This window comes from Saccostrea cucullata, unplaced genomic scaffold (genome assembly GCF_032062105.1).
Source record: "Saccostrea cucullata isolate Sc308-1 unplaced genomic scaffold, CSIRO_AGI_Scuc_v1 ctg587, whole genome shotgun sequence".
Classification (NCBI taxonomy): domain Eukaryota; kingdom Metazoa; phylum Mollusca; class Bivalvia; order Ostreida; family Ostreidae; genus Saccostrea; species Saccostrea cuccullata.
The window spans coordinates 1-110913 of record NW_026920041.1 but is presented as its reverse complement, the minus strand read 5'-3'; the positions used below and the strand labels follow the sequence as shown (position 1 = coordinate 110913).

Here is a 110913-nt window from a genome sequence, read left to right as displayed (position 1 = left end):
GGGTCACGAGCATTTTAAAGCATAAAAGTAAGTTGAAATAGTGTTTTCAAACTAAAACGTTCCCCAGATTGGTTCCATATATTGATTTCAGGCACATAGCATCGTTTTTGAAAGGGGGGGGGGCGCAACCAGAGAGATTTGTTTTTTATACTTACCAGTAAAAGTTGACCAAACTCGATAATCCTATTTCAGGAGAGGGGGGAGGGTGTTAGTGGCCAACTTTTTTCAAAACCAAATTCCTTTCACTTCCAATTTTTATAGCATAAAATACTACATTTCCATGATATCACTATACTGTTATTCTATACTGTGGTAAGAAGTGGGAGGGGGATTTCCTGGATTTAGCTCATGGCACAGCTGAAGTTGGGATATAGAATGCAAATTTAATTAAAACAAATAGGAAATGCATGTGACCAAATTCGTCAATCACGGGACGATTAAACATAATCCTGATAGAATGTTTTTCTTTAATTTGTTAATGGTCCAGAAATAACAAGAGGCCCATGGGCCACATCGCTCACCTAAGAAGCTTTGACCATTCTGTTCTTTACCAGATTTCCCCCTTGTAATACATGATGTATCCCCACCCTACCCCACTGATCATAATTAAGACATTTTGAAATCAACTACCCCAGGATCCTTCCATGTGCAAATAAGTTTCAGCTTTTCTGGCCCAGTGGTTCTTGAGAAGAAGATTTTCAAAGATTTTTCCTATATATTTTTATGTAAAACTTTGATCCCCCCATTGTGGCTCCACCCTTCTCCTGGGGGTCATGATTTGAACAATTCAAAATCTACATTACCCAAGAATGCTTCCACATAAGTTTCAACTTTTCTGGCCTAGTGGTTCTTGAGAAGAAGATCGATTTTCAAAGATTTTTCCAATATATTTCTATGTAAAACTTTGATTACCAGTTGTGGCCCCACCCTTCCCCCGGGGGTCATGATTTAATTTAGAATCTACACTATACCAGGATGCTTCCACATAAGTTTCAGCTTCTCTGGCCCAGTGGTTCTTGAGAAGAAGATTTTTAAAGATTTTTCCTATATATTTCTATGTAAAACTTTGATTCCCCATTGTGGCCCCGCCCTTCCCCCGGGGGTCATGATTTGAACAATTTAATATCTACACTACCCAAGAATGCTTCCACATAAGTTTCAACTTTTCTGGCCTAGTGGTTCTTGAGAAGAAGATTTTCCAAGAATTTTTCTATATATTTCTATGTAAAAACTTTGATTCCCCATTGTGGCCCCGCCCTTCCCCCGGGGGTCATGATTTGAACAATTTAATATCTACACTACCCTAGGATGCTTTCACATAAGTTTCAGCTTTTCTAGCCCAGTGGTTCTTGAGAAGAAGATTTTTTAATGACCCCACCTTATTTTTGTCTTTTCTTGATTATCTCCCCTTGTGAGGGGATATGTCCCTTATTTTAACAATTTAAATTCCCCTTCACCCAAAGATGCTTTGTACCAAATTTGGTCAAAATTGGCCCAGTGGTTCTTGAGAAGAAGTCGAAAATGTGAAAAGTTTACAGACGGACAAACAGACAGACAGACGGACGACGGACAAAATGTGATCAGAAAAGCTCACTTGAGCCTTCAGCTCAGGTGAGCTAAAAATGTATATACTCATTTTCAATATTAACTGTAGGACTTTAAACAACACACATGTACAATCAATATATATTAACTGTAAAGACTTATGACCCCCTTCCGAAATACTAGTACTCTTACAATTAAGAGAAAGACACATAGCTAGAACAATCAAATGGTGTCTCCCAACAGGCCCTCTCTGGGTCCATTGGACATTCATCTTTTTATGATGGAACACTTTATCTACTTTTGTCATCATACTTTTGTTTTACAGGGATCCAGGAGGTACTGAAAAAGGGACAATGCTTCGACTGAATGTGTCATTCATTTACATGTACAGTATAGATCTGTTACTGAGGCATATCCAATAATTCTTATACTCATGAAGAGTTTGGCAACTTCCAAGTATTGATGCTGGGACTCATTTTAAATCAAGTACAGGATAAATTTTTGGGCTGCACTTTTCTTTACTTCAATATTTAAAACTTACTAGTTAAGTATCAAGTTTACAAAAGCTCACACACCATGGTGTTAAAATCAATGGACCATAATGCTAGTTAAATTTGTCATATTGCTTTCTTATTAAGTCATCTATTTGAAATTTGATCGGTAAAAAACATTTGTTAACAAGTATAATTCTCCTACTGTCTGCCTAACATTACATCCCAACGATTGAAAATATATGTTGATAGGTTCTCCACAAAAATTGCTAATTGTGCAGAATGTAACTTGTTTGCACATTTGTTTCAACGAAAGACATTTTCTTAACAATCCTTCAGTATAACAAGACAAATATTGGATGCTTATTTTAATACACTGTAAATAAACATCAAGAACAAATTTAAGGAAGTTTAATTTTTGTATATTTGGTAGTTACATGAGTAATAAGTTGTATATATATATATAGGATGTACACAAGCATTTTATAACATTGTTAACATTCAAGAAAGCATTCACTTAATTTCTTGTAGATGCTCACTTCTAGGATGTTTCCAAGTTCTTGTTAAAAGTGTTTTATATGGCACCATTCAGCTACAAATATTTTGCCGGTGGAACTGTGACATCAATCAGATGCTCATGCACTGCTAATTGGCAGAGAATTTCCTTTGGGATAAGCAAACTGTTTCAAACATTTTACACCTGCAAGTTAGTACTTATGCAACTTTGTTTGAAGGAAGCAACAGTGTAAAGGCTAATGATTACTGAAAATACAAGCCAGATGAAGTACAAAAGTGTTGATACAAGTCATTTGAATTTTTGTTTCTTTGCAGGTAGTGATGAGTGTACTGGAAGGTTTTCAGAATCTCTTCCAACATCATAGGTACAACTGGTCACTCTGCTATGTAGCTCCAAATGATGCTTGACTGTTTTTCTTCAAATTTTAAGTAAACCTGAATTGATCTCTGATGCAGTAATATAGCGCCATGTCCATTTTTTAAATTCTATCTTCCCAGTGTCACAAAGTACTGAAATAAAAATGATTTGATTTTAAATATATTTTTTGGTTTTATATGTAACATTAAATTCTACAGAAATTAAAATATTAATATCAATTCTCTGTAATTATCAAACAATGTCAATAATGCTTGGCCACGCTACATTTTCAATTTCTATGAAACTTTTTGTGTGTACTCACATTGTCACATCATTAATGGTTTTATATTTTTTTATTTAAAAAAATGTCTCGTTGCCATGGTAACGGCACCAATTGTTTCCCCTGTAAATTCTTCCTAAAATTTGACCAAAAAAAGTGATTTTGTAGGTTTTACTGAATAAAAATGAGCTTAAATGAAAAAAGAGAATGGGAAAATCTACTTTTGTTTCAAAACTACCATTATTCCTCTCTAGTATAACAGCATAATTTTTTAAAAATGTAATTCTACATAATGGCTTAACAACGCTTAGCTTTGGGGATTTTGGCATTTTGCCAAATTGAGAAAATTACCATTTTAGACCCTTTTTCAAAGCGATTTTTTAATACTTTGCACACTGATTTGAAATTCAGGAAACAGTGCATTGTATAGATGGTACATAAGTTAGTTTAAACACATTAAAATATTTATGGGACACTTAAACATTTTTTTTTAAAAAGCTGATGAAAAATTACCCAAAATTTGCAAAATTTCCGTATTTCAAGGAACATATGCACATTTCATCAAGTTCATATAGAAAAGAAATGTTCCTTTCTACCTGTTTTGATGTCATTTACAGTAAAATTAGTCCATATCTAGGAGAAGTGTCATGTAAAAATATTCACAATCCATTTCCAAGAGCATTAATACATGTAAATATGTTCTTAGAGAGGAGAACTGTGAACACCTGCACAAAATGCCCCCCCCCCCTTTCCGTAAAATTGACAATTTTGAAGTACATGTAGACTAACCAGGGCATGTTTCAAGTTTCCTGAAACTATCCCCTTAGATTGAAACTAATATGAAATAAAATTTTCCCTATCCATTCTCTATTACTATGGAAACAGGAATGCAAGATTTGTTACCATGGAGAGAGGAATACCAGATTTTTAACCAAAATGGCTGCGTTTAACGTAACAATATTCCCAAAACTACACTTATTTACTCTTTTATAAAACCTGTGTAATGAGTTAAATGTGAATGTGAACTAAATTTTTTGGCATCTTAAATTTTTATGATGTTGCTAAAATATAATGCAATTTGTAATGCTATGTCAAATAATTGCAAAACCTTGTGGCTTTTACTTTTTCAAGATTTGGTCAAACTTGAAAAATTCTGAAATGAAACTAAAACAAGCAGGACATTCATAATATTTTACTCATTTCAACTTGTTACTTTGTATAATTTTTTTATTTAATTCATGGGCAACTGCAAACCACAGATACTTTGAATGAAGTCAAAAATTTAAACCCCCCCCCTTCTAATTTTTTCTTTTAAAACTTATGAAACACGACTATAAACTTGAGAAAAATTACATTGGTTTAAAAAAAAAATCACATCCTCTTTGGTAAGTTATCTTGGATTTAAACATAACTAGAACTGTCCAAACGGGACAAAATACCCCCCGCTGGGTTTTTCAGAAGTAAGTTTTTCCATAATATTAAATAAAATATGTATCACACATGAATTATGAAATTTTTCTTCTCGTGATCTTAAACTTCCCCAAATGACCTTGGGTCAAGGTCATGACACACCATAACGTCATAGGCAATCTCTGTGTGAAATGAGAACCTACCAAGTTTATCCATAAGAAAGATAAGAACCGGACACGAATTATAAAATTTTTCTTCCAGTGACCTTGAAGTTCCCCAAATGACCTTGGGTCAAGGTCATGACACACCCTTGGGTCATGGGCAATCTCTGTGTGAAATGAGAACCTACCAAGTTAATCCATAAAAAAGATATTGACCGGACACGAATCATGAAAATTTTCTTCCAGTGACCTTGAAGTTCCCCAAATGACCTTGGGTCAAGGTCATGACACACCCTTAGGTCATGGGCAATCTTTGTGTGGAGTAGTAGATTCTAATGTCCCTTGGTAAGAAAGATATGGACCAGACATATTTGCACAGACAGACAGACGGACGGACAGTTAGACAGACGGACAAGGTGATTCCTATATACCCCCCCCGAACTTTGTTTGCAGGGGGTATAAATATCCAACAATGGAAAACTTTAAACATAGTGTTTGGCATATAATTAACAATTAGGTTTGCAATGGATCTTTTGTATTCTGTAAAGTCAGTTGAAACAATGCCCCCCCCCCCCAAGAGACACTGTCCCCCACAAGTATCATTTTAAGGAAGTTCTTCCTTTCATTTTACTAGGTTCCTGCCAACATCTCATCACACCAACTATATCAATCTCCTTTTCTTTTTTTTCACATGTAAATATAAATTCTGAAAACAAGAGAACTTTTCGCTTTTTTTATTTTTTATATATGCAACATTTAGAGTACATGTATTCTCAACTACGGTACATATCATTAGATTTACGTGACAAATTCTACTGTTTCTGCTGCTCTGAAAATCTTGTCTCTGATTTTTCAATTTTAGAGTTTTTGTTGGTCAGGCATGTACCAGTAATGATCTACATTGACATACGCAAGTAACACTGATAATTAGTTAATGAGAATTATGCTGAGTTGAGTTTTTTTGGCAAGGTACAGGATAAAGCTTGATAAGTTCTAAAACATACTGTTATACAGCATAAGATTTGAGGATGCCATCACATAATATGATAAACATGTTCCTATTATATTTGAACTTTGACATCTCAAACACTGATATCTTGAAGACAGTGGGTACAAGTATGTTGGAACAGGTTGGAATTCAGCTTTCACTTGCCTGGTTTCAAATCTAAAATATGGCATCCCTTCTCAACCTGCAATGGTAAATAATTCCTGAACTTTCCAATATACACTGATTTCAAGCTAATTAAATGTGTATGTAATCCTTTAGAAAGTTGTTTTCTTTATTCTAGTATAATAATTCTTCTGTTACTGGACAGGTATTAAATTTTGTTTAAAAAAAAAAAAGAAATAAGCAAGATTTAAATTAAGATATCAAACTGAAATATTTTTAAACAATTTAAGGACAGATGATACAAACAAACTTTTGTCAAAGAATTTGAAAATAACAACTGGGGTCATGTTTAAATCAGTAAAACTAATAACTTTCTTCAAGTACTTTTTAATTTTTAATTCATATTTGCATAAAAATGGAATTTGAAGTGAAAAATATTTGTATAGATTAATAAGGATAGTTTCAAGAGGGCAGACTTTTGAACATCACACAGAAGGTTTACAATTTCTTAATATTCTAGAAATTTATTAATAGCATCATTAATTTGCAATAAGGTAAATTATGCCAAAAAATATATACGGTAATACCAATCCAGGCATCCATTTTTTGTTTGTATCATCTGTCCTTAATTTACTTTCATATTTTAAGAATGGTTACCTTGAAAAGAACAAAATCTAGGCTGTCCACTTTCTTGCAGAATGCACTTGAACTTCAGTCATGGCCTATTTGGTCCTGTTTTGGTTTACTGGTCTTACTTTTTCTTTATTCATCTTATATGGTAAATCCTTTGATGAAAAAATGATGAAAATAATTATTTTCCTAGGAACATGATCAAAAGGAAAATTCATTTCATTCATAAACAGACATGTTCATGTGTGTGATCATCTTACCAGTAGTGAATATTTGCCTGAGTATCAAATAATTTGTTTAGAATATTATAAAACATGGTCAGTGTGTATAAAACAAATATCATTATAAATCAGAGGTGAACATTCTATCATTATAAATCAGAGGTGAACATTCTACATGTACATGTATATACATGTACTAGTAGTTTTATTATACCCTCCGCTTGAAAAGTGGTAGGGTATACTGTAATCGGTATGTCCGTCTAGCTGTACGTCCATCTGTCTGTACGTCCGTCTGTCTGTTAAGCTTTAGGGTACCCATCTATAATAATCCGCAACTCCTCTTATACCACTGCAGTGAGTGAAATTTAATGAACCTTTCACAGAATCTTTATTACATATTGTCGTTGTGCACCTCCTATTTTACTTTTTGATTTGACACATATTTTGGGTTTCCCGGCCACAGTAAAACATGGATTTGTCATCAGTTATAACCATATGGGAGGCAGGGGGTATCATTTAGTGAGCAATGAGCTCATTGCTCACAGTACCTCTAGTTAAATTTTGTTTTAACACTAATACACATGTACAAGTGTACATATATATTTTTTAATGTTTGCTATTTGAAAAGATTATTATTATTCACACAAAATTGAACTATAGATTATACAGTACTGGTACTTCACAGGCGAATAAGAGTCTATATAAACAAAAATAACTCAATATTTCCAGTGCATTCTTAACCTAGATCTATTTTGTCAATACATATAGTACAGTTTTGGATATATATAATAAATTTAAAGTTTAAAAGATAGAAGCTATTAAATAAAACAATGACATCAAAACAAACATGCTGTTTTCCTATTTTCTGCTTATGAACATCACATGACCATATTTTGCTGATATATAGAATACTATTTTAAAAAACTTAGCTACTTTATGCTTGTGCTCACACATTATAAACGTTTGATGCACTCTTTTTAGAGAAACAAACTTGCTCTGGTTAAATATTTTAACAACACAATTCTGTAAATTATGTGCCTAATGCCAATAAAGAATTGAAATAATAGGATAAACAATGAATGAAAACTGACAGAAGTGGAAATTTATATTATAAAGATAAATAACGTTCACTTAAAAGTCTCTCTCAGCACATCATAAAAAGTAAACCTACTGAATGACACAGATTTTATACAATCTCTATATAGAGATTTATATTTCGGGGAAGGGGGGGTGGGTTTCAGCTGTATCAGCAAGTGATGTTTATATGCTTCAAATTCATTTTTATTAATAAAAATAATTAATTCATTGGTCAGAAAGTCAAACTGTCAAAAGGTATAGTTCGCTTGATTTGATAAGGACCACTGACCACTACCGGTGTAACCGTGAAAACTGTCGCTAGTGCTCAGTGTCGCTCTTAATAGAATATATAGGGAAAAGAGCGACACTGAGCACTGGCTTCTGCGCATGCCTAGGGATTTCGGTCGCTTCAAATCGAAGCGGTGTCCCACTGAATTTAATTCCATGGTAATAGTATCCAAAGTCGTAGATTTTTTAAGTTTTCTTTGTTTATTTTAATCTTAAAAGAAGGCAAGACAAATAAAATTTTTAAATTTTAGAACTTTTCATTTTTTTTTTTACCTCGTATAGAATTATTAAATGATCTTTTAAATTTCTATATTATAGAGAATAAACGGCTACACATTTAATCGCGGTAAATTGAACAGATACTTCTATTTAAAAAAAGAAGAAAAAATATGCCACGGTCCCTCAGTCATTTCTTAATAGGTGTGAACCACGCCGGGGGCGTTATCTCAGACAGGTGTCAAAAACTACCTGTATGTTAATAACTAACAAACACAGCTCCCCATGGTCGATTGATAATTTAATACCAATTAAAGGTGTGAACGGAGGTGAACCGAGAACTGAAGACTAGTAACGAACCTTAAATATCTGTAATTTATCAAAATATAAGTTGAAAAAAAAATATATAAGTTATATCAACCAGTTTTTATTTAACAGATAAATAACGAGAAACACGCATAATTATGAAGAATGAGCATCAGTGCCGAGTGTCGCTCTTCAAAATGGCACTTTCATATTTTCTCAGACCTGACTGATATATCATCTATAAAACAATTATACAGTAAAATTTCTCGCCGGTTTCAGTTGATATAGATGATTTAGGTATAACTTAAGAATTCTAGAAGAAAAAAATGTAGAAAATAATTATTTTGAATTAGTTACGAGCATCAGGGAAAACTGTCGCTCCCTAAAATGGCAGTTTCCTATTTTCTCACACCTGACTTATATATCGTCTATAAAACAGGTATACAGTAAAATTTTAAGCCGGTTTCTGTTGATATAGATGATTTAAGTATGATTTAATAATTCTAGAGGAAAAAATCGTACAAAATAATTATTTTGAATTAGTTACGAGCATCAGGGAAAACTGTCGCTCTCTAAAATGGCAGTTTCCTATTTTCTCACACCTGACTTATATATCGTCTATAAAACAGGTATACAGTAAAATTTTAAGCCGGTTTCAGTTCATATAGATGATTTAGGTATGATTTAATTATTCTAGAGGTAAAAATCCTAGAAAATAATTATTTTGAATTAGTTACGAGCATCAGGGAAAACTGTCGCTCCCTAAAATGGCAGTTTCCTATTTTCTCACACCTGACTTATATATCGTCTATAAAACAGGTATACAGTAAAATTTTAAGCCGGTTTCTGTTGATATAGATGATTTAAGTATGATTTAATAATTCTAGAGGAAAAAATCGTACAAAATAATTATTTTGAATTAGTTACGAGCATCAGGGAAAACTGTCGCTCCCTAAAATGGCAGTTTCCTATTTTCTCACACCTGACTTATATATCGTCTATAAAACAGGTATACAGTAAAATTTTAAGCCGGTTTCAGTTGATATAGATGATTTAGGTATGATTTAATAATTCTAGAGGAAAAAATCGTACAAAATAATTATTTTGAATTAGTTACGAGCATCAGGGAAAACTGTCGCTCTCTAAAATGGCAGTTTCCTATTTTCTCACACCTGACTTATATATCGTCTATAAAACAGGTATACAGTAAAATTTTAGCCGGTTTCAGTTGATATAGATGATTTAGGTATGATTTAATAATTCTAGAGGAAAAAATCGTAGAAAATAATTATTTTGAATTAGTTACGAGCATCAGGGAAAACTGTCGCTCTCTAACATGGCAGTTTCCTATTTTCTCACACCTGACTTATATATCGTCTATAAAACAGGTATACAGTAAAATTTTAAGCCGGTTTCAGTTGATATAGATGATTTAGGTATGATTTAATAATTCTAGAGGAAAAAATCGTACAAAATAATTATTTTGAATTAGTTACGAGCATCAGGGAAAACTGTCGCTCCCTAAAATGGCAGTTTCCTATTTTCTCACACCTGACTTATATATCGTCTATAAAACAGGTATACAGTAAAATTTTAAGCCGGTTTCAGTTGATATAGATGATTTAAGTATGATTTAATAATTCTAGAGGAGAAAATCGTAGAAAATAATTATTTTGAATTAGTTACGAGCATCAGGGAAAACTGTCGCTCTCTAAAATGGCAGTTTCCTATTTTCTCACACCTGACTTATATATCGTCTATAAAACAGGTATACAGTAAAATTTTAAGCCGGTTTCAGTTGATATAGATGATTTAGGTATGATTTAATAATTCTAGAGGAAAAAATCGTACAAAATAATTATTTTGAATTAGTTACGAGCATCAGGGAAAACTGTCGCTCTCTAAAATGGCAGTTTCCTATTTTCTCACACCTGACTTATATATCGTCTATAAAACAGGTATACAGTAAAATTTTAAGCCGGTTTCAGTTGATATAGATGATTTAGGTATGATTTAATAATTCTAGAGGAAAAAATCGTACAAAATAATTATTTTGAATTAGTTACGAGCATCAGGGAAAACTGTCGCTCCCTAAAATGGCAGTTTCCTAATTTCTCACACCTGACTTATATATCGTCTATAAAACAGGTATACAGTAAAATTTTAAGCCGGTTTCTGTTGATATAGATGATTTAGGTATGATTTAATAATTCTAGAGGAAAAAATCGTACAAAATAATTATTTTGAATTAGTTACGAGCATCAGGGAAAACTGTCGCTCTCTAAAATGGCAGTTTCCTATTTTCTCACACCTGACTTATATATCGTCTATAAAACAGGTATACAGTAAAATTTTAAGCCGGTTTCAGTTGATATAGATGATTTAGGTATGATTTAATAATTCTAGAGGAAAAAATCGTACAAAATAATTATTTTGAATTAGTTACGAGCATCAGGGAAAACTGTCGCTCTCTAAAATGGCAGTTTCCTATTTTCTCACACCTGACTTATATATCGTCTATAAAACAGGTATACAGTAAAATTTTAAGCCGGTTTCAGTTGATATAGATGATTTAGGTATGATTTAATAATTCTAGAGGAAAAAATCGTACAAAATAATTATTTTGAATTAGTTACGAGCATCAGGGAAAACTGTCGCTCTCTAAAATGGCAGTTTCCTATTTTCTCACACCTGACTTATATATCGTCTATAAAACAGGTATATAGTAAAATTTTAAGCCGGTTTCAGTTGATATAGATGATTTAGGTATGATTTAATAATTCTAGAGGAAAAATCGTACAAAATAATTATTTTGAATTAGTTACGAGCATCAGGGAAAACTGTCGCTCTCTGTCGATTCTGCAATTGTCATCTCGAGATTTAAACCTAACTAAGCAGCATTAGACAACACGGATTGACATGATCCATTTGCCAAAGACAATCACATCCCTAGACGCTGCAACAGCTGACTAAAGCTCTACATTTGGAGTGGGAGAGTATTCCTATAGAGTTTTTATAACACACATGACCCTTTGACTGTAGATTTCAACTTGCCTGTGAACTACCCCCTGACTGCAGACTCCACTTTGACTATAAAGAACCCCCCTGACTGTAGACTCCACCTTGACTATGAACTATCCCTTGACTGTGAACTACCCCCTGATCGTGAACTTCCCCCTGACTGTAGACTCCACCTTGACTATGAACAACCCCAAACTGCAGACTCCACCTTAACTATGAAGTATCCCCAAATGTAGACTCCACCTTGATGTGAACTACCCCTGACTGTGAACTACCCCCTGACTGTACAATCCAAATTGACTATAAACAACTCCAACCTGTAGACTCCACCTTAATTGTGAAATATCCCTTGACTACCCACTGACTGTAGTTTCCACATTGACTATGAACCACCCCTTGACTGTAGACTCCATCTTAATTATGAAGTATCCTCAAACTGTAGACTCCAATTTGACTGTGAACTACCCACTGACTGTAGACTCCATCTTGACTGTGAACTACCCCTGACTGTAGACTCCACCTAAGCTGTGGACTACCCCCTGACTGCACATCCCACCTTGACTATGAACAACCGTCTGACTGCAGACTCCACCTTGACTGTGAACTAACACCTGACTGTAGACTCCATCTTGACTGTGAAGTTTTTATTACACACATTGCCCTCTGACTGTAGATTTCAACTTGACTGTGAACTACCCCCTGACTGCACCCCACATTGACTGTGAACAACCCCCCTGTCTGTAGACTCCACCTTGACTATGAACAATCCCCTGACTGTAGACTCCATCTTGACTGTGAAGTTTTTATTATATACATTGCCCTCTGACTGTAGATTTGAACTTGACTGTGAACTACCCACTGACTGTACACTCCACCTTGACTATGAACTACCCCTGACTGTACACTCCAAACTGTAGACTTCCTTAATTGTGAACTATTCCTTGACTTTGAACTACCCTTTGACTATAGACTCCACCTTGACTATGAACTACCCCTTGAACCTTGACTGTAGACTCCACCTTGACTATGAACTTCTCCTGACTGTAGACTCCACCTTGACTATGAACTACCCCTTAAACTTTTACTGTAGACTCCACCTTGACTATGAACTACCCCATGAACCTTGACTGTAGACTCCACCTTCATTATGAACTTCCCCTGACTGTAGACTCCATAGATGCCACCTTGACTATGAACTACTCCCTTGAACCTTGACTGTACACTCCACCTTGACTATGAACTACCCCTGACTGTACGCTCCAAACTTTAGACTTCCTTAATTGTGAACTAACCCTTGACTATGAACTACCCTTTGACTATAGACTCCACCTTGACTATGAACTACTCCTTGAAGCTTGACTGTAGACTCCACCTTGACTATGAACTCTCTCTGACTGTAGACTTCATAGACTCCACCTTGATTATGAACTACCCCATGAACCTTGACTGTAGACTCCACCTTGACTATGAACTTCCCCTGACTGTAGAATCCACCTTGACTATGAATAACCCCCTTTGTATGAGGGGTCTTTTTTGTCCCAACACCTATTGCAACACAAGACCTCAATGCATGCTGTCTCATTCAAAGGATCAGTCTCCACGTCCAACAGTGCGATTTGAAACCACAACATAAAAACTAACCCCTTACTTGGCAACTCTAGAAAATTTTAACCACTGCACCACGCATGCGACAGCACAGCTATTTAGAAGATCCATAAACTGACTCAAAAAAACTTAAATTGTTGCCCAAAAGCAAGAAGTCGCCCGCGTGGCGCAGTGGTTAGAGCATCAGCTCTAGAGTCGCGAAGTAAGGAGTCAATCCTTACGTCGCGGGCTCGAATCCCACTGCGGGACATGGAGGCCGGTCCTTCGGATGAGACCGTATAAACCGAGGCCCCGTGTCGCAGTAGGTGCTGGCACGAAAAAGATCCCTCCCTGCTCAATGGCCCTAAGTGCCAAGTAAAGGACAAAATTTGCAGCTCTCCACCGGCAAATGGTGGCGTCTCCATATGAGTGAAAAATTCTCGAGAGGGACGTTAAACAATATACAATCAATCAATCAATCAAAAGCAAGAAAAATGGTATCACTAGGACCATCAAAATAATTGGTCTAGTATCTGTCTATTTATCATAATTATCATGAAACTATTAACAATAAAATATACTTTACATGCATTTCATACTCTATACTATACCTCTCATACTGGCCTATCTTGGCCTTTGAAGAACATTAAAAAAGGTATTTTTTGCTCATTTTTAATCACTTATTTTTACAAGTCTACCTATCATTAAATCACTGAAAGTTCTATTTGTGTAATAAAAAGTGTTCTTGTGCAATTCTCTTATTCTATAAACCTTTCAAATACATGTATATTATTGTCCCTGCCATTGCAAAAGTGGGGGGGGGGACAATATAAATCTCATCCATCTGTACTTCTGTCAATCTGTAGTTCTGTCCATCACAAAAACTTTAAATTTGGTCATAATAGTAAGATTCTCAGCCAACCTTGGTCTTTCAGTCAGTTGATGTAACCTAATTAGCGTCTGAAACTTATGCAGCTTTTCATTCATGGCTGAAATATAGATTTCGGCAAACATCAACAAGTTTAGAGATACATGTAATACAATGAAAGTTTGTTGTACGGCAAGAGGTGGGGCTTAGTCACATTTGGTGATGTGCCATATACCCTGGAACTAAAAGTGAGAGCCTGCCAGGGATGATCCTGGGTTGGGATCTTTAAACCAAGACCTTTAAGAAGGGAGGAATGTGGCAGTCAGCCCAGTTAGATCGCCAGTGACCGGATAGCTCAGTTGGTTATTTGAGACCTGACCGGAGATTCAGGGGGCCACGGTTTGAATCCCAGTCTGGTCTGCATTGTTTTTCTCCTCTCTTATAAAAGGAAAAGATCCGAAGGGACATCAGATCATTAGAGTGAAATTAGTCCTACTCTCAGCATGGCTCTATTAACAATACTCATTTTCTTATACTTGTATTGTCTTCACTTTTTTATAGAATAATGTTTAGCAAAAAGTATAATAAATGTTAGTAAATTAAGTAAGAAAAAATGTATGTTAAGAGAAATTTTATTTGATCAAGCCGTTCAATTGAATTTCAGGTTAAAATGTAATTTCTTGAATATCTTAAACAATTGTCAATCTGTCATTAAACACTTACAACATGTGTACAAACTAATGAATTATTTGGATTTTATAGTAATTTAAAATGGATTTCAAATTTAATTTAAAGTGTAAAAAATAGATAGGTCAATTTTTCCCCAAATTCATTTTCTCTGATACTTTGATCTTTTGCTCTAGGATACAAAATCTCTTCTTTATATGATATGAAAGAAATTCAATCACACATTTTTGTCCACATAGTTTGAAATATGGCCTGTAAGAAAGTTGTGAAATCAGACATTCAACGTTTTTCAACATTATCAATTAATTTATTGAAAACTTGCATGATGCTGTTTATAAAGACAATATTTTTGTTACTGGTACTTGAATTCAATAAGTTTAGTTATAATGATAATTGATAAATTTGAATATTAAGATATTATGTAAAAATAGAGCATACATATAAGTGTCAGAATTGAAAATAATTCACAAGTAACTATGCTACACATAAAGTTGTCTCACGAGAAATTGTATAATTCAATTTTTACAAAAAAAATCAACAGAATGATTCCAATGGGTCCCAAAATAATTGTGTCAAATTAAGGAAAATTGAACTTATAGTGTTAGATAATTCTTCACAATATTTCATCTTTAATACTTTTTATCTTTAACCTCTTGATCTTCGTCGGAAACCCACGGTCGGTCTCGCTTCTCTTACCTAGGTAAGAGAAGCGAGACCGACCGTGGGTTTCCGACGATGCCTCTTGATATGACATTGACCTTTACAGTACATTAAACATCTCGTAATATATGTGTCCAAATATCAGCCCTCTACTACATATGGAACATAAGTTACACTGCATTTGGTAACAGACTTACAGTCTGTACTGCATTTAAACAGCATTAAGCCATTCTAAAATGTAAGCTACTAAGTGACCATGAATATAGAATTCTCTGATTTTTTTCCCCACAAAATATGTCAATTTTTGTTTAAGTAGCGCATAAAATATCTATTAAAACTAAGTGATTTTGTCGTCAAATACTGGGCAAGTTCTTTTAATTGAGAGTTGTCTTACTGGTAGCTTGTCTATCCCAACATTGACAATATTTCAGTGACATTGCATCTTACTGAACGGTGTGTTGATTCACCCAAATGGAGCCAAAGATGACTCAAATGGACTTCTGTAGACTTTATATCAAAACTAAAATGCATCTACGAGGGTTGATCCAAAAGTTCGTGGAATTTCTTTCTAAAATTTTAGCGTGATTTAATAAAAGCAAACAACAGGCATAATCATAATATAGAGTCATAATGCAACAATATTGGAAAATTTCACCACTTTTCAATCAGTAATAAGGTCATACGAGCTTTCTAAAAATGGATAGTTGTGAAACCCGGGGGGAGACTTCGACGTAACGTCAAGTTAGATATGTCACGTCACGTTATAGAAGCATCTGTCCTTACGTCCAATTCGAATACGTAATTCTACAAAATGCTACCTTTCACTCCACTTTTTCTCAAGAAAAGCCTGGGTATCCTCTCGCAACAACTTATCTTCAGTATTTACTCATATTTCAAAATACTACCCATCTTTCCATACGATGTTCCAATTTCAGTAGCAATGTCAAGAACAGTATGGCAGCCGACAACGTCCATGAACGCTTTTAATTTGTCTTGGGGGATGCACACTTAAAACAGAGCCTCCAAAAAGCAGCAACACCTTTAATCAACGTCCATGGAATTTCTATTTTTCTTAAATTTCTTATGCCACTTGAAAACTAGTAACTAAATGCATTTTCCCCTTTCCTATATCAATAATATATAGCGTTTAAGATAGAGTGATCCCGGGAATTTCACAAAAAGGGTGACTTGACCGAACTTTGACGTTGTCTAACAACTTAAAAATGAACAATAAATCAACAACTTATAAACTAAAATTCCAGTAAAATCAGTAAATCTCTCACACAAATGTTTATAAAAGATCAAGCAATCGTAATAATGACATAATTTTCATTTTATATACCACATAGCGCGGATTAATTCTTATTTCACGTATTAGGAATTAAAATGATAATAAACGCGTTAATGTCTCCCCCGCATTTCCAAACAACCGTTTCTATGTCAACTGCCATAGAGTTACTATCAAAGATATTCAAAATGTTTTTTGAATCAAAATATTAATCAAGTGTCTAGATTTTCATTTGTAATTTTTAACCAATTCCAAACTTAAAAATAAATAAAATATGAAGAAATTCCACGAACTTTTGGATCAACCCTCGTATATATATTTAAAAATAATTATTTATTTTTGCATTTAGATATTTATATTGTTGAATATTCAGAATAATGGCTATTGAAATAAATGTGTTTTATGTTTATGACAAACATTCAAATTATTGTATTTAAAAAAAAACTTATTTTATTCATTACAATTAAGCAAATTATTTTAAAATATATGAGTTTACCAATCAGAAAATTTCACAAAGTTATATTCTTTTTTAGTAAATCAGTCACGTAGCAACAGGGGGCCGGGGGCTTGCTCCACCACTATTTTCCAGACATAACTTTTAGTTTTACTGTATTAAAAATGTTCATTGAAAGCCCCCCCTCCACCACACACACTTTCAAAAAAAAAGATGCTATATCACTATAAATGGTATTACTATTTTATCATAATTAAGTCCCTTTGCTTAAATCGATGCAATTTACTGAATGTCACCTATCATGAATCATCATTGAACATATAATGAATCAATGTGAACAGAACTCATCTAACCAAAAACTATATGATGAAAAATGATTGAAAACTGCTCAGTTTTTAATTTATGACAGAGAATGTTAACACCTAAACATTCATAGGGAAAATCCACATTAGTCTTTGTGTACAAGAAAAAAAAAACTTTTCAGCATTATAGACACATTAAAACCACAATAAATAGAGGAAATTCGCGCCAAAACTTTATTTGAAGTATTTTATACTGGTTGCAAGTGGCGAGACCATAATTTAACCTTACTTGTGTCTAACATTACATTTATCGGCAAAACAAACGATAATTATTTTTATTTTATCTTGTTAAAATACTGTCTTACTTACAATAGATCGGTTTTGACTGCGAGTTTACTAATCATAATTTGTTCTCTCGAGTGCAAACAGCTAATTAAGTTGGATGCCGATCTCGATGTTTAAAAACATTAAACAGTTTATAGTACACTTCTGCTGTCGCTTTCTTTTCCGAAATAGTTTTTTTTTTCAGTCAATTAATAAATATCTAATTAAATTAGTCATATATTGCACTTCTTCTTATGTAATTTTAGAGATGAAGTATCACATGAAAGCGGCACGGTGTATTGACCTGATAAGTGTAATGACCTGATTGACCTGATGAGATATAAAATGCTATTTACTTAATATACAGAAAGAATTTGGAAAAGATCTTTTTCAAAATTGTTAATATTAATATTATATACAATCTGGTCAAAAAATTTTGTAATTTGGGGTGTTATATGAGATTTATTTGATGTTTAACCCATTTGAAAGAGTGTAAAGACCTGATTTCTAGTGTATTGACCTGATGGAACGTTTTCCCCTATAATTTACAAATGTTGTGGTATTGATGTAATACTAAATTAATATATGTTTCAATCAATTATTTTCTTTAAGTATAAAGTATTAAGTTTTATAAATTGGATTCTTTAAAAAGGTTTTTGAAGTATCTTTCCCCCTTCAACGTGTAATGATCTGATTCAGAATGACCTGATGGATTTATCCTAAGTAAATTTTCTTGCGTATAATTGTTTTATTTATTTTCAATTTGACTTGTACGTGTAGTATAGTTTTAGAAAACTAATATAGAACTAATGTTTATGAATTACTGAAATCTTTTAGCAATTTCTGAAAATATTGACTTTGACGTGACATGATAATTTTTATTATTTCTTTTACCTGATATCTCTCTTCTGTAAACTTATACATGTACTTTTGAATGAATTGACATACCTCGTTAATCATTTTTGTCCACCTGAGTTCTAAGTTGTTAGAATTTCTGTTGAAACATTTTGTGTAATCTTGATTACAATAATATGTTTGTTAAAATCAATAATTTTTTCAATGTACTTTGGTAATATTTTTCTTTAATTAAAATTTGAATGATCGACACGATTGATCCAATGACCTGATAAATCTTGTATCCATGGATAGCATGATCTCAAGGAAATATAGTTCATATTTACATGTTTGTGAGATAAAAAATTGAGTTTTCAGTAATTACAAATTATACATTCATGCATTTATTTTTTTTCAACAAAATAATTTTTTTTCATATTTACTGTATTTATAAAGAGCAAGTGTGTAATGATTATTATTTATAATGGCATATAGGAAAATTAATTTAATTAACAATTCAGATATGACCTTATTCATCTCAAATTCTACTGTTTAAAGAACAAATGTATTGATAATTAGCCAATGTTTTTCTAATAAGAATTTAATAATGATAAAAAACACATTAATTAAAAATAAATATTTTGTAATCTTCCACATACAGTGTATAATATTTAATTTTTGTTGTGTCTTTTATTCATTAAAGACTTACAAATTAAATGTCTTTTTTTTAACCCTTGCATGTTTTTAAAAAAAAATTATTTAATTTATTTTCATTTTAAGTGACCTTTTCTTAGAGAATAATGCATTGAAAATTTATAGTGTCAAAGAGACACTGCCCCCCTTGTTTGTACATGTGTATATCCCCTACCCAATTAATCCCCTGGATATATGGCTTCTGTATGTCACCTGTGTAATCCCAGTCAACATGGTAAACCAAAACTCGTGTGAATTGATAAACAAGCACAAAACACATTTAACTTTTGTTATTATGTACATACTTGTGTAAAATACAGAAAATGTACGATACATACATTTTATTAAAAAAAAATTATAACAAATCAACATCAACATTTTTTGGAAAAAAAAAAACAAAAAACTAAAATATAGTTCAGTAATGTAAAAAAAATTTCTAAAGCTGTAAATTACAAGGACGAATAATTAAGACTTCTTTTTAAAAAGATTGTCTTAGGCCGAAAAAAAGAGCAGTAGCACTGCTCCTTTTCTTAGATTTATCTAGATTATTTTAATGATGTGTTCGCTTTTCATTTTAAGTCACATAAGGCGTATTATTGATATGTTCAGACTAGCTAAAATTAAACTTAAAATGATCTCTCTATTTGTTTCGATACTTTATAAAAAGATAGGACTTTCCTGTAAATTACACAATTTAAATCAATCGCGTTTCATAGATATCCGAGATTTTAAACTGTAGCAGATTTTTTTCTGACATGGAATTTAAAAATATCAGATCCGTTAAAAGCTACTTTTAACTATGGAAACGTAAGGCTTTTTTAGTTCCAAATCGGTGAAAAATTTAGTTTGAACATTGACATGATAAATAGCAAATATCATGTAAATTACTCTTAATCTCGTATTTTAAATTTTTTTAAGCTCAGATCAATACGCCATGTTATTCTATTGTTTTTTCTATGTGAAGTATATAATTTCTTTATTTATTCAATTTGACAAAAACCACATGTGGAGCAAGTCATACATACTTGAGTAAACAAATTTTAAGATGTAAAGAGAAACTAGTAACTTATACAAATAAATTCTGAACAAGAAAAAGAAATAATAACGCGAAAGAGACTCCATAATAATTTTTATGATAATCTAATTCCTTATTGTTCGCATCTTACACAGTCCCATGTGCACATAAAAAATATCTCAACCGATGATTTAATGAAAAAAATATATAAGTAAGTAAGTAAGTAAATAAGTAAGTAAGTAAGTAATTTATTTATTTATAGTGACATGTGTACATAATTAAATTTGTTTGTTTACAGACTGTATAAAACAACAATCAACAACTGGCCATAGATGAAAATGACATTAAAATATTTATTTTTTGAACATAAAGGACTTTCTTCGCATAAATGAAAAATACAAGTACTTTGCAACCTGTCTAGGATTCTATGAGATAAGAAAACATAGTAAATCCATATCTGACCACCCTATTTGATTAATGCCAGTGTTTTCAACAAGTTTTGATCGATATTCATTGTAAAAAGGACAATGCAGTAAAAAATGAATTTAATTCGTCTTCCACATGATAATATTTATTATTATTAAAAAATATATATACAAGAAGGATTGAACTGTATTAAGAAATAATTGAAACAATAATTATCCAGGTATATATCTTCTGATCCGCATTTAATGTTTCTTGTCAATGTAGATCAGGTCATTCCATATCAGGTCATTGCACCGTAGCAAAATTGAAATGAATATAAAAGTTTGTAAAAACAAAATATAAGCAATTTTTATGTTTTTACTAAAACATTATACAAATAGTAACCAAAATTTAAGAAAAAAAGTTTTTAAAAGGATATATATTTAATAAAACAACATAAATGTTCATCAGGTCATTACACTAAATATCAGGTCATTACACTGAATTGATTGGAATAATCCCCCATTCATGCAAATAAATGACTTATAAAATTTTATTTTTTGGTTTTATAATAGAAAATGACATAATATTTAAAATTAAATAATAAAAGTTTATTTTATTTGGTATTTTATCATTTATTTTTTGAAATTATGTTCATCAGGTCAATCAGGTCATTACACTCATCAGGTCTTTACACTGTGCCCATGAAAGCCCAGATCAGATGCCGATCGCGATGCAATAGCGTCGAATGTCCAACACTTATTTTTCAACATTTTGCAGAAAATATTTAAAAAAACAGAATTCTTTAACAGTCTTGGAACTTTATTACTTCGATTTTACTTCATTTTAAACACTAATTGCGTCTATATGAGGCGATTACAACTTTCTCTGGGTCTAATAATACGAGTGTCGAATTGCACGGCTACCGCTTTTTTCAGAGCGACACTGAGCACTAGCGACAGTTTTCACTGGTACACCGGTATAACAACTGTGTATTGTAAGGCAAATATGCATTTGTTAATCTTGATATTTTTGTAATGCTCAGTATATACATGAATTTACCTTCTGTCTTCATTGTATAAGATGTTTAGCCTTCTTTTCTTCTTCCATACTGTAAAACTTTGATGAGATCTTTCGCCAGAAATGTTCATTGCTGTTTACTAAATACACATTGTACCTCCAAACGTTAGAGAGTAGTTCAAGGGAAGTAATTAGGAAGCAAAAAATGCTTCAAAATGTAGAAAAAAGTAATCTTTACCTTTGAATTCCTTTTACATCTTTGAGTGTCCCACCAATATTTTACATGTTTTGATATAATCAAATATCAGCCTTTCATAATTAATTATTACTAAATTTGTAATCAGTGTGCCTTTTTTGTTTTAAGCCTCCAAAAACTCCACTAAACCAATCACATATCTGATATGTTATAATATGTAAATTGGCCATTTACTATTGAGAGATTAAATGAAAACTACAGATATAATTACTTTAATCTGTAGTATTAAATTTAAATAATGAAAACATATTAAGTTATCCCTTTTCATTTCTGGACACAGTTTTTCTTGATATGTTCACGTTTTTCAAAATTAACGAAATTGAGAATTTTGCACCCCGTTTCTATGGTAACCAAGGGTCTATTTCATAAACCCACTTTAGATTTTACAATTAATGACATAGCTGTTTAAAATTATTATAAAAAAATCAAAATGTTTTTCTATGCGTGGCCAACCAATTTTGATAATTACAGAGAATTGATATTAAAACTCCTTCAAAACAAGATTTGTTTGTGAAACACTTTGCACCTGGCGACAACATTTTTACAAATTCGAAAGTTATTTTTAGCATATAGGTCAAGGTCACAAGGTCATTGAAATTGGTGTCATTTGAAAGAGCTTAATAAGTGGAGTATGCATATCATATATGAAGTCTTTATCTTTAATGGTTCAAAATGTATGGCGAAAGTTCAAAATGGTATAATAGCAATAAAGTCACAGTAAAGGTCACAAGGTCATTGACCTTGGTGTCATTTGAAAGAGCTTAATTAGTGGAGAACGCATCCAAAATATGATGTCTCTATCTTTAATGATTCAAAAGTTTTAGATAAAGTTCAAATAAGCTATTTTAGCATATAGGTCACAGTCAAGGTCACAAGTCATTGGCCTTGGTGTCTTTTGAAAGAAGTTAATTAGTGGAGTATGCATATTAAATATGAAGTCTCTCTCATGGTTCAAAAGTTAAGGCAGAGGTTAAAGTTGCCAACAGACAGGACAAAAGCAATATACACCTCAGATCCAGGCATATAAAAAGAAAAGTGGGAAACTTTACTAGATGAGTCAATCTCAGAAAAAGAATGGAAATTCTTCTTCATAAATGCATCATTATTCACAAAAGAGACAAATAGAAATATGTCCATAGAACATGAATTCCCCGCCAAGGGTATATCTAATCAGTAATGCAACATGAAAATTTGAATTTGTGTAAGGCCTAGAAAAAAAATATGTTTGTTTCCGCTTTCAGGCTGAAAAAATATAGGGTCGGTAGGTAGGCAACATTTTTTTTTTTGAAAGAATTTTTTTTTGCTTCTTTAATCAAAAAATCTAAACATGTATAGAAATTACATTAAACTGACAAAAGAAATGGTGTTTTCAAGCATTTCTGTGACTTAAACTGATAATAGAAAGGTGACCCAAAATTCTTTCGGTCTTGAAAAGCTTGCAAAGTTTGAGACTATAATTCCCTGGATGAAATCTTGCACACCATGGGACAAAAGCATTTAAAAAATATTTAGGGTTGGCACTATAAATTAGGGTCGGTCGGGAAAGCGGAAACAAACATATTTTTTTTCTAGGCCTAACTGTGTGAAATTTCAGAATATCTTGAAAAGTGATGCAGTTGAATTGGTTACATCAGTATGCATCAGCAATTCAGCATATGACGTTTTAACGCTAATTGTCTTTTTGGAGAAAAGCGAGTTCTAGGTCAAAGGAAGGACCTATGTCAAAGATGTTAATGCAGTTGAAAAGCTCTCATCATTATGTATCAGCATATGAAATTTGAAAAATAATATAATGAATGGTTTCTTTAAATTTAACTTAATCTCAATTTGTTAAAAGTGAGTCCAAGGTCAAATGAAAGGTCAAGGTCAAAATGTTGATGCAAATAAATAGCTCTCATCAGTATGTATTAGCATATAAAGTTTGACACTAATTTAGGAAGAGTGAGGTCAAAAGGAAAGGTCAAGGTAAAAAATATTGATGCAATTGAATAGCTCTCATCAGTACACGTGTAAACTGTATCAACATATGAAATTTGATCAAAATTTTTTGAATGGTATCTTTAAAACTGAGTTTAACACTAATTTAAGAAAAGTGAGGTCAAGGTCAAAGGAAATGTCAAGGTCAAAGAATGTTGATGCAGTTGTTCAGCCCTCATCAACATCTATCAGCCTATGAAGTTTGATGAAAATAATTATCTTGGATAGTTTCTTTGAAAATGAGCATTGAACAGAGCTAAACGCAAAGTGTGACGAAAGGACGGAAAGACGGACATGACAAACACTATATGCCCCAGCTATATTCATGGCGGACTATATGCCCCAGCCATATTCATGGCGGGGCATAAAAATAATTTATTTTCAATATCGATTACTGATGAATTATATTGCTACCAACTCCTTTCTCATAAAGGCAAGCTGTCAGAAAATAGTGTATGTGCATTCTGTAATATTGAAAGAGAGACAATAATTCACTTATTTTATGATTGTGTATATAAATGGGACAGAATTTTGGAATGAATTTGTACAATGGTTTAGTGTCATTGAAATAGATTACAAAATATCCAAAAGAATTATTTTACTTGGTAATATACCCAGTAGAAGGAAGTTGTTTAGAAAATTTTCTTTTATTAGTTGCAAGAGTTCATTTAATATTCAAGATCACAAGATAGTAAGCCATTATTTATTGATGCAATAAAGTTATTTAAGTATTAGGCCATGCAAAATTAATTCCTTGGTTCTCAGGCCTTTTTTCAAGAAATATGATGAGGGAGGGAGCCTTTTTTTTTTTTTTTTTTTTTTTTTTTTTTTTTTTTTTTTACTTTTTATTATCCCTAAAACATGATGAGGCAGCTTTTTACATTGTACAAAACCTCAGAAAATTATGAGGGAGGTGATATGTTGTTTTTATTTAAATGATTTAGCAATAAAAAAGTCAATGAGGCACTCAGGGCCATTGAGCAGGGAGGGATCTTTTTTGAGCCAATATCTACTGTGAGATTGGGCCACAGTTTATACTGTATCATTCCAAGGACAAGTCTCCACATCCCACAGTGGGATTCAAACCAAGGACGTAAGGATCAACTCCTAACTTTGCGCCTCTAGAGCAGACGCTCTAACCACTGTGCCATGCGGATGAATTTGAACAGACAGAAAATTTCAAAATCCCTAAACCATGTTCTATAAATAGGGAACATACTCTGTCTCTAAAGTGAACAAGATGTGTTTGTAAAACACTGATGCCCCCGTATGGCAACATAGCAAAGATTAAGCTTTTCTTAAATGCAAATTTAATTAATTCGTACAAAAAGTAGGGTATTCTCACTGGAAAACAATTGTGAAATTTGAAAGTAAGCTAATGTTTACGTTTTTTAATGAGTACAAAAATCTCCAAGGTCAAGGTCAAAAGGTCAATGTAATTAGTATCAAATGAAAGGTCTTGCCACATAAAATACTTATGTAGAGCATGAAAGTCCTAGCCCTAACCGTTCAGAAGTTATGGTCAACGTTCAATTTCTTGAAATGTAGGTCAAACTCAAAGGTGTAGGTCAAAGTTATTGTTATCAAATGAAAGGTCTTGTCATAAGGATCAAATATGTAAAGTATGAAAGCACTAGCCCTAAGTCTTTCAAAGTTATGGTCAAGGTTTGCTTTTTTTTAAGTAGGTCAATCTCAAAGGTCAAGGTCAAAGGGTCAAGGATCTTCATGTCCAATGAAAGGTCTTCTCACAAGGATTACATATATGAAGTATGAAAGCCCTATCCCTTACCGTTCTAAAGTTATGGCCAAGGTTAAAGTTTTTTTCACAAATACGGAAATCTACAAGGTCAAGGTCAAAGGGTCAAGGTTGTTGGTGTCCCGTGAAAGGTCTTTTAACAAACATTACATATGTGAAGTATAAATGTCCTGGTGACTACTGTTTAAAAGATATTGCCAAAGTAAAATTTTAAAATTTTTCTTAAAAAGTACGTCAAACTCCAAGGTCAAGGTCAAAGGGTCAAAGTTGTTGTTATCAAATGAAAGGTCTTGTCATAAGGATTAAATATGTAAAGTATGAAAGCACTAGGCCGTAGTCTTTAAAAGTTATGGTCAAGGTTTGCTTTTTTTAAGTAGGTCAATCTCAAAGGTCAAGGTCAAAGGGTCAAGGATCTTCATGTCCAATGAAAGGTCTTCTCACAAGGATTACACATATGAAGTATGAAAGCCCTATCCCTTACCGTTCAAAAGTTATGGTCAAGGTTAAAGTTTTTTCACAGATACAATAATCTACAAGGTCAAGGTCAAAGGGTCAAGGTTGTTTGTGTCCAGTGAAAGGTCTTTTAACAAACATTACATATGTGAAGTATAAATGTCCTGGTGTCTTCTGTTCAAAAGATATGGCCAAAGTAAAATTTTAAAATTTTCATGTAAAAGTAGGTCAAACTCCAAGGTCAAGGTCAAAAGGTCAAATTTGGTGGTACCCAAAGAAAGGTCTTGTCACAAGGAATACACATATGAAATATGAAAGTCATAGCTCCACTTAATCAAAAGTTATGGGCAAGGTTAAAGTTTTTGTGGACAAACCTGACAAACAGAGAGACAGACAGACAGACAGAGAGACAGACAAACAGACACGACAAAAACTATATACCCCCGAAACTTCGTTTACGGGGGCATAAAAATATGGTCATGTTAATGTAGAGATCTGAAGTTTGTTAAATGCAGCTTCTGTAATAAATTTTTGACCTAAAGTATAATAATAACACAAGGTATCTAACTCCAAATTACAGGAGTACGATATTTTATCTACACACCCATATATGGCATGCTTGTCTCTATTTTCTTTTATCTCCGTAATCAGCATCAAAACTCTGCTTGCTGGGTGGAAAGTCAAACTCAACCATAGAATCGTATGTTCTAGTCTCGGGCAAAGAGCAAAATTAATAAAAAATCACTGGTTTTAAAAATTCATTCCATTGTTTAAATATTGAAGTGAGTAAATAGAACTTGTTTACGTCTAATTTTCCCTGAAAACATTAAGATGTTTATCTGATGTCATTTTAGAAACAGATTTTTATCTAATCAAAATCTCTGTGCGGGATCAGCACATACCGTTCCATGGTTAAGTTTTCCACTCAGCGAGCTACCTTGTGTTATAACATGTATACTGTGGGTTAAAAATTTAGTACTGAAACAAGTCCCTTTGGGCAAAAAATATGAACAGAAAATCTCGTGAAATACTCAAAAAGATCTAAATTGCTACAAACATTGAATGCACAAAACGTTAATCCACAGACATACGAATGGTAAAACTTTACTGAAAAATACATATATTAAAAAAATATTTACCCAAACAAAAGTGATGCAGCCACAATATGACGTTAGTACCCATCGAACACTGACAAAACTCCTCCTCTACAATCAGCTGATAAAAACATTATCGTCCTCGGATTCAAGAAAATTCTGTTAACAAATTAAGGCAAAAGATGATTACAAAACTATTTCATTCGGCTGAGAATAAAACACCTAATTTTTCCTCAAAATAAACAAGAAACGGATGACACTCTGATTTCTTTACCTGTACTTCGATCAAAATTTTCCTGGTGGACGCTCGCACCCAAGTTTTTATGACATCATAAGTCGATAAACCATTCTATACTGGAACAGTTTTTGAGAAGGCTTCATCTCCTTTATTCAGTATTGGTGCAGTAAAGACTGCAAATTACATAAAAAGTGATTAGAAATAACATACAAAATGACTGACATAAAATATTGACTATATTATGTAACATTTATCAGGTTGGGCACAGTTCCTTTTTCGGGGAAGTATTACTACAAAAGGGAACTATTACTCTTTTCAGTAATAAAAACATTACTCAATTGGGGAATTTTTGTCACATTTTTTAAATAATGCATCTAATCCATTTATTAAATAAAAAGTGCATAAAACATACAGTGTAATGTGTTTTATCTTTATCAAACAAACCTCGCTGACTGAAAAATTCGGACCTCCATCGCTGCAGACAAGAGTAAAATGAGATTTAATAATTGTCCCTGTTGATAATGGTACCAAAAGTATGGAATCTAATGAGGGCATTCATTCCAGGACAATTTTAAAAGAATATCATTTAAAATTTAATATTTCAAATAATTATTTTCATCTGTAAATGAAGAAATGATATTCAAAATTATTATTACGATTTCATTTAAAGAAATAGTATAATATTAAATTAGAACGAATAATCTCATGAACGAGTTAGCAAGTGCTGAACGTATCCATTATCACAATTTTAACACAGGTAAGCTACCGTAAGAAATCTATATCATAGAAATATTTCATCACTCTTTTTCAGCTTTTTGCAGCCATAAATATTGCAGTTTTGAGCACACATATACTTAATAGACAATAAATATTTAGAGGATATGAAAATATTCTTGCACTTTATCTTTTATTAAAAACAAGCACAAGAAAAGAGACCAAATGAGTGAAAATTCCCGAATTCAGTAATGTTTTTTGTTACTGAAAAGAGTAATAGTTCCCTTTTACAGTAATACTTCCCCGAAAAAGGAACTGTGCCCAACCTGTTTATGACCGAACCGAGTTTCCATACTTTTACTATTAACAGCGATCTACTACTAAACAATAAACACAAGAAAGTAGTAATAAATCGGCAAGAAATCATCAAATTATCCTTATAAATATACATACTCAAGTATAACATACAGTGACTAGATTAGTAGATGGTATAAATCTCCGAAAATGATCTGAACACAAACCACGTGCTTAGCCTTACACAAACAAGAGGCCCAGGGGCCACAGCGCTCACCTGAGCACATCAGGCTTGAATTTACTCCCCCCCCCCCCCCCCCCCCCCCCCCCCCCCCCCCCCCCCCCCCCCCCCCCCCCCCCCCCCCCCCCCAGGCGTTCATTATTTGAACAAACTTGAATCTACACTACCTGAGGATGATTCCTTATAAATATCACTAATCATAGCTTTGAAGTGCTTGAAAAGAAGATTTTAAAAGGTTTCCCTGTATATCCCTATGTAAAAATTGGGTCGGCCATTTTGGCCCCACCCTTGCCCCGGGGGGCATGATTTGAACAAACTTGAATCTACACTACCTGAGGATGATTCCACATGAGTTTTATCTTTCCTGGCCCAGTGGTTCTGGAGAAGAAGATTTTTAAAGATTTTTCTAATATATTCCTATGTAAAACTTGGTCGGCTATTTTGGTCCCACCCTTGCCCCGGGGGGCATGATTTGAACAAACTTGAATCTACACTACCTGAGGATGATTCCACATGAGTTTCATCTTTCCTGGCCCAGTGGTTCTGGAGAAGAAGATTTTTAAAGATTTTTCCTATATATTCCTATGTAAAACCTGGGTCGGCCATTTTGGCCCTACCCTTGCCCTGGGGGGCATGATTTGAACAAACTTGAATCTACACTACCTGAGGATGATTCCACATGAGTTTCATCTTTCCTGGCCCAGTGGTTCTGGAGAAGAAGATTTTTAAAGATTTTTCCTATATATTCCTATGTAAAACTTGGGTCGGCCATTTTGGCCCCACCCTTGCTCCGGGGGGCATGATTTGAACAAATTTGAATCTACACTACCTGAGGATGCTTTCATATGAGTTTCATCTTTCCTGGCCCAGCGGTTCTGGAGAAGAAGATTTTTTAAAAATGCCATTAATTTTTAACAAATTCATGATTATCTCCCCTTGGAAAAGGGCGTGGCCCTTCATTTGAACAAACTTGAATCCCCTTCACCCAAGAATACTTTGTAGCAAGTTTGGTTGAAATTGGTCCAGCGGTTCTTGAGAAGAAGTCAAAAATGTGAAAAGTTTACAACGACGACAACAACAACAACGACAACGCCAACGCCAACGACGACAGACGACGGACAAATTTTGATCAGAATAGCTCACTTGAGCCTTCGGCTCAGGTGAGCTAAAAACCAGGTCATGATCATGTTGACAATGCAAAAATAATACTTAAAATTGCTGAAACATTTGACATTACAAGGTTTGCGTGTTTACACATGAATTCTTAGATCTTAATATTATATCAAATGAGAGTGTACTTACACTATAGGGCTACAAAGTCACAATTGCACATACATGTGTAAAATATGGCGCTTGCCAAACTGCGGGAAATAACTCTTGAAATAAACAAAACAAAAAGTTAACTCGTATATAGTTGATTCGGAGATACACATTCCGCTTTGTAAAACTATTTAGCATTCCCCGAAAGCTTTGCGTAAACAAGAAACATGCTGAACTCAATAATAAATCCATGTCAGGCATGTGTTAGGTACCCCGGAAGTGACTAGTGAGGAACCCCGCGAGTTACGTGACAAGCACTTGGACCGAGTTTTCTCAGCGTTTGAAATACTTCCGGTAAAGGGAGAAGTAATTTCAAATGGAATTTAAATAAAAATAATGAAGAGAGATATCTCTTTGCAATAAAGAGATATCTCTTTTTGCTTGAGAGATATCTCTTGTAGACACTTTTGAGAGATATCTCTTTCATTTTGAGAGATATCTCTTAAGATAAACTTAGAGAGATATCTCTTTTACTTTAAGAGATATCTCTCAAAGTGAAAGAGATATCTCTCTAGGTGAAATAGATATCTCTTTATGTGAAAGAGATATCTTTTAACGTTCAGAGATATCTTTTTTCACGAAAGAGATATCTCTCAAGGAGTAAGAGATATCTCTTAAAGTAAAAGAGATATCTCTCTAAGTATAAGAGATATCTCTCTAACTTTAAGAGATATTTCTTTCTTATAGAGATATCTCTTAGAAATAAGAAATATCTCTTTCAGTTGGGAGATATCTCTATTTTTTAAGAGATATCTCTCTAAAATGAGAGATATCTCTGTAATTTGAAGATAAAATTTATTTTCCGAATAAATAGTAAAAGGGCTTGCCATACTCCTCACTAAAATATTAACAATAATGAACGAGACACTTGAACAACAATATATTCGAGAAATGGTGTAAATCAGATATGGATACTTAAAAATTCCAAGAATCTTTTTGAAAATTGAAATCACAAAACTTTAGCAAAAACCAACAATATAAAATCAACAGCATAAAAACTTACGACTTTTCAACTTTATATACAACAATTCCCCACGATAAATTGAAGTCAGTGCTTTTTGACATCACCATACAATATTTAATGAGGATATTGAATAGATGCTTGAGTTTGTGATTGACAATGTCTATGAGGATTTTTGAGACGAGGTTTTCCAACAATATACTTGAATTCCCATGCGTACCAATTTTGCCTCTTTATTTTATAAGCAAACCTATATTGGATAAGCAGAATTTGAAGATCTTATATGTGAAAAGAAGACGTGAATACGACAGAATACTGTGATCTTGCAAAATGCGTGAACGAATAAAAATTGTTTGCAGTACAAAAAATTGTGCAGAATGTCTAAAAGCCAAAACTCAAATTGAACTCTAATGCATTTAAATTTGACATGTTTTATAGAGATACATAAGGGACCTCTAAAATTAGATATATATTAAATTATTATATAAATGACATCTCAATGAATAAAACACTGAGTGAACACTTTTCTTAATGTAAGTCAGGGTGATATTGTCAATATATCACGGGGAAACATATTTTTCCATTTATTAAGTCGCTCCTCCAAAACATTCTGAAAAAATAGTTTGTATTCTAATCTGCTAGCCTCGAAAGAATTTATCTGTTTTAGTGGCCCCTAAAGCCAGAAATTCACTCAAACTAATTTACAATCTATACCCTGTCTTCTTTAATAGACGAAATAAAAGTTTTATAATTTCGTTTTGCCAGACGAGAAAATAGAGGATCAATTGAGCATGAGATTGATCAGATAAACTTTATGTCAGTTTGTAAGTTTTGAATTTACAGGAGGGCAGTATATTTACATCATGACTACCAAAATTAACTTTTCTGTAATTGAAATTATGGAATGAAACATATTGAGATAACGAACAGTATTTAAGATCAAAAGTCCATGAACAATACAAAATAAGAGCAGAACAAACACGGACCTCCAAAATATCAGAGGTGGGATCAGGTGCCATGGAGGAGTAAGCATCCCCTGCCGACCAGTCACACCCGCCGTGTGCTCCTTGTCATAATCGGGAAATAACGGAAAAATCAGTCGTCAATTCAGTTTATAAATAATGGGCTAGCAATTTGTATGAAAAACGTCAGTCAGCATTTTACTCATTGAATTAGCTGACATGGTCATTGTATCGACCATAGAACTTATGAAGTGATAAATTTAAACGTGACTGCTGAAATTCTTGTTTCATGAACTTGTTTGTCAATAAGTTACCTAGTTTTAGAAATTGTTCATACATAGGGCATACGTAGAGCATGCTCTTGTGTACCGAATCAAATTAGATATATAAACTCCATATGCAGGTGACGAAGGTATCTTGCTGCATAAGTTAGGCCGCGCGCGGAAGTTGACGATAGAAAAGTTAAAATCATCACTTTTATCATAGAGCTTGGTTGTTAAATTACCATTAACGTCTTTTTCATGTAAAATAAATTTGAATGAAACTATTACATTAAAGTAAAACAGGTATATGCTCAAAAGGTTTTAATTTACCGGATGGCAGTAAATACAAAACTAATAACATGACAATTATCTAAAGGAAAAACTAAATTTAAGTTTTTAAATTTAACACCATTTAGAAATTGCTTTTAAATTTTCAAAGCTTTTCCATAAGGTTCGTTGTTTCTTGATATCATGAACAAAAAAAAACAAAAAAACAAAAAAAGAAAAACGTCGTTGCCCGCGAGGCACGGCGTTTCCTCTAAAGATGCAGGGTGAGTAGTTGAGCCTTACGTCGCGGCTTCGAATTCCCCTGTGGTCCTTCAGATGAGACCATATAAACCGAGGTCCCGTCTCGCAGCAGTAGTTGCTTACATGAAAATAAATCTCTCAGGCTCGCTAGGTCAAAGTATCTAGTATAGGACTAAATAAAAAAAAAAAACCGGTACCGGAAGTTGCTGCATTTCAATTTTAGTGAAATTTTTTCGAAGGAAAGTTTAAATACGCTGATTTATAATGTTTACTAAGCCTCTTTTTTCTGAAATATAATCAGTCGTAAAGGAGAAAGTTCTGTGCAACAATATATTCGAGAAGACGTGTAAATCAGATATGGATACTTAAAAAATCAAAAAAAAAAAACTTTCTATACAACCATTCACTTCGATAAATCAATCTTAAGCTTTTTGACACTATTAGCAACTGCTTTTTCAAGAACCATGTAACTTGTAAATCAGCTTCCTTGTCATTGGTCATTTCCCAGATTGTTTTGTTAAAACACATTTTGATTGTACGCACAAGAACTCTGAATTACATTAAAAAGATGCTTTAGTTTCTGATTGACAATATGTATGTGGTTTTTGGAGACCAGATCTTCCAACAATCTATGTGTACCAATTCAGCCAACATATTAGCAGACCTGTCCTATCTTTATATTTGTAAAGCATAATTTGTTCGAAATCTTATACGAGAAAGGAAGAAAACACTTTCTGTGACGATGCATTGTCAATAACATGTAACAATGGTTATTTCTATTTTTATGTCGATACGATATATCCCGGTGAACTATAAAGATAACTACGTTTCGACACATCTGTTTCATATTTGGATATTTTACTGAAAAAGACGCGTTAATGGTAAACAAACGACGAAGCTTTATGATAAATCGTCGAATTTCCTTACTTATGCACCAATACCTTTATCACCTGCATATTAGAACACATATCTCTCACTTGATTCGATATGCAAGAGCATACTCAACCTATGTACAATTTCTAAAAAGACGTACGTTATTGACATTCAAGCTGATGAAACAAGAATATAAGCAGTCTCGTTTAAAGTCATCATTTCGTAAGTTCTATGATCGGTACAATGACCTTTTTCACAAATGCAATCTCCCATTAAGGACAGATGATGCAAACCAAAAATGGATGCCTGGATTGATATATATGTTTTAACCTAATTTCATTGCAAAATTATGCAAATTTCTAGAATATAAAGATATTGTAAACCTTCTGTGATGTTAAAAATTCTTCTCTTCTATAAGCATCCTTATTATTCTATACAAATATTTTTCACTTTAAATTCCATTTTTGTGCATTTTTGAATAAAAAATTAAAAATTACGAGGTGAACCTTATTCATTTTATTCATTAAAAGATATGATCAACGTTGTTCTTTTCAAATGTCAAATGCTGACTGACTTTTTCATACTCATTGTTAGACCATTATTTACAAACTAATATTGTCGACGGATTGAAGTCTTCAATTAGGAAACTTATTAAAGAACTGATTTACCAATAAATTGCCTGATGATTCTAGGGTATTATAATTAGGAAAGAAATGTATGTTTAAACGGGACGAATTTTACATATTTCCAAAGGACAAAGGTCATTTACTGTAAATATTTCTTTTCATCAAAAGTAAGTCAAAATGTAACAGCTAAAACATTTAAAAAACATAGATTCGAAAAGAAGTTTTATGAACTTGTACAAGTTCATAAATTACAATCGATAAGTAATTGCAAGTAATTTTGCAGATCACAAACAATACTGAATGTCTTTAAAAAAAATCATTGAAATCTTAACATTCATTTAGCAATATACATACAGTGGCGTGCCAAAAGTGAAGATAATTTTATTTTTTCTCTATAAATTTTATTGAAAACAACATTTTTTTTAAATCATAGGTAAATGGTCAATTTTTGTCCAATTTAATTATTTATTTCAGTACTTAAACCAGAAAATGTGTAGTTATCTTTTTTAAAAGATCATTACACGTCTAATATGTAGTAAAATATAGTTCATAACTAAACATCAGTTCTAAAATTCAAGATTCATATAATTGCAAAAAATTCATACACTTAAATTACAATATTTTTAAATTATCAATGCTTATCAGATAAAAACTATTGTTTTTTTCAACTACAACAATTTCTTGGATTATCAACAATTTTTGATAAAATACCAGCGATTTTACAAAATATTGTTTTCAATGAAATATATAAAGAAAAAATAAAATTATCTTCACTTTTGGCACACAACTGTATATACTAACGATGTAGTGTTAAACGCTGTTACTTAATGCTTAAATGAAGGAAACTCTTAAGATTTCCTGGTTTTCATTTCCCTTTTTAAAAAAATGCTTTAAGAGAGTTTGGATGGAATACCGGTATGATCGAATCTTGTGTTAGTACAATTTATTAATACTGCTATATGATATCAAATCTGGATTAAATATGATTCTAAAATAGGAGTAACAAGCGGCAGAAAGGGAAACTATATTTTTTTCTGTCTCATTAATTTCCACTGATATACTCTCGGCAGGAAACATACTATTTTTCCTCTCTATAAATCAAGCCTATCTATCTGACAATTTGCTTGCCACCTTTGAGAAATATACGGATGTTTAACACTTGTTTGATTAGTATCAGCGGAATAATTTTTCTTTTTGACTAGAACTAATCAATTACTGCATTGTTTTAACCCACGGATCCCTTAAATTAAAATATAAATGTCAAAATGTCAGTCAAATAAAACAGTTGAATTTGAGGTATGTAAATTGACACGACACGTGCTTTGTTGAAGTTCCTAAGCGTTCTCTTCAAGTATAACTGAAGATACGAAGATGGCAGGTGTGCTTGGTTCATCAAGTTAATGTAATTTCAATTTTAGATTGTCTACACGTGAAAAATGTACTTCATATTCAGCATTATGATTTAGTTATCTAAAAATGTTACATCATTACAGTATATGTGCATGAAGTAAAAGAAACTTGTCACATTTTTAATTTATTTCTATGCCCCTGTAATCGAACATATATATTATTATATATAGTTTTTGTCGTGTCCGTCCGTCAGTCTTGCTGTCTCTCTGTCTGTCGGTTTGTCCCCAAAAACTTTAAACTTGCCCATAACATTTGATTTATTGGAGCTACGACTTTTATATTTCCCATGTGTATTCCTTGTGACAAGACTTTCTTTAGGTACCAACTTTGTCCTTGCAAAAAATTCCCAACTTTTACTTTGGCCATAAATTTTGAATAGTAGATACTTCGATTTTCATATTTCACACATGTATACTTTGTCGCAAGAACTTTCATTGGATATCAACAACTTTGACCTTTTGACCTTGACCTTGGAGATTTTTGTACTTATGAAAAAACTTTAACCTTGGCAATAACTTTTGAACGGTAAGGGTTAGAGCTTTCATACTTCAAATATGTAATCCTTGTGAGAAGACCTTTCATTGTCCATGATACCAAGAACTATACCTTGACCTTGGATGACTTTTGACTGTAACTTTTGAAGGGTTAGGACTAGGGCTTTTATACTTCAAATATTTAATCCTTGTGACAAGACCTTTCATTGGATATCAAGTATTTAACCTTGAAACTAAAAACGTTCATATTTTTATTTTTATTTCAAATATTTAATACTTGTGACAAAATTTGAACCTTGACTCTCTGATGCAAAAACTTGTCATAACTTTTGAATTTTTAACACAATTATTTCTTTTGATAAATATATTTAAAAAAGTTTAATCTTCGCTATGTTGTTTCTTTTTTTTGTAAAATAAAATAACTTGAGATGCATGTCAATGAATTTTTAAAATTGATAAAGAAAGTAAAGTGTTTCTTTTAAAATAACTAAATGCATTAAGTTGTTAACAAGGATTTTTGTGCAGTTTTATAAGTGCATTTGTGCCTTGATGAAAAAGAAATGGGAACAAACGACAGCATATCAATAAAAATATTTGAAATGTTAGAAATAATGACGCCAAATGTTTTTAGAGGTAAATTAATCAGAACAGTCAAACAAATTACTTTTTTTTTGTTAGAAAATGGTAGTTTTACTTTAAAGGAGAAAATCTTTGGTCTGAAACATCCACCGCTCTTCATGTTTAATTGCTTTTCTGATATGCTGTTGTTTCTTTGTCATTAAGGCAATAAAAAATATGTACCCTTGCATTTCTATGTTTCCCTATAAACATTTTCAGAGACGTAGAGGAATAATAAGTATGTAAGCACGATGCTTCCTATTCACAATTATGTCTGTATGAAAAAGCTGAACACGAACAGTGATCGATCTAAAAAAAATCTTTAAACAATGTAATTCTGTGAAGAGGTATAAAACACGGACCACTTGATATTTCAGAGATGGGATCAGTTGCATAGAGGGAGTAAGTATCCCCTGTTGAACAGTCACACCACTGTGAGCCCTTGGCGTTAATCAGGTGGCAACATAAAGACAAAATCTTAACAAATGGCATGTGACAAATTCGCCTAAATACGATGTAACGATGGGTTATACATGTAAGCAAGGTCTTTATAACGAACATTTTCAGAATTTACGAAATTCTGACATCAACTTATTTGTTAGAAGCTGCCTCCGTTTAAAAATTGATCGTACTCGGAGCATACTCTGAAGTATCGAATATTTTGTAAGATGTAATGTCCACGCGAGGACCACTCAAAGGTTTTCATTCTTCTCATGTAGAAGTTTTTGAATAAAATCTGCTTCGTGAGAATGAAAAAAAAAATTGGTCAGCTAATGAAGTTTGAATCAACGTAAATTTGTTAATAAATGCGCTTTTATATCTGGTTGACAGGTTGACAACATTATTCATATGTATTTTGAGTTGACAATAAGACGTGTTGACAATTTATATATTCAGCTCAATTAAATGTTAATACACATTGTTGAGTTAATTTGGTTTCTGTGTCAAATGGACTATATATATGTTGTACATTAACTGTTATCAAATTTTTGAAATGAGAATAAAAATCACACTTACGGGCATTCGATATACATTTTTTTATTATGATTTCAACAAACCTGTATTTTTGTAGATGACAATCAAAACCTGTCAATTTTACTTAATTTAAACTGTTGACCTGCCTTTTCTGTGTTAAAAAGTGTCGACCTGTCGACCTGTCAAATTGTGTTATTAAGTGAAAAAAAAGGTGTTGCTATTTTACATGTAACCTTGGTTATTATTATACTAATTCATTTTAATAAAAGTGTTTGTTAATATTCATCAAAAAGTAATTTGCATTTAATGTTTTGTACATATATTTATATTAGCAAATAATTGATATAATTATACATGAATATTTATGATCTTACAAAAATATTACAATAACAAAATATTTACTGAAATTATGTGATGTGAATTTGAGTTGGACATTAAAAAATTCCAAGGAACTTTTGGAACATTTGAAAACACAAAAAATTTACCCAAAAATTAACAACATAAAAATGAAATATGTGCATGGAGATAATGAACAATATTTCCATGTCTAATTTTTTTTCTCTGTGATAACTCTTTGAAAGTTAGCGGGGTTGATTTCTTGATAATTCTACCGGAATGTAAATTAAGCAGGTCGATAGGTCAGGTGCTAAGGAGGCCTAAATAGCATATAAATCTCGTGCGGCTACCTTTGTGTTTGACGTCAGTGGGCGAGAACTATTGAAATTGGCATGGGAGTCATCGTGTAATTTAAATGTATGTCTACTTTTTTAAAGTCTAAATCTACAATTTTATTTCACAATGAAATGGAAATATAAGGAATCACTGCCTAGTTAGTATAGTATGCCAGGGACATCAATGATAGTGGGAAACATTATGCCATGTTCCCCACTATCGTTGATGCCCTGGCATACTATACTAACTAGACAGTGATTCCTTAAGTATTTGAGCTCCAAAGTCCATTAAACATTAAAAAATAGGAGCGAAGCCAACACAGAGCTCCAGAACATCAGGGGTGAGACCAGGTGCCATGGAGGAGTGAGCATTCCCTGCCAACCGCTCACACCCGCTATGTGCTTTTTATCATGATTGGGAACACAGAAAAAAATCCTTGGACAACCCATTTTGTAAATAATGGCCTAACAATCAGTATGAAAAAAGTCAGTCAGCATTTGACGTAATGATAAATTGTATTGGCTGACAAGGTCATTGTATCGACCCTAGAATTTACGATATGATGACTTTGAACAAGACTGCTGATATTCTTGATTCATCTACTTTTTTTTAATAACTTGCCTCTTTTAGGAAATTGTTCATACGTAGTACATGCTCTTCTGTAACGAATCAACTGAGAGATATACACGAACGACATTTCTTCTTTATATACAACTATTCCCCATGATTAATTAAAAAAGAGGCTTTCTGATAGCATTGACGGCTGATTTTGCAATAAAAATAATACGCGTAAATTTACCTACCTTGTGTACCTTCTGTACCAGTGGTCACTTGCAAAAGTATTTTGTAAAAAAACACTCTGGTCGTGCACACAAGTACTCTGAAGTTAATATTATAAATATGTTTGAATTTCTGATTGACAATACCTATGTGGAGACCAGGTCTTCCATGGGTACCAATTGCGCCCTGTTATTAGCAGACCTATTTTTGTATTCGTATGAAGCAGAATCTGTTCAAAATCTTATGCGTGAAAAGAAGAAAATACTTGCTGTGGCCTTCAACTTGACATTTAACTTGACATTTAGATATATCGACAACGTAAATACAATGGTTAATTATTTCCATTCTGATGTCCACACGATATATCCCGGAATGCTTGAAATAAAAGATACCACAGAGTCTGAGTCATCTGTTTCATATTTTGATATTTACTAGAAAAATACGTTAATGGTTATCTAACAAAAAGCAAAAGCATAAACGTGATGACTTCAACTTTCCAATCGTCAACTTCCCTTACTTAAGAAGCAATATACCTTTGACACTTGCATGCGGAGTTTATATCTCTCAGTTGATTCGATACGGAAGAGCATGTTCTACATTTGAACAGTTTCTAAAACGAGGTATTTTATTGTGAAACAAGTTAATGAAGCAAGAAAATCAGTAGTCTCGTTTAAAGTCATCATTTTGTAAGTTCGATGGTCGATTAAATGGCCTTGTCAGCTATTAGAATTTATCATTACGTCAAACGCTGACTGACTTTTTTCATACTGATTATTAGGACATTATTTATACACTGAATTGAAGAAGGATTTTTCCGTTATTTCCCAATCATGACAAGGAGCACATAGCAGGAGTGACAGGTCAGCAGGGGAACTCCTCAATGGCACCTGATACCACCTCGGATGCTTTGAAGGTCATGTTTGCTCTGCTCCTATTTCGTAATATTAAATGGACTTTTGAGCTTTAATATTGTTCGTTATCTCACCATTTTTTCATAATATTATAAAGAAGCAAATGTTATAATCATATGTTATAATCATATACTTATTCTCATATATTTTGAAAGTTTATTAATTTTTTCCAATGTATAACTTAATCGTCCCATCAGAATTTTTTCTCGTTTTCTTTTCCTTTCATTCCGTGTTTTTGAATAGAGAACAGTTGCCCTTATTGTTGTTGTTGAAGTTAATTATTCTCTGTAACCTGTACATATTCTTTCTCAAACATCCATTCTACTCAAGAAAAAATGTGGAAATTGTGTTCCCATCTCACGCGCTGACTGGCATTCAATGACGGCGGCGCGTGCTGTTTACCCAAATAATGTGAAACAATAGAATTGCAGTTGGTAGCATGTTTTACGCCTGCAGTAATTAATCGACAGCTCGGTAAAGTCTGTTTTGGGGGGACCAGCAGAGATTGTTAACGTTCCAATACATTGTATTAAGACATAAACTGCTGAAGACGAAAGCCATTTCTCATTATAACTAGCAGCAAGTTTGGCACTTAGGATAATCGTGTCTTAATAGCTATTGGCTTCTTCTCAGGAGAGATTTCTAAATTTTGCTGATAGTGTTCTTAAGAATTTTGATCGGGTCATTTTGTATAAAAATTAAGAAAAAAAATCTATATTAAAGAAGCCCGAAGTTTAGGGCTAAGTACAGTAAAAATGGTTTTGATTAAAGATCTACATACTGTGTAATATTGTATTTAGGACATTTACATCTTGGAAACTTTTTTTTTTCCTATCAAAATTTCTTATAAAGTGGACTGAACATAATTTGAAAAATTACAAAAAAATGTGTCCGTTTGGAATTTTGTCCAAATGTATGTAACGGATATAAAAATAGTTTTAAAAATCATATCATACTAACCTTTGTGAAAAAGGTAAACATCTTAACTTACACCCATGTTAATTTGCAAGTTTTTTTGTTATTAGACAGATCAAGTAAATAAAACCATCAAAACACCGACTGTGTTTTCCTGGGTTCTTAACCACTTATTTAAAAGGTTTCTCTTGTTATCAAAAATAGTATCTCTGCTCTCTGGTTATCACTTCTCGGGCCATTTTTATTTGAAAGATACTCCCTGTTGTCTTCAAAGGTTTCCGAAGGTAGACACTTCTTACAGATAATTGTACGAAGGAACAACACTTCGTCTAAATTTTAAAATATAAATCCTTGAAATTCATAACTGTTTTAATTAGCATCTCTGAAAAATTATTTTCTTAGTACATTTTCAGTAAATGAAAAATGATTGTATCTGTTTAATTTAAGTTTATTATCAAGATAAAGAGCCACATTTTGATTAAGAATACGATGATATCTTTATTCTTTTCATCATTAATACTATCTTTTCTCAAGGTCATAGATTACGCATCTTTATTCATTTACAGCGCATGCTTCATCATCCGGCGGTAAGAAACAGCAGCCTTTTGCTAAATACTTGTTTCCGATGCTTTGTATTCGGGAACTATTAAGTTTGGTACGCCAGTGGTAATTTAATTAATTTGATGAGGAGGTGAAAAACTCGCCTTCAAAGCTCCCTATCTCTCTAAGATTCCTCTACAAAGAACAATCAGGAAAAAGATCTCATCAGTGATTAAAACTAACTCTTTTTCCTCCAGAAACTCTCTTAAAAGTGTAAATTGTATATAAATAGTACCCCATCCTGAAGGATTTGTCATTAATGCAAAAAAAAAAAAAAAATGGAGGAAAAAACATAAGAAATGCATGACTGTCTTCCTGACAAGCTCCTAGAGCATGTATAGCGATACATAAATTAAGGGTGAACTATTTCTCAACATTTATCGTGAGTGGAAGCCACTTTTGCTACATTTGACAGACCGGTAAATACGGTGTTTACATGCTATTGACTAGGTTTTAGGTTGAAAAAACATCCCTTGTTGAATCGATTAGCGAAAGATTTACTCTTTCTAGAGTGGCACTGATTATTTCTACAGCTGCATTAAGTCTTCTCCAGAAACAGATCTCACTATATACTTTTGTCAGTATTTTTTGTCTCGAACAAATTTTGCTCTTAGAATTTACCCCCATTTGTATCGTAAGAATAAGCAATTATGAATTTTGTCTTCTACTTTCATCTAGGTTACTTAAAATTCTTGGAGAAAACATAAAATTTCAATTTAATAAATCGACCGCAGACTAACTTACGTAGGATGATATAACTTGTAAGTCATCCGGAATTTATGGAATACATAAACGAATTCTAAATCTGTATTATCCCTAGATGACTTAACAAAGCTTTCCTAAATTCTTCAAGTATCAACAAAATTATTGAATTATTTTGAATATTATGAAAAAGCCTAGATTTTTCATACAGAGAACATTTTCTGGCATATATATATGACGTATAGGATATTTTGATGAACATGTATGCTATTTTCCATCTATTCATGTACAAAAACGAGAAAAAAGATGTTTTTTATCAGGGAAATTTTTTCTTCCTACAGATTTTTTTTCAAACGGAAATGAATATTTCATTCTCAGTCACTATAAAATAAACAGTAAATGTTATTGCCAAAAGAAACATAGATTTTTTTTAAAGTTTTCTGGACAAATACATGATAAAACAACAGTTAACATGAGTCTCCTATAACGTCTGAAAACGATACCAATTTTTTTCCCGTTCAAAGGAATAGAGAAATAATTTTTCTCGACAATGGTACTGAAGTAAAATTTGACTTTGATATTAGTAATATTGGAGAAATATTGGCGACGTTAAGTCATTTTGTCAAGTTTCCTGGCATTGTAAATAATTGATATCGTCTAAACTTGGTATATAAAGTCTAAGTGCTTAGGTTCAGTTGGATGACCAAGCCAAATATTGCATTAATGAATTAATAGTCACGGTAAATCAATATCACACCTGTGAAATATACTTTGATCTTAAAAGATTTCAAAACAGGTAGAGAACAATAAATTTGGAAATAAAATCTCTTATTGTATTTACAGAATAATAATGAATTTTACTCTTTGAAAATCAGTTGACTCAACAACTCCATAAATCCTGAAAGAAAAACCTATTGAATTTAACTAGTGTGCCACGTAAAGCGTTGGTCGTGATTAGTAAACTTTCAGTTTACTGGTTAAGATAGTGAGTTGTGGAGCGGGGGTCGCATAGATACTTAGATACCTAGTAAAAGTTACTTATATCAATTCTAAATTTACTAATCTTATCTAGTAAATATACCAATATCTGGTAAAACTACTTTTAAGGTAGTGATTGTATGGACAGTAAATTTACTAGTTTTCTTCGTGACTTTAACTAGTTATTTTTTTTTACAGTGAGCTTAAATCCACGCATCTTTAATGATAGCTGTGTCTCAAATCAAATAAATTGTCAAAATTTTTAATTTAACAAAATTTCGACAATCTCAACTAATGAAAGCACATGAGATTCTTATGAGGCATTATTTTCTTATTTTCGCTGCGCATGCGTACGCACACAACGGAAGGAGTAATATTTCTAAATTGGGCAACGATATCTTCTTCGCCACACAAGTAGATTATTTTATGTTTTGATATTTTTAACAAAAACTGAATAATTTAACCTTTGATGAAATAAATAAAATTTATTACCTAAACGAACAAAACGAAAAAAAAATCCCCACTCATTTACTTCTTAATTTTTGTACATTGACGCGTCGGTTTTTTTTACTCACACGGTCTCGAAATTAAATAAAACATCATATATTTTAAAAAAAATACCATATTGTGATAACTAATAAATTAAAAAAAAAATGATAGAAAAATTAATATTTATTAAATGACCATTTTATCATGTTGGCTCAATAAATGGCCAGGCCCAATTATATATTAATACGTTTATTTGTATATTATCGTATTGACAGTATCTTTACTTTGATTTTAAAATAAATATTGAATTTCCGATCGATCCTTATATAAAGTTTTTGCTGATATTTCTTATAATTTTACATTATAAGGAAAATATAATTTCTTTAAAAACTAGAACGTTTTAATTAATCAAAAAAAAACAAAAAACTTCTGGATAAAAAAAGGTCAACAGGTGTTGAAATGAAAAAGAAATTAAATAAGACAATGTTACGTGCTAAAATATTTTCTTAATTGATACATTTATGTTCAAGTATTACCTACGAGATTTGTTAGGTTCTACAATTAGCTTCTTATAGTAGTTCAGTTTTAATTTAAGAATAATGTACTATCCCTTAAGTTTTATATCCAGTTAACATATTCCTTGAGGGCTTCAAATGTTGCTAAAGGTAAAAAGAAACATACAATGATTCACATATTTATTTCTGGTAGACCACCAGAATAATCTACAATGACATCACAATTAGAGTTCAAAGGTCAGCCTCGTTCTGTCTGAGTGACGACCACAAAGCTGGATGTGGAAGAACATTTCTTTGATTGGTATGTATTATGATACTGGAATTTAGTCTTAGGACAAAAACAAAATATAATTTTCCCGAAAGCTCGACGGAAATCTTTCATTGATAATGCGTATATAATAGGATTCATGCCTGAATTAATATATCCGAGCCATGTGAATAGAGGAAACAATATGTCTTTATGTGTTAAACACTCATCATGACATATTCCCTCCAAAATATTGAACACAAAAAATGGTACCCAGCACAAAATAAACACTCCTACCACAATTCCAAGAGTTTTGGCCGCTTTTTGTTCGCGGGCCACCTTTGTTAATTTTTTGCTAATGGCAAACTGACGGATGCGTTTGGTTATACATCTCGCCGGTCGGTGTGAAGCGGAATCTGAATTCCTTTTGCCGTTCGTCACTAATGTCTGTCTTTCACAATCACTGAGACACTTTTCAAAGGACTGCGAGTACTCGTCCGAGGACTGCCGAGACATAGCAGTCCCACCCCCGCCTCCCCCTCGATGTATTCGTAACGTCATAACTTCACGGTTCCCCCTGGCGCCATTAGAGGTTAAGGTCTTTTGACCAACTTTTAAACTTCGAATTTGTGCTGTTGCAGCCATATAAATTTTCCAGTAAACAACCATCATAATAATTGAAGGACAATAAAACGAGACAAGTGATGAAATGATTAAATAGGCACTGTCGGAAGTAAATATACACTCATTTTCTGCAGGTATATCCGGTGTTACGGCTTTCCACCAGGCAATGGCGGGAAAAGAAATGCCTGCCGACAGTAACCAGACGAGAGCTATAGAAAGCCACGTCCGACAAACTGTCATTCTGGAGGTATACTTGATAGGGTCACTGATGGCCCAGTATCTGTCTAAAGATATTCCACATAGGTTGAGTATGGACGCTGTACTTGCTAGAACGTCAAAAGAATGCCACATATCACACCACTCTGGCCCAAACAACCATACTTGTCCAGTAAGTTCCAATGTTATCGCAAAAGGCATCACAATGCTTCCCACCATAAGATCTGCCACCGCTAATGAGACGATAAAGTAGTTGGTAACCGTTCGTAGGTAAAGCTCTTTTGTCACTGCAACAATAACTAAAATATTTCCAACAATAGTTATAAAAGAAAACATTGCGAGCACTACACCAATGGCTGCTTCACCGGGGGAATATGTGCTCTCGTTCATCGTCTGTGCCATGGTGAAATTTGACGTAAAATTTATGAAAATGTCTTTTGACGCATTTCCAAGAAACACCGCATGTGCATCCGATTGGTTTTCATTTTGTGTCGTGGTCAACTGTAAAAATTCAAATGCTGTGTTCTTTTTGGTGTCTGAATACGACATTAATACGTTTGGTGAACTTTGGCTCCCGCGAGCTGCTTAAGAACAGGAATGCCCACGCAGCGTTTCCAAAGAATCGATGCTTAGAAATGCATCGCAGCCAGCGTTTCCTACAGGTAACACACGATATCAGTGTGAAAACCTCGCGTCAGGCTTCATTCTTTAGAATGATTTTAGAATTTTCATTTAAAGGATTCCTTCAATGTTTCATTAATACTGATATTTCTTTGAGAACAAAACCATATTTTGAATATCCCGATCCACTTTGAATTCAATATTGTTCACCGGCCAGCTAATCATAGGAATGCAATCTCCGTAGGAATGCAATCCAGGTATCACTATCAAAAGGTGGTTGTCTCTGAGTTGCTTCTTTAGCTGTAGTGATGAGGACCCTGATCTTTACATTGGTAGACGTGATGTGAATTATGAGGGGACGGAAACAAAGCCTCTGTGTATGCTTCAGACCTTCACAATTCCCGAATTATCCTGAAAATTACAAAGAAGAAATCTATCACATCAAGTTTATAGGCAGATTAGAGGGACCGAATCTTCGCGAGATGGAAATCAGACCAGATAATTAGGACGAACGGCTGTCTATATAAAAGTACGATATAAATCTAAGGTTCAAAAAAGGCAAGCGATTTACGCCACAATCACTAATCCCAAATAAAGACCATGTCACTGCGTATTTGAAAACTTATTTATATATCCATTGTCCAGTGGCCAATTTCTGATGTAAAAGTCACGATTTCTATCTTGTCGTGGGTTAATAAGCTTCGGGGTGAAAAATTATTTTTAGTGACGCAGGTATTTTATTTTAATTTCTATGTTTGCAATCAAAGTCATAGTGACATATTAATGAATATAAAAATGTCAAAAGTAGAAAAATATCCCATTATCGTCATAGGAAAATTCTGGGAGTGAAGCAGAAAATTCAGATGCTGTCCCGTGTTTGCACAACTCTGGATTGTCTGGGGACTAATCCGAGGCATTGATTTGACCCAAATAATAAACGATTCACCTGAGTTCTAATGAAGGTATAGTCATTAGGTTCACCTAAATCAGCTCTGATTTTCGTACAACTAAGTTACCAAAATATCAATTGACGGGGCTGTATTAGCCAGAAAACATTAAATAGCAGCAACTAAGTATTATATCAAAAGATAACATAAACACAGCAAAGGAAAATCATCAGAGAATTAACTTTATGATGAAAAACTGCTATTTCTGCATCTATGATATTCAGCAACATTCCACTGAGAGAAATATGCCTATTTTCCAGTTGGCGATTTCTACATTCTGCAATGAACAATATAAGAATCATCCAGCTCTTCAGATTTTAGTACAGTTGTACTTTTACAAGAACCCCTACCTTTCATTCAGCCTGATTAAACGCATAATCTGGAAATTCAACTTTAGTGGTTCACACGAGTCAACATTAGTTTTAAAGAAAATAGATTCCCGATGTGACAACTTTGAAGAATTGATATGAAAGAAACAAAATTATTTGATCCTCCTCCGAGAGAACTAACTGTGTGGTCTGTTTTATGTATCCGAAACAGACGTACTGATATAACATTTCATAAACAAACATCGTTTATACTAACGGAATTGACAGATGGAAGTTTTTGATTGTACGCAAAAGAATTGGATTAAGTCTGCTAATAGTACATTTGACATTAATGAAAATGTGTAAGATTTTCTGAGGCTTAAAAGAACTTGGTGCGGAACGGAAGTTTACCTCTTTTCAGAACAAAACCCGGTTTTCTTAATCCGAATTTCGCTACATAATACTTTTATTTTTAAAATTTGCTTCCAATTCTAACTTTGGCGCTATATTTAAAAGATGTCATCTTTGTTCTATTTCAGGATCTATACCTCAAAAGTTTCCATTCCCAAACCAGAAATATGTTACAGGAAACGGAATGTAATTCTGTCTGAGGCTACGGAATTATTGAAATGTTATTTCGTGCAGTTTGAACGACTTAAAAGAAATAGATCACTCGTTTATATAAAACAAATACCCTTTTCAGAGCAAATATGAATATCGATACTATCTGTATATAATTATTATTGGCAATTAATTAATAAAACATACAAAGTTGACGCAAGTATAACATGTACTAGGCGCCCATTTTCTTTTCGTTTTTTCCCATTCTTACATATAATTCCTATTTTGGATCCTTTCTGCGTTTAAGGAAATGTACGTTCGTTATTTCTGTGTAATGCAAACTTAACACCAGGAAGTTAATGAGAGCGGAAGCATCATGATCAATTATCTTGTTTACGATGAAAGATATCGATCTGTTATAAACTATCGAGCCAATGTGCATTTGACAGAAAATAGCTCTATTTACAAAATGTTTGGACCGTGATAAAACAATAACAGCAACTTCTCACTAATTGCCACAAGAAAAGGCATTTATCACCCTCCTAAAATGGTCCATAATTATATTTTTGCAACTAGAATAAGGTGGTTAACCAAATTTATCGTTTAACAAGTTGTTCAAATATCTGTACAGAGATTAATTCAAACTGGAAACTAACACCCCAAGTCCTATTTAGACCGTTATTCTTTCATTTGTAGCATGGCGGACTTTCCTGTGTCATTTCCTACTTCTTATTAATGTAGCGAAATATCCCGCCTATGTCATCGCTGAACATGACAAAGTTAAACCAAAACTTTGGATTGTTTATTATAGGTAATTAAGAAACACCAAATCATTGATGGATTCCGTTCTTTTATAGTCCATTGTCTTTATTACTGTGCCTATGAAACAGAACAACCCGAGACAACCAATAAGCAGGTATAATGTACTTCTGAGACAGTTTAGAGACGAAATACCGGCCCAGGTCAAACAGACAGAGTTTACCAGCGAGTGCTCGCCAAAATCCTTAGAAGTCCAGATCCTTTAAATCCTTTTACAACATTATCCTTGAATAAATGGGAATACGTTTTGCTATCATCAAACATAATTGAGGAGGCATATTCCTTCATAAGCTTATAAATAATCTAAACAGTTCATGCTTACAGGGAGATTACTTTGGCTTTAAATGTGTCGGGTTGAATAATTTAGGTTAAAATAATAGAGAGTTTCTACAGCCTGAATAAAATAATAAAGCTTTTCGACTTATGAATGAAGAATTAGCAATGTGAAACGCAAATTTAATTTCATCACCTGGATAAATCTTGCATACAATTCTTGATGATTCAAATATGAAAGCTGTCAATGTTTTTTTTTTATTAATCATTTAGAAATAGAACTTTGTACATTGACGTCTGTATTACAATACTTCGAGAATTCCTCAAATTCCTATACCGTTCAAGTGCTTCTATACCGTATTGTAGTGTTAAGCCGAGGTAATATCCAGTTGAACTGTCGATGGGAATTTTGTTTTCCGGATCTTCGGAGAGAGTTAATCCCTGTGTATCTCATTGTTCACATTAACCGCCGGGACACCGTGGATCGCATTCATTAAAGATCCATCGGCATTTACTTAATTGTGTTCACTTCCTGTCAACACATCAAATATGTTTCATCGAACCCAAGCCTTATGTACAAAGTTTCAAAGAGCTGAAGCAAGCTTCTTAGGAAATAAAAAATATAAATATATAATTTTTTTTTACCAATCGATTTTCGCCAGATCAACGTCTTCATATCCATGTATAAAATTATACATTTTCTAACATCAAAACATTTCATAGAAATTTAAATATAGTCTGAAATGAATGTAAAATTGTCACTTTTTAAATTTATCTATGTATCTATCCTTCCGTTTCATCGAAACAGAAGTGATAAAAGAATAAGAAAGATTATATGAACAACATGTTTTTGTTCAAGCTTACAAGGCTTATAACAATGTCGTCTTTGTTTGCAAGATTCTTTGAAATATTTGCATTTTAGAAAAACTTGGCTTCAATCATACGTCTAGAAATCCTACATATGCTCAAAGCTCACCTTCATAGAGAAGAAATTCTTCAAATCACATTTCAGTGTTGAATACCTTAAAACATTCTCATAAACCAGGTGACTTCAATTTTCCCTCCCTTGCTGGATTCGTAAGTTTAAAAAAATCTTACAAGCAAAGAAACAATGCAGGTTTCAGTGAATTGTCTACCAAGCCCCAGTCTTTACTACTTGCAGTAATATTAAGTGCTATAAAGTTGAAAAATTAAACGCACTGTGCTACAGCATACTCTAGAAATGGTGAAAATCAGATGTAGATTTTCAAAACTCCAAATGTAAAGTCATTTTTTTTCAAAAGTTAATAACACTAAAATGTACGAACTTTCTACATTATATTCAACCATTCGTTTAATAAATGAAAAATTAGGCTTTTTTATTATACACAACTTCTTCAATAAAAATGGAATCGGTAAATTTTTGCATGTTGTGATTTGTCCTTCTCAAAATCACTTCATTTATAGGCCCTCTGATGCTACACTCGAGTACATAAAAAGGATACTTTGGTTCCTCATTGAAAACATTTATATCGTCTTCGGGGACCAAGTCCTCCAACAAACCATTAGAATTCCGATGGACAATAAAGGCTACTTCTTTCTTAGCCGATCTGTTTTTTTTTTATTATTGTTTTGCATTCCTAAAAAAACAGAATTTATTCACAAACTTCTATTCAAGAAGAAAAATACACTTGCCGAGACCCTCAACGAGACATTCCGACAAGTTGACGATGTTTTATCAATTAATAATAGTTATATCCATTCATATGAGGATTCCATGTATCCCAGTGACGTGGAATAAAAGACACAACAGATTCTGTCACATCTGTTTCATACTTGGATATTTTACCGACTATATACGATGAGGACCAATTATCAACTAAACCTTATGACAAATCAGATGACCTCAACTTTTTATCGTCAACTTCCCTTTTGATTTAGCAATATCCTGCTATCACCTGCATATGATCTCTCAACTTACTCGATACTCAAGAGCATTTGTGGAGTATGATAAACTTTTATCCCAAGCGGGCTACTCACAGATAATTTGATATATATCAGGTATTTCATAACCTCATTCAAAGTCGGCATTTCCTAAATTTTCTGGTCTTTTATAATGATCTTGTTACCAAATGTAACCTATCATTCGGTCGGATTTTGGTTGACTAGTTCACTTCAATTGTGAGGCTTTTTTTAAATACATGTAGTAAATTGTCTACAGAATGTTCTTTCTATTTGATCAATACATGTTGCTCACGGCAGGTGAGACCGGTCAACAGGGATGCCTACTCTCCCTAGGCACCTGATCCCACCTCTGATGTATCCGGAGGTCTGTGTTGATGCTCTGTTTACAGATTTGAATTGTTTCTATATTTTTGTTTTGCAGATCGGCCATTGTTTGTTATCGTAATCTTTTATACAGCTTATTCCACTTATATTGAACTCGCTTATTTTGAAATTCCGCTTATTTTGAAATGAAAATAAATCCCCAATTTTTGCCTCTTATATTCTTTGCATTGAAATAAGGGTTATATTGAAATAGGCTATATTGAAATTTCGCTAATATTGAAGCCACTGATCGGTCCCCACAGGTGATAATGAGTTGTTTTCATAACGGTTATATTGAAGTACTCCCTGGCGGTTGTCGTTACAGTTGGTACTTCCTCTTTGTCATGACTGGGAAATAACGGAAAAATCCGTCGTCAATTCAGTGTATAAATGATGGACTAACAATTAGTTTGAAAAAAAAACGTCAAGCGGCATTTGACTCAATGATAAATTGTATTTGCTGACAAAGTCATTGTATCGACCATAGAACTTGCGAAATGATGACTTTAAACAAGACAGCGGATATCTTTGTTTCATCAACTTGTTTGTCAATAATTTACCTCGTTTTAAAAATTGTTCATAAGTGAAGTAGGCTTTTACGTATCAAATCAACTGAGATATATAAACTCCGTATGCAGGTGATGAAAGTACATGTATATAAATTTCATCTTTTTCTGTAAGCAAATAGTGCTCGTACATATGCATTTCAAAGTTACAAGCAATGTAGCACAGATACAGATACATGTATATTATCAAGATAAAATAAAGTTGCTCTCATTGTATTATGGTACACCCTTTTACACTGCATCCCAGTAAAATTTATTGACCGATCAAAAATTAATTGTTGTATTTTGCATAAACCTGACCAATAATAAAATTAAAAAATCTGTAGAAAAAAAGCAAAGGAATAATAATGAAGGATATGGAGATAACGAACAGTATTCAATATCAAAGTCCATAAAACAATACAAAATAGGAGCAGAGCAAACAGGGAGCTCTAAAACATCAGAGGTGGGATCAGGTGCCATGGAGGAGTGAGTTATCTCCTGCTGACCGGTCACATCCGCCGTGTTCTCCTTGTCATGATCAGGAAATAACGGAAAAATCCGTCGTCAATTCAATGTATGAATAATAGACTAACAATAAGTATGAAAAACTCAGTCAGCATTTGACTCAATGATAAATTGTATTTGCTGACAAGGTCATTGTATCGATCACAGAACTTACGAAATGATGACTTTAAAAGACTACTGATATTCTTGTTTCATCAACTCGTTTGTCAATAATTTACCTCGTTTTAGAAATTGTTCATTCGAAGAGCATGCTCTTGTATATCGAATTAACTGAGAGATATAAATTCCATATGTAGATGATGAACGTTTATTGCTGCATCGTGAAGTAAGGGAAGTTGACGATAGAAAAATTAAAGACATCACGTTTATCATAGAGCTTGGTTGTTAGATTACTAGTACTATTTTAAAATAAAAGGTCTTTTTCAAGTATAATATCCAAGTATGAAACAGATGTGTCAGACTCTGTGGTATCTTTTATCTCAAGCTCACCAGGATATATCGTATCAGCAGCTATTGAATATTGACATAGGAATGGAAATTGCCATTGTTAATTGACAATACGTCGTCGATATCTAAATGTTGAGTTGAAGGTCACAGCAAGTGTTTTCTTCTTTTCACGCATAAGATTTTGCACAAATTCTGCTTCATATGAATACAAAAATAGGTCTGCTAATAACGGAGCTCATCTGATACTCATAGGAATTCCAATAGATTGTTGGAAGACCTGGTCTCCAAAAACAACATAGATATTGTCAATCAGAAACTCAAGCATCTTTTTGATGTCAACTTTAGAGTACTTGTGTGTGCAATCAGATTGTGTTCCAACATAATTTTGCAAGTGACCAATGACCAAGTAAATAAATTTCAGACTTCCATTTTTATTGAAAAAGGAGCTGTCAATGATATCAAAAAGTCTGTACTTTAATTTATCGTGGGGAATGGTTGTGTATGAAGTTGAAAAGTCTTGAGTTTTTCAGCTGTTGATTTTGGTAAACTCTTGTGATTTCAAAAAGTTTAACTTTTTCTTGTAATTCCAATTTTCAAGAAGCTGGTTCATATATAGAAAATTCGCAAATATTCCAAGTCAAAAGAATTCCTTTTGAATCAGTAAAACGACATATTACGAAAAAATCAAACAGTAATCGACATACCACAAAAAATCATTTTTGAATGAAATAAGAAATGGTTCATCTAAATGCAAATCTGCCATTTGATTGAATGAAAGGCTCCCTTAGTATAAGGTCAAGCGTCCCTATTCATTTGGAATCGACTATTGATGTTACACTGGAGCATAGTTTAAACGGAATTAAAGCCCTTGGTAGACGTACTTAATGTGTTTGGTTCATTTCTAATTGTGATACTCCATAACTTAATCAAGTAGCCACGGACTCTCAATGATCCGTAAACTTCATACAGCTATTAAATATACCAAATAAAGGTTAACTGATTTTTGATGCCTCAATCACAGGGACTGGACGAGGAAAATGAATATTGATACGCACTGAATGGTATTAAGTCTTTTTTGTCTTATTTAAAAGCAGAATAATTTACAAAGTTCATTGAAATGATATTGATAGGAGCATACACAAGTATTAAATTCATATACTAGAAAATGGAATTTTAGTTAAGTTTAGATAACCAAAATTACAAATATCTTCTATTTGTTTTATTACTTTATATAAAGATAACCCTGACTTTTCTTTAAATTACAAAATTTTAAATTCATTGCATTCCAAAATTTAAAGTCAATTCAACTACAGAAACGTGAAGTTATTCAAGTTCAAAATTGGTGAAAATTTTAATTTGAAAGTAAATAACAAATATAATGTGTATCTACACTCAATCATCTCGTATGATTATTTTTGGTTCAGATACGCCATGTAGAGCTTTAAAATCTGTACAAGATGCACAATGTGCAATATTTGATACGTTATGTATCACCAAATATAAAAAATAAAACATTTTGTCACTTAGTGCGTCAATTAAAAAAAAAAGAATATCAAAAATTGAGCGCTTACATTTCGATAGATGGAGAGAGGAAAAAACAACGACAACCAATATACGAACCTGGTAAAGGGAAGAAAAAAACTGTTGTCTTGATAAACATTAAATTCAATATCAATGATGGAATGAGAGGAACTAAGGGTTTTATAGAAATTTCACGAAGAAAGGTGCAATGAACGAGGTACTTAATTAGGTACTAATAACACCGCGCACCTACTCCTAGATTAAACCCACTACAAACTAATTTAAACAGAATGATGACGAGGTCCGAAATATGATTATTTTATACCAACGTTACAAAACATGACCAAGCAATAAAAGTATTTTAAAATTACCATGCATACATAACAACTTTTCCTCCTTGCTTTTATTATGTATTTTTATTTTTAAGCATATTATCAATAATGTGAATTGCATCTGAGTTCTCCGAATAAAAATGTAGTGATGCAGATGAAAAAGGTTATGGTGGCATATTTCTGCCCCCTACATGCAAGATAAATTATGTTAACATGCAACATAATTATGTAGACATGCAACATATTTATGTCAACATGCAAGTTAATTATGTTGACATGCAAGTTACCGATCTTAAAAGAAAATATGATTTAAAAGTGAGTAAATTTACTTTCTAACGCCCGTATCTGACATCGTAGATGCAAGATGCAACATAATTATGTTGACATGCGGGTTATTTATCTCAACATGCAAGATAATTATGTCAACATGCGACTTATTTATGTCAACATGCAAGATAATGATGTCAATATGCGACTTATTTACTAGGGTTGTTCGAAAAGTTCGTGGACGATGTCAATCTTCGTTATATTACTCACTAGAAATTTAAAATAAGCACAATATAATATGTAAAAATATTTGTTTTGTTGATGTGTGAAGTTTCATTCCTTTTGATTTCATAGAAATCAATTTACTTCATTTTAAAATCAACATGTTTTGTACCCGCGGAGCACACTTAACGGCAATGTAACGTCAAAACATAGCGTCAAGAATTTCTAAAAAATACTATCCCTATACATTTCACACAGTATAATCCAATGCCCTTTTCACTCCTTTGTTATTTTAATTTCTTTTATCCTTTTTCACAACTCTGAAGTACCTTTGTCTTTTCTTGAAAAAGTTTTTGTTTAGATTTTTTAAAGAATTGTTCTGATACCTCTGTCACTCAAATACTGCCTGTTGTACACACATAATTTCCTTTGTTAAGGTTTTAATTTCTTTTATTACTTACTTCTGCTTTTCAACAAAGCAAAATATAAAGCCATAATTTGGTATACGAATTGATGTATTTGAATTTTTAGGTTCTTTTTCGTTTTTGCACACTCTAAAAAAAGTTTTACTTGTTGTTTTTAAAATAAGATACCATTTAGTCTTGTCTTTTCATTTACTTATAAAATGATTTACTAAGTATCAATAGAATTACCAACTTTTTAAAGTTTTTGTTATATTTACTAAATTTTATGAATTATTACTAAGATTTTTACAAAATTAATTATTACTCAAAAGAATACTAAGTAAATGAAATACTTATTATATTTAGATTATTTACTAGAAACAATCCTTATCCGCTGACATGTGAGTACTACTCACAGTCTTTATCAGAGTTCCCTAATTGGGCCCTCTGAATAGTTTAATAGAATAAATACTCATGATCAATTATACTTTCTATTTCTTTTGCCAATTTCTTTGTCAATAAAACATTTGATTCTTCGAAAGCCTTAAAAATTGAATAAGTTGTATCTTTTTAAGCCTTTTAAAAATGTTAAACATTTCAAGTACTTGTACACACATGCACAACAATCGCTTGTGAAATAAATTTTTGTTTTAAGTAAATCAATTAAATACAATTCAAACAAGATGTGTTTGTGAAACACCTATGCCCCTGTATGGCAACATTTCAAAGGTTAAACTTTTCTTATATACAAATTTAAATTATTGGGATTTTTAAGGTCAAAAGTTTTGTTCTAATGAAAGGTCTTGCCAAAAAAAAAAATACATATGTGAAATTTTCAGAAGTTATGGTCAAGGTTACCAATTTTGAAATGTAGGTCAAACGCCAAGGTCAAAGACAAAGGGACAGATTTGGTGATACCCAAAGAAAGGTCTTGTCACAAGTTATCTGCTGCCTCTCAAAGGGTCAAAGTTCTTGATCCTATGAATTCTTCTCAAAATGATTACATATATGTAAGTAATCGTTTTTGTTTTTTTCACAAGTTTTCAATAAGGTCAAAATTTCATAGTTGTTGGTATTCCTATATATGTGAAGTATACATGTCTGGTATTTACTGTTCAAAAGATTTGATTTCTTTTCAACAAAGCAAAATATGTGAAAGCCATAATTATGGGCAAGGTTAAAGTTTCTGTGGATAAACAGACAAACAGAGAGACAGCTATACGAAAATATTAATTATATAGAAATGTAAAATGTAAGTAAAGACTAATGTTATTACTTATAATTTGAATTTTTAGTGTGTCAATTCTTTAAAATACAAAAATCAAGTAAAACATTTGAATCTAGTAATTGACATATATTTCAGTAATTGATTTAAAATTTTAAGTAAATGCTTATAATTTATTACTTATCTTTGTTATTTCAAGAAAAAATATACTAAGTAAAACATTTTTACACACAATATATATATAGTGTATTGTCTGTAACTTACAAAATTTTGACATGCTCCGATTTTTGCATTTTTAAAATCTGGATAAGTTTTGAATAAATCATAATATTTTGGAAAAAAAATTTAATACAAATCATTTGGATTTATTGTAAATACATTTCTTCCAAATTTGGATAACATATGACGTCAAATAAAAAAAGATATGACAGTTGTCCACGAACTTTTCGAACAACCCTCGTATGTCAACATGCAACTTATTTATGTCAACATGCAAAATAATTATGTTAACATGCAAGATATGTATGTTGATATGCAATGTTTTATCTTGCATGTTGACATAAATATCTGCTTGTTAATATATAATTCGCATGTTGACATAAATCAGTTGCATGTTGACATAACTATCTCGCATGTTGACATAAATAAGTAGCATTTTAACATAATTGTCATGCATGGTAACATAAATTAGTCGCATGTTGACATAAATAAGTCACATGTTAACAAAAATAAGTCGCATGTCTACATAATTATGTTGCATCTTGCATCTACGATGTCAGATACGGGCGTCAGTACAGTATTTTACCCATATTAAAATCAGATTCTATTAAAACAGTTGTAACTTGCATGTCAACATAATTATCTTGCATGTACACATAATTATCTTGCACGTTGACTTAATTCATCTTGCATGTAGGTGGCAGAAATGTGCCACCATAAGAGGTAAAGATAACAAACATCAATGTACAGACAGTACAAATCATGTACAGGGTGTACCCCCGGAAATTTTAGATGTGAATTCAGGTGCCTAGGAGAAGTACACGGATTTTTCCGTTATTTCCCGATCATGACAAGGAGCACAGGACAGTGGTGACCGGTCGGCAGGGGATACTTACTCCTCCATTGCACCTGATCCCACCTCTGATGTTTTGGAGATTCGTGTTTGCTCCGCTCCTATTTTGTTATGTTTATGGACTTTCGCTTGAATACTAGTACTGTTCGTTATTTCCGCTTATTTCACCAACCAACATTTGTTCTAACTTCTAAGAATTAATCGAATAATTTGATATATACTTGACATGTAATCAGCAATGCTTAAATGAACATTTATAAATCTTTCACTATAAAGAGAATGTTATCAAAATTTATGTTCAATATTCTTTTTGTTTATTGATTTTTATCAATATTGTCAGAAAATTTGAGTCAAAAACATGAAAAACCGTGCTAATGTACTTGTAAGTATGACATCTGCATGTTTTTATATGATAGATTATATATAGGATTGAACAGATTTCACTTTTCTTTTTCAATCTCTTAATCCTCAGTAGATTCTAAAAATACGACATCATGACTTTAAACTAGACTGCTGATATTCTGTTTTAGCAATTGTTTGTCAACAATTTTCCTCGTTTTAGAAAGTGTACATACGTACTTAGAGCATGCTCTTGCTTATCGAATCAGCTGAGATACATAAACTCCGTATGCAGGTGATAATGATATATTTCTACATAAGTAAGGGAATCTGACAATTAAAAAGTTATTCATTACTTTTATCATAGAGCTTGGTTGTTAGATTACCATTAACGTCTTTTTCAAGTAAAATATCCAAATATGAAACAGATGTGTCAAACTCCGTGGTATCTTTTCAAGCTTCACCGGAATATATCGTGTCGACATCAGAATAGAAATAACCATGATAAATTGACAATACTTCGTCGATATATCTAAATGTCGTGTTAAAGACCACAGCAAGTGTTTTCTTCTTTTCACATTTAAGATTTTGGACAAATTCTGCTTCATATGAATACAAAAATTAGTCTTTAATAACGGAACAAGAATGGAAATTCCAGTAGGTTGTTAGAAGACCTGATTTCAAAAAAACCACATAGATATTGTCAATCAGAAACTCAAGCATCTTTTTATGTCAACTTCAGAATACTTGTGCGTACAATCAGAAAGTGTTTCTTAACAAAATAATTCTGTAAATGACCAAGGTAAGTAAATCTACGAATTCCATTTTAACGACTATAATTTATCGTGGGGAGTGGTTATGTATAAAGTTAAAAAGTCCTAAGTTTTTTTTAAGCTGTTGACATCTGATCTCACCTCTGATGATTTTAGAGACCCGAGCTTGCCCTGCTCTAAATTTGTGTTGCTTTACTGGACTATTGAACCTGATTACTGTTCGTTATCTTCATATTCCATACCTACACTACAGACAATTTTGTTTGTTTTGCACATTTTCTTCGAAAACTACTGGGTGGAGTTAATGCCACAGTAGGGGAGAATTACATGCTTCATGATTTGAAGCTAAGCAGATGTAAGTTACAGATTGCTAAAAAATACCTTGCTTCCAGGATTAAAGAAAATAAAAAGACATCGATAATGGCGATCAAGAGTGTATTTACACGTGTATTTTTTGTTTTATCTACAATCTCCCTGTCTATATATAAAGATTAGCTTCTAAATGGGGAGGTATAGGTCTCCATTGCTGAATCATGTTGACTGATCTTTTATAATAAATTATTTGAATTTTATATTTATTCGCATTTAATTATTGTACAAAAAATTATTTGTGTCTTGAAGTTAATTTATTTTTTTTTAAATTTATCCAATATCCATGTAGGTAAACCAGTTTTACAAAATGAGCAAAATTCTTCTGGTAGTTAAACAGTTTTTGCATACAAAAGAATATCTAAATTAATAAGTAAACATTTTTATTTAGTGTTCTGCCTATGAATTTGTGTATATTTGTTTGGGTATGAAATAAGACTTTCAAAGTTAGTTTTAGAAAAAATAGTTCCAATACTAGTATCTAGAGCCAGTTAAACAAGAGGCTTAAAAGGCGAATAATCTTCCTAAAATTGTCCAAAAGAAATCTTTAGAATTTAACGTAGGGTTTCTTCATTAGATATTTACTTTCAACAAGTGCTAATGCAGCATTAACTCATAGATAGTTTCCTTTTCAAATGAAAGTTTCTTTTGAATCGTACATCAGTTTAAGATATTTTCAACATTTCCAAAAACTTGAATGAATTTAATAATCGTACCTTTACATCTAGCCTGAATTCTAAAAGAGCTTTACAAAGGAGCATAGCTGAAGCTGGAATTTGCTCTTTTACTATAAACGCATACATGTATATGAACTGCACTGAATAAAATCCCGATCAGAATTGAATTAATTACATATTCATTTCCAATTTTATTTTTCTTATATATGCCTGATATATTTTAATGTTTTAATTTAAAACTAATTAATCTAGCCTGGTTTTAATTAAGTAAACATGTTTACGATCCAAAGACGACTGGAATCTAAAGCATCCTTCGTTTCTGTCTCTATGGCACTCTACCGTAAGAAAATCACGATTTGCATCAAAGAAAGAGAAATAAAACGCTATCAGTCGTAAAACTGAGCCGAGTACAAATCGACAGTATATCAGGGCACGGCCAATGGAATATAAAAAAGGTCCTTGATAAATAACATAGGGGTGATTCCGGTGCTATTATACAAAACAAATCGCCTACGGAAAAGGTAAAATGTGCATAGAAACACTGTCGCTACTTTTAAAAGAGAACAGGAATATTCATACTCAATTTTAAAATTGGATATTACTTGAAATATATGGAGAAAACGAACATGTATTCAAGCTCAAGCCCATTACACAATGCAAATCAGAAGCAGAACTAACATCAGAGGTGGGATCAGTTGCCATGGAGAAGTGATCATCCTTTGTCAACTGGTCAATCCTCCATGTGCTCCTTGTCATGATCAGGAAATAACGGCAAAATCTGTCGTCAATTCAGTGTGTTTTTTAGTATGATAAATGTCAGTCAGCGTTTGACTTAGTGATTAATTGTAATGCTGACAAGGAAATTTTTTCAATTTCTATTTAAAACGGAATCTACAAGCATTTTTCGCACTTCTTATCGTTTCATACAGAATAAATACCTGTGTAGATATCTTAGATTTATATTTAAGCGAATAAAACTTAAATGTAAAAAAAATAATTATCACTTGCCTGACTTGGTACTGGGGGTGGGATGGGCGCACTACACGTATTTTTACAAGACTTACATATACATAAAAATAATTCTTTCATTGATTTATTCGAAAACAAATTAAAATATATTATGCTCTTTTTAGGATTTACAAATAATTCTTTCAGCATCGATCATTACAGGGAAGCCATTAAAACGACAAATACGGCAAACACTACCCTCCTCTCACCAACAAAAACCGGAGCATTTTACTGAATACGAACAGCTGCAGCAACTTGCCTGAAAGGCAGGACAAACTGTATTGTCGACAAAAGGATAAAGCAAATTGGAGCTGCTTTTGTAAATGACACATCGGAGCGCTGCCTAATTAAGGAGAAGAACAGTGATAAAAATTGTCATTGAAGTAGGGGACTTTTAGGTATATAATTATGGTCATTTTTTGGTAAAATCAAAATAAATTAAATAAATTATATAAAAATTTCAGCAATGCTCCTTTAATTATTAATATCACAGAGAGTTTGTAACATTTTCTGCTCTTTTAAGACACAGCAAATTATCTGCCGTGGCCTTTTCTTTAATAAAGGGGTTTACCAATTTTGTCTCATGGCTCTTCTGAGTCAATGATTCAATTTATTATTGCTTAGTCTGTTTGGTGTTTTCTTTTCTCACGATTGGCACAAAACAATGATTAAGACTGTGAATTTGATTTTAGGGAGCTAAATATAAAAAGAAATGTAATTCATCTCCAATTAAATATTTAAATCAAATCGCTATACAGTGTGGGGAAGTTTGTGCTTCAAAACGTTGAAGACAAATACAAGTTGTTAGATAATTATTTACTAACTAAATATCTACGGATTTTCCAGTTATTTCCCGATCATAACAATAAGCACACAGCGAGTGAGACCGGGTGACAGGGGATATTCTCTCCATTTTGGCACCTGATCCCATCTCTGATGTTTTTGCTCTGTTCCTGATTGTATCGTTTGAATGGTCTCTAGAGCTTGAATACTGTTCGATTTCTTTATTACAATATTTCATCGCGTTATCCAATTCAATAATTTGTACAAATATGTTTACATGGTTAAATACTGGTATCTTAATTTCTGAAATTTATTATTCACATTTTATGAATACAATTTCATCAAACCCAACATACGTAATGTATACTTACTTTTTCAATTCTGCATTTCCCTCTTGCCCAGACGACAATTATATTAGAAATTTTCCCGTCTATCTGAAAATACAGAGAGAGAAAAATCCACCGAATTACTCCAGCTCTACTCCAAAATCTGTAAACACGAAAACACAGATTCCTCAAACAAAATCACGGTCCAACTCCAAGCGTGCGCACGATGGGAAGACACGAATGTTCAGTTTCTACCTTCAATCAATTGATTCAATGCTGCCACAGAATAGAAAAAGGACAGTGCAGAGGAAGCTGACCAACACGGCCCTAAGTGGACAGCAGCTAGCATACGAGAGCGTAGAAACCAAGTAATTAATGGATGAGAAGTATTTCCGGGTTTTAACATCAGCAGTGAGAAGTATCTTGGTTTTTTCTTGTTTCTAATCACCCTATTGCTTCTGGTAAACAAATGCGATTAGATGTTTTCAAAACTGAGAGTTGAAGTGTGATGGAACCAATGTAGTTAAGATCGAACCTCACTAATTTACTTAGTGAACCAACTTGAAGAATAAAACTAAAAGAGATATGCCCAATATAATGGAATTGTACTATATATTAAAGTACAATATAGAATTTAAGACATAAATGTCCCTATTTATAGAGAATTAAAATTGAAATTCTTTAATGAAATAGTAATTTTTTATTACGCCTTTTAAATAACAATTTTAAAAAAAATATAATAATAGGATATGGAGTGTTTTTTAATCATATTAATCTAAATGAACGATTGAATTAGTACATATAACGGTTCAGAACGGTAAGAAATAAATAAAACAGCAACGCGTTTCATTTACAGAATATTCCTGAATTTTTAATAAAAAAGTGAAATTTAATGACATGGTCGACTTTTTATTAATTAAGAATACATAGAGTAAAAGATAATGAGGATTAGTCGACGAAACTAATATTAAAATAATCTGATAATCAATCAAGAATGCATTGAAGGTTAAAGTTATATCTAGGACAGTCATCTGTCCTACAGGTATATAGATGACTCTCGGAGCGGACGGAAGAAGAACTAATCACGTGACTCGGACATCCACACATGACCCTGTCTCTAGACCTCGTTCCATTGACAAGATTCCCCGTTCCCAACTAATCAAGGAATAATTGGTGATATAGGATGTAATTAGTGGTACTAATTGGCATGTCTTTTGGATGATATGTTGTTATTTTTCATGTTAGAGATGCAATGCCAATAGCCACATTCAAAGCATCATCAGATCGTCATGTACGATAATCATACACTGTCCAACAAATACAAAATCATGGTAGAATTTACGGGCTACTTCGCGGACTTTAATGAACAAACTAAAATTATTCAGTTTATTTTGTTTTCTAAAGTAAGCCAATGTTATCAATACATGTAGTTATCGCTTACTGAAACATTGAAACTTTTCTGAAACAGGAATATTTTAGTCAATTCGTTTTTAAAGTGGGGCTATATATTAATTACAAACATAAGCAAATCAACCTAAAGAAAACAGGTGCCCTTGAAATTCCGCCAAGATCCCCGCTCCTGTAATCATTAAGAACTCGATACAACTAATTGTTAATCGTTCTGTCGGTTATTTTAAAATAAAAATGGCTAATAAAAAATTACAAACTCCTAATACCGATTCGTTCAAACAAGCTAAATATTAGTTTTACTTCGCTGTCTACACCGCTTTCACATTAAATCCACGGCATCTAATTTTCCGACTAAGTGGTGAGGTGAAAATTTGAGAAAAAGACCCTTGTAAAAATCCTCACGTCGATGTTTCATTTGAATTTCGCTTTCAGGGATCCTGAAATAACAAGGCATTTCTCTGACAACACGATCATTAGTGGCTACAAATAGGAGCCTAGAGAACCCTGACAGGTCCCTTCTCAAGTAAAAACGACTTTTTATGATAACTATCACTTATAATGTGAAAGACTAGGAATTGGTCTCGTTCATCTGTCATTAGTAATGTGTGTCGGTTATATTTTGTAAAATTCTAGGTCAAGATGAGTGCACGTAAAACTAGGGAGCATTTTTTTTTAATTAGCCTTGTTTTTTTTTTCCTTTTTGCATATTCCGTAATTCAATAATAGTGTTTTTTTTCTGTCGAATCTCAAAAGAATCCCCTAAATGGTAATCGAATAATGCTACGTATGGCATTCCATAAACTATCTTCTGATGTATTCTTATTATAAAACTTTAAAGTACATTTGCCTTAATATGTTGTTACCTCAATCGTCTGATAATCACTGAATTTGTACTATTCGATCTCTGTATAATAGATGCTTATTTGTATGGTTTACTGCACGATGCCTGTCGTCTTCGTTATTTCTTATTTTTGCATCCTCTAGCGTGTATGCGTGTTTATTAAATTTCTGAAATATTAACAAAATGTTAATTTTCTACGATGTTAAAAATTCCACCTTTCTGTGGCCACCTTTATTTATCTATACAACTCTTTACATTTTATATCCTGTTATTGTGCAAATTTGAATGAAAAATCGAAATGAATTTGATATTTTCAAGATTTCAGATTAAAGTTTGGTTGTACAGTATATATCTGTCCTTGACACAAACAAAAAAATTGATATGTGGATTGACAAATATTTTTTGACTGATGACGTAAACAATTAATCCTTAGAATAGGCAGAACTTGTACGTTTTCATTGTTGCTTCTACTCGGTACTTTGTTTTTCTTTCTATGAAAAATATGGAGATAACGAACAGTATTCAAGCCCAAAAGTCCATAAAACAATACAAAATAGGAGCAGAGCAAACACGGCCCTCTAAAACATCAGAAATGGGATCAGGTGCCATGGAAGAGTGAGCATCCCCTGCGGACTGGTCACACCCGCCGAATGCTCTTGTCAGGATCGGAAAATAACGAAAATGTATAATGGCCAAACAATTAGTATGAAAAACCTAGTCAGCATTTGACATAATGATAATTTGTATTTGCTGACAAGGTCATTATATCGACCATAGAACTTGTGCAATGATGACTTTAAACGAGACTGCTGATATTCTTGTTTCATCAACTTGTTTTAGAAAAATTTTGAAATTGTTCATATGCAGAGCATGTTTTCGCGTTTCGGATCAACTGAGAAATATAAACTCCGTATGTAGGTGATGAAGGTATATTGCTGCATAAGTAAGGGAAATTGGCAATAGGAAAGTTAAAGTCATCACGTCTATCATAAAGCTGGGTTGTTATATTTCCATTAACGTCTTTATAAGGCAAAATATCTAAATATGAAACAGATGTGTCAGACTCTGTGATATCTTTTATTTCAAGTTAACCGAAATATTTCTAATCGACATAAAAATGGAAATAACCATTGTTAGGGCTCAACAAGTCTTTTCTTTTAACATCTAAGAAAAATTAAAATACGTCTGCTGAAAATGGGGCGCAATTGGTACGCATGGGAATTAAAAAAAAATAAATTGTTGGAAAACCTGGTCTCGAAAATTCATATAGATATTGTCAATCAGAAACCTAAGCATCCTTTTAATGTCAACGTCAGAGTACTTGTGTGAACAATCAGAATATTGTTAACATATTCATTTTTTAAATGACAAATGAAAAGGTAAGTAAATTTATGAGACAATTTCATCTTTGTTGAAAAAGCAGCTTTCAATGATATCAAAAAGTCTGGACTTTAATTCATCGCTGGGAATGGTTGTATAAAAAAGTTGAAAAGTTTTCATCCTATTGATTGCGGTAAACTTTTGTGATTTCTGGTGGTAAACTTTTGTATTTTCTAATTTTCCAAAAGTTCCTTGAAAATTTTAAGTATCCACATCTGATTTCCACCACTTCTCGAATATATTGTTGCACACTACTTTTGAAGTTTCTCCTTCACTACTGTTAATATTTTAGTGAGGAAAAACAAAAGGGGCTTGGAAGAACATTTACTGGAACCCACTATATATCTTTGTTTGTAAGGATTTATGTGAAGTTTTGGAATACAATATGGATATGGTAATTCAAATTCATTTTGGTTGTTTGCAATATCAAAAATATTCAAAACTGACATATCATTATGAACAATTTCCTCCTTAGAAAAGGAGCTATGATTATAAGTTGAAATTACCACTAGTATAATTAAATCCTAGTTCCTCTCAAATATGATTTAAATAATGAGCCTTATAAACGAAGACAATGTTGTTACCTGTTTTGTCAGCAGGGACCAGTATGTACTGATGATGTAATCTATATAATTCTTTTTCACTTCTGGATTATTGAATACAGAAAAAGTAGCTGGTTTTCATTAATTCTATCAAATTTTCCATAAGTTTTTTTTTTACCTAAGGACAAAATCTTACAAAATTCCCCTCCATGCGATTCATGTTACCAATTTAATTATCATTCCATGAGAACCATTGCTAATATATGTAAAAAAAAAAAGGGTTTGTTATTTATCCTTAATAATATTTATTTGAAATAATCCCACGTTTTTATTACAATATTTTCTTACTAAATGAAATCAAATTTCTCAAAAAATAGGTTTCCTCATCTATCTTAGAATTCTTAAAGACGACCAGTCACCTTTTCATTAGCAATAATGTCGTATGAAAAAGATGAGGGTTGATACTAAATCAGGAATTCAAAAGGTCAAAACGACCTTAGAATAAAAACGAGTCCTTGGCTACCGAGAGAATCTCTCAACTAAAGGGATTAGGAAAGCCTCGCAACATATCACGCAAGTTGTTATAGCACGAAACAAAATCGGTCATCAGAATTACTGGATTTATAGACATAGGGGTAAATGACGCTAAAGTTTCTAAATATACTAGATAATGTACACATAAACTTAAGACGATGATGCTAGGTGAGGATTTTATTCTAATAACTAAAGACATCAATCTTTATAAATCTCGTCACAACATACGTTCAAGAGAGAGAGAGAGAGAGAGAGAGAGAGAGAGTGCAAACAATATGAACCTATTAAGAATATATCTAGGTATTATTAATGAACAATTTTATTTACATATTCTTATATCGCGGGGAATGAAATAGTTTCGCCGTTCTGTACCGTTTTCGCTGACTTTTTTCTCTTTTATTAAACATCTGTTGTGTATTAAATGGGATGCGCCGTTACACGATTGCTTATTGCTAGATAACACGGTATATAATTGATCAATTTAAAGAATTGTGTGTTCTTATGCTGATTTTTTGTTAAACGACCCGATTGTACCAAAAGACTGAGGTGTTCCAACTCTTGTGGAGCAATAAATAGCACGTGTTTGGTACCCATATTTAGAAGTGTATGAACTCACCTATTCTCTAATTATTTCATGATTTGATTTTTTGAAATATATATATAGATCAAAGCAATCTAAAAAAAAAAAAATAATTTCCTGGAATTCAAACAAAAAAGTATTAAGGAGTGATTTATAATCTCTAAATTAATGTCTTGCACTCTACTATGACCCCCAGTTCAGTCGAGTGGTTAACACGAGTCCCTAGATAAAACAAACAGATACAAATTATAACCAATTGTTCTGTCATTGCATAACACGATATATCCCTGTATTTAGATCATATCAAATATAATGATAATATCATAAACACTTCAAACGTGTATAATTGTAATCTTTTCTGTCAAGAAGATCAGAGTCTCTAAGATCTTTAAAAATCTGCATTGATTGCGCAATAAGCACTAGAAGGCTCGTGAGTCGAGTGGACCGGGTTCACCGCCTGTTCAGAAAGAAGGAAGCGTTTGATCTTGGTTATTGAAATTGTTACATTGTCAATAAAACATTAAAAAAAAATAGTGTAGAGTGTCTTTTTGATGAAGTGAAATAATGAATTGTAGTGTCTTTTTGAGGAAGTGAAATAATAAATTATAGAGCCTTTTTGATGATGCGAGAGAACTCGATGCAGGGCTTCTGCTTGCATGTAAAAGCACTTGCAAAGTCAACAATAACATCGAGCTGAATTTCAAATGTACAGTTTGTGGTTTCTTTGTGCCAGACGCCAGCGATGATCGTGATGAAGGGAGAAAGTATAAGGCATTCATAATACAGATGGAACAACTCTTTGTATCACACCTGTTAAGAAATAAATGTAGTAACCATCTGTTTTACATATCCAGGTTCTGTTTAGAGTATAGGGTGAATCCAATTATTATACTGTAAAGGTACACCGTTTCAATTCATTTATAAGCGATTATAATATCGGATCCCAGATGAGACAAAATATATGGGTTTTTTTTGCAAAGTCAGAAATACTTTTGAATTACACAGTAAATAACAAATGAAAATGGAATTGGCTGTACAATACCTCCGAGATCGGTATCTCTGCTTGAAATACCGTTAAGTTAAGATAATATTTTGAAGGCTACATTTACTTATATTTGGAGATCGCTGAGGGAAATTCAAACTGAAGATCATGCGTTCAGAACCAATGCAGTGGTCGTTTTCAACGATTTACTTACTCCTTATAACACTGATGTCCAAAATCTTAATTAATATGGCATGGCCACACAAAAGCATAAACACTGAAGTACATAACTATGTAAGAAAAAAAGTTTTAGCAATGCATATGATTATTGATGATTAATCATTCGCTGACCATACTGTTACTGAATCCAAAAGAAACAGGTAATGCTGAGAAAATCAGAGAAATGCCAAGAAGGAAGGCGCCATAGCTAGGTCAACGAAGGCCAAAAGATTGTCACTCAATCCATCAACAACATAATGACATCATAGCCATATCTCTCATAGCATCTAAAGATGAAGCTGTTGGTGGGGGACTTCCAAAATCTGTATTCTTACCACTTTTGGAGAGCCATTCTGTTAAAAGTACTCTGACACTGATGGTAGACTATTCCGATATCAGTAGCACTCAAACCGTGTACTAGTATCATGAAACATATGGAGATAAAGAACAGTATTCAAGATTAATAGTTCGTAAAACAATACAAAATAGGAGCAGAGCAGACAAGGGTCTTTTAAACATTGGAGGTGGGATCAGATGCCATGGAGGAGTGAGCTTCTTAAACATCCTTATCAGTCCTGGGGCCGAAGAAAGGGAGTGGTTTAAAAGAAACAGTTTATAGTTTATAGTATTTTGTGATTGGTCTTCATCAATAGAAATTTGTTTAAGGCCACTCTGATTCTACAGGCACAAACATATACTCTAAAGTTGACATTATGAGGATTTCTCATTGACAAAATTTGTCTTGGACAGATCTTTCAATAAACTGTAGGAATTCCAATGGACACTAATTGTGCCCCTGTATTAGCTGATCTGTTTCTATTCCCACAAAGAAGAATTTATTTTTTTTTTAAAAACTTCCATATGAGAAAATATAGCACTTGTTGTGACCTTCAACTCGATTCTTGATATATCGACGTTGTATTATCAATTAACAACAATCACTTTTATTCATATGTCAATTAAATTAAATTTATCCAAAGTGAATACAAAATAGAAATTCAGAGGTGGGACACCACAGAGTATGTCCGCATGTGTGCTGTGTCATGCTCCGTTCAATTCAGTGTATAAAATAATGCTTTAGATGAAAAACGTCAGTCAACATTTGAAATTAAATTGTATTTGCTGACAAGGTCATTGTATCGACCATAGAACTTACGAAATGATGCCTTTAAACGAGACTGTTGATGTTTCATCAACTTGCTTGTCAATAATTTACCTCGTTTTAGAAATTGTTTTGATTGTCAACTTATATATACTTATGCAGGTGATTAAGGTATATTGCTGTAATATACGATAGAAAAGTTAAAGTCATCACGTTTTGGTTGTTAGATTACCATGAACGTCTTTTTCACAAGTATGAAACAGGTGTCAGACTCTGTGGTATCTTTTATCTCAAGCTCACCAGGATATATCGTATCGACGTATGAATGGAAATTACCATTGTTAATTGATAAGTTAGTTATATTCCTCTTTCACATGTTTCACTCAAATTATGATCAGGCCTTTTGTTTTGCTTTTCAACAACCCCATTTAAAGTCAACATTTGCATGGTCGTTATAATGACCTTGTTTGCAAATATAATCTATCATCGAGTCGTATTATGACTGATTTGTTTTACGCCATTTATCCGGCCTTTGTTTTGGTACACCTGGGGGTTCATGGCGGTTATAACTAGTTGACAGGGGATGGTTACTTCTCCAAGGCACCTACTTCACCTCTGGAGTTTCCAAGGGCAAGTGTTTATGTCCTCTCTTTACAGATTTGTATTGTTTTAACATTTTTTATATCGATCACTGTTCATTATCATCACCCTTTTCACGTTAATAAGAGAGGACACATCTACTAAGACACACATATTGGAATAAATATCTATCGGTACAAGTTCTTTATATTGTGTATCAGTAATTAAAGTACAATTTGAACAACTGTTGAAAAATAAAAAAAATATTAGTGAAAAAAGTGTAATATTAAGAGTTTTATCCGCGAAGTGTGTGATATTTATCAGTTTCGGCCTTGCAGACCCATATCGTCACTGCAAGATCCATAAAGTCATGGAAACTGATACGACTTTTGTAAAGTAAGCTGCTTTGCATTTGCAAACACCCTTGTATTTATTATATATTTCTTAAGGAACCAGATCAGATATGACTGGATAAAACCATGATATGATAAAAAGGGTCAAAAAGTACAATTTGAATTTTAAAAAAATGTGGCTATTTAAAGACTCCAGTACAAAACGTCATTTCCACATCACCTGATTAAACTGGTGTGTTTGTTTAATATTTGTTTCTGACCGGTTTCTTCTATTGTTTATGACCGTTTTAAAAACAATTACATTAGTGCGTTTGATATACATACATCAGACTCAATATCCTAGCTTAGCTGGCAATATCACATGAACTTAAAATGTTTCCTATTATCAAAATGAGTATCTCAACAAAGTGCATTATTCCTAAGGGACTTCATGCCAAATTGTTTCAAACAATGCATATACCAGACCTCCAAATTTTGCCGACGAAAAATAGAAATAAATCCTATCACTTGATGAAGAATTTGGTTGCTCAATCAATTGGTCCTTCTACTGTGAAGGATGGCCCTCAGCCGCCTGCTGTGATGGACACTTTTATAGCTTGGCGAATAATTGGTTAGGAAATTTCAAAACTAACTATGTGTAGAAAGACGCCGGCTTTATTTTAAGGCCAGTTTATTGCCTAAGAGATCACAAAATAGAAGCTGATAACAAATCTTCCAATGAAGATGATTGACATTCAATGATCCTTAAAATTTCTATCGATTTATGATCAGCAAAAGAAACAAATCAAAGAAGCCATTTAAAGCTAGGAGCTCCTTACATAGTTCCTGGAAAATAGACCCTATCCGATGGAGACAGCAATAATATATCTCTCTCACACTCATTTTTGATTTTTATCTATATTTATAAATCTTATTTTTATTGCAGATTTTGATATGATCTATTGTTTGTTTCTTTGTTGAGTTTTATGCAATCAATCCAGCGAACATACAGTCATGATATTTTTAAAAAAAATTATAAAATTTCTGCCAAAACTTTTGCAGAAACTTCAAATATAAGGTGTAACTGTTTTACTTTACAACCTTTGCATAACTTCAGTGGTAAACCTTTTGCCATTAAAACAGTTTTTACACCAGATGTTTACCTGTTATTTCCAAATAATAACTGCGTGTAAAATATCAAAAGTACCAGGTGTGAATCTGACAGAAATGTTTTCACCTTGCAAATAACACTTTTTAAAGCATTCTATAAACAGTTGCCATCTTCTTGCTTCATTCTTAAACATAGAATTCGAAGTAATTACTAAGTGCTATATCAAAGGTCAATAATTCATTTCTTTAAAAAAAAATTGTGTTTCGTCCGTCATCATATCTTAGAGGCTTTTGGTTTCCAACCTGGAAACACGCTGCAGGACCGAGGGAGAATTGAGCAGGCCTGGCTTAATTCGTGGTCACTGAACTTAATATTTTAAGATTGGCTTCATTAAGATATGAACAAGTACTGTGATCAAGAAAGGTATCTCACTTTCTCGGAGTTTGCTTTTCTGTAGAAGTTATAGAAGATATGTGTTTCTAAGCCTACTCGTAAGTAAGGTACCATTAAAAGTTTCACAGGTGCCTTGATATTTAGCTGTCGTGATGATTATTATAAAGTCTGATTTTTAAGAAAGAAAACAATTAACGATTTTTTGTTCTTTGTGTGTGCATCTTTTATTTATTTTTTTCTTTTAACGAATTATTCTTTTCTTTTCTTTTTTTGAGAGAAACAGACGAAATAAACTCTTAACGTTTCATATAACTTAAGAACAGAAAATGATAAAAACCATGATAGAACTTAAATTGTCCTAAGATTGTCCTCCATGGCTCCTGATCCCACTTAACCCTAACTCCTACCCTAAACCTAACACTAACACTGACCCTAACCACAACCCTGTTGTTTTAAAGGTCCGTGTTTGCTCTGCGTCTGATTTGTATTGCTTGAATGGACTTTTGATCTTGATTTCTGTTCATAATCTACATAAATTACATTCTATAAAAATTCAATCATAGTAATTTAATTTAAAAAAAATCACAACTCAAAGCAGAACAATGTCATAGATAACGATTCTTTAAATAAAATCAATTGCAAATGTAACATCTTAATATGATTCAGAATTTTTTTAATTATTAGATGTAATGTTGGACACAAAAGTACCAAACAGTGGGAAAAGACATTAACTGAATTTACACAAACACCCCACGCCTTGAAAGTCCATTAGTATTCATAGATGAGGAAAGACGGTCTTTATCCGCGGTCAGTGGAAGAAAATTGCACGTCAAAGACAGATATTAGTTTTTGTGGACTCAAAACAAGAAGAATCTCCTGCAATATCAAAGATAAGTAAGAAATCGGTCAATGCTCTACAAATCGCAGGGGACATGGCCAGTTTATAGATTAAGTTATTGTATACTTCTGTTTGGGTTAAGTTTTGCCTTTTACTAGGATCGCTGAAAGAGATTATAATTGTGTTTGGAAACTGAATGCAATAATGTTACACTTTATAAAGGCATTAAGAAAGAATTGACATTATTCCTTTAAATGTTTATAAATGCCATTCATGAAAGTATCTGGTACGGAAAGTACATTAATTTGAGTTTCAAAATAATTAAAAGGTAAAAGAATAATAGGGGAGTTTTCAATTGATAACTAAACATCTATTTTTTAAAAATATTATAATTATCAAGATCTTTATGGGATGGGCCTATCTAACAGATTTTATCAGGAAAACAAATGATACCCTGTGCAATCAACCATGTATATTAGAATATGTCTGGGTTACGTGCCTCAGATTGCAAAAAAAATCTGATACCTGGCATCTAATAGTAACCTCTATGATACAAAATTTAAAAAAAAATAGTTAATGTTTCAGAGGGGTATTTCAAATACTGTGACATCAGAATAATTTGAAAGAAAAGCCTTTGTAAGAACCACAGCAACAAAGCAGCACTGATCCGACTCTACTTTAGGAGTTTCTAGGAAAAGCATTAGTATCCATACCACCATACAGCTGTAGAATGCTTTAAATTCCTTCTTAAATCCTGTATCAATTCATGTACATTGATTGATGTTTATTATTATTGTGATGATAATATTCATTTAAATTAACGACAAGATTTCCTGTCACAAATGTACTTTTAAACTTTCGGATTTCAGTGGTCTTCCTACCGAACGAAAGAAGATTTTCTAATGGTAGTTCAAATTATCTGTTTAAAGTCAGCATTTCGTAAATTTTATAGTCGTTATAATAAATATAACTTATCATTTGGCTGACTTCTTCGTAAGGCGTTTGTTTTCATATTGAATTTGATTACAGAATGTCAAGACTACCTGACATCGTAAGGACAGACGAGAGGTTTGACGTATCACAGGGGAAGCTCACTTCTCGAAGTCATCTGATCCCACCTCTACAATTTCCAGGTGCCTATGTTTTATTTCCCTTTTCACAGATTTTTAAAGATCGACCAGTGTTCATTATGTTTTTTCAATGGCCGAAATTTTCCTTTTGAATCTTTTGATTTTTTTTTCAGATACAACTTCTACTATCTCTGTTATAGAGAAGAAATTCAACAAGATATTTTTTGTTTGAAATATAGGATGAAGGACTCAAAAGTTACATTTTTGCTTTTCTCTGGTTTTCTTGCTGAATGAAATATTTTAATTATATTTGCTTATATGTATATACAATTAAATGTAAGTATTTTAAAAGATGTTATTTTTCTTTTCGCCATATTATTATACAATTGTAAATAGAAACTTAAAATTGTTTAAATCTAGGACTTTATTTCGATGAAATGGAAGCTTATGAACCTTTTTCTGCTTCTCAAAATCTATTTCTAAAACTTATTGATTAAATGATTTTAAATAACTAATGAACGCTTTTCTGCTTCTCAAAAACTATTTCTAAGTCTTATTGATTATTCTAACTAACTTCTACTTTTTAGCTTTTCAAAAACTCCAATCTTGGAACTGATTTGAGCAAAACATTAGTAAAAAAGTGTCTTTCTGTCTAAGTGATCGGTTAAAATTAATATATGTTTTTTGTGCCTCTCTGTATCTCTTTATTAACCAAATAAAAAAAAAATATGCAAAACAAAAGAGAAAAAATATTATTTTCTCGAAAGAAAAATTTAGAAATAAGTTATCAAAATCTATTTTAAAATTTTTATTTTATAGATCTCTGCCTATCGATTTGTTGGTAGATTTGATCCCCTGATGGGCCCTCTATCTCATTTTATGTAAAAAGAAAAAAATATTCAAATTTTGACATCACATAACTGGCAACAGTACATTTTTATCCTCAATACATGCAGCAGTGAAAAGGTCTTCACCTGACCGTGCTTTTGAAACAAAATGGTCAAATTTTAAAAATCTAATTGATAACATCCCCTTATGATACACTCCTCTTGAATCTTTAAAATTTCATTAGTTTTTTTTAAAATATAATACATGTAAATGCTGGTATGAGTCGCTCAAAAGTATGTCTCCATGTTTTACAAAATAGGGAAAATATCTATCATCGTTTATGATTCTTTTTATCAAGATCATTGATTATTTACATTAGATTTTTTTTTCCTGACACAAGATGTATAAGGACAGTGGCAGAATTGTACCAAGTTCAATTTTCAGTAAGTGCCTAAGAAAACAGATTTTTTGATACTTTAGAAACACTGTTCATTAAATTAATACCAAAATATGTTGGTGTAATAATGCTGAAAGACAAATTTTGTAGAAAACTTAACTACAATGTATAATAGAAAAACCAAAGATGACGACAGACAGACAGACTGATGCACTCTCAACAGCACCTCGCAAAAACTCTTCTAATCGAAGGCCAGAAGCGCTCCAACTGAAAAACATGCAGTGAAAGAGTAAAAGCAGAAGAGAATTCGAAGAAACCTAATTTAGAAAAGAAGGCATCTTTTAGGTGCGGTTCTATGTACTTAGATGCATGCACTTCAGAGCCTAAAGGGAGATAAGATATACCGACTGACAATAAATCTGTAAACGACATATGCTGGGCGTTATGTAGCATTTTAAAAGAATTATCAAAATTTAAAACGGGAGAGTTTCAAGAGAAATTTCTTATAATAATTCACGACGGACTACTTAAATTTTTACAACCTGTGTACTATGAAACACATAAAACCATCCCTAAACTTAATGCCTTCAGAAATCACCTAAGTTTAGGGAAGAAGAAACACGAAATCAGCTATTTTTACGGTTGATCTGGAGATGAAACATTGGACATATTGGTGTTTGGGTGGACGTTTCTTAAATATTTTATGTACGAATTAATCATCAGTCGAGGAATCAATTTCAATATTTAAATGTCCATAATCCCTCTGGGGACAAGTTATTTAAATCCAGACAAAGGTGGGTACGATGTGTATTGTATATTTTCCTCTAATCCAGATGGTGTAGATAATTGTTGATGATATTATCATTGCAATGAAATCGTAATCATTTACACACCATTGAATGCCTCGGGATATACAAGGCTTCTAATAGATATTTCTTGTAACTGAATGAATGCTTCTTGAATTTTAAACATCAGTTCTATTCAGAAGTATGTTTTACCAATTGTACAAATAAACAAGAGACTTTGTAATCCAATCATGGACACGAGAGGTATATTTTCAAAAGTAACAATATCAAAAATATATGTTTAGGTAAAGAATAAAGCTTTCCACTGGACTCTTGGATGTATTTTAAATATATTCATGAAATATTTCTTATCTTTTTTTAAATAAATAATAATTCATTGAAATATTTTACAGGATATGTTTACTACTTTTACTGCATATATATAAATATATATCAAAGAAAATATACTCATGACTCAAGAAGAGTTCCTTTGGTATTCTAGTCAGAGAAGCTGATTTTAGAAATATAAAATGACTTTATATAATTATTTGATAATATACTTATTTTAGAAAACGCTTTAAATCTGAATTATGACTAAAAAGTAATTATTCTTACCTTCGTTAACTAAATTCCGCATTAATTCTTACAGAATTATAACACAAAACCGCTAAGGAACCGTTCCGTTATAGAACACAACTTAAATCGTCTTTAAAATTCTAGTATGCCATGTTGACTATGAATAGCATTAAAAGCTGGGGCACGGGTAACCGGATCGAACCTTGCCAATCAGAGGCGGTGATCGCGAGGATTATACCGATCGTATTGTATATAAACAGGTACTTATAGCCTACAAGACAGACTAGCAGGGACACAACCTCGGACAAGGTAAATGAAGAACAAGAGAGAAAGAGACCAGTAATTGTACCACTAAACAACAATGTCTTTGTGTATCTTGTAATTAAACACAGGTGATATCTGTTTTCTGAATAAATAATTCAGATGATGTACTCCCGTAAGCATATCAGTCTATCATCATCCTTGCAAAATGAGAAGTTATGAAAACGCTAATTATTGCTTGAAAGGGTGTTCAAGATTCCTGTATAGGGGGAATTCAGGTGAAGGACGATGACGCACGGCATCATATTCCTATAGTACGGTTACACAAAATAAGTATTCTTCAACAGCAGATATGTAGCTTGCTGGTCTAAAAAAATATAGGGGACCAGAAAGCATAGTGCCAACCATTGAAAAAAAATATTTATTACTTACAATAAGGTGCGCCGTTTCTCTATTTGTTTCTATTTGCATGTATGTTTCAAAATATACTGGTTGCTTTATGACTACGAAATATGAAAATATGGAGACAACGAACAGCATTCAAGCTCATAAGTCCAATAAAAGTTAAACAATTTAAACCAGGAATGGAGAGAAGATGGACCTCTAAAAAATCAGATTTGGGATCAGGTGCAATGAAGACGTGAGCATCCCCTGCCAACCCGTCACACCTGCTTTGTGCTCCTTGTTATGATCGGGTAAAACGGGAGAAAATCGTAGGCAATTCAGTATAATATGTGAATATTGGCGTGAAAAGGCAATTGCATCGACAACAGAACTTTTACTTTTATTTTTATTTTATTTAGATTATTTTGAGGGATTGTTCATATCTTTGATTCATTAACTTCTTTGTTTAGTTGTAGAGTGCATCTTGCCTATTCGATAAGCTAGGAGACAAAAAGCTATATGCATGTGAAAAGGGTATATTGCTACATAAGTAATAGATGGCGATTGAAAAGTAATCACGTTTATCATAATTGTTGTTGTAAGGTTATTTCAAGCTCACTATAAGATATATGGATCAACAAATGAATGGAAGTAACTATATTTTATTCCTAAAACATCGTCGATATATCTAAATGTCAAGTTGAAAGTAACAACAAGTATATTTTCCTTCTCATGTACTAGGCTTTGAATATATTTCGCTTCATAAGAACTCAAAAATTGGTTTGGTTATAACGGGGCGCTATTTGTACCCATGGGATTTGATAGACTATTAGACAAGACTGTTTGTTATCTCGATACTGTTAGACAAGACTGTTTGTTATCTCAATGCATAAATATATTTCATTCATATATTTTGAATCATATTGTCTAAATTGTTTTCTAACATCAAGAAGTAGAGTTACAACTCAATGTCAAGTATCTAGAACATATCACATATTTAGAATGGTCGTCCCAACATTAAATTGCATGGGCCCCGACCTATGTCAGAAATCAAGTAAATCCTCTCTCCCTGGTACATACAGAATAGCTATTGAATACAATAATTGGAACATTTATCATAACACAGTTAATAGAGGTGTCTCTTTGACCGACAAAAATAAAGGGGTTCCGCCTGGAAGGTCGCGAGAAGTTCCGAGGAAAGTAATTATATTATCAAGATGTTTTATAAGGTATCCATTTCAGTTCAAAATTACTTGCGCTATTATAAGGAAAAATTTCTATCTATTACCATAAATCACCTCGAAGTTTCAATGTAATAGATTTGTTGGGGATATTTTTTCTAAAGAAATATTTTCATTTATTTCTCTATTTGCTGATGCGTCAACAAAGAAGAGAGAAAACACAAACCCCACAATGGCACTTTTCAATTAAAATTGAATAAAACACACTGTCTGTATAATGGTATTCGTAACTTACTTGTTTCGCACAAGCAGCAGAAAAAAATAATTTAAGATTTGCGAAGTTACTGTGCAATTTTATTACAATATTTGAATATATCCGACACGCAGTTGGACCAGGCGTAAGCGAAATGAAATATATGGAGGTATAATCATGAATATTTCCATTTCTAATTTTTCTCTCTGTGATAACTCTTTGAAAGTTAGAGGAGTTGATTTCTTAAATAAATAGGTACCGAGCGAGAGGTTTCCTCGGGGACAGACTTTCAGACTTTCGATATGGTCGAAGTAATGAATTAAAAGAAACGTTACGATATAATTTAGTATGTACTAGTAGTTTGAAAATAGAAAAAAAAAAAGAAGAACCGAAAAAAGGCTGAAAACCAATTTTACTATATATAAGTCAATTCGCACACAATTTTTTCGTTTTTTCTTACATGTGCGAAAAGTCAGTTCGTACACACATTGTGTTAGTTTAAAATTACAATAATATTTAGTCAGAATACTTGATGAAAAATATTTGCAGATAATTATTTCACTTTCTAACTCCGAAATCAAATAATTAAACAACTTATGCGAGGCTGTTTCTTAAATACTATTTTGTGGAATTTTTATGCAATAAAACTTGAATAATTTATTGTAATATAACTAAGTCTTTTGATTGTTCGAATTTCTTATATCTGTTTACAATGCTATATTAGAAAAAAAAATACACGTATTTTAGGAAAGAAGAAAAAAGATCACGACATCCTAATGAGTTAATAAAAGGGTTGTTGGAGGTATATACGATGCCATAAAATTTGCCATTTATTTAAAAAAAAAAAAAAGACTTTGCCTGATTATTTCGAACACAAAAACGACTTCACGGATAATAATTTGTCAAAGCTATAATTACAAAGACTGTAACGGACAAAATTTACCCATATTTTTCATTCCTATTTAGAAACTCTATCGTGCCTCTAATAAAATTAACCTTTACCCTTTAAAAAGTGTACGAAAAGGTAGTCAAGTACATGTGCATGAAATACTTTTAGCATTAGGATTTTCAAACCACAGCCAAAATGTACAACCCTCTCCCATTCTGGAGAGAGCTACGTATATATACACAGACTCCGAGTGTGACCTGAGACGACGGAAATATAGAGGAAAAAATGTTTTGCTATTCTGATTTTCTTTCTCTTTTTTTTAGCAGTACACCAGGGTTGTCTGTTAAAACTGTGGACAAATTATAGCGTTTTTCTCGAAAAATAATGAGCGCCGTAAGATGAAATTTTTAGCAATTATATATTTATCATATTTTAGTGTATCTGAATTCTTTTGATAAAATGTAGACAAAAATTAATATTTTATTAACATGCTTTAATGTACATACGCACGATAAAAAAAATCCCCCTTTAAAAAATAATACACGAGCATTATTACGAAATAAAAGTATTAAACAGATTTAGGTTAACATTATCCTTTTTTTTTATTCACTATCTATTATGTCGTCTACTGGAAAATTTAATGGCATTTACTTAATTTTTGGCAGTTTACTAAGCATCCAAATGAGAAAGTGGAATACACGTTCGATGACGTTACTACGCACTTGAAAGCAGTTCATTTTTTTCATTCTTTAGTGTACAAGGGAAATGGAGTTTTCTTAGCGAAATCGTTTTTAATCTAACTCACGGGTAGAACAAACAGCTACAGGAATAGCGAAAGACGCTGTTAATGTTGACAGCCAATATATAATATAAGATAGCCTATTTAGTTAAATGATAGTAAAAATATTGTCCATAACTTTAGTACTAATAAATCATCACAAGGTCCCATTTGGGTGCGAGATTGGTTCCTGACTGTTATTTGAAGAATGAAGGGAAACTCAACTATGTGCTTCAATGATATTCCTTATTTAAGTGGGAGTTATCCAACTTGTCTTTAGCAAAGAGGAAGCGTGACGCTGCTTTAGACACTTTGACATTATCATCCCTGTGTCGTAAAGCGACACATCACATTATACAAAATTTTAGAATTTGCTTATGCATATATCTATTTGAAATTTGCTATGTTTTACTGATGAAAAATATACTTAAGAAAATTTTAATCACAATGAGTATTCATAATAATAATTTACTACTTTTTAGTACAAAAATATAAATTTATATACTGTAGTATTAAAATACATGGACATCTATTGTGAAAAATTGAAATATACTATTATAATTTCCATTTCATTTTACAATTTCTTGCAATATTTTATCTTATTTACTGCCAGTCGCCACTTGACGTAGCGGGTTTGCTCTAGAGTCGCGGACCTGAAGGAGTCCATCATTACGTCGCGAATTCGACTCCCACTGCGGGACATGGGGATCGGCCCTTAATTCATATTTAGATCCCGTGTCGCAGTAATTGTTAGCCAGAAAAATATTCCTCACAACTCAAAATTTTTATTCTCGAACGGGACGGGACGTTAAACAATTCATTCCAACGTCTTTCAGTACTCACAGTGCTTTGATTTAATTTCGCACTTGACCTGTGATATCACCGCAAAGCCCACGGATAAAATTACTAGTATTTTGAAATAATGTGAAAAAAATTACACAGAATAACACTGCAATAATATTTTTAAAAATACATTCATCAATGAAATATATAGTGGGAAAAAAAATAAAAGTATGACTCATATATAATTATGGCCAGGTACTGTACTAAGAAGTTTTATGGAAAACCGGTCCTCGTCTGCAAAGAATGAATATGTATTTCAATTAGAAACTCAAACATCTATTCATATAAACATCGGAGAACGTGTGTATATGTAATCAATTTTTTAACAAAAATAAGTCTGCCGACGACAAATGACAAGGTATTCCAATGCAAAAAGGAAATATTGTGCGGTGTTCCATTTTATATTGAGGAACGGTTTATAATGTCAGAAAGAGTGGACTTTCATCCAACGAGAATAAAGTGTTGAAAAGCCGTAGTAACAATTTTCCAATCATGACAAGGAGCACACGGCGGGTGTGACCGGTTGGCAGGAGATACTCACTCCTCCATGGCACCTGATCCCATCTCTGATGTTTTTGAGGTCCGTGTTTGCTCTGCTCCTATATTGTATTGTTTTATGGACTTTTGATCTTGAATACTGTTCGTTATCTCTATACGTTTGAATTGATTCAAGTAAAATTTTGATTTCAAATGATGAAAAAGAGCACATTCCGGGTGCGCTCGGTCGGTAGGGTACGCTCACTACTCCATGGTTTCTGATTCCATCTCTGATGTTTTAAGTTCCTTTTTTACTTTGCTCTTGATTTGTTTTGTTTGAATGGACTTATGGGCTTGAATAATGCTTCTACAGTGTATCTCAATATTTCATTTAAAGTTCCGTGGAGGTTTTAAGTAGCCACATTTACTTAACACCACTTCTCTCCGAAGTTCTCTTTGATCGTTGTTAATATTTTGACGAGGATTGAAGAAATACACTTGAAAGAATACTTATTCAGAGGCGTAGTCACAAACTTAAAAGTGGGGGGGCTCAACTCCAGAAATTCTTTGACAAGCAAAAAAAAAAAAAAAAAAAAACCAAGTATAAAAGTTACCCAAACTCGAAAATCCTATTTCCTGGGGGTGGGGGGGGGGGGGGGGGGGGGGGGGGGGGGGGGCAACTTTTTCAATGGCAAGTTACTTTCAATTTCAATTTTTTTCCACAAATCTTCGATATAACTATACTAGGGTCAAATAGTGGGGGGGGGGGGGGGCAACAAACCCTTCAATGAACATTTCCTATAGTAGAGGTAATGTTGGGGGAAAATAGCTGTGATTTTGTTCTTCATTAAAAAGTGGTGGGGCACAGACATACTCTTGCCCCCCCCAGATCTGAAAGTGGGGGGGCTAGTGCCCCCGCTGCCCCCCCTGTGACTACGCCTATGTTATTAGAACCCGCCACGTATATTCTTTCAAGGAACTGAAGATATAAAGGTTTGAATTCCGTCATTTCAGTACACATATCGTTCAAATTTCAAAAGTTAAATTTGGTTGTTGGTAATATTGGATATATTTATAAAGGACATATGTTTGTATAACCTTTAACCCAACATCTTCCATATTTCAGTTATGATAATAATGTTAGGTAGGATTCTTCTCATATTTCTTTATTTAAAAATTAATGAAATTTTTACAGAATCAAGAAGACAATATCACTAAGTGATGGTATCAGTGAAATAAAATTTGACCGTTTTATATTAGAGGCAGGTCAGGTCAAGGTCATTACCTTTTCCCTGGACATTAAGAATAGAAAATTACTGTAGCCAATCATACGATCATACGATCCCTACTTGCATTTCGAAAGATTAAATGTTTTTCTTTTTGCATAAAATGATACTACTATACAGGACCTTTAAGATTATATTACCAAACTGACATAAATGATTTAAATAAATCGGCTATGGCTAATCCGAATTTTCTCTACTTTTCTTACTTTTTAGGATATAATAATTATTTTTATATGTTTCTTATATTGACTTTTTCTTATTTTCACTTATAGTAAAGTTGTTACATAAAGATACAATGTGATACAAAAACAAAAAGTTTTGATCGTTTACTAAGAGAGAAAAAATACTTTTTACAGATTTGAGGCTCAAACCTCTACTTAGATTGGAAGCTTTTTTAACTAACATAGATTTAGTTTGTTTGAAAAATCATATTAATTGATATATTTTGAAAGTTAAGTTCCTTATTATTAATTAAACTTACAGTTATATTTTTTCCCCAAGTCTTTGATTGCGTAAAAATTATAACTAAATCTATTGTGCTATAATAAATTAAGAGGCAGAAAAGAAGGTATTTTTATACGCTACCACTCCGCCAAAAATATAGTCCCTGCTTGTTTTCTACTTAAAATTATACAATTGCGATGAGGAAAGAAAAATATAGTCTTTTATATCTCTTTCACCTAAATATTTAAGACATAAAAGAAAATATACTTTGAATGTTTCATCTAGTCAGAAACCAGAGAAGAACCGTATTTTAAGGAGTATTTTGTAATTGACAAAAATCCTGTTCTAGGAAAAGACAATACGTCGGGAACATTCCATCATTTTTATCTTACATGAATTCAATACTACCCAGTGGGAATAAAAATGAACATATCTATTATATATAAACCTACTATGATTAAAGACTTGGCTTTTAAAGAAGGATAACTCTAAAGTAATAGCCGAACTTTTAATATTCCTGTGAAGCAAACGTATTCTCCATGAAAAGAGGAAAACATTTGCCTTGGCCTTCAAATCGCATTCAGATTTACCATATATATATACGAGGGTTGTCCCGTAAAATCGTGGACAAAGCGCTTTTCTCGAAAAGTAATTGGTGCACTAAGCTGAAATTTTCAGTAAATGTTTATTCATCATACTTTAGTGCATCCTTATGTTTTTGATAATATATAGACAAAAATAAAGATTTTATTATGCTTGAATGTGCACAGGGTACGGTCCTACGGCGCACGGTAAAAATAACAAGGTTATGTTAGAGAATACACAAAAATTAAGTCGGAATAAAAGTTTTCAATACATAAGATTGGGATAAAAATTATCATAATTCGATTCATTAATCAATTTTGACGTCTTTATAAAAATTTCAAGGTATTTGGTTAATTTTTGGCAGTTTCCAGAACATTCGAAATGGGAAAGTGGTAAACACAATATACGAAAAATTGCGATTATTGATGACGTTACGGCGCACCGGAGAGCAGTTCAGTTAGATTAGGATGTTTTAATGACACCTTATGCGACTTTAAATGAATACAGACGAAAGAAAATATGACAAAAATCACCAGATCTTTAGTATATAAATGAAATGGACGTTTTTTAGCGAAGTCTTTTTGATCGAGTCCCCTGCAGGTAGTACAAAACATACGGACAAACTGTTATTGTAATAGCAAAAGACGCTGTCACTGTCGACCGGTGATATGAGATTGTCTGTTAGTTGACTGATGGTGAGAATACTGTCCGTAACTTCATAGTAAATCTTCAGAAGATTGCATGTATGTGCCAGATTGGTACTTTAACTGGTTATAGACACTCACGTATGTGAATCAATGAAATATATAAATTTAAATGGGACTTATCCAACTTTATTTTTAACAAAGATAAAACCTGACGCAGTTTTAGACACTTTGACGTTATCATCCGTGCGCCGTAGGGCGATACAATACATATAAAATTTGATATTTTGTTTATTTATGCATATATATATTTTCATAATATATATATATATATATATATATATATTGTCCACGATTTTACGGGACAACCATTCCAAAACTTTATAAGAATCCTTACAAAGATACATAGCGGGTTCCAGTAAATGTTCAACCAAGCCTCTTTCTTTACTCCTCACAAAGATATTAGCAGTAGTGAAGGAGAAACTTTAAGAGTACAGTGCAACAATATATTCAAGAAGTGGTGTAAATCAGATCTGGATACTTAAAGTTCCAAGGAACTTTTGGACAATTTGAAATCACAAGATTTCACCAAAACAACAGCTTAAAAAGCTTACAACTTTTGAACTTTATACACAACCATTCCCCACGAAAAATTAAAGTCCAGGCTTTTTGATATCATTGACAGCTACTTTTTCAATAATAATGGAACTCGTAAAATTACTTATCTTGTCATTAGTCATTTGCAAAATTATTTTGTTAAAAAATCATTCTGATTGTACACACAAGTACTCTGAAGTTGACATAAAAAAAAATGCTTGAGTTTCTGATTGACAATATCTATGTGGTTTTTGGAGACCAGGTCTTCCAACAATATACTGGGATTCCCATGGGTACCAATTGCCCCCCCCCCCCCCCCCGTTATTAGCAGACCTATTTTTGTATTCCTAAGAAGCAGAATTTGTGCATAATCTTATGCGTGAAAAGAAGAAAACACTTGCTGTGGCCTTCAACTCTACATTTAGATATATTGACGACGTACGAGGGTCATTCAAAAAGTTCGTAGACTTTTGTCCTAACTTATTTATTTAACGTCATATTATATCCAAATTTGATACAAATATTTTAACAACAGATTCAAATAATTTTAGTAAAAAAAATGGAATGTATCTTCATCATATTTATTAAAATTACCAAGGATTTAGAACAGCAAAAATAGGGTCACGGAACACCGTCAAAATTGAGTAATTTACTAATTTTCACTTTATAGTATTTACAGCCATACCTCTTATAAATAAAGCTGAAGCGAAATAAAATTTACATGTTTAAATAAAGTATTGCTGTATTAATTAAAAGGAAATCAGGTTATGTAAAATGTCGCTCCATTTAAAAGATATCAGTTTATAAATACATATGGACTTGATTAAAAAGGCAAAAAAACCATGACGTTGGAGGACGTCACGGAGCATCAAATAGCAATAAAATTGTACTTTACATTCGGGAAACTTCTTCTAGAAGCTTAAAACATCTGTATAAACCAGGATCTGTATGAACAATAATCTGTGTAATTGTATTAAATGGAAAATACAATTTTTGAGTGGTAGCGAGTTTGAATCGGCCGATGGATTGTCTGCAAAGAAACAGGTTAAAGTTAAAAATATTGTCAAAAGAGTTAGGAACGTCAATGAACGTGATGTGTGCTTCACTATTGCAGAATTAATAGAGTAACATGGTAAATTAAAGAAGAAGAAGGTATGGTTTCCATACAAATTTTGCCCTGTGATTTTCTAAAAAATGAAACCGGTGTAAAAGTTGAAAACTCATGCTTTTTAAATAATTGAAATTCAATGCAGAAAAATCATACAAGTCATTTTTCTCACATGTGTTTTCAAATGCTAATTATGACGTCATAAACATGTGCATTTTCCCGTATTTTCTTAAAAAGTTGCAGAAGACACCAATTTTCAATGGAATTTTCTTTCAGAAAACATTGTCCACAGGCATCGCCCACAACGATCTTGAGATATGTAATTTGTTATTGAATTTTGCACAAAATATCAAAAAATTAACGTGGGCGACGGCTGTGGACATTGTTTTCTAAAGGAAAATCACCCTTGAAATGTGCCATTTTGAGGCTTTTTCTGTTGAAAATAGAGAAATGCTTCAGATTAATGACGTCATATTTGCAGAATGGTAAACCTTCACGCCATATTCTTTCCTGATTTATCAGAGTCATTTATTTAACTAATATTTAAGCCAGTTTCAAAACTTTTTGATGTCAATACATTTTTAGGGCGCAATATAGCTAAAACCATACCTTCTTCTTTGAAAACAATGACATTATAATTCAAGCTATTTGTACAATTTTTAGCAAACTAAGTGTTAAGTGTTATGGATATGTTTTTTGAATGGAGAAGACGTTACAAACCGTGTTTGAAATTAAAAAAATAAGAGTATAATTTTGACAAACTTTCTCAGCGTTGTTTTTGACGTTACAATGTTGGTTAACCGTGCTCCGTGGTAACAAAACATGTTGCTTTAAATTTTGGCTAACATGAGTTCTATTTAATCAAATGGAATGAAACTTCACACTTCGACAAAATAAATGTTATGTTTACGAAAATGTGTTGATCTATTATCTTGTAGTAATCATATGACGATGAGAAGCATTGTCTACGTATTTTTTGAATGACCCTCGTACTGTCAATTAACATAGGTAATTTCCATTCTTATGTCGATACTTTATCTCCTAGTGAGCTTGAGATAAAAGAAACCACAGAGTCTGTTACGAAATGATGACTTTAAACGAGACTGCTGATATTCTCGTTTCATCAACTTGCTTGTCAATGATTTACCTCGTTTTAGCAATTGTTCATACGTAGAGCATGCTCTTGCGTATCGAATCAACTGAGATATATATCCTCCGTATGCAAGTGATGAAGGTATATTGCTGCATAGGTAAGGGAAGTTGACGATTGAAAAGTTAAAGCTAGTCATCACTTTTTTTTTCATAGAGCTTGGTTGTTAGATTACCATTAACGTCTTTTTCAAATAAAATATCCAAGTATGAAAAAGATGTGTCAGACTCTGTGGTATCTCAATTATTAGCAATTATAACCTATCATGGCTGACTTCTTTCATATCAATTGTTAGACCTTTGTGTTTGTACTTAATCTGACTACGAAATATTCCCTTTACTCGCTCAATACATATGTCTCCAGGCGAGTATTCAAGATCAAAAATCCATTCAAGCAATACAAATAAGGGACAGATAAAACGGGTATTTCTTAAACATCAGAGATAGGATCAGGAGCACTGGGGGAGTGAGCATTCCCTAAGAGGGTGTCACATCCACCGTGTGCTCCTTGTCGAGATCAGGAAACAACGGGAAAATTCGACGACAATTCAGTCTGTTGGTCTAAATAAAATTAGTATGAAAAAACGTTACGCTGTTGTAAAAAAAATATATTGCTTTCCAAGATTTCCCTATTCATGTAGCAATGCAAAACATCTTCAAATGGCATTTATGACTACCAAGCGATTTGGTACGCAAGAGCTTGTTCCTATTTTAATTTTAGGCCGAAACTGGCCTCTGTTAAATGTTGACGTTGCATCAGACTGTTGGACTTTCAACAGATTTCTTAAAAATCAACAATTAGCAAATTCCAAGTTCGTTATAATGATCGAATTTGGAAAACCTAATTTTACGTCTCAATTTCATAGCAATTGTTGAGCTATTGCTTTTATACTTATTTTGACTACAGATCAGTAATCCCTTTAATTAATCAAAGCAAAAGGCTCAGTGCAGGCATGACAAGTCAATATGAATTACTCATGTTGCTTTCACTTTTTATCTTTTATAAGTACCTGTCCAGTTATTTTATTTTCCAAATCTCGTTCTTTGACCCGTGTGATAGATCAATATCCATTCAACGTCTTTTTTCGCGTTTTTTTATCATAAGATCCACATTTAAGTATGCAACTGTTAGGAAAATTGCGGTACCCTAATTATTTTCTTAACATAAACAAAAACAAGAACATACATGTAATTTCGTCAACCATTTATTGTTAATAACAACTACCAACAATATGACATCTTGAAAATAAATTAGACGTTACATCGAACTACAATGCATCTGATATTTCGTAATAGTGACAAAATGAATACTTCCCAATAAATAACTGTCGCATTTGCATCTCTGTATCAAACGTATAATGCTAAACATCAGGTCATTGATGTTTATATAATATCAATCAGAAAATATCATCGGAAATAAACAGTAAGGGTTTTATAACACACGTATACATTCTGAGAGATGATATATGACATAGAACCATACAGTCATAACCATTTATAGAAGAGACAGGTAGAATAATCAATATGTCGTGCAATGTTTCTCTAGTGTAATGAAATCTGAAAATGCTAAACTTACTTCTATTTAATCTGATCTCAACATTTTAAATTACACGTGTTTCTGCTTTTCATCTACTCTTGTAAAACCATTATAAAATTGAATACTGCTTAGTCACTTTCATGTTAAAGTTTTTTCTTCAGATAGTTGTCTGTAGATCTCATTTAAAGTGTTAACCTTTTTTGTATATTGGTACACTTGCAGTGCTGCGTAAAACATTAACAGTCTTTATATACGAAATACACCTTGTGGTTCATCTAATGTTAAATAATTACGCAATGTAATATCTAAACATATTAATATTTCTAGTTGTTAAATCAACCAGAAATCACTACATTTTATCACAGCTTCAAATATAAAACTCGGGTATTTACTACCCTTTCTACAATAAGAAATATAACAACGTAACACAAGAAGAAACAATAAATTGTACAACTTAGTCATTCGTTAACCAACTAGAATGTAGAATCTATATAAACATGCCAACAACAAAGTAGTGTATCTCTTCAAAAGAGATAAAACGATATCAAAACACTGATCTAATCCATCATTATGTTAGGAATTACATTATGCTACACGTAAGATTGTATACCTATATACATGTATATATTCTACATGCAGTAAGTGAAAGGGTCATGGTCAAATTGGGTTTCAGTTTCCATAAAATTCAAATCAAACCAGCATTACAGTAACACTGAGTACAAAAGATAAAACTCTTTGAATTAAGTACAACTTCGTTCTAGGAAGAATACTTAAATAAATATTAAGATGGCCATTTTTGTTTCCTAAATGGATGGTAATTCCCCACCATCATAGAAGAACACAGATTTTGGTTTTCTTGGGATCCTGCATATGAACTTTCTTCTCACATTGCATGTCATGTTCCTAAAAGGACAAACAATTTTAAACGGTATATACCAGTGTATAATATCACATTATACAAATCTTTTATATCATTGTTAAGTGGACTATATTTTATCATTACATGAAATTCACAATGGAATGCAAAACTGTCATTAACGAACAATCATTTAAGCATAGGAAAAGAAAACAAAACAACGAGTTCAAAGCGTAAAATTAAAATGAGAGATAAAAAATACAAGGAATAACCAGCAAGAAACAGTAGGAATTAGTGTAAATCTGCAATAGTTACCAAGGTTGTCTAAAATCAGATGTGAAAAAAAAAAACATGCCTATTGCCATCACTTGAAAAAACAAGTACAGTATGCAGGAAATAGCTGTTCACTGAATTGGTCCTCAAAGCCAGTATTAAAGGATAACAGCATATGATATATATGTAATCTAGCAGGTCTTTCTCATTGTTATTTATCAACATTCAAAACTGGAACAAAAAGAATCAAAGTAGAATTAAAGGTCAAACAGAACATAAACTACTGAAAACCATGCAGACATAAACGTAAGTGTACAAAAGAATAAAATAAATATATTTAACTGAAAGCTGCTAGACTAAGCGGTGGAACTAAGAGGGTGGAACTAAACTGAATGTAAATGAAGGACCTTTCTCTTTTGTTCTGCTATATCGGGCTTCTGAGAGATCCCATTTTGTTCGGGGCTGTGAGATTCCTGCTCAGGCGGAGTTTCGTCATCTGGGTAAATATTTGGGAAATTGTTTAATCTTAAAACACAATTTAGTAGTATTTCTTGATTTTATTCTTAATTTTTGCTTCTCATAACTGAAACACATTGAAACTGACATAAAACTGTGCCTTGTTTTTCCATTATGTAGCAAAGGTCACAAAAAAGGCAGGCTTTAGAATTTTTTATTTACAATTATTTATTTTTCCAATCATTTATTTAGATCAAGGTATGTTATATTTAATGAAAAAAACCACCCAATAAGTTGTTCAGAAATGATTTACGGATGACTGTTTCTCACGGTGGAAGCTAGGATAAACAGGAAAAATTCTTGAAATCTACACATTTCTTTACTTCAATTTGTTGGAACTTAAACGTACTCTACATAGTTTTACCCCTAGACATTTTTAACATTTTAGGAATGTTCTATGTTTCAGTCGATTTCAAATGAAATTTAAGGGGGGAAAATGAATTATTTTTCCATACATGTATTTGCCAAAATAGTGCAGATGTATTGAACATTTCAGGATTAAATTAACCTTGTTTTAAAGTTTATGATCTACCTATTTTGACCCTGATCTTAAATTTACATTTTTTGCACAACTTTTTATATTATACTGAGTATATGAAACTGCACAATACTAGTATATAAAGTGATCAGCACTCGGTTAACAAAAATCGAACACTTTTTTAAATAACTCAAATATGATTATTATGCAAAACAGTCAATAAGAATTTGTGTGCATTTCTACACATATATTTCAAAATACACACCAGTTAAGCTATTTTGCATAAATAGGGTTATAATGAGTGTCATGATTGATTAAATGGGCCCTAATTTTTTTGGTTACGATTTTGAAATATGCTAAACAATATCTAAAATATATATCTGAAAAAAAATCGAAATACATCCAATATCTGGAGTCACATACCTTAATTCTTCTGGATAAATTGAAATGAAACGTTCTTCAAGATAATGTCATATTTGCTGCCCTAGACTGTCTTTCCGACTATTCAGAAGGATTTCAAAACCCTCTGATTTTTTTTATGTTGTAATGCTCTATCAAATTCTTACTTTTATTGTGATACGAATATTTCTTTGCAATCAGATTCCATATAATAAAGTGGTATGTTTAAATAAAAAAATATTTGAGAAAAAAACAAACATATTATAAATTTAAAGAAGAGAAAAATCCCCCAGTGTTACATTTACTAAAAATAAAAATGCTATATAATCTTTTATAAATACTACTTTCTCATGACTGACTAGAACAAAAACACAACAAAATTTCCTATTTCAAACAGTATACTCAGTTATATGAATTTTTAAAAAATATGCTTTATTGTATTACAATTTTATCTTCAAAATCACCGAATTTACAAGCTTGAACAATATTGACTTTCAATATGATTTAATCTTTTCTAGATAGTCCACTACACACTTTATGTGTCATTATAATCACCTGCATACAATAACATTTATATAGCAAAATACATAAAATATTTTTTAGGTATTAATTTATTTTTAATGTATATTAATCTAAGTGCAAAAAGTTAATAAAAAATAATGTGGTGTAAGATTAGTAATAAAATTATTTGTAAAAGCATAACAAAGTTGAAGATTAATTTATCATAAATCACAGCAGGCTGTGTGATATATTAGTGAACAACAAAATATACCAATACAACAACGGGCAAACACATAGGGTGCTAACCATTTTTCTTCCTTGACGTCTTACTTTCGTGTTTCTCAGCTAACTCTTGCCAGTGTTTCTTATTGTCCAAGACACCGTCATACAAGGGGCGCAGATTCTGATTCATCTCTGCAAACATCTGTCATTGGCAAGAATACAGGTAATCAACAACAGAAAAACTTCATACACAGAGAAACCTAATTTGTTCAAGGGTAGTTTTTCTGCCAACTCTATTTGGGGACAACAACATGCTCAGAACTACAAATTACAACGGACATTTTTCTGGAAATCAGATGTTTCTCTGAGTTTGGGTATTTCTTGAATAACTCTGCAAATGAATACACCCCCATTACAACAGCAAATCAACAATTATCAATTTTTCAGGAATTGTTGTCAACAGAAGGGCACAACAACTTTGGAAGAGGGTCACAAACATTCTGAGGGGTCGGAACAGCAAACAGTGCCAGGGCCAAACATCCTACGTAAGTGCAAAACAATTGAACAATTGAAAAAATATAGCACCAAGTTGAACTGAATGAGACTGCAGATTCTGCCATTTTTCTTTATTCTTCAAACATCCTTCTAGCAATGGATTCAAATCTCCATACAACTCTGCCAATGTCTGTTCAAGGTAAGAGGATAAGCTTACAAGATCTAAAGATTAACCTGAGATCAAACTGAATATCCAAACTGATTCAAAAATCGGCACTTCTTCTAGGGTCTTTTGTTCCAGCGTTATACATGTAATGAAGAGATTTGTAATTTTTTTTTCCAGTTTTTGTGTAATGGAAATCCTTATTTTCTAGGAATTGCATTAGTTGCAGTCAAGTAAGGGCTTAGTAAAAGGTAATTGATATTTATGTAGTTCAGCAGAAAACAGATTCATTGTCATTAATGTTCTTAAAAAACACTTACTGAAATGATCTGAAACTGTTAGACTGACCACAAATATCATGAAAGTAACAGAAGGACCTTTTAAACCTATTTTCTTTTTCTTCGAAATTATAGAAGTTAAGATCAATTTAAAACTTTGAGGAAACCATATATAGAGAAAAGATTATCTATATCTTTCAAGTGAAATATGACAAAAGAAAATATTATTTTATTACCAAATAAAATAACTATAAGTATCATTATATCTCAGTGGGCTAGTTTTCTTTTCTTTAATATATGTTAATAAATTTCTGTAAACAGCATAAAGCTTGCAAATTTTTAATTAAAGAAAAGTATTTCTCATAAAACAAACCTTGTATATTGGAAGACAAATTGCATCAATGAATCCAACTTGCATTTTAGGGAGCTCATCCTTCTTTTCTCTATCCATCATTGCCTAAAAAAGTCATCAATAGTTAGAGAGGCTAGTGCACTTAAAATCACATTGATATTTGTTTATCATAATGAGGATTTGAAACCAACCATAGGAGTTTCTCCCAGTTCACTTCGTTCCTTGTCACCCTGCTCAAAGAATTCATTGGCCACTAACTGAGCCACCTTTTCTTGTATTTCCCACGGCTTAGTGATGGCTGCTACATCACATGCCGTCATCATCATAGCTCTACAAAAGGGAATAAACACTATGTACATCAATATAACCCAACTTTGTACTGTTATACACTTACTTAGTAGTAAATCATTTTCACATGGCTTTTGTACCACTCTTTGTACTACCTAACAATAACTCATAGAAATCCTTTTTGTACAGCTCTTTATATGGCTCTGTGCTTATTTAGGACCCTTTCACAATTGGCGCAAGAGCAGAAGCGACAAAATATTCGTGCGACCGAAAAACTTTGATTTGGATTGTAACCTGTTGCTGAAATAATCGCATATGAAAAAGTATTCGTACGAAATTTGCAAAATCTAAAGCAACTGTTGTGCATTAAATCTTATGATATATCTTGCGTCTATATGCGACTGTTGTACAATGAAAGCGAGTGTTGTAAGATAATGCGAAAGGATCGTGTGAGTGATCAGGTGATCGGACGACTGAACCTGCACCATTGCGACTGGATGTAAGGCGCTCGTGCAATCATGCATTTCATGGTATGAATGATCGAGCGAGTGAGAAGGGGAATATATATATATACTATCCGTTTCCGACCCTCATCAGTCGAATGCAAGAGATGCTGCCCAAAAAGATGACAAATCTACTGGTAAAGCCAAGGTAAACTGTAGAAAAAAGGCCCAGGAGGAGGAGGAGGCCCAGGACCTGCCGTAGCAGCTGAGCCCTGTTCATAATCCGCCTGAGCTTGTCGACGAGGGGGAAGAGCCACCAGACCAGTCAGTTGTGGTCTGAAACAGAGATGCTTATACAGGGTTTACTAGTGGCAAAGCATGGGAAATTGAAGCTGATAAATCGTGCATAGTAAAACATTGCAAGATTACATGTAACACGTTGAGCAAAAGTCTCATGGTCGCACAACTCACGCATAATTATACAGCTGCGATTCATCTTACGACCTTTAAAAATCGTGCATCACTCTTGCGAGTAAACAAAATGTTGTAAGACGCTCATACTAATATTCGTGTGTTGAATTGCGATAAATGTGGATCGCACATTTGGTCGCGTCTGAATAGTGTACATTTTGAGGAGACTTGATGCGACCACTAAAATGCATGCAACGAATGCGAAACATCGTACAACGTATGCAAGAGCTCGTGCGAAGCTAAAATTTTCCGATCGCTAAGTGTTGTAAAGCGCTCATGCGCCAATCATAAAAGGGCCTTTTAATAATTAATAATAATAAATATTTATGTAGGCTCTACACTAATACCTAAGTTAGTCTAATTTGTTCTACTCTACACTTACTAGAAGTAAATCTTTTTTGTACAGTTCTACACTATTATTTAAGTAAATCTTTGTGTATGGCTCTACGTTAACTTAAGTATGTCTTTTTTTTGTGCGGCTCTACACTTCTTAAATAATCTTTGTGTATCATGGCTCTTACATAAGAAAATGTTTTTTGTACGGCGCTTTGTATGCCTCTACACTTACTTAATTGAATCATTTATGGCTCTACATTTTTTACTTAAGTAATTAATTCCTTTTTGTACAGCTCTATACACTTACTTTTAAAGTAAATATTTTTTGTACAGCTCTACTTTTAATTATAAGTTACTCTTTTTATATGGCTTTACATTATAAGTAACTTTTTTGTATGGCTCTACATTATAAATAACTCTTTTCTGTGTGACTCTTAATATTATAAGGTAACTCTTTTTGTATGGCTTAACATTTACTTATCAGTAACTCTTTTTTGTATCGCTTTACATTTACTTATAAGTTACTCTTTTTTTGTATGGCTCTAGATTTACTTATCAGTAACTCTTTTCTGTGTGACTCTTAATATTATAAGGTAACTCTTTTTGTATGGCTTAACATTTACTTATCAGTAACTCTTTTTTGTATCGCTTTACATTTACTTATAAGTTACTCTTTTTTTGTATGGCTCTAGATTTACTTATCAGTAACTCTTTTCTGTGTGACTCTTAATATTATAAGGTAACTCTTTTTGTATGGCTTAACATTTACTTATCAGTAACTCTTTTTTGTATCGCTTTACATTTACTTATAAGTTACTCTTTTTTTGTATGGCTCTAGATTTACTTATCAGTAACTCTTTTCTGTGTGACTCTTAATATTATAAGTAACTCTTTTTGTATGGCTTTACATTTACTTATCAGTAACTCTTTTTTGTATGGCTCTAGATTTACTTATAGGTAACTCTTTTTGTATGGCTTTAGATTTACTTATAAGTAAATCTTTTTTGTATGGCTTTACATTTACTTATAAGTAACTCTTTTTTGTATGGCTCTAGATTTACTTATAAGTAACTCTTTTTGTATGGCTTTACAATTACTTATAAGTTACTCTTTTTTTGTATGGCTCTAGATTTACTTATCAGTAACTCTTTTCTGTGTGACTCTTAATATTATAAGTAAATCTTTTTTGTATGGCTTTACATTTACTTATCAGTAACTCTTTTTTGTATGGCTATAGATTTACTTATAAGTAACTCTTTTTTGTATGGCTTTACATTTACTTATAAGTAACTCTTTTTGTATGGCTTTACATTTACTTATCAGTAACTCTTTTTTGTATGGCTCTAGATTTACTTATAAGTAACTCTTTTTTGTATGGCTCTAGATTTACTTATAGGTAACTTTTTGTATGGCTTTACATTTACTTATAAGTAAATCTTTTTTGTATGGCTCTAGATTTACTTATAAGTAACTCTTTTTGGTATGACTCTAGATTTACTTATAAGTTAGTCTTTTTTGTATGGCTTTACACTCACTTAAGTAAATCCTTTTTGTATGGCTCCTTGTATTCTGTTTCTCCTTCCTGTACAAGCTTTTGAAAGTCTCCTCTTTTCCTGCATTTTGATATAATTACACATCTCATCAGATTTTAGATAAAATTATTTCTGCTGTATAAAATCAAACTGTTTAGATAATAAAAAAGACAATTGAAATAAATCTTTCCTCTGCTACACATTGATGAAACCTTACATACTTGAAATACAAAGCTAAGTCAGTCGAGAGAATAGCGTGTTCCAACATCTTAATGACAGTTCTGTACTGTGTAGGGGATAGTGATTGGAAAATGTTATTTCCCTAAAACAAAAAAAAAATAACACGTAAGATTTCCCCTCTGGTAAAAAATCAGGAAAGTAAACAAGTGAATAATAATTTTTCAGTTTTACATTTATCTCTGAAAAGTAACAACACTTTTCCCATTAATTGGGAGAGAATGGAGAAGCATCTATAAACAGTTCTTTAGTCATTAAAAAAAATATTGCACAATGCTTTACTGATCGAATGAATGACAGAGTGATATTTCAATTAAGAAATATAGAATCTAATGTAAACATTATTGATCACTTGTCAGATCAAATATCCAATAAAGCTTGAAGGGCTAAAACTTTTACATTACTAAGCAAAAATTACTTTTAAAAAATTAAATTTTATAACTGGAATTATGAAAACTACCACAGGACATACCTCACTGTTTAAAATCATGATACAATGATCAAAATGGTGGTGTTCCATAACAGATGTACTGTACAGCATTGCTAAAGGGGAGGCCACTCTGTTACAAAACAAAAAATTCTGCATTTTATCATCGATCAGAATAAAATGCAAATATATTATTATTATTAAACAACTAGCCACATGTTTTCACTGAAAAGTATAGAAGATAAAATAATAAGGATGTCCAAGAACCCTGAAACAGATTTATAGACTTAAGTCAAACTTTCAATGGCCTGTAAAATGTCTGTATGTCATGGAATTTATTTCTAATTTTGCAGATAACAACAAAATATAAAGCAATTTGGGAGAAATTTTTACTTTTTGCTTGACTTCTAAAACATTTTAGTGCAACATTAAGAGTTTGACTTAAGCTTTTAAAAGATGTTTCATGATCCCAGGTGCCATGTGTAAGTATAAATAAGATGAACAACTTAAAGTCTAGCCTGACAATGTTGACTTAAATCCTGCACAAGGGGGCACACAATTCAAATCTTAACCAACAGACTTTCGCTTATTAAAAACTAGTTTGCAAACAGTTTGCAAAGGTAGCAGATGCCCATTTATAAAAAAAAAGACTTTGAAGTACTTTTGCTGATAATGTTCAAATGTTTATAAAGGCACACATAGACAGATTGTAATTTTACAAGTTACTGAAGTTCAGAGCTTGCAGCTTACTTGACTTGGAATGCATTGTTAGTTCCTCTGTGGTCCAAATCATGGCATAAACAACCAACAAGAAGGGCTAGCACCTCAATGGAATCAAATTTCTTTATCATTCCTCCAGTCTAAGAAAAATGAATGCTGCTTATCAATGCTACCATTCTGATAAATACTGATATTTCAAATATCATGAAATCAATCTCTGTTAACTTACATATAAGATAGTAAACATTGTCTGAGTAACATTGAAGGCATGTCGCCAATTATGATACGTCACAGGTCTGTAATTTTTCTTCACACTTAATGTCCAACGACACATCACCTAAAAGAGAAAAAAAATCCCATACTTTTGAATCTGTTTATCATGAAATTGAGCTAAAATGAATTTTTATTGTAATATAGTCCTTCATATCATCCTAACATACCTCTAAAGGAATCTTGAATTCTGACAAGAGATTGGCCTCGGTGAACATTGTGATGGTGCATTTGGCCGTCTCCAATTCATCCAGAGGAATGTCATTGAACTCAAACGTATACAGACCAAGGTCCTTACCAGAGGGAAACTGGCTAACCTAACAGTCAACAAAGAAAAGTAAATCATTAAAAATAACTATATCTTATGATCATAAAAACAATTTGACAAAACACAATGATAAAAAAGTATTGGGGGGACAGTTTGAAAACTCCTACCACTAGCTTGTCTGTCTCCTCCTGTTGAGCAGTGGCGTGGTAGGATAAAACTTCTAGAGCCACAGATTGCTTGGCCATCAACCGACAGGCATTCTCATACATTTGACAATTATGAATACCAAGTCCAGTAAAAATAGAGAAAGCCTGATAGAGAAAAAACAATAAAATTATTCAAGAATCACTTACAAGTTAATTTTGGTTTCAATTAAAATTTACCATGAAATATTTACCTCAATAATATTTGCATCATTTTCATTGAATGGTACACCATTTAATTTGTTGACTAGTTGGGTAACACCAATGATTTTCTTTTCATTGTTAAATATTGGCATACACAGCATATTTTTGGTTTTAAATCCTTCATCCTCAAATTCCTGTAGGTTAAAACAATGTATTCTTTATTATAAGTTATATATGAGAGAAAAAAACATTAGATAGCTTCAGTTAGCCAGATGTCTGACAGAGAAGTGAAACATTGAACAGAGAAACTGTTTTTCTTTAAAGAATTAATGCAATAATTAGATACAAGATGAAACTAAGGCTTTTATATTTTATAAATAAATGGATACAATCAGATAAAAGAAGTTAAATAATTTCAAACTAAACGGAAAAGAAGAGGCTCTGGACAGTTTGCTATAATCCTAATGTGCTCCAAAGCTTCCCCATGGCCGATATAAAATATACACTTTGAAAGCTTTTAGATAGGGTTTCAATTTTTTTTTCACCCAGTGGTACCTGGGAAGATTTTCAGAGATTTTCTCTAATATATTTCAGTGTTAAAGTCTTATCTCATATTGTTACCCATCTCCATGACTTGAACAATTAAGAGTCCACTTCATGTCATTTATAAAAGTTTTATCTTTCCTTTTATAGTTAAGTATTCCTGAAACCTAAATTTTAAACATTTTTTTTCATATACATGTATATTTCAATGTAAATTTTCATTCCCAATTCTGGCTCAGTGGTTCTTGAGAAGAAGAATTCGATGCTTTTTACCAATAATGGTCCAAATGATCCTTTGGTTTTTGAGAAGTCAAAATTGTTTACAGTTGGATGAACTGGATTTTGGATTAAATGATGATCAGAAAAACTGTTATTTTTCCAATTGATTTCAAAAAGATTTGAAATTAAATTTTACCACTCCTTTGCCAAACAATTTGTCGATTTCAATTTCAGAAATATTAAGTGGTAACCCCTTCAGCACCACATGCCGGGCTATCTCCGCGTTCCGGGATTTCGCCACTTCTGCTGAACTGAAATAATTAATCGGAAAATTTTATTGTACATTTCCAGTCAAAAAATCATGCAGCTTATAAGTCTACATTCAATACCGAAAATCCAACCAGAATTCTGTCGATTCCACTGGTCTGGATAAAAATAGAAGATTGGAGATGGAGATTAATTTGTGAGCTTCAAATTTAAGACTCATCTTTTTGGGGATTCTGAAAAGTCTGGATTGAGAGGAAGGCCTCAATTCAAGTACCCAGCTGACTGAAATCTCAGCTGAAATTATTTTCTAGCCTTAAAGAGTCTTAAAAGCAAATCTTGTGTCTTATAAACCAAGAGGCCCATGGGCCACATAACATACATGGGCTCTTTGGCTAGTAAAAGCAGAAATCAGTTCAGTACTGACAAGTTTAAATATAAGTTGTCCCATCTTACCTCCCTCGAGGATGAAAGGGATGGGGAGGGGGGGGGATGGGACATGATTTGAAAAAAGAAATTGAATCTTCACTCACTAAGAATGCTATCTTAGTGTGGTTAAAGTTTGTCTCAGATCCATTTTATCTGTTTGATAAGGAAAGGAAAATTCCTTAACTTTTCTGTTACTGGTAATGTAAACTCCATTTATAATTAATCTTTGTTTCAATTTGTATTTAAGGAAACAAAGAGAGGTAGATGAAAATGCTTCTGAAATTTCCATGATAGACTCAAAAATAATAAACAAGCTTCACTGCACTTGCAATGCATAATTTGATAAGGCCATTCCAAGTTCTTTCTATGTTTAGCGTCCACGTGCGCCTTGGTTTTTGACATCCATATCAGAAAAAACAAACAGAATCAGGAGTCCGTAAATTAATTATTAAGGTCAAAATTTGTGATTTCCGGCAATATATCTAAATATTTGTATAATATTTCATTATTGGAATAGTTTCAGTATTAAATACCTCAATTTTGCTGAAGAAAATAACTTTCTTTATGAAAAATAGATAAATGAAATCATATCTTTTGAATTACGTCATTCTTATTACTATGAAATATATGTGTTTTATTTATTTTTTTTATTTTTTTGACTTGTGTGTTTTTTTGCGAATAGGTAGCTAGGTTTTTGAAAGATGGGTGGACGCTAAACAGAGAAAAAACTTGGAATGGCCTAAACTAGCTGCAAGCTGTCAGTGTTAACATACATGTATATAATAAATCTAACAATGATGGCAGTTAATATTAAAAAAGGGTCAAAAAGTCACATAAGCTATAGGTTAATATCCTTAATGGTGGTAGTAATATGATGCATAATAATCTGGGCACTGTAATTCCATTTCTATTTATAAGATAAAGTATCTTGTTTGAAACATTTTATTGTAATACTGTTATTGCAATTTCATTATTGAGAAGGGCTGCACCAGTTGCCAGGTTAACCAGAGAGTCATTTAATCAGGTAATGGCACAGAATTATCACAGGAGTCCACTGACTCCAGGAATGATACATAAACCTTGTGAGGATTGGGATAAACAGCATCATTTAACAAACTCCTGATATTTCTAAGGAATATTCTAAGAACTCGATCACACAATATTGACCTTTCCCTGGTGATTACCACTAGAACCTTACCTGGGAATTCTGATATTGCCTCCGTCCTTTGCATATAAATCAAATGCCATGGAAAATAAAACATCCTGAAAAGAGGAGACCATTATTAGCTGGATTTGCTATATCAAAGTACATTATAGAATACTATACGTTCCAAGAAGTTCTTAAGGTGCAGTAAGGGCAAGCTGAAGTACAGAGTTAGATATCATACGTGAAGTGATAAATCTTCATATTCTGATTGTGAAGCTCTCAGGCTTCACTAATTGCAATTGCTAAAAAGTCCATTTTTCCCCCCCCAACCTTCACAAAGTGGTGGATATTATTTTCAGTCTGACTCTGTCTGTCCATCTGTCTGTATTTATGTCTGCATGTAAAACTTCCATTTCAGTGGGATATCTGGAGAAGCTTTTAAGCTTTTGCAATGAAATTCGACACAGCAACTCCCTATGGCCTAAGAAGGATGCCTATTTTGTTTTGAGGTCAAAAGGTCAAATGTCAATGTCATAAATCCTGTCTAAATTCAACACTTTTCTTTGTGATTTCTCAAGAATCTTTTGATCTTTTGCAGTAAAATATTATACCATAACTTCCTTATGCCCAAGGAAGACCCTTATTAATTTAAGGTCAAGGGTCAAGGTCATATTTCAAACATTCACCCCACACCCCATCCGCTCACCTACATGATGTGGCTTGTGACTTAATTCTGCCAATACATCAATAAATAAATATGCATTGGAATTTAATTTGAATAATTTTCACTAAGTGCATGTGAATTAATTTGATGTACAGTAAATTATTTCAAATAAAAGCTGTTTAAATCTTATTTTCAGTAAGTAACTTTTCATTCAAATTAAACTCTCTTTGTGTGGCAATTTAGACTCAAGTCAGAATCTGTCTATTTCACTGAAGTTTTATTATACAAAATTTTAAAACATAGAATTAAAAATATTATGAGAATTTATTTCCTTTTCTCATTATTATTAATTATAATTTTCAGGTATCAATTTACAACAAATATTTATTTCATAAACTGTTTGAAATCTTGACTTGGGTCTAAGACTTGGCCTCATGTTCCTGGGGCCTGGAGAGTGAGTGAACAGCCTTAAGAGTAAAATCCAATACTGAACACAGACTGTAACATCTGACAGTAACTAGAGATTGTGTGATTATACCTTGGTGGAGGTAGGTTTGGTCTTGGCTGGAATGTTGTTGTCTTCATGCAGGAGGGGATCCTGTGGACAAATACCAGACACACAACAATGAGGGTCCAACATGCAAACAGAGTACACCCATAATATCTCAGGTCTAGTACACAGCAGGAATGACAATTACAAAGATTCTCAAACATATCTGATCAGGTTTAACATTTACCAGGAAGCTAAATTATTTCAAAATTTCAAGAAAGTCTGGATGATTTATATATTATTATTATCCAATCACTATTTCCTTTAGCTGTAAAATGTAATATTTCAATGTTTTACTATAATGAAAGAATTTATTTTACAATTTGTGGAACTAAATAATTAGATAAATTATGTTTTCTCCTAAGTATTTTACACAGCATGGTGGAGTGCTTTTACAATATATTACAGTGACAGAAATTTTATATCTGCAAAATCCACATAAATCTAAGTGATCTGAAAGCAATTTTAGCTAAGTCTATGTTACTAATTTCAAATTCTAATTGAAAGAATTAGTAAAGGAAAATGTAGATGTTAGATTTATCAATATAGCAGAAAAAACTCTGTGAACAATCATGCTTCCAGAAGAAGGTGAGTAAACAAGATATACATATTTACATATTCAAACTCTGCTCTCAGAATTACGTCTATCAATTTACATCCATGTTAATTTTTTGTTATCCAGTTAGGACAAGAAATAAAGGCTCGAAGAATCCAGTGAAGAAATTTGGAAATACACGGAGCACCAGTGAGAGTCAGAAAAGCATCCCTATTACCTGATGCACGGCCAAAGCAAGTATCTTGTAAAAATGCTTCTTGAGAATCTTTGCGAACATGCCTGTCAACTTTTTCCCACCCTATAGTGGAAAGTAGGATTGCATGCAAATAGGGAACAAATCAACAGTGATAAAAAAAAAATTAGTCATAATTAGCGATGATATCAATTACTTTGTGCATAATGTGTTAAGCCTAATGTAAACTTGCTATATTACTATATTTTCTTTTATTTATTTAATTTTTTTTTTTAATTTGTATTATTGTGACTTGAAAAGGCTTCAATTAGACTTTTCATTTTCTGTATAAATTGTTTAATTTTTTCCTGAAAATTAATTCCTCAAAATGCCTCTCTGAGAAATGAAATAGAGCTAATATTCAGTAAAATAAATTTTCCACATATAAAAGGATGTCTATTCAGTTTACTTAACAATGGATTGCTAGAAAAACAGAAAATGTTCTGAAGTCATTTTGATATAATTTTATTAAATTAAAAGCTAAAGAAAATCATATGAATTTAGCTAATTAAATTCAGACTGTATATAATATCGAGACTTCATTTCTTTACCTTCAGGGGTTCAATAGTTAAAATATATATATCATATTAGACTTAATTTATATCAACTTCTGCTTATCATATATATAGCACAAATGTAATGCTATCAAGCCATATCAAAAATATAATAATAGGCTAATAAACACATGCAAAAGTTAATTAGTAATAAAAAGAACAACATAAAAGTTCAACATAGATACCTGTATATGTTAAAATATCTTTTAGACAAAAATTATGCCAAAATACGACCAAGAACATATCCACTGCAATCCTATAAACTTCTCAAGCTAAACAGATCTGCAGTTTTATAACCTGCATTTAGCAATGTAAAACTTTGAATTCCTTGTCATACTGTGCAGTTGGTACATATATAAAGCAGATACAAGCAATGAGGAGTGTGGGGGTAATCACCTTGCTGGTGGAGTCCTCGGTGAGGTATACAGTACACCGCTCACATTTCAGCATGTCCTGGGAGTCCAGCATCACCTTCTGTATCAGTCTCTCCAGGCTAGTCTGCTCCTGAAACACCCCACGGGCCAGGTTCAGCAATAGCTGTAACAGAGAGAGCAAGGGTTCACTATAGGGCCTAATTATAGACCTATGTATTGAGCTAATGCAGGCTAGTCTGCTCCTGACAAACACCCGACACGCCAGGTTCAGTAGCAGCTGTAACACACAGAACAAGAGGTTCACAACAGAGCCTAATTATAGACCTACATATAGAGCTAATGCAGGCAAGTCTGCACCTGACAAACACCCGACACGCCAGGTTCAGTAGCAGCTGTAACACACAGAACAAGAGGTTCACTAAAGGCCTAATTATGGACCTGTAATTAACCCTAACCCATGGGCAAGGTTCAGTACGAGCTGTAACACACAGAGCAAGAGGTTCACTAAAGGACCCAACTATAGACCTGTATTTAGAGCTAGGTTCTTAGGTAGCCCTTACTACTGAGACCCATTGAAAGTTCACTAAATATCTCTAACTATAGACCTTTGATTGAATTTTCACCAAATGCCTTATTTCTAACATTTAAATTTAATCATTAATGTAGAGAATTAATATTTTCATTGTCTATAATGCCTAAGAAAAAATATATATGATGATTTATTTATGAAATATACATGTAGGGTTGGAAGGTATGGTGATCTTTAAAATAATGTTTGTTTGCCTTATAACTAATTAGGTTTAAAAAATTGAGTTGGTAAGTAGATGGGAAAATATTTTTCTCTCAGAAAATTTCAACATTTATCTTGGCAGAATAGGAAAATTCAGGTAAATTCAGGTAAAAAATATATATTTCCTGGCCAGGTTAAAAAATTTTGAATCAAGCATTTTTAGCCAGTCTGCCAGGAGAGGGCAACACTTTTTCAATGTGGCCTTGGATTTTGTTTTTATGGTATGAAGGCATAACTTTGAAATGCATTTTCAAAGACAATTTGAGGATTTTCTAACCACCTTGCTGAGTCTCAGTAGCTCTAAAAACTGTCCTTATCATCTATAAATGGTAACATCAAAAGGAAAATGTAATGATGCACAATTTCCATATTTTTCAAATTAAAAAAAAACATTTGGGTTGGATAATATAAGATTTATTGTGGAACAATTAATTTTTTTTTTCTGAGGTCTAAGAAAGTTCCTTATGAGTGCCCATATACATTGTACTTCCACAGTATTGGATTGGCTTTATGAATTTAACAGTTCTCAAATTTTATGGAAAAATTGGTGTATTTGGATATATTCAAGAAAGCATCAAAATATAAATTATGCTGCATCTAATTAAAAAATAATAACCCTCACTTTAACCATTGAAATTGGGAGTAGGATCATCAGCTTATCATTCATTGCATGTGCAGATGGTTTATAAAAAAAAATCCTTCTGTAAAAAGGTCCTAAAAACACAGTTATACATGCAATACCATACGTTTAATTAGCAAACAAAAAATTCTTTTGTAAAATATATTTTTGGCTGAAGCTTTAACATTATTTTAACTTAAAGTTTAGTGACTGAGGTGAAATGATTATAAAACGATATCTAGAAGTCTTTGATTACCGTAGATATCAAATGTTAACAATGTATATATACAAATGTATATTAGATAGGGTAAAGAAAGTGGTCCTAATATGATATGTAAATGACTCTTTCAATTTTGACCTTGACAATAATGTGAAGTTTAAATGTGAATAAAGGTATTTAAATCCCTGTAATAAAGGCCTTACTTCAGTTGAAACCTTTCTACACTGTTGTTTGCTCATGTCCAATGCTTGCTAATATATAAACATTTGCCTAATAAATGCACAGCAAAAGGGTTTAAATGTGTATTGTTAGATGAAAGCATGGATCGTTACCATTACATCAATACCATCCAATAAACGTACAAACATAACTCAATATACCCATCCAGTCTCCAAGATTTTACAACAAAAATGGGTCTGAATTAATGTAAAAATACAGCATTAGCACCTCTGTGTTATATGGTATTACACTGAACTAAGGACTACAATTTCCCTGTAAAAATATATCATGTTAATAAAACTTTCTGTTTATACAATAATAAGTGTACTGGGTACTTGAATAATGAAAAGATTCTTTTAGTGCATGAGCTTAAATCTTAAAGAAAACATGAATTCTAAGTTCTCATATAAAATCAAGATAAAAGAGAAATCTTATTTAGAGCACATGTATGCATAAATACAGTGGTATACAAGTGACATTATTGAACTGAGATTTTCCTCTACATTTTGAAATAGGACCTTGGCCTTCAATGGAATTCAGAATTTTCTCACTAGAAAATGATATTTCATATAATTTTCATGAAATACACACAAATGATTAATAAATTTAACATACCTATTTTAAATTATTTAGAACTCTTAATCAAAGAGTAGATAAATTAATATATACATGTAATTTAAACAATGTGTCTTCAAATCCTAGCAATTCTAATGATCATGATTTTCATAATACTGACTAAAACAAACAGTTACACATAATTTTATTTGAAAAAAGATGGGTTCTTTTCAATATTATAGAAAGAATGGTAGTATCCATATTTTGCTATAGGAAACCCAAATAACGTGTTCTATCAAAAAGTAAAATAGGTGGTGCACAATGGCACTATGTAACAAAGATTCAGTGAAAGTCCCCTTAAATATCATTCAGTGGTAAAAGGAGAGTAGTGGATAGGAGAAGGGTACGCCAAAGCGTAAGAAGGACAGATGGACAGACATCCCAATCACTATATACCCAGCTTTTCGAGCGGGGTGGGGGTATAATGACAGATGATTATTGTGGTAAGCTTACTTGATTCCTCTTGTACTCCTGCACTGACAACTCAAACAACTGAGCATTAGTTATCCCAATCCCACAGAAAATGAGGTACTTCCTGAACACCTACAAACACAACAACAAGTTACAGCTCCATTGTGATAAATGGTGATATCATAAAATCTTAAATATATTGCAGAATTTTCACAATTCTTCATTTTTATTTAAAGCATGTAGTACTTAAATTTCTTTTAAGTTAAAATAATACAATATCATTGTAATCTTTAACATTATAATACTAACAGTGTGTCACAAAAAAAGCAAAATCCCATTTTAATGTAGTTCTTTCTTATTTTGTTTGAGTGGCATATTTCTGTTGATCAGGAGTTATATCCCAAACTGCACAGTACCTGGTACTTGTTTCAATTTACAATAACTGATATTTTGCATTAATTTTTTTTTATATACTTTAAAATTTATAACACATGCAGGTGTCAATAGTTTATCAAATCATGCATTATGAATTCTTTTCATTCATTATAATTTTTGTTAGTATTCAAGTTATTTATCACTGAATATCAATTGCAAGCAAATATTTCCCGAAATCCAACTTAGAGACTTCAGGGTAGCTGGACCTTGTTTTGTTACTTACATCTTCATCTTGTTTTGTAAACTCGTGGTTCCCTGTAACTTTGTTGATAATCTGCGCCACACCTATAACCTCGCCTTCGTAATTCAGTATAGGCATACATAGAATACTGTGTGTACGGTAGCCGGTCTTCTGATCCACGTCCTTGTTAAACCTTGGATCCTACAAAGTCAAGATCCAAATTAGTACTTCCTATCTGTTACACAATTTTTCAAAATACATTTTAAAACGTATGAGATTTTTCTTCTTTTTTTTTTAATTTGTTGAAACTGACAGGGATGCCAACTCCTCTGGTATAAAATGTAATGGAATATTTAAATTCTACTTCTTGTAACCATGGACTTTCTTAAATGTTTCCTTAGTTAGGTAAAAATAAAAATTCAAAAAAATGAACTACATAATTGAGGGAAAAAAAATTACATCCCTCTCAATTTTTCTTTTTCATTTTACAATTCGTATAAGTTGTAATCAACTACTTTATATGATAAATATTGATATGATAGGTAACCTCGTATGCGTCCTTGATATTAACAGTCTCTTTGCTCTGGGCCACAAATCCTGCGATTCCCTTCCCAAACGGCACGATTATTTCTGTCTCCTCAGTGTGTAAGCTCTCGTTAATGGTGGATACTTCTGTCACATCAAAGAGTTTTGACACTAAATATCGATTCTCTTTAGATCCTCGCGCTAAAAATAGGCTCCCACGATCACTTCTAGTTAAAATACTAACATTTTTAAGAATTTTATGACACAATACATTCACATCCAATTCTGTAGCAATATCCCTGATAAGTTCCATAAACACTTCATCCTCTGACATACTAAGTAACTGATTCCTGTCTTTGGAGGTCTTTTTAATTCTCTCCAAGTTGCCTTCCACATATTTTTTGAATATGGATGTTGTAATTGAGTTTCCCCGTCCGCTGGTGAAGTTTGGGAGTCTTTTAATTTTGACCTCCGGGGAGGAAGGCTCCGAATGGCTGCCGTCCCTGTGTGTGATGTCCGGAGCACCATGCTTACTTAAGTAAGTCTTCAGAAATTCTGGATTCTTGATCAGATATTGCTCAACATCTGATGGATTCAAGTTTTCTGTCATGGTGAAGTTAAGGTTTTCTATCCATCATGTCTGAAAAGTAGTAAATTTCATTTAAAGCATGGGCATGCCTTTAGATGTTATTGTACTGTACAATACTTCCAAATCATTTTAAAATAAAGCATTGAAAAGGGATGAAATTTAAGATCACCATAACATGCATTTACATACATGTACATAAATATAATGTTTTCATATATATATATATGTACCTATTAATATTACATTGATATGAATTCATAAAGAAAAGTCTCTCTCCTCTCAAATACAAGAAACAGTCAATTTATGTTGATATATTAGCTCATCTGAAAAATATTAAAAGTAATTTAATTCTACTCTTGAAGTAAAGACAGTTCTGTTTAATATCTACTGTACACAGAGTATATAAATGGCTTAAAATAGAAAGCTTGGATATATGTTATAATCTGATCATGAAAAGGGAGGTACTTTTTGACAATGACGATACTGAATGGAAGAATTGCTCCTCAGTATTTTTTGTATTTTGTCTGTACTTGATCATGTTTTTGTAATGATATATGCTATATGTAATATGTTTATGCCTGTTGGGTCCTGATATGGTAATAAATATTACTCTATTCTATTCAGCAATCAGTTGTCAGAAATGCTGAGAATTCATAATATATTGGGAGATAACCCCCCAGACCCCCACTAGGGCCTTCCTTTGGGGTCAGATTTAAAAAAAAAATTACAACTAAGACCAAAAACTAAAGTTAATTGTACTATTTTTATTTTACAAAACTAAGGATTCTGTATTTAATTGCTATTTTGAAAATATATTTCTATATCATATTTTATGCCTTCTATAAGACTAAAATCAATATTTCATCTTTATAAGAAAGATATAAGCAGAATTAAATTTTGGTCTTAGTCATAAGTTTTTTTTATTAAACGGACCCAAGACTAACACGTGTTCATAATGCAGTCTAAAATCCCCACCTGCATAAGCTCATACTTTGTCTTTGATATATATATTTTTCTCACGGAAAAAAGGATAACCGAAACATGTGAGATAGATCTACCAGAAGGATATAACTGATAGTGTAATTTGTAAAATCACTAAAAGCAATTATTATCTAAATAATGACAAAGAAAACGTCCCATATCAAATTCACATCAACACAAATCATCACAAGCAAAATCCAAACTAGAAATCACTTTTTTCTTGGGATGATGGGTATCTCCAAACTCGTGTAAAGTGGAAAAACCACGTTAATTAATTAATTAGCCATCACTGTATTCTCAAGTTCGTTTTCTACAAACGACATTACCAACAGAAAAAATAAGGTGTACCTGCACTGTTTTGACGTCAACGTAAACATTTTTATCAGTGACGTCAGCCTACGTTGATTTTACCGCTAATTTTATTTAGCGTATAACGATCCCGATCTAATAATGTTAAACATATATCTCGCTTGACGTTAAGTGTTTACATAAACACTTTTTATAAGAAACAGGAAATTGTGTTCGAAATTATCTTTTGCCAAAATTTTAGATAACGCCCCTTTTTTGTAAAAATGAACCGATGCAGATTTCATTCTTTAAAATCATTAATAAATAGGAGAAAATAATTGCACTATTAAATAATGCCAGTCATCATTGTAAACGGTCAATATGCATTTAATACTTGCAGTGCGTGTATACCTTCTTGACCTAATAAAAAAGACATTCAACTAATTTTCTACATCACTGAGAGTAAAAGAAGATTAACTTTAAAAGCAAGCAATAGAACAATGGCTAATCCCCTTATACTTACTAAAGTATACATAATGTTCCACAACCGTTTTAACACTCTTATTAGTTACCATGCAAA

At 32.4% G+C, this 110913-nt stretch overlaps 2 protein-coding genes and 2 long non-coding RNA genes across 9 annotated transcripts; all 4 read right to left on the bottom strand.

Moving 5' to 3' along the window:
* Positions 1 to 2947: 2947 nt before the first annotated feature.
* Positions 2948 to 27699, bottom strand: LOC134242001 (uncharacterized). Its single transcript, XR_009986781.1, has 3 exons — positions 27576 to 27699; positions 27347 to 27460; positions 2948 to 3062 (listed from the first exon to the last, which is right to left on the bottom strand). It is a non-coding gene; the product is annotated as an uncharacterized LOC134242001 (long non-coding RNA).
* On the bottom strand, positions 5480 to 21995 carry LOC134241992 (uncharacterized). Its single transcript, XR_009986776.1, has 3 exons — positions 21808 to 21995; positions 6530 to 6657; positions 5480 to 5951 (listed from the first exon to the last, which is right to left on the bottom strand). It is a non-coding gene; the product is annotated as an uncharacterized LOC134241992 (long non-coding RNA).
* Positions 27700 to 44516: 16817 nt separating the features above from the next.
* Positions 44517 to 76928, bottom strand: LOC134242046 (dopamine receptor 2-like). 2 transcript variants are annotated; one of them, XM_062724066.1, is made up of 3 exons: positions 76680 to 76928; positions 62187 to 62249; positions 44517 to 46499 (listed from the first exon to the last, which is right to left on the bottom strand). In XM_062724066.1, exon 3 carries the CDS (start codon positions 46014 to 46016, stop codon positions 44619 to 44621), a length of 1398 nt encoding a protein of 465 aa, XP_062580050.1. In that variant the 5' UTR covers positions 46017 to 46499; positions 62187 to 62249; positions 76680 to 76928; the 3' UTR covers positions 44517 to 44618. The 2 variants fall into 2 exon arrangements, with proteins under 2 accessions (XP_062580050.1, XP_062580041.1); XM_062724057.1 differs by lacking the exon at positions 76680 to 76928 and having other exon boundaries at positions 62187 to 62565.
* Positions 76929 to 88708: 11780 nt separating this feature from the next.
* LOC134242007 (cGMP-specific 3',5'-cyclic phosphodiesterase-like) lies at positions 88709 to 110448 on the bottom strand. Of its 5 annotated transcripts, none has more exons than XM_062724018.1 (21): positions 110394 to 110448; positions 108498 to 109115; positions 107993 to 108151; positions 107377 to 107466; positions 104483 to 104623; positions 102733 to 102792; positions 101582 to 101646; positions 99887 to 100001; positions 98979 to 99122; positions 98749 to 98892; positions 98484 to 98630; positions 98273 to 98380; positions 98074 to 98183; positions 97369 to 97456; positions 96881 to 96981; positions 96663 to 96740; positions 93781 to 93919; positions 93611 to 93694; positions 92386 to 92503; positions 90593 to 90681; positions 88709 to 89959 (listed from the first exon to the last, which is right to left on the bottom strand). In XM_062724018.1, exons 2-21 carry the CDS (start codon positions 109083 to 109085, stop codon positions 89885 to 89887), a joined length of 2643 nt encoding a protein of 880 aa, XP_062580002.1. In that variant the 5' UTR covers positions 109086 to 109115; positions 110394 to 110448; the 3' UTR covers positions 88709 to 89884. The 5 variants fall into 5 exon arrangements, with proteins under 5 accessions (XP_062580002.1, XP_062580009.1, XP_062580022.1 ...); XM_062724025.1 differs by having other exon boundaries at positions 92410 to 92503; XM_062724038.1 differs by lacking the exon at positions 90593 to 90681.
* Positions 110449 to 110913: the final 465 nt, after the last annotated feature.

Bases quoted from the DNA above. Each gene is read 5' to 3' on its own strand.
- LOC134242046 (XM_062724066.1), bottom strand. From the start codon at position 46,016: ATGTCGTATTCAGACACCAAAAAGAACACAGCATTTGAATTTTTACAG.
- LOC134242007 (XM_062724018.1), bottom strand. From the start codon at position 109,085: ATGACAGAAAACTTGAATCCATCAGATGTTGAGCAATATCTGATCAAG. The intron at 107,467-107,992 runs GTAAGTAACAAA...TTGTGTTTGTAG, and splicing joins TTACAAAACAAGATGAAGAT to GTGTTCAGGAAGTACCTCAT. The intron at 92,504-93,610 runs GTTTGTTTTATG...TGCCAATGACAG, and splicing joins TTTGTCTTCCAATATACAAG to ATGTTTGCAGAGATGAATCA.